General features: G+C 40.0%; 3 protein-coding genes across 3 annotated transcripts in view; all 3 read right to left on the bottom strand.

The window, feature by feature from the left end:
* Nucleotides 1-49,227, bottom strand: part of OC90 (otoconin 90) — a 51,043-nt gene extending 1,816 nt beyond the window's left edge. Inside the window, exons 1-12 of the mRNA XM_036741683.1 lie at nucleotides 49,173-49,227; nucleotides 45,128-45,193; nucleotides 42,546-42,605; nucleotides 41,098-41,272; nucleotides 35,319-35,431; nucleotides 34,817-34,945; nucleotides 32,996-33,037; nucleotides 24,821-24,871; nucleotides 22,281-22,334; nucleotides 15,971-16,087; nucleotides 5,740-5,914; nucleotides 2,900-3,006 (exon numbers count right to left, since the gene is read on the bottom strand). Coding sequence (XP_036597578.1) covers nucleotides 2,900-3,006; nucleotides 5,740-5,914; nucleotides 15,971-16,087; nucleotides 22,281-22,334; nucleotides 24,821-24,871; nucleotides 32,996-33,037; nucleotides 34,817-34,945; nucleotides 35,319-35,431; nucleotides 41,098-41,272; nucleotides 42,546-42,605; nucleotides 45,128-45,193; nucleotides 49,173-49,227 — 1,144 coding nt within the window. The remainder of the gene's footprint in view (nucleotides 1-2,899; nucleotides 3,007-5,739; nucleotides 5,915-15,970; nucleotides 16,088-22,280; nucleotides 22,335-24,820; nucleotides 24,872-32,995; nucleotides 33,038-34,816; nucleotides 34,946-35,318; nucleotides 35,432-41,097; nucleotides 41,273-42,545; nucleotides 42,606-45,127; nucleotides 45,194-49,172) is intronic.
* A 23,767-nt stretch (nucleotides 49,228-72,994) lies between these two features.
* On the bottom strand, nucleotides 72,995-140,526 carry HHLA1 (HERV-H LTR-associating 1). Its single transcript, XM_036741545.1, has 16 exons — nucleotides 140,448-140,526; nucleotides 137,813-137,872; nucleotides 136,020-136,100; nucleotides 134,449-134,451; nucleotides 131,881-131,964; nucleotides 131,682-131,765; nucleotides 124,661-124,744; nucleotides 122,593-122,649; nucleotides 122,423-122,509; nucleotides 118,126-118,380; nucleotides 115,898-115,978; nucleotides 109,476-109,544; nucleotides 106,555-106,629; nucleotides 84,657-84,813; nucleotides 80,511-80,593; nucleotides 72,995-73,038 (listed from the first exon to the last, which is right to left on the bottom strand). The coding sequence occupies exons 1-16, from the start codon at nucleotides 140,524-140,526 to the stop codon at nucleotides 72,995-72,997; spliced, it is 1,383 nt and encodes a 460-aa protein (XP_036597440.1).
* Nucleotides 100,202-100,768, bottom strand: LOC118834105 (glycerophosphodiester phosphodiesterase 1-like). The gene has a single exon (XM_036741546.1). The coding sequence runs from the start codon at nucleotides 100,766-100,768 to the stop codon at nucleotides 100,202-100,204; it is 567 nt and encodes a 188-aa protein (XP_036597441.1).
* Nucleotides 140,527-144,179: the final 3,653 nt, after the last annotated feature.

The following is a 144,179-nucleotide window of genomic DNA, read 5'->3' as shown; positions in this document are numbered from 1 at the left end:
GTATCTATCTATCCATCATCTATCTATCTATCCGTCATCTATCTATCCAATCATCTATCTATCTCTCTATCATTTATCTATCCATCTGTCTATCTGTCTGTCTTCTCTTTAAAGAGTTACAGAAATGTAAATTATAGTTACCAATCATATTGTTCATCATATTATTTCACCTAGTGGCAGCCTAAGCTGCCCTTGATCTATCAGTTCTTTGCCCAGATCCTGGTTCTCAGTATTCATCAAGTAGCCATTCCAGGCTTCCATCTCTCTTACATACAGCCTGAGCTTTAGCCATATTTTTTCACTGGCCATCCCTTTGTATTTTCTCTACTCTGCGTCTTCTTCACTAGCAAAACATTCTTTTCCAGTACCCCAAAATCTTTGCATTTGTAAATCCTATCCACTTTTCAAGAGTCAGCTTGAATCTCATCTCCTTCATGAAGATTTTCCCCAGTGGAACTTTTCAAGTCTGATCCTCAATTTTCACCTTTTGCTACCTGGCTTCTAACCTTGTCATTCAAATGAAACTAAGATAATTTTTTTTTTATATCAGACCCAACTCATATTTTACTTCTTCCATGAAGACTTCTCTGATGATCTCAGCTGAAAGTGATCTCTCCTTCCTTTGATCCCCTGAATACAATTCTACAAGCCTTCACTAAGTACCTACTCTGTTGGAAACACTGTCAATGCCACCCATTTGACCCTTAGAATATGATGCTTTGTATTGTTAATTCTCCTTATTTGTGTATGTATGCTCCTTGAAAGCAGGGCCCATTGTTTTTCTTTTTATGCTCAGAGTTGAGCACTGTGTAAAGTGCATGATAGGCACCGAAGGAATGTTTATTGGTTGATTATGTCCTCTGCTAGATAGTAAGTGACTTATGGACAGGAGCTCTGCCTTCTTGGAAGAAGAGACTCGTAAAATTGGAAGGCATCACAGAGGTAGCCTCATCCACTCTACCCCTGAGCAGCCTATTCTATTGCATCTGTAGATTCCCCAGGAAGCGGTCATCCAATTTCTACTTAAATGCTTCCATTAACAGGGAATTTGTAATATCCTCAGAAGGCAACTCATTCTACTTTTAGGCAGCTTAAATTTCTAATAAAATTTCCCTCATATTTAGCCTAAATCTTCTTGTTTACAATTTCTTTCAGTTGTGTTTAGTTCTATCTTCTTAAACCAAGCAAAGTAAGTATAACACTTCCACCTTACAATTCTTCATGTATTTGATGACAGCTCTCATGCTCCACATAAGCCTTCTCTGCTCCCACTTCCTTCAACTGTCTTTATTTAATTTTATCTCTGGGTACCCTAATGCTTCCATTGTATACTTCTTAATAGGCCTATATACCGTATTTCCCCTTTTCCAAAAAATTTGGAGTCTAAAAATTGGGTGCATCTTACACAGTGGTTGTAGATTTTTTTACTTGCATTTCCCACTATTTTTGCACTTGTTGTCTTTGTGCTCATTGTTTCACATTTGTTACTGGCATATTAGGTTACGTTTTGCCACATTCTGCCCAGAAATGGCTCAGAAAAGATTTTTGTACAATGCTAAATTCATGTTAAAAGTGATCCAGTTTGCAAAAGTGAATGGAAATTGTACTGTTGAATGTAAGTTTGGTCCTCCTCCAACTGAGAAAACAATCCGAGACTGACTACGGGAAGAATGAACCCTACTGAAAATGCCATGGCAGAAGAAGGACATGAGAGGCAAGTCAGCAAAATGGCCTGATTTAGAGAGGGAATTGAAGACATGGATTGAAGAGCAAAGGGTAATTGGAATTCCTGTGCCCACAAAGATGGTTCAGCATGAGGCAAGAAGAAGTCACTTATTTCAAAGATGGACACAATTGGTGCTTCAGGTTCATGAAACGGAATGGACTAAGCATGCGTACACGCACCAGACTTGCCCAAAAGATGCCTGAAAGCTATGAGCAGAAGGTCCTTGAATTTCGTTGTATTATTGTATGAATTTTATGATGAATAAAATTTGAGTTCAATCACTTTAGGTAATACATTTTTTTTTCAAATCTCGGGCCCCAAAATTAAGGTGCATCTTGTACATGGGAGCGTCTTATACATGGGGAAATACGGTAACAGATGTTCAATCAACATTCTTTGCTTGATGCATTGAGAAATAGTGCTTTCAGTTTGAGCTAATGCCATTTAAAATAACAATTTCATGGAATTAAGGAACTTTAGAGCCATCTAGTCTTATTCCTAAGCAAAGCATAAATCTCATCCCCAAGTGATGACGCTGACCATCCAGCATCCATTTGAAGATCAAAATTCAGAGCAAAATAAATAGAATGAGGAGAATAACAAGTACAATTGTTACAACATAAATAAGGCAGTCAGACTCAGATTAGTCACAATAGTCAGTCTTTGGAAAGTACATAATGAAATACATCTGGCAGAAAGGTAAGGGACTATGGGGGTAGAATATGCATATATTATTGGACAATTGTTATGTCAATGGATATGAATTAACTTTGTTGTTGCTATAGAGAATTGGGGTGGATAGGGAATAACAATGGTGTAAAAAACAAAAGCACCACTAGAACTTTTAAAAATTCAGTTTTGTTAAAATTTGAATTATTTATAGTTTTATTATGGCTCTTGTATTTTCTCTTACCTTGTTAATTTTTCTTGTATTTTTCTTATTGTATAATTACTTTATAAAAACACTTTATACTTACTTTATTGTATATTTGTACATATATACACACATACACGCATATACATATATATATATATATATATTCTTGTGTTTATTTCCTATCTCTAACCAGATTATTAAGCTGTTTGGAGGGAAGGGCTGTGTGGACATGTAGCAGGCACTCAATGATTCCCTGCTGACTTGACCTGAGCAATAACCTCCATGGAATCACTTACATTTTATTTTGTGATCCTCACACGTTGCTTTGGATCTTGAACTCTTCTCCAATTCACAGCCAAATTTCTCCACTTGTTCCAAGCAACAATGATGTGAAAAGCAACATCTACAACAAAGCAAAACATTTGTTATCCAAAGATACAAATCATCCAAGCACAACTTTGCTTTCTCTTTAAAAACAAACTCTTATGCCTCCTCCTTTAAGAAAAAAAAAGCAGTATATTAACAATGCTCTCTTGTAAACCAGGCATACCACAGCAACATCCCTAAAACCATATTCTGTGAATCCCCCAGGTCAGGTGAAACCAGTCAAGTAATTCTTTGGGGAAACAAAGTTGTAATGGTGGCAAAAACCCCCTCATCAAGTTCTTATATTCTGCCTTCTGTGCCAGGAGTGCACAATTTGTGTAATATGCTGATGCAGATATTGCCGGGAAATTTACTGGACTCCCTACGAATGAGGAGCAAATTATTGAACACTTTCAACTAGAATGTGACGCAACCAACAAAATAATTGTTGGTTTGCCTTAGCAGAGTTTAAGTAGGATAATCAGTGTCCATTTATACTCAGAGGGTTTTGTCAATCATTCGACATTTCTGACGCTTAGTATTGCCAAACACTATGCTAAGTGCTAGGGATGCAAAGTAAGGTAAAAAAAACCAAACCAGTCCCTAATATCAAGAAACTTAAATTCTAATGAGGGCAGTGTCAAAAATCAGGTGCGCACAAGTTACAAATGGAATAAATAGAAGGTAATCTTAATGGAGAAAGCACTAACAGCTGTAGTGCCCAGGAAAGGTTTCTTACCAAGGTGTTCATTGGATAGGAGACATGAAGGAAGCCATGGAAACTCAAAGTTGGGGATGAGGAAGGAGAACACTCTAAACTTGGAGAGTAGTAAGTGCAAAGGTAGATGGAGTGCTATGTGTGAGAAGCAGCAAGTGGATCAGTGTGGCTGGATTTAGAGCACATAGAAGGGAATAAAGTGTAATGAGGTTGGGAAGGTAGGCTGGGACCAGGTTGTGAAGAGCTTCAAGTTTGAGATGTCCATGGAACAATACATTTGAAATGTCCAATAGGCAGCTGGTGATGTGGGACTCAAAGCAAGAGAGAGATCTCTGCATAGAGATGATGACTAAACCCTTGGAAGCTGATGATGACATCCCCAGTGTGACGCTATAGATTGAAAAGGGGAGAAAACCCAGGAGAGAACCTTGAGCTATGCTAGCCACATAGGCATAAGATTTGTGAATGTTATTGTACCAATGTCCATTACAGATGAACAAAATGAGCACGATAAAAGGTAATAACCCAAGTTCCGATACTGCTGCAGATGTTCCTGCACCTAAATCAAGAATCAAATGTGAAACTGAACTCCTAGGGGAGTTAGTGGCCCTTGCTACACTCTTAAAATCTCACTATATATACAGTCACATTCATGTCTCTGAACCTCAGTTTTTTCATCTGTAAAATGAAGATGTTGGATTAGACAACCTTTGGACTACACAAGCTCTGTGGCCCATGCTAGCTTTAATAGTCACTTGGTCCAGGGCCTGGCACTTAGTAGACAATAAATGTAAAATGAACTCCATTCAATTAAAGATTCTTCCAGCTCTAAGAGTTTCTGATTCTGTGGATAGAGTAGCAGCCTTGGAGTCAGGAGGACCTGAGTTCAAATATGGCCTCAGACTTTTACTAGCTGTGTGATCCTGAACTAATTAACAGTTAACAGGGTTAACAGATGTTTAACCCTCTTTGCTTCAGTTTCTTCATCTGCAAAATTATCTAGAGAAGGAAGTGACAAACCGCTTTAAGTATCTTGGCCAAGAAAACCCTAAGTAGGATCGTGAAGAATTGCACACGATTGAAAGCCACTGAACAACAACTTTGTTTTCCCAATAAGTTCAGGCTTACATGTTTTTGTTTTGCCTTTTTTTCCAGCAGAGACCAGGAGCAGCCTGATATCTATAACCAGGCAATATAAAAACACTAAGGACCTGGGACAAAAAGAAAGGCAGAAACACAGATCGTCCTCTAGGCGCTCACATTCTAATGGGAAAGAAAATCAGTAAATAACCATGCACGTAGAAATCATATGCAGTGTAGATAGGAGGTAATCTTAAAAATAAAGAACCAGGATAGAGGAGGGGGAGATGGTACTTGGGGTAGGTACAAAAGGACTGGCACAGATCTGCTGGATTTGATCACTTCTTATGTGATCTACTTCACATACTTTGCAACTATCTAGTTCTATATAAACATAAGCTGTTTAGCCCATTAGTATTCCTTTTCCCTCCATTTGTAAATAAATCTAGGGGGTATCTCTGTCCTTCATGATGGTCTTTGCTGATAAGACAAGTTTAGCATCATTCATAGGAGGGGATCTTAACATGGAGTCGATAGATCCCCAAGAGATCCATGGATAGATTTCAGGGGGCCTGTGAACTTGGATGGGGAAAAAATTATATCTTTATTTCAATATAGTTGGTTTCCTTTGTAGCACTATGTATTTTACTTTATGCATTCAAAAACGTTGTTCTGAGAAGGGATGCATAGGCTTTACCACACTGCCACAGAGCCGTTTGCCATTTCTCTCTCTCTCTCTCTCTCTCTCTCTCTCTCAATATCTCTCTTTCTCTCTCTCTCTCTCTCTCTCCCTCCCTCCTTCCCTCCCTCCCCCCACCACACATGGTTATGGAGCTCTGATCTAAAACTATTCCTGACCCTGGTTATCTTGATGAGTCAGGGCTTAATTGTAATAAACCAATGCCGGTTGACCTTGTGCCAATATGTGTCCTGACACTGCAACCATATCACATAGCTGTAATTTCCCCATACCTATCCAAGGGATCAACAGGGTCTCCCCTTCCTTCTTGACCACAGTAACAACCATAAGATTCAAAGTCCTCTGGGCACCGAGCTGTCAGACAAAAGAGCATTTCTCCAATCTGGGCCATCTCCTGCTTGACTTCTCCACTGTCTCCCAGTTGCACAAAGGTGAATCTGTCACAATCTAATTTAAAAAGAAAAAGAAAATCAAACATTTAGCTATTCAGGACATCACAGGATCTGAGCTTAAAGACAGTGAAATCCTTGGCAGTCTATAAGAGTGACTTTTGAACCCTCAAGGAAGACCTTTGGAAGGTGATAGGACCTGGAGTCAAAAGCAATAATCAGTCAACAGACATTTGTCAAGCACCTACTATGTATCTGGCACTGTGCTAAGTACCGGGGCTACAAAGAGAGGTAGAAAGACAACCTCTGCCTTCAAGGAGGATATGATCTTTTTACTATTTTTTTTTATTTTTAACATTAATTTTTTAAAAAGTTTGAGTTCCAAATTCTCTCCCTTCTTTTCTGCCCCTCCCCCACCCACTGAGAGAGCAAGCAATGCAATATCAATTATACATATAAAATCACATAAAGCATATTCCCATATTAGCCAGGTTGAAAAAAAAGCAAGAAATGTAAAGGAATTGACTTTCAAACACAAGACATAAGAGAAGCATGAAAAGGTAATCAAGAAAAAGAACAAGAAAAAGAAATTGCAAGGGACTTACTAAAGTGGAACTGTTTTGTTTACATTCCTACATGGAAAGATGATGTGTATGATTCATGAGACCCTTCTCAGTATTAGGGTAGATAAAGGGAATATGCATTTGTATATATATGTTTATGTATATATATGTATAAGTAAATGTGTATGTATGTATGTGTGTGTGTATATATATATAGAGAGAGAGAGAAAGAGCGGGCACAGGGTGAGTTGAAGATGAAGGGAAGATATCTAAAAGAAATAAAATGAAATTAAGGGACTAGAGAGCAACATACTGAGAGAGGGAGATAGGGAGAGATAGAATGGGGTAAATTATCTCGCATAAAAGTGGCAAGAAAAAGCAGTTCTGTAGGAAGAGAAGAGAAGGCAGGTGAGGGGGAATGAGTGAATCTTGCTCTCATCAGATTTGACCTGAGGACAGAATACCATACACACTCAATTGGGTATCTTACCCCACAGGAAAGAAGAAGGAAGAAGATAAAAAAAAAGGGAGGATGGTGGAGGGGAGGGCAGATGGGGGTAGAGGTAATCAAAAACAAACACTTTCAAAAGGGGACAGGGTCAAGGGAGAAAATTCAATAAACGGGGATAGGTTAGGAAGGAGCAAAATATAGTGAGTCTTTCACAACATGAGTATTGTGGAAGGGTTATACATAATGATACACATGCGGCCTATGTTGAATTGCTTGACTTCTTAGGGAGGGTGGGTGGGAAGGGAAGAGGGGAGAGAATTTGGAACTCAAAGTTTTAAAAACAGACGTTCAAAAACAACAAAAAAAAGTTTTTGCATGCAACTAGAAAATAAAATACACAGGCAATGGGGCATAGAAATTTCTTGCCCTATAAGAAAGGAAGGGAAAAGGGGATGGGAGGGGAGTGGGGTGACAGAAGGGAGGGCTGACTGGGGAACAGGGCAACCAGAATATACACCATCTTGGAGTGGGGCGGAGGGTAGAAATGGGGAGAAAATTTGTAATTCAAACTCTTGTGAAAATCAATGCTGAAAACTAAATATATTAAATAAAAAAAGAAATGTAAAGGAAAAGAAAAAAAATTGCACTTCAATTTGCACTCAGACTATCAGATCTGTCTCTGGAGGTGGAGAGCATTTTTATCATAAATCCTTTGGAATTTACTTGGATTATTGTATTGATCAGAGCAGTTAAGTCTTTCCAAGTTGATCATATGGCTGTTACTGCGTACAGTGAGGAATTTACAGTCTAATGTAGATAACATTTGCCTTATCTATCTATTGATCAAAAAATCTTAAGTATTTCAGAGTTATTTTTTATTTACGTTGTTGTTGCTATGGTATAAATTACTCTCCAGGTTCTGCTCCCTTCACCTTGCATTAGATCTGGTGAGGTTTCTCTGAAAACATCCCTTTTGTCATTTGTGGGGATCTAATTAGATAATTCACATGAAAGTACTTTGAAGAGACATGCAAAACCTTTAATAAATAAAATATATTATCATTCCTTACTGCTCATGAACATTTCTGGGGATGATGAAGTCATTACCTAGGAACAGCACTGACTTCTCCAGCTCACTTACCACATCCTAACTTGTACTAAGGTTATTTATGAACATGTTTCATCCCTCTACTGAATTAAGAAGCTCTGAGTAGTCAAGGACTACGTATTTTTTTTTGACTATCACCTGGTACATGGTGACCACTGTTTGTTTGTTCAGTACATCTACCATCAGTGTGGATGTGAATGTCACCAAGTATGTTTCCCAGGTTTGTCCCTTTACCTGTCTTTTAAAATCCCCTGACCTGAACTGCTCACCTTACTACCTTCCCTCCTCCACCTGTTAAACTATTTGTTGGGATGGCAACTCCTACATCTAGGGGTGTCTATAGATTTAAACCAGGATTAAATCATACTGAGTAGTCTGTGTCTTTCCCCACCAACATTTGCATCTAGGCCAAATTGAGTTAAAATGGACATCGAGAGCAGCCTTGAAAGAAAAGTCACATGATATTAACATTCTTCTGGAAAGATTTGTATAGAAGTTCTGATTGTATGTACAATAGTCATAAATTTTCCCTTTATCTACCATGAGTCCAGGGATAGTATCTCGTCTAAACATTATATCCCCAAAATTGTTACTGACAGGGATCTGTAATATCAATTAAGTTGGGTGTCTTTGATTGAGTCTTATTAGGTGCTAAGCCCCAGGTCCAGATCCCTATCTACCAGGTGTTAAGCCTATGTGGGTGTGAAGCCCTCAGGGTCCTAAGGGGAGTTGCTAAGAACAGAGCCAATAGTAAGAGCCTAAGTTCTGGTCACTCAGATGAGGTTTGATGATGGCTAAAGAGTGCATAAAAAGAGAAAACAGAGCTATTTGCTTAGGGCTCTCACTCTTGGTGGTATGCTGATGTGGAGACTCTGGGCAGCTGTAGTTAAGAGCCCTCCAGCTTGTAAACCCAGACGTTTGGACTTTGTTAAATCCTGGTAACTATGCACTGAGATTTGAGTCAGACAAGGTCTGTCTATTGATGTTTGTAATTTGTTTGTATTTGCTCTGAAGCTCAGGGTGCTGGCTTTTCCTCCTGAGCTGAGTGAATGATATTTGTATGCTGGATTAAATTGAGATTGTGAACCCCTTAACGTTGCTTTCCTTAGTAAAGCAGGTCAAAAGAACCAGGCCTTGCAGCATTCTGTGTGCTGGTTGTTGTTGGTTTTACACAGCCACAGTAGCTGCTAGCTGAATTGTTGAAACAGGATCAGAGAAGGCTTCCAAACTGGTTACCACCAGGATACCTTTCTCCCCTCCCCCATCATGCCAAGGCCAGACTACCCTTACTTTTACTTATTTTGAGCCCTGGAATGATTTCCAGTCTTTAGGGAAATGAGAAATAGCTCTCTTTCCTCAAAAGGTTGTGGAGTGGGGGAGGAGGAGGGATGTAGGGGAAATCTAAATAATGTAAAAATCAGTCAAATCAATAAGCATATATTAAGCACCAACTATGTACCAGAAACTGTACTAAGGACTGAGTATACAAAGAAAGACAAAAAAAGATCCCTGCTCTCAACGAACTTACAGTCTGACCAAAAGATATTAATTAAAAACTATTTTAAAAATCCATTAAAAGGCAAAAGGTGATTAGGTTAAAAACAAGTTGTAGATCCACTGAAGTGTACATACTCTTAAGGATACTATTGCTAGGTACATACCTCAAAAAAGAGATCAAAGGAAAAGCAAAAGGACCCATATATATATATATATATATGTATATATATATATATAAAAGGTATATATATATACCAAGTTCATACTTTTGGGGCTTATACATCCTAAGCATAGACTGACAACAACAGTAGCTCTGTTGGGGATGAAGGAGCTGGAGAATCACAAGGTTCAAGTGGTGAGCATCTTCTTGTTCTACTTTGCCTTGTCCCCCATGTGTGGTCCCCATATTTTGTGGCACTTTCCTTTCAAAGAACATAAGAAGGAGTGTTCAGTTCCTCTCTGGGCCTCAGTTTCTTCCTCTGTAAAATAAGGTGGTTGCACCAGATGACATCTAACGTTCTTTCTAGCTGTAAATGTCTAAGAACCTACGCCTCTCTTCCTCAGTTCTCTTTCTGCCTGTGACTTCCAGGCCTGTGCGCTGATCTGAAATGTCCTTTCAAGGCAAGGTTTAGCCTTCTGCTCTTGAATCTCTGCTTTGTTGATGCTTTGCCCCCCTCCTCTGGGGAAGCCCACTCCTACCTCCTCTGTGTCTAGCTGAAGACTCATTATCTCTATTCCCATACTACAATGTTGCTCCCATTTCCTGGTAACCCTAGGTGACTACTATTAATGTTGTCATTAGTATTTCTATCATTGCTGCTGTTAAGGCTAGCTGACCTTCATGTAGCTCTCTATACTAAAAAAGCACTTTATATACATTATCTCATTTGATCCTTATAGAAATGCTATGAAGTAAGTAGGCTATATGTTTCCATTCTTCAGATGAGAAAACTGAATGTTGGGTAAAGTGACTCACAGAACCAAAATGACAGAAATGGCATACAAATCTAGGTGTCTTGGTCCTTAATAGAGTGGTTTTTCCATTATGCCTCATTTGCCTGATGTGAAGGGGGTTGGGCATGGACCTCGACCCTGCAGTATGGGTATGGGATGGCGTCACCAGCTTGGGATTTTGACTGACTTGGCTACTAACAATAACATTTTCCCCTTAAGGCTGCAGAGAATATTTCTAGTCAGTCTTTCTGCCATGGGGAGATACAGATGAGCCTCCAAATGTGTAATGAACCAGTAAGCAATGCTGGATTCCAAGCTCATCTTTTCTCCAGAGGACTTCTCATTAAAAGTTGGAGGAGCAGAAGGTCAGAAAGGACAGCTAACTGCCTTTCAGCAAAAGAATATTTGAGTTAAACCTGTTCACATCACCCTAAAAGAAGCTCTAGTCATATCTAAAGTCAATTAGCTTTCAGAGAGTCAAAAAAGTTTCTTTCAATCATCCAAATGAGACAATTAGCCTTGGAGTCCAGCTGAGATCATTGCTGATGTTTTTCTCTGCTATAGTGATGGAATGGACATAGGTTTAAAACCAGATTCTAAGAAAAGATGCCTAGATACAGCAGGCTTCTGTGTATATACATGCTCAGTGCTTTAATATGTTTATTAGTAGACCTTGGAATTGCAGGTTTCATATCTTCTCAATGAGAAACTATGGAGAGATCCAATAATTTGAATGAACAATTCAATAGCGTAGGCAAGGTAGGGAAACCAGGCCTCCTTATTCTTCCAGTATCTAACCTCTGGTATGTCTGTTGCCTTATCTATAAAATAAGGGAGTCAGAATACACAATCCTTATGGCTGCTTCCATCTTTGAAATTCTTTTTTTTTTTAGAACTTCTTTTTTTTAAGAATATATTTTTAATATTTTTAGTTTTCAGCATTAATTTTCACAAGAGTTTGAATTACAAATTTTCTCCCCATTTCTACCCTCTCCCCCACTCTAAGGTGGCATATATTCTGATTGCCCAGTTCCCCAGTCAGCCCTCCCTTCTGTCACCCCACTCCCCCTCATCCCCTTTTCCCTTGCTTTCAAATACGGCAAGGATAGATTTCTATGCCCCATTGCCTGTATATCTTATTTCCTAGTTGCATGCAAAAACTTTTTTTTGAACATCTTCTTTTAAAACTTTGAGTTCCAAATTCTCTCCCCTCTTCCCTCCCCACCATCCCTCCCTAAGAAAGCAAGCAATTAAACATAGGCCACATGTGTATCATTATGCAAAACCCTTCCACAATACTCATGTTGTGAAAGACTAACTATATTTTGCTCCTTCCTATCCTTTCTCCCTTTATCCAATTTTCTCCCTTGACCCTGTCCCTTTTCGAAAGTGTTTGTTTTTGAATACCTCCTCCCCCTACCTGCCCTCCCTTCTATTGTCCCCCCTTTTTTATCTCCTTCTTCCTTCTTTCCTGTGGGGTAAGATACCCAATTGAGTGTGTATGTTATTCCCTCCTCAGATCAAATCTGATGAAAACAAGATTCACTCATTCCCTCTCCCCTGCCCCCTCTTCTCTCCCAACAGAACTGCTTTTTCTTGCCAGTTTTATGTGAGATAATTTACTCCATTCTATCTCTCCCTTTCTCCCTCTCTTATTCCTCTTTCATCCCTTAATTTGATTTTATGTTTTTAGATATCATCCCTTCATATTCAACTCACCCTGTGCCCTCTGTCTATATATATATATATATATGTATATATATATATGTATACATACACACATATACATACACACACACACACACACACACACACACACACACACATATATATATATATATGCACACACATGTATATTCCCTTCAGCTACCCTAAGATTGAGGTTTCATGAGTTATGCACATCATCTTTCCATGTAGGAATGTAAACAAAACAGTTCAAACAGCATCAAAGTTTAGGCTGGTGCCCACAAGTTCCTAACCTCCTTTTATAGCACTGTAATGCATCAATTTATCTAAATATTTTGTGAGGAGAAACTGGTTGCTGGGGTAGAAATGATAGAAACCTTAAAGAGAAAATGACCAGTCACTGAGTTTACCATAGAGGAGAGGAAGGCAAGAAAGAGTTTGACATGAACTCTAGATTTGGGTCAAATGTATTTTATAGGTTTCAGATGAAGGCTGAAACTCTATAGAAGTTAGCCTAGGAGGGATGAGAAGCTGTCAAAGATTTTCTTTCCTTTTCTTTTTTCTTTTGGAGGGGGGAGGCAGGGCAATTGGGGTTAGGTGGCTTGCCCAAGGTCACACAGCTAGTAAGTGTGTCAAGTGTCTGAGGCCACATTTGAACTCAGGTCCTCCTGACTCCAGGGCTGGTGCTCTACTCACTGTACCACCTCACTGCCCCAAGGATGATATTTTCAAGACACAAAGAGCAAAAACTTCAATGAGAAGAAAAAGGGGAATTGTCTAAATATACCAATGTAGATGCACTGGGAACTCACCAACCAAGGTTTGAAAAAGGATAAAGAAGATGGAAGCAAGAGCAGGTAATAGAGGATGAATACAAAAGCAGGGCAGAGTCCTGTGAGAAGAATGTCAAGATAGCAAACAACCACAATTCCAGAGAACTCATGATGAAGCATATATACATATGTATGTATATGTGCATATGTATAAGTGTATATGTATGTATATGTATACATGAATATATGTCTATGCACATGCACACATATATAGTTGTTCAGTTATTTCAGTTGTGTCTGATACCTTGTGACCCCATTTGGGGTTTTCTTGGGAAAGATACCTGAATGGTTTGCCATTTCCTTCTCCAGCTCATTTTACAGATGAAAAAACTGAGACAAGCTGGGTTAAGTTCAAATATGGCCTCAGACACTTAGTAACTGTGTGACCCTGAGCACTTAACCCTGTTTGTCTCAGTTCCGCATTAGTAAAATGAGCTGGAGAAGGAAATGGCAAACCACTCCAGTATCTTTGCCAAGAAAATCCCAAATGAGGTCACGAAGAGTTGGACATGACTGAAATGACTGAACAACAACAACAATAAACTACCTAAAAGCCATGATGAGAAGGAAAAAAATTGTGTCTAGGCATATTTCAACAAATCATAAAACTGCACAGGTCTCTTAAAAGCAGAGGGAAAAGTGAAAGTAGAAAGACACCACAGGTCACCTTCAGAAAAGCCCCCAAATAAAAGCTCTCAGGAACATAATAATCCAGAGCTTCCAGGTCAAGGGAAAAAAAATACCAAATACTACAAGTAGCTAGGAAGCAAGAATTGAAATACTGAAGAACCACAGTCAGGATCACATACAATTTTGCAGCTACCGCTATTATAGAAATGGAGAGCTTGGGATACTATATTCCTGGAGGTAAAAGATACAGGCTTACAATCAAGAACAACTTAGCCAGAAAAATTGAGTATCATATAATAGGGAAGAAAATAGACCTTTAAATGAGATAGAGGACTTTCAAATCATCTTTTACAAAAAGACCAGAGCTACATAGAAACTATGAGGCGCAAACACAGGAGTCAAGAGAAACCTAACAACATAAACATGAGCAAACAATTGTAAGGGCTGAAACAAGGATAAACTGAATTGTCTATGTTCTAATATGAGGTCATGATACATGTGTCTCCTCAGCATCCTCTCATCATCAGGGGTCATAGAGGGAGTCTAAATCGAGGTACTAAGAATAGTTTTGATGATCTTAAAAGAAAAGTAGAAAGGGAAGGGAAGAAGCATACATTAGGGAGGAAAAGGGGAGAAGTATAGAGGAAACTATCTCACATAACCAGGTTGTAGAAGTAGTAATCTATGCAACTAAGGGAGAAGGGGTGAGGGGAACAGGTGAAATTTTCATATAAAATGGTGGAAGAATACACACTCAGTTGGGCACAGAAATACATCTTCCAATAGGGAAATAGGAAGCAAGCAAAAGAAAAAAGAGGGAGGAATAGGAGAGAAGGTAGATTAAGGGAAGGGTTAGTTCTAAACAAAATGAACTCTAAGAGTACATGAAAAATATATTTATGGCAGCTTATTTATTTACTTATTTATTTTGGTGGTAAAGAATTGGAAACGAAGAAGGTGCCCATTAATTGGGGAATGTCTAAACAAGTTATGGAATATGAATGTGATGGAATACTATTATATTTTAAGAAATGATGAAGAGGCTGGTTTCAAAGAAACCTGGAAAGATTTGTATGAACTGATCCAGAGTGAAGTGAACAGAATCAAGACAATTTATACAACAACAGTAAAAGCAAACAGCTTTGAAAGATTTAGGAGTGATTGATACAATGACCAGCCATGACTGCAGAGTCTCTGCCTCCTGATAGAAAGATGATGGATTCAGGTGCAGATTGGGACTTTTTTTTTTACATAGCCAATATAGTAATTTGTTTTTGCTTTACTATAAGTGTTTGTACTGGGGTATGTTTTGCTTTCTTTTTTCAGGAGAGACAGAGGAGGTGGGGAGAGAAGGAAGGTAAATTTTCATTGATTGAAAAAATAAGATTTAATTCTTAAAAAGAATATAATAAATACACTATTTTACTTTCAAAAATGTCCTGCTTCTCTTGTTTCCTTCTGAATTTCCTTCTGTTCTCTTCTATGCATTTAAAAAAAAGCTGCAATGACCACCATTTTGTTTTTTGAGGGGGAACAATTCTATAGCTAGCCTCTCTTTTGACCTCCCAACACCTCCTCTTGTAATAAATATGCATTATTTGTTATTATATGCGTGTGTATGTGTGTACTTTTTGGTTATGTATATAATGTGTTTATAATACATCCTGTTGGTCTTCCCCTCTTTTCAGTTTCCTTTTGGTGATTTCTTCCTCTATTCGATTATAAACTCCTTGAGGGCAGAGAATGTCTTTTTCTTACTTGCATTCCCAGCATTTAGCAAAGTGCCTGGCATATAGTAGGTGCTTATTAAATGTTTATTGAAATGAACTGAATTAAAAATGCATGCGCATAGATATACGTACATATATATATATACATGTATATTAACATATTCATATACATATATATGTGTAAAGTCAGCTACTTGTGATGAGTCCGCCTGAGTGACTCCATTTTAAAACCTTATTTAGACTTTTTGTATGTAGCAGTTAACCTTCATAAGATGTCTTGTGCGCGTCCACTAATCTCCTCATAATTACACATACCAATCACAAATACTTTTGCCCCTCCATGAAAGTTGCTTATTCCTGTCTATAAAAATTAGTACCAGTTTAAATAAAAGTTGGACACACCCAATGCTGCTGCCTTTTTGTGCTAATAAACTCCTTTTATCTTATTTCCTGAGTTTGCCTTACTGACCAGGTGAGGGCCTACCAAGATATTCTCTTTCTGTCTCTGTCTCTCTGCCTTGGATTCAATATTACAGTACTGCCAGTTTGGAGCTCAGAACCAAAACGGTCCTTCCAGTGACTTAACGGCCTTCTCATATCTATACGGGCAGGAGGGGCTCTCCCTAGTTGGATCCAAGGACAGTGCTGGTATTCCTACTCACCTTTTCCTCTTGTCTCCTTAGGGATCAGTTCCAAAGCTTGCACATCTGAGTCCCCAGATTTAAGGCCAGACAAGGCATTCGTTACTCCCTTCATTAAGGACACAAGCTGCATGGGTCCTAAAGACACATAGATGACAGTTCAGAATGTAGAAACCGTTCATTAGGCAGATTAGTCAGCGGGCCCTGCCTAAATGCAGAGACATAAGCAAGGTCTATCCAAAAGATAGATATCCTTCCTTCTGACTTCACATATGCTGGGCAGGCAAATCTCAAGTACTCACCCATGAGAATTCATTAGAACCAAGTTCTCAAAAGGTCAATGTCTCTTCTTTGCCCTCTAGTGGGTTTTGTTGTTTCTTTTCTTGTCCTTATTTGTAGGAGGTTACTCATGTGCAATGCTAATGGCCTTCATTCAATGAGTGTTGCAATTAGAACGATGAGAGGGTTTAGAATGACTCCAGCAGGAAGAGCAGCCTGTTTGGAGTCAGGTAAACTGGGGTTGAGTTCTAACCCTTACTAGCTGCATTCCCTTTGACAAATAGCATGTTGCTAAGCTCTCATTTCCCCATCTATAAAATGGAGATAGCAACATTACATCTGAACTTCACAAGACAGTACTATTACTCCTCCTAACTCATTCGACCAGTCTGACCAAACAGGTGTTTTTTGCTTTTTAATCAATCACACAATCCCTTCCATCAACCATCTCTGCACCTTTCAAAGACTGCCCCCCCACCCCGCCAAGCCTGGAACACACTCCCTCCTGACCTCCCACTTCGTAGAATCTTTCCTTCCCTCCAAAGTCCACTTAAATGCCACCTTCCACATGAGGCGTCTTTCTGATTTGCCTAGCTGCTAGTGCTTTCTTCTGAATCGCCTTACATTTATTCTGCATATACTTATAGATATACGTGTGGCGCCCTCTTTCCCCTACAGATTAGGGGAGGTGATATTTCATTTTTATCTTTGTATCTCCACACCCAGCACAGTGCCTGGCACGTACTAGGTGCTTAATAAGTACTTGTTTGCCTGTATACGTGTAAACCACTTTGAAATAAGAGAAAAAAATTATATATATATATATGGGTTAGTGTTCTTATTTGATACTTTAATGATTTCATCAATATGGGTAATTCAGTTCAGTGCATAGGATGTAAGTTATGCAGGTAAACCATACCTTCTCATTCTATGTTGCTCTTGTCCAAGGACCTCCCATAAATTCCACTGAAGAAGAGCTCTACCTACCCTGCTGGGAGTCTCTCCCTAGTTCTCCTTACATTGTTATGTAAGTGGAGCAGGTGGGTTGTCCATTGATTGTCTCTCACTCTTTCTGTGACCATCTCCTTTTCAGATGATCTATACCCCTATGCATAGTTCTTCATAACCACTTCTGATTAACTCTTCATTGCTCTTTGGCTTACCCTCAAATATAAATCTTTTGGAGACCATGGTATTCTATGATTCAGAAACATATATCATCACTGGAAGAATACTGATGCCAAAAAGATTGTGTGTAAACGTACTTACATATGTACATATATACCAGGTCTCCACCTAACACATGTAATGTGTCAATATTGATTGTGAGTATGCATTGAATACACATACATGCACATGGTACACACATACATGGTCACACACAGGCACATATGTGACTTGCTCAGGGTCATACAGTTAATGAGTATCTAAGGCTGGATTTAAACTCAGTTCTTCCTGGCTCCAGGAATCCGCTATGCCACTTAGTTTTATGTATGTACCAGTATGTACACAAAGATGTATGTGTGTGTGTGTGTGTGTGTGTGTGTATGAAACTAGACTTGGAGTTAGTGAGATCTTGATTCCAATCCTGCCCCAGACCCTGAACTGTTGTGTGACCTTGACTAAGCCCCTTCACCTCTCTGAGGTTCCGTATCCTCATCTACAAAATGAGGTCAGACTTGAAGACCTCTCAGGTCCCCTTTTAGCTCTAAATATAAGATTTTATGATCTCATTAACTACAAGACTCAATCTGGACCACATTCTTCCTCCTCTTGGTTTTTCCTGCATTCATCTGAACTCTTTTCAGTGACTATGAATCTCATTGATGAAGCTCTGGGGCTTTAACCTATCAGTACAATGTCATCTGTAAACAGGAACATCTGGAAGGATTCAGCATTTACAGGAAATCCCTCTTCCATTGAGACTCAGATCTGGGCATCCTTTATGACAAGAGCAAAGACCTTTGGTGGCGACCCATTGTTCTGTTTTAAGCCTCATTTGATATGATAACTAGTTTTCTTACAAAGTCATCCCTGTTGTTACATCTTTCAAAGACTGTTGTGAGTTTTAGAGCAGGTACAGGAGAGATCTTATTGGAGGAGGACTAACAAAGGGGCAGTTTGCTCTTTTGAATCAAATAATTAATAGTTTAAAAAAATGAGTACAGTGGGATTTTGTAGTTTCTGCATTTTTCAGCCAACAGTGTGACTGCAAATGTGTAGGATACTTTGCCAAAGTCTATCTATTATTACCTCCTTATACCATCTTCAATGATGTTCTCCAGTCTAGTCCAGTCTAATAATCTTATGTTTAGATCTGGCCATGTAGCTTCACTGACCAAAAATCTTCAGTGATCAGTATATCCTGTCAAGTTCAACATCTTTTGCCTGGCATTCAAGGCCTACCACAATCTGGTACCATCTTACCTTTCTTGTCTTATCTCATGCTCCTCTCCCCATTTATGCACGTTTTGCTCCAGTCAAACCAGACTACTCTAGGTCCTCCTTCAAAAACACTTATACTTCTGCTCAGCTTCTTCCTCATCTCTGTAGGAGACTGTATCCTTTGATGCGTGTCCATATTATTCACATACAATTTTTGTTGACTTGGAAAAGTAGGTTTGGGGACTGGATAGTTGTTGCTATTTTCTCTGCTGCCTTTTGGGAATTTGTGGGGAGTGGGGGCATATGATAATAAAGTTCTTGATTTTTCTAAGCATTTGGTATCATCCCCTCTTTCAGACATCTTAAGAATCCCCCAATTCTCTCCAAACTGTGTTAACTCTGGCATATATCTCCTCTATGGACAGTTCTGGTCTACTCTGAATTCCCTTCCCAATTTTGTTTTCTTTTGAGATATTTCTACTTCCACATGTTATACATTGGAGATTGTGATATGAGAGTCCCAACATAGTGGCTTCTCTGTCATTGATGGAGAAAAGAGTTAGTAACATAAATCTTCACAGGTCTTTTCCATTTTTTTGTCTCCTGTTTTCCTGGTTTTTATCTTTAAATATAGCATGATCTAACTTAATTGGGTCTTGCCACATTTCCTGTAAACTCGCCTTTCCCTGCATTGGAAATTATTGTCATAATAGTAGCCAAAATTTTCTTGTGTATTAAAATACATTAAGTTTCATTTTAAAAAATGGTATGTGGTGTTCACCATGTCCAAAGTCTCCTCACTCTTCTCAAAGTACTTATGATAAATAGGCATCAGGCTTCTATATAGCCTTCAAGGCTTTAGTTTTTCTTCTTTCCTCCATGTCTCCCACCTTTTTTTGCCACTTTCCCCTTTGGATAAGATGGGGAGAGATCTAATAATAATAGCTAGAACCTATATAGCACTTTAAGTTTTACAGAGTGTTTTACAAATGTTATCTAATTTTATCTTCATGACAGCCCTGGGAAGCAGGTGTTATTGAGGCAGACAGGCATGCATGGGTTACAGACATGGGTGAAGTGACTTGCCTAGGGTCACACATCTAGTAAATCAGGATTTAAACTCAAGTCTTTCTGCTTCAAGGTTCAGCACTTTATCCATCATTCCACCTAACTGGCTTCCATTAGAGGGTATGTTGATTTAATTTCGTGGGTCTTCCTGAGTTCTTGTTAGGACTTCTTTACCTCCTTGTTATTTGCAACATATGGAAAAAAGCTGTAATTATCTTTATGGTTGTCTGTTTGCAAATGCTTCTCATAAGTAATACAATAAGAAATGATCCATGAAATGATGTTTTTGATGAGCAGGGAGGGGACTAGGAAGGGAATAAGCATTTATAGAGCGCCTGCTACATGCCAAGTATTTAATCGTTTTATAAATATTATATCATTCATTTCTCACAACAACCCTAGGAGGTAGGTGCTATTATTATCCCCATTTTACAGTTAAGGAAATTGAGGCAAATAGAAGTTAAGTGACTTGCCTAGGGTCATACAGTTAGTAAGCATCTGAGACTGGATTTGAACTTGGGTCCTCCTGATTCCGAGCCTAGTTCAATAAAGTCAACTAAATACATCAACTATTATTTGCTTCTCCAAGGAGAAATACATGTGAGTCCTCCTTCCATTTAGCTACAATTTCCTTTTGTCTTCTAGCATCATTTATAGCGAATATGTCAAGACTGATATGATTCAGTTCCTCTAATATATCGATCACTAGGCAAGGATCTCACCTTTATCAAGAGCTGTTAAAATTAATAGAAAGTCTAACATTCGTATGCTTCTTAGCATCCTTTGCCTTTTGTTTTTTAACATCTATTATCACTGTAGAACCAGAAGGGGGCCCCATAAGACTGAAGACAACTTTATACATAACTTTTCTTCATGCGTGTCCATTCCCAAGGGGCCTACTGGTCTACTTAATCCAGCTGCCTATACTGTGTCATTGTGACCCTACTAAAATCCATTTTTTAGTATGACAGAATTTGCCAAATCTTGTACTCTGTATTCATGGACATTGAGAACCCAGGGTTGCCCTTGTGCCATGATGGGGGACCAGAGTAGAGTTTTTGAAAGGTTACTATTTTTCACATTTGGACAGGGCATAGAGCATGATAATATAGACTCTCATCCAGGGTACTTCAGTTCTTTCCACCTGGGATCACAAAGACACGATCTAAAGCAGAAACAATGCTGTTCATGTGACCCTCGCTCTTCCTTCTTTCCCCTACTTGGGACGAGGGGTGTGCCGGAGCTAGCTCAAATTGGCTCATGAGAGCTGGTTGTTCAATTTTCAGTGTAAGTATTTACGCCTTGGAAATCAGCAAAAAATACAAATCAGGGCTTATTGTTTTGTTGATTATCTGGAAAGTAATGGAGAAAATCTTAATGAAGCAGATTAAACTTAAAAATGTGTCCTGGGTACTTTTTTTTCCTATATAGGTGGTTGTTAAATATTTACCCTCTGTCTTAAGCTTTATGGCTTAAGTGCCACCTTGCTTAGTCTTGTAAAAGATAATGGGCTGAGCCGCAAACGGATAGAGCACCAGTTCTGGAGTCAAGAGAAACTGAGTTCAAATCTGTCCTCAGATACTTGACATTTACCACCTGTGTGGTTCTGGGAAAGTCACTTAACTTCTTTTTGCCTCACAAAACAAAAACGAAAACGAACCAAACAAAGAAAATCACGTCATTCAACCAATGAGTATTCATTTCTATGCCAGGCATTGTGCCAAGTGCTAGATATGTCATCGTGGTAGGGTACATATCACACTGTATTAGTTATGAGTACAACAACAAAAGTGCTCACGAGTTGACACCCTACTTCACTCATTAGCTCAGTTCCTAAAGGCTCTAGTATCCCCCTTAATGAATAGAATTGTAGACCTAAAGCCTTTTCAAATTCTGCCTTAGACATTTAATAGCTCTGTGATTCTGTACAAGCTACTTTAAAAAAACCTGCTTGCCTTAGTTTCCCCACCTGTAAAAATGGTGGTAATACTAGCACTTACCTCTCAAGGTGGTAATGAGGATAAAATGAGATGATAAGAATAATTATAATGAGAGAATTGTAAAGTGCTTCACAAACCTTAAAACGCTATCTAAATGCTATTATAATTATTAGCTGTTGTAATCCCCTAGGTTGTTTCTACCACTGGCGAACCCAATACAGGGTTGGTGCTAATCAGCATGCCAGGCATTGTGCCATATCATTTCCCTGATAGCCAGACAAATTAATCTAAGGAATGAAATGAAATATTGCTCCAATCTGATAGGATTCACAATAGCTGGCCATCTCAGCAACTCTGGACCTTTCTTCATGCAGTTCCCGGTCCTTGTTGCTGCTTTATACCCCCCCAGTTCCCCCTCCCAAGTGCTAAGGATAGTAATCACTGTGTGCCCTGCTCATAGTAATCGCTCAATTAATATATCCTGATTTGATATCAATTCTCCTGACCACCTTAATTATTTCAATTGTTCTCTCTATGGTATTGTCTGTGTTGTATTATCTCTTCCCTGGCCCTCACACCCCAGTGTACTTGGCTTTATTAATCTGTTCCCTAGGCAGGGAATAAAAATATCTGAGACAAAAAATCCATGGACCACTTACCTAGCGGTGCTACAGTCCCTGGGCTTATTGTGCCTTCATGGCCTCTGACAACAGCTGAACAAAAGAGGAAAGAAACAAACACCGTGAAAGCTGATTCTTCCCTTCCACCTCACCTCTGTTCTCAGATGGTAGAATCCATTACAATAGACCAGAAAGCCAATTAGAGACCTTGTCACCTCTTCCTGGGCTCCCATCACTTGTGGGTTTCCATGAACTGGGGAGAATAGGGCCAGTTGAAAGCACAGGACTATAAATCCAAACAAGTGTTTATTGATTAAGAGCAGCAAGAACTAGCTTGTCTTTAAACCAGCTGAAGTGAAAGGCTTGGGTAAAATTCATCTGTCTTAAAATGAGGAAGCAGGCACTTCCCTCTCCAAATGTATAAAGATCTTTGAATCAAGTGGAAAGGCACACCATGAAAAATGGAGTCTGGTGGGGAGAGAGGGTCACTGCTGATCATATGATCTAGCTAACCTTGCTGAGTTTCAATTTCTCCTTCTGTAAAATGATGATAATATGCAGCATCATATACTGCACTCTATGCAGCATAATGTGCATCAGGAAAACCCAGACTAACGTTACTCATTTTTGGTTAAAGGTTGTTGGTGCTGTCTCTGACACATACTAACTGGGTGACCCTAGGTAAGTCACTTAATCGTGTAGTACCTGAAGCAATCATCTAAGACTATATGTTGCCAAAAAGGTGCTCATCTGCATTGATGGAGAGTTTCCCACCAGGAGTTGATTACATCAAAAAGATCACACATCTGGTGGTTTCTGCCAAAATAATGACAACATGTGCTCTTGTCTACTCATCAGATTTTCTGATGTAGCAAATGTTAAATGGGGCCATATGGAGAAGAGTTCAGACTCTTCTACATGGTGTTCAAGGCCCTTTACAACATGGTAGAACCCTGCCTCTCTGTGTGCTCCACGCTCCAACTAACCTGGATGACTCACTGCCTCTCAAACACAACCAGGGCTCTCCTATCTCCTTGCCTTTGCACAGATTCTTCCCTGTTCCCAGATGCTCTTCTTTCCCTTCCTCACCTGTTGAATTCCTACCCATCTTTAAAAGGCCAGTGCAAGTGTCACCCCAAGCAGGAAGTTTCCCTGATCCCTGGCAGGCTAAATTTTGTAATTTATTTAGTCAATCCTCAAATAGCATGATTTCCTAGCCTTTTACAATCCCATTCCTCCTCATTGAATGCTTCCTAATTCATCAATGGCTTTACCAAAATATGACACGCACAAATGAACACAACTCTTTCATTTGGGGTCTGACTAGGGCTGAGTACATTGCGGCTGCTGTCTTCCTAGTTCTAGAGACACAGACGCTATCCGTCTTTTAAGTCACTGCCAAGTATGAGAAAGCCCTTCTGCGGGGCATGTGGAAAACTGTTTCAACATGTTGTTGTGTTTGTCCTTGTAACAAGGTTACTTGTAGCTACTACGGCTGTATAAGGCCAATTACACCAGCACACAGGAGGGCTGCTAGCATAGTTTCTTGATCTGCTTTTCTAAGGAAAGCAACTTTAAGGGGTTAATGATCTTACTTTAATTAAATGTACATATATCATTCACTTAGTTCAGGGGAAAAAGGCAGCATCCTGAACTTCAGAGCAAATACAAACAGACATTACAACTAGAGAGAATATAAACAGATCAACAGATTTCTGTCTGACCATAGCAATACATACATAGTTACCAGAGCAAGAAGCACCAACGTTTGGGTTCTCAAAGCCGGGGATGGGGAGGGGCGGGGAGTGTGCTCCTTAATGGCTACCCAGAGTCACCACACCAACACTCTTCCAATGAGTGTGCCCCCCCCAAGCAAAATGCCAACCTCAGAGGATATATACCCTGTTTAGGGCCCTACGGCTTAACGCCTACTTAGCAAAAGGGTATAGACCTGAGGCTTAGCATCTACTTAGCAAAAGGGTGTGGGAAAGATCTTTAATCATTAGCACCACACATATACTGTTTCCAAACAAAGACAGACTCAAAGGTACTTGATTGCCTTAGTGCTGAGAAGCACTCCAAAACAAAACACAACAAAAAGTCCCACCCTGCTTGTTATTACAGCCCTTCATTCTCAAAGAGGACCATGACATCAGGGAAATGATGACATGACTTGCAATTGATTTTAATTCGAGTGAGGGAGGGCTGTGCGACCTGGTACACCAACCCCCAGGCCTGTGACCGTATCCTGTGCCGCCAGAGCTTGGGCTGTGGCCCTGCCTGCTCCAAGTGTGGCCAGGCCTCCTGTTTCAATTGTAATTTCCATGAAGCCTTAGACTACATTGTTATCACATTCATGATTCATCTTGAGCTTGCAAGTTCACTAAGACCTTCAGAACTTATTCAGGTGCTGGGAAGAATGGCACAATCTATCACTGGGCTATACCTAAAGCCTTTCTAACTTTGTAGGATCTCTCTGGCAATCTACTGTCCACTTCCTCCTTCTGTGAGAAGGGCCCCCCCTCTCATCTCCCTACAGGACTTGATAAATAATGTTGAAGAAAATCCCTTCTACGTACCTTCCACAGAGGAATCCTTTAAGTTGCTGTCTGTAGGTACTTCAGGAATGACTGTGAAAAGAGATCCCATAACTTGAATTAATAATGCAATATTGATGTAAATGCCAAGATAGACCACTGAATGTTAGGGCTGGAAGAGACCTTAGGGAATAGCTTTTGTCCAGGGATTCTTAAACTGGGGTCAGTGAACTTTTTAAAAAATGTGTTTTTAGTATATTGATATATATTTGTTGTTGTTCAGTTGTGTCTAACTCTTCCTGACCCTATTTGGGGTTTTCTTGGCAAAGATATGGAGTTGTTTGTCATTTCCTTCTACAGCTCATTTTACAGATGAGGAAACTGAGGCAAACAGGGTTAAGTGACCAGCCCAGAGCCACACAGCTACTAAGTGTCTGAGGCCAGATTTGAACTCCAGGTGATGAGTCTTCCTGACTCCAGGCCTAGCACTCTATCTACTGCCACCTAGTTTCCCCATATTGATATATACTTTGACATTTTATTTTTTAAAAATATATTTTGATAACTATTTCAATGTGATCAAATTTCCTTTGTAATCCTATGTATTTTATTTCATTTCAAAACATTATTTTAAAAATGGTCCCTAGGGTTCACCATACCCCTTGGGAGAGCCATGAGTACCCAAAGGGACACACACATATATACACAAAATGTTTAGAACTCCTATTATAGAACAACCCCATAATCTTATGAGTAAACAAACTAGCCAAGAAAAGTGAGATGGCTTCTAAGATCATGCCCCTTGTTAGCAGTAGAGCCAGGCAAACAACACAGGTCTCCCGACGACTAGTCGGATGTTCTTTCTGACACGTAGGAATTATCGTTATGAAAATAAAAATCTGTTTCCTGGGTTGTAATACCTCCTTAACACTCATTAATCTCCTTGCACAGGGGAGTTTATCAGACTGGTAGAGAAGAGAGCAGAATCCAGAGGGCGTGCAATGCTCCCAAGATAGAAGTGTTTTAATGAACTCCTCTGGTTGGTTTTGAAAGTCTGCTATAATCTGGTTCTGTTCTACCTTACTCTCTTTGACGCACTCTATATTCTAAATAAACAGGCTGGTTCTGTTCTACCTTACTCTCTTTGACGCACTCTATATTCTAAATAAACAGGCCTCCTTGCTTTCCCCAGGACAGAACACTCCATGCCTTTGTCCAGACTCCCCCATGCTTGAGATGTTCTCCCTCTGCACCTCTGCCTCATTGAACCCCTCATTTCCTTCAAGGCTCCGCTGAAGTTTCACCTATTACTTGAGGCCTCTCCTCATCTTCCCAGATGCTAGTACCCTTCCCCATTGCAGGAAATTACTTTGTAATGGCTTTTTATGTCTGTTGTATGGACTTAACTGTATTCATGTTGTGGTGGTTGTTGCTTTTCCCCAATAGAATGTAAGCCCCTTGGAGGTGAGGACTGTTTGGGTCTTTCCTTTGTGTCACCAGCACCGAGTGTAATGTCTGGTGAAGTGCTTAGAGGGCTTTGCTCAGAATCAGGAAAACCTGAGTTTGAATCCTATCCCAGAAACATGTTAGCTGTGAGATCCTGCGCAAGTCACAACCTCTCTTAGGTTCAATTTCTTCCATCTGTAAAATGGCGATGATAATACCTACTCACATAGTTGTTATGAGGGTCAGAGGAGATAACGTGTGGAAATTGCTTTGTGAACTCTGAGGTGTAAATAAATGGTGGCTATTACTACCATGGCCTCACCCACTACAACTCTTCCCTTCCTTTTTTTCCTCCTTTGCCTCCTCCTCCTCCTCTTCCTCCTCCTCCTCCACCTCCATGCTTTAGATGAATGTATCCAGAAGAGGGCAATGAGAATGATGAAAGGCTTCAAGATAATGCTATATGAAGACTGGTGAAAGGAACTAGAGATGTTTAGACTGAAGAAGACTTAGGCAGGGGCGTCCTAGCTGACTCTGTATAGTTGAAGAACGATCATAAGGATGAGGGTTTTGTTGTTGTTGTACCCAATTCTTCATAACCCCATTTGGGGTGTTCTTGGCAAAGATACTGGAATGGTTTGCCATTTGCTTTTCCAGCTCATTTTACAGATGAGGAAACTGAGGCAAACAGAGTGAAGTGACTTGGCCAGGGTCACACAACTAGCATGTGTCTGAGGCCAGATTGGAACTCAGGAAGATGAGTTTTCCTGACTCCAGGCCCAGCACTCTATCCAATGCACCCTCTAGCTGCCCCAGAAAAGGAATTACACTTGTCCGAGAGAAGGCAGAACTCTAGAAGGCAGAACTAGAAGCAGAGACAGATTTAAACAGTGTCAGAAATAATATTAATTTGAGCTATTCAGAAGTCAAATGAACTTTTATGGCAGGCTGTGGGTTCCCCCTCATTGGAATATTTAATCAAACACTGAATGACAGTTTGTTGAGGGTACTATAGAGGAGATTCTGAGTTAGCTGTGTGTGGTTTAGAGGGCTGATCTCCAAGATCTCTTCCAGCTCTGAAATTCCGTTTCCATTATGGGGTTAAAGTATCCAAGAAAGCTTAGAAGCAGCCAGCCTTTTTAAGGGCCAGGTATGGATGATTCCCACATGGCCAGTCTTGGAACTACACTAGGTTTTCTCAGGAGGGGCAACAGACTCAACAAAAGGAAAAATTTGAACTTAAAAGTGGAGAAGTAATACAGTACAATGGAAAGGCTATAGAGTCAGGAGAACCATATTCAAAATTCTACCTATTATAGTGGTTTCATTGTGATGTTGGGCCTGCCTGGGTCACAGTTTCTTCATCTGTAATATGAAGGTATTGGACTATATGGCCTCTGAGGTCCCTTCCAGATCTATGTCTTTGATCCTAGAATCATAATAACTTGATCTAGAGGTATGACCTTGGGCAAGTAATTCATAGATTACTTACCCAAGCTACTTTCTCATAGACTCAGAGGAATTAGACCTTTAAAGGCCATCTAGTCCAATCCCCTCATTTAACAAAGGATATAACTGAGAATGCTACTGAAGTGAAATACCTTGCCTAAAGCAGTCACATAGTTCATGCAATGGCTGACCCAAATCCAGGGCTCTTACCACTAACCCTACTTACTCTGGGAAGAGAGGGGAAATTCTTGAAGACTGCAGAGAGTATGGGCTTTAGTTTGCTCATCTTTAAAATGAGAGTTGGGCCAGATTACCTCAATGGCCCTTTCTAGCTTTCATATCGCATTGACCTATTATTCCACTTCTCAGTTTTTCTGAGGTGCCTCCAAACAATGCCCTCCTCGTTTTCAGGACCATTTCAGTCCTGGTTTAGGGCTTAGCTCATCACAGTGTCATGGGAGGTCACCACTGGCAAAGTCAGCAACATTTCTATGGTGACAGGAAGATGTTTAGCCTAGAGCCTTCCAGTTAGTCATCTCAGAACCCCAGTTACCTTCAATCAATCAATCCATAGGAATTTGTTAAGTGTCTACCATGTGCCAGGCACTGTGCTAAGTGCTGGAGATACAAGAGGCAAAAGACAGTCCCTGCCTTCAAGGAGCTTCAAGTAAAGCCTCAAGTAAGCTATATAGACAATAAATAGAAATAAGGCAGGGGATGGGGGGTGCGGTGTTAAGGAAGGCTTCCTGTAGAAGGTGGGATTTCTCTTCTTTAGAGGTTTGGAAATGTTTACCTTCCCAAAGTCTCAGTCTGACATCACCAAAGTTCTCTGCTAGCAATTCCCACCTGAGTTATCTTCATGACTATTATTAAACCTATTTGTGTACCAGTTACCCCAAAGAGAAAACTCAAATGAGTCCTTAGCCAGTGATCTGGGTGTTTGGAGGGTGTAGATGAGCATCAGGAAATGGGAAAAAACAGAGAGGGATTAGATGTTAACAGGGTAGGAATATTAAAAGCTATAAAAACCAAGTTTACATGGTATATATCTCTCTACCATTTACAAGAGTGACTTATTCATAACTACCCTGTGAAGCATGTAAGGTAGAAATTATTCCTCCCATTTTATAGATGATGAAACTAAGGCTCACAAAAGGCGTGTTAAAGCAGAAAGAAGACTGGACTTGGAATTCAAACAAATTCGCTCAAATACCACTTCTGCCAATTACTCTATGTGACCTTGGGCAAGTCACGTTTTCCCTGGGGCTTCATCGGTAAGACAGGGAGATTGGACTAGGAGGCCTCTGAGGTCTCTTGCAACTCTGAGGTTCTATAATTCTGGGATGCCATGAGTCACAGGAAGTCACTGAGCAACAATATATTATCTTTTGTGGTGGTTCTTTTGTATTTTCCTCGTACAATACCTTCTGTTAGTTCAGTGATTGTCCTTGGTGCCAGAGAGCTCTTGTGGGCAAGAAGCTCTATGGAAGGAAAGAGGATGCTTCAAAAACAAGCAAACAAACAAAAGACCCCTTATTATCAAAGCCCATTTGAATGCAAAACACCATAGCAGCAGTTATCAAGAAAGGTCTACCCCTCTACATTATAGGTTCTCCTAGCCTTTGGGGATTTTCACAGGTAAGGTCTATGTCTCTAAAATAAGATGATAGATATGAGACAACTGAGACCCTGAGAGGAGGGCCTTGCCAAGATGATGGGAAGGGATGCATGATACAGGTTTGTGTGTTTCTGTGAACCATGATTGGCCTAGTTCTGTCCCAGAGTTTGTGCTATGTATAATCTTTTTTTTTCCTGCTACGCTCCACTTATACCCCATCTGGTGATGTAGGTATAATTTCATGAGCTTTTTGAAACTGACAGTAGAATAAAAGGAACTGGGTTTGAATCCTGGTACTACTGGTGACCCAGTGAAGGCTTGTGATCAAGTCCATTGACTTATCTGGCTCTTAATTCCCTTTTCTTTCCAAGAGAGAGTTGGCCTAGATGATCTTGAAGGTCCCAGTCTCTTTCATGTCTCAAATCCCTTGATGCTATGAAGTTGGAGTATGATGCAGAATGGGACCACCTTCTTCACCAACTCCCCTTGGCCCCGGTGATGCCCTTAGCCTTGGCTTTAGTAGCAGCACAATCAGTTCCCTATCAAAATGAGGAAAGTGTGCCAAAAAGGAACATGGCCTCTGAATAGAATTTCCACATTCAAGTGTTTACACGTCGCTTTGTCCCACACTCCATGACTCCCAGAGGATCCCACACATCATTTTCCCTCTGGCTCATAGGATAGACCTTGGACAGTCAAGGATGAGCCCATGTGTCATTGCTGGGCTCCCCCCTCCCCACCACAATCATCCTTATCTTCACTACCATTTTGAATAAAATTAATTTATTAAGTGCTTAATATGTGCTAAGTACACTGGGGATTAAAATTACAAAAGTTATCAAATCTCTGTCCTCCACAAAATTACATTCTAATTGAAGAAAGAAACACATATAAGGAATGATGGCCAGCATCTAAAATTATACCAGCTCCATTCTTTACAGAGTGCTTTACATATATTATCTCATTTGAAGGGGACTGCCTTGCTCTAAATCACATAAGCAGTCATTGATACCAACTTCTGATACACAGTGGTACCCTAGGGTCTCTCATTCATCAGTCACAGTGCTTTTCCATCATTTATTACCCAAAAATTTCTCAGTTCATAGAAATGATAGTATTTTAGCATTGGAGGACAATTCAGTGATCATCCAATCCAACCTGTGATCCTACGATCCTCTTATTCTACAGTCAATCAGTCAAGAAACATCTATTAAGCACCTGCGAGGTACCAGGCACTGTGTAAGCACTGGGGACAGAAAGAGGCAAAAGACAGTCCCTACCCCCAAGGAACTTATAATCTAATGGGGAGCCTGATGCTCTGTGAGGTTTTAAGAGATTTGCCCAAGGTCACTCTGCTAGCTATTAGCAGAGCCAGGACCTCCTGACTACCAGGTCATGCTCTTTCCACTCTTTGCCATGCTGATCATCCCTTGGCCAAGTCTGTGATAGCCAGGACCAGAGAGGTCATGATACTTTTTAGAAACTACCCAGCAAGGACTAGATAATGGAACCCTGGAGCTCATTATCTGATCTCTTTGAATCATAGAATCTTTGAGTTAGAAGGGACCTCAATTCCTACCACACCAAGAGTCCCTTCTGTAACTTCTCTTTGAAGCAGCGGGGAACTCACCATCCAACTTGCCCTGAAACTGCCAGGCAGCTTCCAGAAAGGAAGGGAGCTAAGTGTAGCCCCATTCCCCTGCATCCCCCTGAACCGGGGAGAAGGATGGGGGTGGAATCCCTTTGAGGCCCCAGCTAGTGATGAGCTTCCGCACTCAGTCGCAGTGAGATGAGCCCAGCATTACCTTGGTGAGGAGTGATTGGGAACAGATGTTTTTCACAGTTTTCTGCCTGGTCTGTGTGCATTTTCTGAGCACTGCTGAGCCCTCTACCTCAATAATATCATGAGGCAGCCCATAGACCAGCTTAATTATTCAAGGGAGGCAGCAGTGAGGGCAGGAGAAAAAGGGTACTTAATGGTCTACATCCTAACAAATGCAAATTCACATCTGTTAAGTACAGCATGGGGACCTGTTTTGCACTTGGATGTTTGAATTAGTCTCATTATGGAAGGTAATTAATGTTTCCTGTTGTTGGGAACAGAGGAATAGCTGAGTTTGGGAATTTTAGCACATCTGCTGCCATAGATACTTCCAGTTTAACCCAACAATGCCCACTGGAAGATGCTTTTATCCAGGAGGAAGCTTCTTATAGTGTGTACCGTGTTGGACTTGGAGCCAGAGGAGCTAGGTTCGAATCTTAGCTCTGCCATTAATAACCTATGTGGATTTGGGAAAGTCATTTAACTTTTCTTGGCCTCATTTATAAAAGGGTTGGGCAGCTAGGTGGTGCCGCGGATAGAGTACCAGTCCTGGAGTTAGGAAGACCTGGGTTCAAATATTGGCTCTGCTATTTATAACCTAGGTGGATTTACTGTTCTGGATCTCCTCTGTAAAATGAAGGGACTGCACTGGGTGGTCTTAATGATCCTTTCTAGTTCTTAATCTACATCCTATGAATCCTGGCTCTTATCCAAGCTGTATAGTAATAGGCAAGTCCCTTAAATGCTCTGAGCTTATTTCCTTATCTATAAAGTAGGTTTAATAATACTTGAATATTATGAAATGAATCAGATAGCTGGATGATGCAGTGAATAGGGCACCAGGCCTGGAGTCAGCAAGACCTGAGTTCAAATCCAGCTTGAGATACTTATTAGCTGTGTGACCCTAAACAAGTCACTCCACCTTTTTGGTCTCAGTTTCCTCATCTATAAAATGAGCTGGAGAAGGAAATGGCAAACTACTCCAGCACTTCTGCCAAGAAAATCCCAAATGGGGTCATGAATAGTCAGACATAACTGAAATAACTGAACAACAGCTACAACATTATAAAATGAATGAACATGTTTTTTCCTATTCATTTGGCTCAAATGGTTCCTCGGACTGAGCCGGTAGGTGAGGGGCAATTTACAAGCCTATTGATAATTGCAGTTTCTATTTGAATGGCATTTTATGATTTCCCATATTCACACATTTTCTTATTTCATCCACAATCCCTACTGGGAGTAAAGTAAATGAAACGAGCTTTATGTTTCTTATTCATTGGCCACAAATGGCTCCTCAACCTGGACCAGGAGGTGAGGGGCTATTTGCAAACCTCATGATAAAAATGTATTACATTTAAATGATATTTGCTGATGAAACAGCCATGGAAGTGGGTTGTTGTTGGAAACCTTTTGGCTTCCTTCAGTTCTCAGCCAAGATCCTACCTTCTTCAAGAAGTCTCTCCTGGTGCCCCTCAGTGCTAGTGCCTTCTTTCATAGGCTACCTCCAATTAATCTTGTTTGTGCATATTTGTCTGTATGTCACTTCCCTTGTTAGATCGTTTGTTTCTTGAGTGCAAGGACTATTTTTACGTGTCTTTGTATCTCTAGTGCATAGCACAGTACAGGCACATAGTCAGCTCTCAATGAATACTTGACTTGACCAGATAGGCCAGTCTAGCCATTCTCATTTTTCAGATAACTAGACTGAGGTCCAGAGACTCATTCAAAGTCCCACAATGAGCAAGTAGCTCATGGGATTGCTGTCAGGAAAGTAAAATCTTAAAGCTTAAGAGAATATCATCTGTACCTACCCATCTACACCTCCCCATTTTAATCCTCCAGTATATGAATGAAACATGATATAATGAGAAAGACTTACGGTCATTTGGGAGGGTCATGACCTCTTCCTTGCTGTTCGTATCTGAAAAATTAACATGTTGGGAGAGAACATTAGAGAGATGAGCTTGCAATCTCTCAAGCTCAGATTCAGAACCAAGGCATAAAGTCCCTCCAGGGACAAATCACGGAACTATAGAATTGGGAGACAGGACAAGCTTTGAAAATGAAAGAAGATGAAAAGGCCATAAGAATTCAGTTCAGCTCATATTGAAACACCTTTGGGTTAAGGCATTCACATCTCCAAAAGAATTCTATCAAAAGGGAAGGATGCGACTCCTCGCAGAGGCACGGGGTGATGGCAACATAGGAGCCAGGCGGAAAGAGCTCCCACTGCTCTAGTACTTGAGAGCTCTTTCTTTACAAAAGCCCTGAGAAATAGATAGTGTGAGAACCAGTATTTCCATGTTCTAAAGGAGACTCACAGAAGTAAGTCAGGGCCTGAAATCAGGAAGACCTGAGTTCAAATCCATCCTCAGACAATGACTAGCTGTGTGACCCGGGGCAAGTCACTTAGCCATGCTTACCTCAGTTTCCTCATCTGTAAAATGAGCTGGAGAAGGAAATGGCAAAGCACACCAGTATCTTTGCCAAGAAAACCCCAAATGGGGTCATGAAGAGTTAGACATGATTGTAATGACTGAACAACAACAACACAGAGGTGATTTGTTCATGGTCCCAGAACCGCTAAGTAGAGCTAGGATTCAGAGCCAGGTCCTCCTGACCCCAGATTCAGTCCTCCTCCTGTTATACTAATGCTGCCTAGTCTAAACTTTCTGGAAAAGTCACTTGAATGCAGCAGCCCAGCTAGAGGGCAAGAAATCACCCTTTGAGAACAGAGCATAGGATGTGGACAAAATTATTTTAACTAGTCCACTTATTAAAAGAATTGTTGAGACTGTAATTTCAAAAAATAAAACAACTTTGTTGGCCCATAGTCCCCACTGGAAGTAAAATAAATGAAACGAACATTTTTATTTCCTATTTATTGGCCACAAATGGCTACTCATCCTGGGCCAGTAGGTGAGGGGCTATTATTCGCAAGACACGTCATGATAATAATGGCTTATATTTAAATGGCATTTTCTGATTTTCACACTATGGGTCCAACATATTTTTATAGGCTGATTATACATTATTTGCCCTTACACACTCTACAGAGACAGCCTATAAACAGCCTTTTATCTCTCCCCTTTTGCTCAAACAAAAGGCTTTCCCACAAGGACACATTTTCTTATTTCATCCCTCCTGTATCCCCATCTTTCCAACCTCATTTTCCCCTCTTCTCCCCCTTTTCAGTTCCCTTTCATGCATTATCTTCCTCCATTGAAACGTAAGCTCCTTGAAGGGAAGGACTGTATTTTTTTTCTTTTATTTGTATTCCCAGACTTTAGGATAGTGCATGGTATAAGTATTTAATAAAAACTAACTCTCTCTCTCTCTCTCTCTCTCTCTCTCTCTCTCTCTCTCTCTTTCTCTCTCTCCCTCTCCCCCTACCTACCTACCTACCTATTTAAAAGAAAATTATCTCATACTTTGCCTAGATCTATCTCTTTTCCTAACCTTATCTTCTATCACAGTTATTTGTGTTCTTGTCCCCATTAGAGTTTAAGCTTCTTAAAGGTGAGGACCAAGATCTCCCCCAGGACTGAGCACAGGGCTTGCAAAGTAGTAGGCCCTTCATGAATAGTTGTCATTGAATTGTAGTGGACAAAGAATAACTAACAAGAAAGAGAAGGCAAAGCCAGTGATTGACAGCAAGTGTCATTGAGGAAACTGAGAAACTCCATCTAGTTTTTCTTACCTGTGACCGTGGGCACACAGAGGGCAACATCAAGGCCATTGAGGGAGGAGTTGATATGTGAATGAAGAAAACACTCAATGGCAGTTTTATCACAGTTGCATAGAAGATGCTCACAAGGATCCTTGGGATCTGGAGAGATGGACCAACACATGAAGAGGATTGAGAAAACTCCCCGACTCACTTCACTTCCCTTTAGATGACCTTTGATCCCTTCCAATTCTATATCCTTTGAGTTCTATGAAGGAAGAGTGGGTGCTGTAAGGAGGATACCAGGACAGTGCCCATCAAATTGGTCATAATTGTGTTTCCAGCTGGTCCTAGGCCCAGAAAGGGTGATAGAATAGGACGGGAAATCCTCTGGGTCAACTTCTGTGCCCCTCTGGGCAGTGGGTGTCCTGGGAAGGAAGGGAAGTACTTTGTATCCCCAAACACACCAGTTACACTAGAATCATCATGTACCTATCCAGGATACCTCAGACTTAGTAAAATGAATTTCACTTACCACAAGTAATGTTTAGGTTGTCACAAGTGACATCGGTGGAAAGTTTGGTTAGGTCTCGGGTGCATTCCAGTTCAGCAGCATCTTCATAACATTTTCGGTGCTGGAAACAACAACTGGACACATGGTTGGGGAGAAAATTAAAACTTAGGGAGTTAGAAGAAAGAACTCCTTGTTTATTTAATTGTCACTAGAATAAAGAGCAGCTCTTTAGGGTGGAAAGATCCCTGGATTCAGACTCAAAGGACCTGAATTCAAATCCCACTTCTGATACTTACTGACTGTATGACCTGCCTAACCTTACGGGCCTGCTTCCTCATCTGTAAAACAAGGCGGTTGGACTAGATTAATCAAAGGGAACTTCCAGCTCTGGATCAAGAGTAGTATATGTTTTTCTCCAGTAGAAGAATCACATATAGCTACCTCCCTCTAGACAAATTATATTTAGAATCAGAGTTTGAAGGAAGAGCATGGAATGTTAGAACACAGTGTTAGTTATAGTTAGACTATAGAAGGGGCCTTGGAGTATAGAACGTGGAATGCTACAACCGGAAGGAATCTTAGAGGTCATTGAGGTCAATCCCTTTGTTTAACAGATGAAGAAACTGAGGCCCAGACAAGAGAAATGATTTTGTCTGAGGTCACACAGGAAGCTCAAAGCAGTACCAGGATTCAGGCCCAAGTCTCCTTGATGACTCACTAAAGTAGACAAAAGCTGGATGGCCCCTCGTGAAAGAACCCATTCTCTCCAGGGACAGTGCATTTGACCTTTGGTTAGCTCTAATTATTAGGATATTTGTCCTTACACTGATCCTCAATTCCATCCTTGTCCCCTTAGTTTTGCCCTAGGAGGTCAAATCTAATATCTCTTCTATAAGACAAACTTTAAAACATTCAAAGGTAACTATCGTGTTCTACCTAAGCCTTCTCCTCTCCAGGCTTAACATTCCCAGTTCTTTCAATTAATTTTTATACAGCATGATCAGATACCTCATGAATATGGATCATATCTTGACATAACAATAAAACACTCCATTAGGGATTTTTGTTTAGGTTGATATCAACCCAATAATCAAAACTTTTTGGGTCCAGTCGCTTAACCAAGTACAAATATGTATGTGTGTGTCCTTATATTCCACATGTATGTGTATTATATATGTATGTGTATGTGTATTATATTGCTTGTGTATCTTATAGTCCTGTATGACCTGACTGGGTTACCTAATTTCCACCTCTCCATCTTAACTATAAGGATTTTATAATAACTGATATTTACATAGCATTTAAAGACTGACAAAGTACTTTACACACTGGAAAAGTCCTGTGAACTAGGCTCTACAGGTATTTTGTCCTTACTTTACAGGTCCAGAGGGTGATTTAGGATCATCAGCTCATAGATACAGAGGTGGAAAGGAACCTAGAAGTCTTTCCACCCAATCCAAGCACTTAATTTAACAGAAAAGGAAACTGAGTTCTGTAAGTGAGGAGAACTGCCTGAGGTCACAGTGGCAGAGCCAGCAGTCCAACTTCAAGTCCATCATCTTTGTGGTGACACAGTGTTGGCTGGGCCAAATGCCTTCCTGAAAACAGGAATACTACATATATGGCATCCCTCTAATCTAAGAACTGTCCAAAAAAGGGATATTCATTAGCACAGTAGTACTAGAGCTCAATATACATTTGTTGATTGATGGCCTGGGCAATCAAAACTTTATATCCGTCCAGGGCAAAAGCTGCCTTCAATCAGGAAACCTATGACATTCGAGATAGAAAAATAATGGGTCTCTGAATAAATCTGCTAAGATTTATTCAGGTTTGGAATGCAAATCTCCAAGGAAACTACCCCTCCTCCAGAGTTCCCTCTTGGCCCCTGGTACCCCCTCACATGGTATGAAGAAAATGAAATTGGGTGTTCACCCATCCATCAGTTTTCAACATGAATGATTTAGTAATTCTGATCTGGCCATGACTTTGATGGATTGTTGCTTGGCTTCTTAGTCTCTGATGCTTATACAATTGTGAGCTTCCCACCCCTATCCCTGCTGTAGTAGAAGGTAGCAGGGAGCAGGGGAAGGATGTCCTCTTCCTACCAACTCATTGAGCTGAATCTATCTCTCATTTCAGAATGTAAATATGTATATTCAAGGACTCCTTCTTGCTGAGAGTTTGTGAGACGGAGACCAACTTTTGCCTGGAGGTCTTTAAAAACATGCGAAGGCCATTGGGAGGTTCAAAAGCAGAAAAAAGTTTGTTTTCTGGCTTATTTGGTACTTTAAAAAATAATACAAAAGTCACTAATCTGTCCTAAGACATGGAGGTTTCACTTTTAATAACCTGACACACTAAAGTGAGTGGAGAGGCCCAGGTACCTCTACTGACTCATGTCAAGGGCTTATCAGGATTATATCAAACTTGTATCATATTTACTACATTCATAGGCCTTTGCTAGGTGTTGAGGAATATAAAGATGAATGAGACAGTTTGCCCTGTGACATAACTATTTAGACCCCTACTTTATTCCAGTCTGTATTATTCAGTTTAGTGTGATTCCATAATTATTAGTGTCATATGTATTTATTAATATACATTTAGTCAGCTTAGTCAACTAATATTAATATAGAAACTACATACATTAACACATATTTTACATATATCATATTTAAGGATAGTTAGATAAGATAGATTCTTCCTTATAATAGGCCTCAAACTTTAAACTGCAAGGTAACACTAAACTATGAGCTATAAGTTCACTAGCTTGTTATAAAGTTTACTTGGCTAACTACAAGAATGTTGATTAGAGGACCTCCATCTTTTTGGCCTGATGAGCGCATGACCAAGGCCAACGGGGGTGAAAGGACTCTGGACCTCTGCCCTCTTTTGCTTAATCATGGTGACTAAGCCCAGTGTGGGTGGGCATCCTAATGTGATTTGGAAAGTTCCCCAAATGATTTTGGTACCCCTGGACCATCCTCTCTTGTGCAAGATGAGGAGGCATCCATCTTATGACCACTTTGTTGGTGGAGATGACTCTTGAGCCTTGCCCATCTTGTGACCACCTATGCTGATGGAGGGTCAAGAGCAAGGTCAATCAACCAATGAGACTCTATATTTTACTTTGCTTGTTCTGTGCATCTGGATATCAAGAATTATAAAAATAAGGCCTTGGGGACAGGGGGCATCTCATATAGTGAGGAAGAGCTGAGGTCCTATTCATTGAAGAGGGCCAGATCCCTTTAATAAATGGTTATTGGCTTGGAGCTCTGCCTCAGTGTCTTTTATGGCAGATTGGACAATTTTGGACCCCACAGTCCTTAAGAAGTTTAATAACAACCCAAATTTACTTTGCTTTCTACAAAGCCTTTTTAAAAACATTTCATTAGATCCTCAACATCCTGTGAGGTCAATAGTGCAAAAATTATCATTTTCATTTTATAGATAAAGAAACTGAGGCTCAGAGACATTAGGTAACTTTCCTAAGGCTACACTGTAGATAAATGGTAGAGTGAGGATTTGAACTCAGGTCTTCTGGCTCCAAATACGGTGCTCATTCCACTACATCTCCATGTCTTCCATGCAGTTTACAGTGAGTAAAGTAGGGAAAGATCACGATTAAAGAAATGCTTGCTGTTTCAATACTTTGATAGCCTGTGATTTCAACAATCTGGGTACTCCTTCCACTGACAGATTGCAACCCTTCTATGCCTTGATAGAATTATAATAGCTAGCACTTTATAGTGCTTTAAGGTTTGTGTCATACTTTACAAACATGTCATTTAATCTTTACTCTGGGAGGTAGGGGCTATTATTATCCCCATTTCCCAGATGAAAAAGTTGAGGCAGACAAAGATTAGGTGACTTGCTCAGGGTCATGCAGCCAGCTAAATGTCTGTGGCTGGATTTGAACTCAAGTCTTCCTAGTTGCTGTTGCCAAAAAGTCATCACTGTAGCCAGTCTGATGATGAATATCTCTAAACTTGGATAACTGAGCACCTTGGACAACAAACATACGGTCCATCGCTGGATCTCTACTTGAAGCTTTTCCAACTCGGTAGATCCTGCCTCAATATCACTTTTGAGAATCCTGGGGCATCTTCACACCGCAATATGTGTGCCTTATATTCCATGTATACATGCACACACATGTACAAACCCACACACACATGTATACATACGCATACATGTATGTGTACATGTATATTGTGTACACACATGTATATCCTTGTGCATAATATACATATATGTGTGTGTGGAATATAATGACACCCCACCCTATACACATATACGCATATATGTAACTGTGATATACACATATATGCATATATATGTATATGTGCATTTACACACATATATACACAAGGACATATGTAGGAATATAAAGATACGTATATATACACACACATATATATTTGGGATGTAAAGACACACACACATATAAGGACGTTATAGTCACATAAGGACATACAAGGAATATAAAACACATAGACCTATATACATGTACATATATAACACATATATATGAAATATGTATATATGTGTGTGCATCTCATATTCCTTAGGTGTCCTTATATTGCTATATTGTCTGTATGTTTCTTGCATATATGTGTATACACAAATGCACATATACGTGTCCTTATATTGCAACACTGTCCTTGTGTATGTGGGTATACGCATGTACATATGTACATGTGTGTGTGTCCTTATATTGTCGATATAAATATATTCCTATATATGCACTTGTTTTTATTTCCTTATATTCCACACACACGTATGTATTGTGTATGTGTGTATGCGTGTATCTTATATTCCTTGTGTGTGTTCCCATATAATATCTGTGTGGATGTATGTACACACACATACATGCATATACAGGACATGTACAGGAAATATAAGAGTATACATATAGATATATGCATGTATTTTTATATCCCTTGTCATTCACGTAAATATAAACTTAATTAGACCTGTCCAAAAACAGAATATATGCAGGGTTTCCAAAATGTCTCAGTACAGTTTTAATCTATTCAAACTTAAAATTGCACTAAAACTTTTGGGGTACTATATAGCTCTCTAATTCTATATATTAGCTTATTCTATATATACATATATGTGAATGAATTAATATGACATGTGTACACATATCTCATTATATTCAACATGTGTGTATGTTTGTATATATAGAGACACACATCCATTTGTCGTTTAGCCATTTCAGTCACATACAACTTTTCATGAACCCGTTTGCAGTGTTCTTGGCAAAGATGCAGGAGTGGTTTGCCATTTCCCATTCTAGTTCACTTTACAGATGAGGAAACTGAGGCAAACAGGGTTAAGTGACTTGTCCAGGGTCACACAACTGGTAAGAATCTGAGTCCAGATTTGAACTCAGGGAGATGAGTCTTCCCTACTCCAGGCTTAGCACTCCATCCATTGCAAGATCTAACTGACGTTATCTATTTATCTATCTATCTGTCTGTCTATCTATCTATCTATCTACCTATCTATCTATCTATCTATTGGTATATACATGTGTGTATGCATATGTTTCTCTCTCTCTCTCTCTTTCTCTCTCTCTCTCTCTCTCTCTTGTATTTCATGTATCGATTTATTCACAGATCCATAAAGAACTTAATAGTTTGAACTTTCCCAGAGTGGAAGTGTGCCTTAAGAAGTCAACAGACCCCTAAATTGCTCTAGGCCCCGTCTAGGTGATGTAGCTATTCATAATTCCTGTCACATCTGGCAGCCAATACCCCACCCCAAGTCTTTGATTTTAGGAACTCACCTGTCAGTCTCATCCATGGGTTCCCCCTCCATTTCAAAGCGGCAGGAGCAGCCATAGTCTTCAAAATCCTTGGGGCAGAGCCCAGCCACACACTTCAACTTGTTCACAAAATGGAGCAAGGCTGGGAAGTTGGTGAAAATAGCCTGCAGCCAGGTAAAGTGGGAGCCCAAGCAGTCTGCAGCAAGGGGAGGGGAAAAATAAAGAAGTTCTTTAGGAGTAAGGATATGGAAACTGAGGGCTTCATCTAAATGCCACAAGCAGTTCTCATCCACGCCACTCTCTACCTCGATGTTGTAGATCAACAAGCATTTATAGATTATTTGATATGTGCCCAGCACTGTGTTAAATACAGTGAGAGATACAGAAGAGTTTTGTATGGTATAGGGCAAAGAGCCTTGGAGTGGGAATGAGAAGACCTGAGTTGTAGTCTTAGTTTTACCATTCAGTACTTTTATTACCTCAGGAAAGGTTACTGATTCTCATCTGTAAAATGAATATAATACCAGGGATTGTATAATCTATAAAATGGGGGCACCCTATCGCCAGTCTGAGAAGCTTATTGTTCAGACCACATGAGAATATATAGGTAAGATTCTTTGCAACCGTAAAGTGCTATCTAAATGTTAACTACTGCTCAGTGTTGCAGTGGATAGAGCGTGGAGCCTTCCACGCTTCCTCAGACACTTACTGGCTATGTAACCCAGGGCAAATTACTTAATCCTGTTTACCTCAGTTTCCTCTTCTGTAAAATGAGCTGGAGAAGGAAATGGCAAACCACTGCAGTATCTTTGTCAAGAAAACCCGAAATGGGGTCATGACTGAACGACAACAACAATTTTGCTATTACAGAGGGACAATGGGGCAGCGGACTATAATTAGGGGTCTTGAAGTTGGAACTATGGAGCTGTGTATGGTTGGGTAAATTACTTTTCCCCTCTAGCCCTCAGTAAGAGGGCCCTCTACAAAAAAAGGATGCATGATTTTTTATGCTCTGATATTCTACTCTAGAAGTGGCAATTCTTGTAGAATTCTAATGTAGCCATAATGCGTATGTGTCCTATCTCCTCTGTTGGATTCTAAGTCCTGAAAGCAGTCATTCTAGTCATCCAGATTGCCTGATAGCTCCCCCAGTGCCTAGGATGATGAAAACCTGATGAGAAAGTGTGATGCAGAGGAAGAGATGGTGAATTTGGAGTCACAGAAGGCGGGTATTCCATCATTTAACATCTCTGGGATTTAGTTTCCTCATTTGTAAAATGTGTGTGTCTGTGGGTAGGTGGATTAGATAACCCATAAGATCCATTCTAGCTCTAAATCAGTGATTCTATGATCCTATCTATATAGGCCATCCTTTGTAAATGGTTTTTGAATGATAGGAACTGCAAGCATCCCCAACAGTGATAATATCTCTCTCAGTATTATCCTTACAAAATAGGGATTCAACTTACCAAAAAATAATGTTACACTTTCCACATCCTTAAATGCCCCACTGAAGAATGTGATGTTTTCTAAGAAGAGAGGAAAGATGTTTAAAAAATGTATTATTGTGAAAGGGATAATATGTGTGTATAAAGATATAGTTACATGGTAAGACCACCATTTTGCTGGAACCTTGAGAAGGCTTAGGAAGTGGTATTATAATTGTCTTCTGTTCCTACCCTCAGGAAGGTGAGACAATTGATTTGAGGGACAGTTTGAGGGGAGCTGTTGCCAATGACCGTGCAGCTAAATAACTACCTGGGAAATAGAAAAGAAGTTTGGCTTAGGGCCAGAAAAAGATATCAAGTCACTGAAGGGGCCAGTCATACAATATTGTTGTTCTTTGTTTTCAAAGAGGACCAATGACTCTTGCTTGAATTGGATTTAAATGAGGCAGAGTTGCACAAAGTCATCAGCCTCACTCTCTCTTCCAGTCATCGAAGTCCAGTGGGCAAGACAAAAATCAAGATGACTGGTGATGGTCTGGGAGGCAGTGGATGACCTTAGCATCTTCTATGTCTGACCAAGCTCTAAACACTCCGCAGAGCCACCTTCATAGCCATTAGAACAAATTGTTCTCATCTGCCCACTCCACTGGGGGAAGTCTTCATATGCTTGGGATAGACATCTCCCTAACTCACCATTTGGTTTGAGCCCTGTCAGTTATCCTCAACCTGGTTTAGCCATCTAGTGAGACAGTTTATGAGGGTGTGGCCCTTGCACATGCTACAGCTTCTTGGAGCCACAGGTGAGAGTTGGGTGGCAGGTGGACACCAAAGGTGGATGAGCAAGCCCTCACTCAAGAGGTGATAGTGCTCCCTGAACACCCCATGACACCCTGTAATACACTATTTTCACATTATTATGTGCCATACCATGTGCTTCATGTGTGGTGTCCCTGACTCCTAAGCCTGGCAGTGTTAATGGTTTGGGGATCATGAAATTATATACTTCTCAGTTTAGTAGAACAGTAGGGGATGATGCCTTGGAAGAATGTAGTCCCAAAGTGACTGGTTCAAGTTGAGGGAGACATTTGGGAGGAAGGTTGGTGTGGTAGGAACTTATTCCACTGACCTGGCAAGTTCACTGAGGCTAGCTGGTTTTGAGAGAGGTCAATATGACCTCCACAGGACCACTTCCTGGGCTGCTTTGTTTGGAGTTCAGGTTAATACACTTTTCCTAATTATGGCTCACAAGGGCAAGACTCCAGACTCTCCAGAATAACATATGGAGCCATTTGATAAGTTAATGTGGGGAGAATGAATGCCTGTCCAAGGGTCCTTGTTTATGAGGATGAGAGGAAACCTTGGGTGGACAAGGTTTTTGAATATAAGTCTCTGCTCCAGGTAAGGACATCATGGGAAAATGGTCAGGTGAAGCATTATTTACCCCTTCTGGCACAACCCTAAAAGTACAAAGAGGGAAGAGGGAATAACTGGAATGGCTATTAACACTAACTAGCCCTTCAAGAAAAGGGTAAGAAGGAAGTCAGAGATTTGAGTGTGCTAGATTTGAATAAATCGAGATACTAAGCCCCTCAGCTGAACCCTAGTGTGGATAGCTGACTGGAGGTATGTTCTTACATAGATTTTGGTAACATGGAGTGCCAACAAACAGAAAGAAAACCACACATATGGCCGAGCTTACACATTTGAAAAGGGAGGGAGCAGAATCTGTAAAGCCGATAGAACTGCAAAGGGGAAGTCTCTAGAATATGGAACAGATAGAATTTCAAGTCCCATGGGAGCTAGGGATTGCTGCTGACCAGTAGGCTGAAGGCTCTGTACTGGTTATACAGTGCCTGGCAGTTTCATAGTGACAAAAACACCCAGCCCCCAAACTCTGGACCTCCTCAGACATTTCAGGAAGTTTCCTCTTTCCTGAGAAAGCTTAATCAGCTACCATTACTGGCATCATCTCCATGGTGAACAGGGAGACAAAGGGGTTCAGATGCTTACCAGAACTAGAACCAGCACCAAGACTATCATGTATCTTTGCCCTGTAAGATATATCCCTTAATAGCTAGATAAACATTTATACTCTCTGTGTCAAATCAGTCATTCATAATCTTGATAACTTTGGCTTAAGATGGCTTCTTCAGCCTCCTATAACAACTGGCTTAGCAGACAGGATGGTGACAATTACTTCCCTATTCAAACAAAAAAAAAAGAAAGGTCATTAGGCAACCCCAGCCCCACCAACACATACCTTTAGGGACAGTTAGACACTAGACTGTAGAATCCTGTGACACCTGAGTTATGGGCAGTTTTGTAGTTCTACCAGTGGAATAAGTTGGGAGAATATTCCCATCAAATCTGAGGGATGAATATGGGGGGAAAGCATGGCATGCTACATTCTAAGAGGAAGGATTTGCAAGAGAAAGAAAAGCCTCTGAATCTTTTTGAAATGCAGAAATTAACTCCTTTACCATCAGGGAAAACAAACTTCTTTACCTATCTCATAGGAAGATGCATTTTTTCCCCTTCTGTCAAAATCTCCCCCTCTCCATCCTCAGCTAGACTTAGTACGAAAAAATTCAAAAGATTCTCACTTATATTTCTTGGAAGTCCTTGAGTCATTTCTGATGGAAGATCAGGTGTGTCCCCATTTTGTCCACCTATTTATGACAAAGAGATTGGAAGGAAAGGTTTTTAAATGTTAATGAAAATCTCCCCACTTTGTAAGGATGGTCAAATGAGGTAAGAGGTAAGAGAACAAATGGAGTGGGAACACATCTGTTTGTATATCATGGATGGGGAGGCTGTACTGATATCAGGATGTAAAGCAGTGGCCACACATGCCCCCTTGTCCCACTGACCTTTCTCCTTAGAGCCTTGAGATATTCAGTTTGAGATGTCTCTAAGTAGCCAGTTTGAAATGACTAATAGGCAGTTAGTGATGTGGGACTGTAAATCAGGACAGAGTTTGGGACTAGATATAAAGTGGGAAGATCATATAGAGAGATACTATTTAAACCCATGGGAGCTGATACATTCACTGAGGGTGGAGAGAAGAGGACCCAGGACAGAGTTTTGGGATACGCCCAAACCTAAGATTGGGTGTGATATGGTTGATAATCCAGTGAAGAAGTGATCAGACTGGTAGGAGGAAAACCAGGAGAGAACAGTGCCATGAAAACCCAGAGATGAGAGGGTATCCAGGAGGAGAGGGTGGTCAGCAGTTGTATATGGAGATTTGGCAGGAAAGAGAGGTCCATGAAAGGGTTGTGAATAGTGGGAGTGACATATTAGAGCTGTTCATTAGGAAGATGAATCTGGCTGCTGTGTGAAGGATGGTTGAGAGATGAGATACCCCAGAAATTGGAAAAACTGGATAGGAGCCTACTTCAATGATCAGTGAGAGCAAAACACTTTACAGTTAGGAAAATTCCATCTGTATGCCAAAAATGTCATGGAGTGCTCATTCATCATGTTTTGGAAAAATATAAACCTTTCCAATGAAAAGCAGGTCTTTATTGTGACTCTGAAAGAAAGAACCTTGTAAGGTGCTAGTCAGTAGCACAAAGGCTCTGTAATAGCTTTGGCATCTTTCAAATGCAGCACAATTACTCACAATCTGTTAATTAGCATAACAGCTACTGAGGTAAGAATGGCTTCTCCCCACTGGTGAAGCAATTGCAAAATATTATCTCCTGCTCGATAATTATTACATTTTTATTTTCTTCATGTGACTGATAATTAAATTCTATTCCAGAATACTAGCTGATATTATTACCAATAGGTGTTAAATGAGCTACTTATTTTTTTCTCCCTTCCTGCTTATTTTCAGTAGATCAACTCTCATATACTCTCACCATAGGTTGTAAATGCTTCTATCGCATCAGGACTTGGAAGACAGCAACAAAGCATAGTGGAAAGAGTGACTTTGGAGCCAGAGAATCTGGATTCAGATTCATCCCTCGATGCTTGCTGACTACATGAGCTTAGGAAAGTCACTTAGCTGCCATGGGCCTCGGTCTTCTCAGCTGTGAAATGAGGGTGTTGGATAAGGTCACCTCTGAGGTCCCTTCTAGCTCTAAAACATAAGATTCTGATCCTGTGAATGAGTTAGTTCACTTAGAAGAATCAGAGGTAGAGAAAGATAGGGAACAAAAAGAGCAGAGCCATAATGGCAAAAAATCATGGGATTGAAAACAGTGTTGGATTGATCGGTTGGCACAACATGGTACAGTGTGGGGAGGACACTTGGAATTAAAATGTAGGTTAATCCATTCAATCAACCAATCATCCCACTGCCCCCTTAAAATAAATGCTATTGTCAGGTGAGAACATCTCCCTGTGTGGGCTTAAATATCTATTAATCAACCAATAAAAGGCGTTAGACTAGGTTATGAGACACCCAGCCTTGACAACCATTGGTTGTCAAACCTAGCTGGTTTCTAGTCTGCTTTTTCAGGCTCAATGCAATGTTATCCCTCTGTAACTCAGCGCACCAAATGTGCCACATCTCTTGCCCTTCCCCCAAGACTTTCATCTGGCCATCATTTTTCTTTTCTTTGTGACTAGGTAAATTCACTGTCTTCTGTTCATGGAGGGGAGGGATTTGGGCAGAGTCCCCTGCTACGTGGTATCCTTAAGGAAACAGCCTGAGTTATAAGCGTGTGAACTCCTTTGTGCTCACTTTAGTGGGCATGTGGAGTTAATGGTAAGTCTGTGTGTGTGTGTGTGTGTGTGTGTGTGTGTGTGTGTAAGGGCAATGAGTAAGAACCTCAGTTCTCCAGAGTTAATTCATGGAGGTTTTACCTTAGGCAGAGGAGTTCTGCCTTCTTATCTTATGGATTCAGCTGTGATGGCTTGATTATTTGGCATATAATTCTTCTCTTTTGATGTTCTGGTTTTGGAGAGTTTGTAGCAATAAGTTATTCAGATCTCTTGCTGCTTAAATTATTTACCTTTAACCTCAAAGAAATCTTCTATGAAATTTGAAATTTCTGTCATTCTAGTTCAGAGAAGGAGAGATCAGTGCAGTCTGAAGTATTTGGAGGAGCCTTATATTTGTATGCATTATCTCTGCTCAGTCCTCAGTAGAATATAAATTACTTGAGGGAAAGCACTGTTTATTTATTTTGTCTTTGCATACTCAGCATCAAGAAGAATGCCTTTAACATTTTTGGAAGGTCTGGACGTGTGATTTTACCTGTGGCATAGGGATCTCCCAGTAAGAAGATATGCTTTACTGATAGAGATAGCAACTCATCTATAGCTTGTAGACTTAGAGAACTGCCTGTTACTGAAAACTTAAATGAATTGACTGTACAGCTTATTTCAGAAATGGAAATTGAACCATGTTCTTCCTGACTCTTAGCCTGGTTCTCATACTTCAGCAGTAGGCACTTATGCTAACAAGTATTTGTTGAATCAAACTGAATTTCAGAGATGGTGAGACTTGAAGGCTCTAAATCCACATTGAACTAAGATAGCACAGAGAAAGAGAGGTCTTTCTATGCAGAGAGAATGACCTAAGGCAGAAAAGTGGGAAGGAGTATACTATGTGGAGGCATGGTGAGTGTGCCATTGAACACTGGAGGGGTTTGAATCCAACGTATTTATTCATCAAGAATAGCTCAACTGGAAAAAAGTTATAAAATTAGTTCAGTTTTGGTGACAATATGGTCAGAGAGAGATGAGAAAAAATAAGATAGTTTAGATAGACTGATAAAGGGATAGAAAAGATAAATAATTTGTAGAGTTAAAAATTAATTTAAAAACTCTGTAAGTTAGTGATACTTTACACAACAATATCTTACATTTGTAGGTCTTGTCATATTTTCCAACACCCTTTTATATCTCTCGAGCTATAAGGGACCCCTGAGCCCATCTGTTAAACCACCTCCCCAGCCCCACCCTCTCATTATACACGTGAGGAAATAGGAGCCCAGGAAAATTAAGTGACTTTCTCAAAGTCAGTCACCGAGTCAATGTCAAACAAAGGTAGGTTTTGAGCCTTCTGACTTTCAAGAGAATATTCTTTCCATTTGATCCTCATTACAAGGTAGGTGGTGACCGGGATAAGTATTATTGTCTTCAGTTACAGAGAAGGAAACTGAGGCCCCAAAGCTGGTGGCTACACTGGCAGGTCATTTTTCAAAAATGGAAAATCTTGAGTTCTGAATATGATGTGTTTTCTGTTGTTTGAGGACCAGCCCAACTATGTTTGGGTAGATTCATCACAAGGATGTTGGTTGGTCACCAGAATAATTTTTCTTTCTTTTTCTTTTTTTCATAGGAAACTGTCACATGAAACCATCTGCTAAGGTATGAAGGAGAGAAGGAGAACCCATACCAATGAGTTCAGATACTCCTTAAGTGTTAAAGAATGTAATCATGAGCTCTTATTATAATGCAGGAGTAGAGGAAGTTCCCAGTATAATTTCTCTATTGGCCCGAGGGTGGGGGCCTTCAGGAAGGTAGACAGGCCACAAATGCCCAAGTCGTTTATGCCCACCGTGGACTTTCAATATATATGAAAATACTTTCTGCATTTGCGCTTAGAGAAAAGTGTATTCAAAAGGACCTCTTTTAAGCTAGATAAATATTTTGCTCCATGTTGGATTTGAAGAAAGGGTATTCACTTACCAGCAATTGGCAACATCAACATACTTATCATGACAAATGCACGCATGGTTTCCATCCAAGGAATAGAAATGAATCAACAGCCTGTTGAATGAAGTAAGACACGATAAAGAATATTTGCTCAACTCTATTCAATTCAACAAATACTAATTATGCAAACTAAATGCAGCCAGGAAGCCTTTGTCTGTGGAAGACCATGTAGGTCAGTAAAGAGAGCACTTGATTGCATATCAGAAACCTGTGCTCCAATTCTGGCTCCCTGCTATTAAGGTACCGTGTGACCTTCAGAAAGGCATTTCTCTATTTTGGGGCTCAGAGACATCCTGCCCTAGGAGCTAAAATGAAGAACTTGGATTTGGGCTTAGACACCAAGCCTCAATTTCCTCTTCTGTAACATGGGGAAAACGACATTTGCAGCTCACATGGTTGTTGGGAAGCAAACAAATTGCAAATCTGAATTTGCTGTTGAAATTTATGTTTTTTCAGAGAAAATGTCTTCATTTTTCCAATGAGAGTTTGATTAGATAACCCCTAAGATCCATTTCACCACATTATGGTGTTAAATTTCTTCCAGGTGTAATATATTCTCTTGCCCAAGGTCTCTTCTAGCTTCTAGTATTTTTTGTTTTTATAGTCAACCATTGCAAGAACTTGGATATTTCACTCTGACACAATATACTGATAATACCTCAATAGCCATAAAATGTGGATAAATCTTCAGAGACGAGATTTTCATGTATTCAGCAGAGATTCAAACCCGATAATGACATGTCTCCTGGATCTTTTGAGACTGACAAGCAAAGAACTTCCTAAGACATGAAACCTGTCTTATCACCAAAGGACAAACTATTGTGAGCAGATGAAAGCATAAGATTCCTAATGCCCTGAGAATGTTCGCCTCTGCCCAGATATGCACACAGCGACACAAATGCAGATACAGACACACTGCAAGAACTTTTCATCCATCTGGGCATAGTGAATAAATTTGAAAAGGGGAGTTTATTAGCTTATGTTGGCTCAAGGTGCCGTAGAATAAGACACCTACAGCTCCTTGGAGCCGCACCCACATTATTAAAGTTTAGTTAAAGCACAGAGCCTGGCACAGAGTAATAAGAGCTTAGTGAGTGTTTTACTCATCTCTGTATTGAGATGTCCCCATTCCTCCTCAATGACACTCAACTCCCCCACCCCCATCCATCACACCCACACTCAAGAGTAGCAGATTGATAAAAAATGCGTACCTGGATAGTCGTATTCCAGTGCAGCTGGATGGATGATAATGGCTATGAACAAAGTCAGGACTAAGTGATTTATACCCCCTACCCCCAGTACAGGCGATCACCCTCTAGCCAACAGCCCCTGCTCATTTGTGAAACTGTTCATAAAATGTCAAAACATAATTGGAGGGAGGGGACAGAGTAATCCAGACTGGAACACTCAGGGCTCTATATTAAGAAGCTCACCTGCATAGAACATTGGCCAGAAGGACCCCTGTTCGGATACCCTGCCACTAATTAGAAAACAATCGATTCTTTGTTCTCTACCTTCCTTAAAGGCTTTGAACCCTAGAGATATGACTCAGGTTTAGCACAGGAGCGGCTCAGTGATTAAGGCCGGATGAAAGCCATGCAACATGGTCCCATTCTTCCTCCAGCTGCCTCATCCACCACTGGCTGCATCTGATATCAGTTGTTATTTAATAGGGATGGCCTTCGGCTACCAGTCTCTGTTGACAGCATTGAAGGACTGGTGAGAAGGGTGAATCAATGGTTAGCCACCATTTTCTATCAAAGACCCCCTAAAGATCCCCTTAAACTTTAAAGGAAACTAGGACTTACCAAACCAGCCATTTAGTGGAAATTTCTTCCCTTGTAAAGGAACAAATGCAGGGTTTCTTTAAACTGGTGGCTCCCCTAGTGCACCGAAACGTTTGTTCACAAAAATATTAATTACGAATTCTTCACAAAATGGAAGCAAGGACAAAGTATTTCTGAAGTAATTATGCTAATAAGACAAGTAAATAAGACAAGAGGATTTGATTTATGAAAATTCATTTTATATACAGAAAATAATAATATTTAGCATTTCTATAGGGCTTAAAGATTTGCAAAGCACTGTACATGTTATCTCATTTGATGCTCATAAGAGCCCTGTGAGGTAGGTGCAATTATTGTCCCTAATTTACATCTGAGGAAATGGAAGTTAAGTGATTTGTCCAGAGTAACCCAGCTAGTCAATGCCTGAGGCAGGATTTGAACTCAAGTCTTCCTGACTCTAGGCCTAGTGCCCTTATCTACTGAGCCACCTGGCTGCCATGCCTTCATTTTCAAAAGAGAAGCTCTGGATTGTCACAATATCCTCAGATGTTATTTATCTTCTTTCCTCCCTTTTTCTTCCCCTTCTCCCTGCCTCTAGCCTCATCACATCAAAATTTACCAGGCCTATGTCCCATTCACTTGGGGTGTCACTCATAGCCTTCCCAGGGGACAACTGGAAACCCGAGAAACTCAACTAAGCTCCAAGTGTTACTGTATTCACCCCTTCCCCAGACATGCTTGCATATAAACAGGGTCATTCTGGAAACAAAATCCACTCACCTTAGGGAATAAATTGTAAAGAGGCAGTTTTCAGCTCCATGCATAGAAAACACTTTCTAATAATGAGGGCTGTCCAAAAAGCAATGGTTTTCCTCAGGTCATCATGGGTTTCTATAGTGGTGATCTTTAAGCATTCTAGATCACCACTGATTGGGGGTATTGTTGAAGACTTTCTTTGTTGATGAGTAATATGAGTTAGTCCAGGGGAACTTTGAGTTTTCCTTCCAATATTGATTCTGTGACTCTTGAAAGGTAAAAGGTTGAAGTCCTTTAACTGGCTGACAGGGGCATGGATTTTGAGTTAAGAAGTATCTTAAGCATCCTCTTAAGTCACAGGATATTGGCAGCCATGTATTCTGCTCTGTATAAGTAAGTTCTTGGTTTTAAAGCTTTAGAAGAGGCTTATATTCTTGCTTTAATTAAATGTCAGTTCTAGATACAACTTATTACTTAGGAAAATACATAAAAATTCAGTTGTTAAGCTGTTAGCACAATAGCCAGCCCTGCAAAATGTCAATGTTGGTATCCATTTGGAAGCAAAACTTGCATGAATAGGGGTATTTAGTTGCAAAGAGCCTCTCTGGAACCTGTTTGCATTTGGAACACGAGGGTGCTTTTGGAAGAGGGAGTCTTTACAATGACATCCTTGGAGTTGGGAATTTTTACAAGGATGCTCTTGGAAGAAAAAGTTTTACAAGGATCCTGGGGATTCTTGGAGGAGCAGGTTAAAGCAGGGGAAGAGAATGGCATGGTGTTTCACATCCCACCAGAGGCCTCTTAAGTGTTGAAAGATTTTGTGGCTTTTGAGAGTCCTCCTCCCCTCCTGCTGAGGACAGTAGAATAACACCAAGGACTGACTCAGTTCCAGGAGGTTCCTTCACTCCTGCTGACCCTGGCTTGAGACTTGGTTATACCTTCCATCCATCCTGGAAGATCGCAACTTTTGGGAGGGGTGGTGACAGAAGCCCCAATCCCTTGGTGTACCTGAGATGATCAACAAAGGTGACCCAGACAGCAAGGTGTGCCAACTTCAGTGGTCAGCAGAGGAGCAAATTATTAACCCTCCATGTTCCCCTGAAGCTGAGGCCTGGGACAGGGCTAGACTCAAAACCTTCAGTACCTAGAGACTGAGAGAAGGTTTGGTGTTTTCACTTGGGACGTGGGCATTGAAAGGGTTTGGTGTTAATGTGTATTCCTGAATTTACCCTATTGTATTAGTTGGTTGTTACCTAGCTCTTTTAATTTGCAGATTATATTTATATCTATCCATATCTATATCCATATCCCTATCTATATCTAATCTGTATCTATATCTATCTCCATATCTATATTTGTATATCTATATTCATATCCATATCTATATTTGTGTCTATATCCATGTCTTATCTGCATATATTTCTATTTACATATCTATATCTAATCTGTATACCTATGTCTATCTATATCTATATCTGTATCTATATCTTTATTCATGTCTATATATCTAATCTGTATCTGTATCTGTATCTATATCATGTATTGGTATCTCTATCCATATCATCTCTGTATCTCTATATCTGTATTCATGTCCATATCTATATCTAATCTGTACCTGTATCTATATCTATATTTGTATTTATATCCATATCGATATCTGTATCTATATTCATATCCATATCTATATCTGTGTTATCTATATCCATGTCTAATCTGCATGTGTTTCTATTTCCATGTCTGTATCTAATCTGTATACCTATGTTTATCTATATCTATATCTGTATTGGTATCTTTATTCATGTCTATACACCTAATCTGTATCTGTATCTATTTCGTATCTGTATCTGTATCTCTATCCATATCATCTACATCTATATTCATGTCTATATCTATAGCTAAACCTTTGGACTCTCCCGCTTGGAGACTGACAGGCCTGAACAAAGAACAGGAAACTCTTAAGAAAAAGGATAGGAAATAACTCCACTCCCACTGGAGAAACATTAACCTGGCCAGTTCTTAGGAATGAGGCGGCGGGGAGGGTGACTCCCTTCTCTGGCAGGAAAAGCTTTCTTTGTTCAGGGCCCTATAAAAGTCACCACGTGGGACAGGCACATTGGAACTTCATCCACAGAAAGGACGCTTTGCCTGGGACTATGTTCAGAAAGACCAACTAAGGTAGCTGTAAACAGGGGTTCTCCAACTTAGGAAAAGCCTTGGAAGCAGGTGCTGAACATGAAGTGTATGTTGTATGTTGTGCATGTGTGTCCTTTGTCGCTGTTGCTGTGTTTGTAGAGAAGAGAAGGATTCCCTAGCTTGGAGAAACCTTGGGTAGCAGTGTTCCTCTGAACAGGTGTTCCTCTGTGTGTCTGTGTCTGTGTCTTTGTCACTGCATTAACTGTGTAGTAGGAATTGTCAAATAATGTGGTTGTGGGATTAATAGAGTATTTCCCCTGTCTCTCAATAAAAACTTTGGTCTGTTGGGAGTGTGCCTTATTGCCAGCATGAATCCAAATCCGAACCTAGTCTAGCTTAATTGAACACCCCCAAATTTAATCCCACTAAATTTTGTTTCGAATCTGTCCATTTTGTGTATGGTTTGTTTTGTCATTTTGTTGCTGTCCCCTCTGATTTACCAAAAGAGGCATCCATTTAGAGAGCATTTGCTACTAATAAGTGGGGAAGAGCCCTTGAATGCCAATTCAACTGTTTTTCTATTTTAAGTAAATTAGTGCTTTTTCACCACTACCAGGTGATAGCATACATTGATAATGAAATGGCAAGCCTTCTGAGCAATAAATTCATGTCCTACACAGTCATTCATCTTTGACTACTAACTTCTGAAGCAGCCTTTCCACATGTAATACAAAGTCAGAACCACCTTCTCCCTTATGCACAAAAGCACTGATGAACTGAACAGGGATTCCTGAGTATTCTCCAAAAAGCCAAATTCTCCATCTCACTCCTGCAAGTATTCCAACATCACAATTTTTGTGAAGCTCTGTTTTCAGAAATTATTCAGGATCAAAAGCTAGTCACCTGAGTATTTAAATCAACCTCCTATATTTCTCCACCTCAGTTCTCTGCCAATGTGGTATTACTTCAATGACATATCCTAACAGACTCAAAGATTCCTTGGGTAGGACAGGGTGATACCCGAAACTGAGCGTCCCTTAATGAACTTCTCAAAATGTTGTTGTTGACAGGCTCAATGTCATGAGCAGTTATTGCCAAGTCCAAATCATAGAATTTCAGAGTTGAAAGGAAACCTAGTGACCATTTAATCCAAACTACATGCTTAAAAAGAATGACCATTGCAACTTAACTCTCAACCTTTGCTTGAAGACCTCCAATAAGACCTTCCACTACTCGCAATGGCAGCCATTCCACTTTTGGAGAGCTCTAATTGCTTGAACAGTTTTCTTTAGACCAAACTTAAATTTGGGCTTAACCAACACATTGCTCCCAGGTCTATCCTTGAGGGTCAAACAGAACAAATCTAATTTCTCTTCCATATGTTGGGCCTTTGAAGTACTTAAAGATAGTTATTCTGTTATTCCTTGGTCTTATCTTGCAGGATAAACAACTCCAGTTTGTTCAACCAATCCTTAGGCAGCATGTGCTCCAAGGTATTTATTATCCAAATTGCCTTTATTTAGATACTGTCCTGCTCATCAATGTCCTCCTAAAAATGTGGGTTCAGAAATGAACACTAGACTATACTTGGGCTTTGACCAGGGGACTATCACTTCCTCATTCCAGCAGCTTCTCTTGAGATTACAAGTTCACTAATACCCTCAGATCTTTTTCCAGACAAACTGCTAATTATATAGTATCTCTGAAGTTTATTTCTCAAACCCAAGTGTAAGACCTACCATATTGAAATTAATCTTATTAGATTTAGCACAATATTCAAAGCCTATCATGATCTTTTCCATTCTTTTTCCTTTTAAAAAAATGAGGACAGTACTTGTTCTTCTCCAGGCCTTCAGTACCTTTCCTACGCTAAATAGTCTTAGAAATATCACCAACAGTGGTTCAGCAATCTCATCTAGCAATTCCATCAGTTCCCAGGGATTTAATTTTCTTGGCCTCCATGATTTGAATTTATCAAGGACATCTTTGATATCCTTACTTAAGTATAAATTGACTAATTAGCCATTTTCTTTCCGTCCTTTCCTCTTCAAAGGTTATTCTCAAGCAGAGAAAAAAGAAACACGGTAATAATTGGGCAGCTCTGTCTTTTTGCTGTTTTCAGTTAATATTGTCCCATCTACCCTGGGTAGTGGGCAGCAATACCTAGTTTCATCTTCATCTGAGACTTTATAGTCTGAGCCATCACCTAGCCCTGACAGTCTTTCTGCAGCTAATGAGGGTTCTTAAGAGAACTCTTGGCCCTCCCCATTCCTGCTTTGATTCTGTTCACAAGGAAGTCTGGCTATGTCCTCAATAGGCAATATGTGGTTACAAGGTATTCATTGTCTTTGTGGGGACATGCCTGTGATCTAGGGCAATCTTGCAGACTGTCAAATTGCACGGTCTTCCAGCTTCTTGGTATTTGATGGCTTCCAATTGATCTGTAATCATGTGTGGTCCCGTCACACCAAGATTTCTTAATACAACTCCATCATTGGCTGAAGATCTTAACAATGATCTGCTGTTCCCCACAAGTTTGCCCTTTACATGGGACCCCGATGCATACTTATTCTCCCCACTCATGCTGTGTCTCTTTATAAGAGAATATGTGCTGGTTTTATGGGGCACTGTTGTTTATTGCTATCAGAGCTTTTCTGAGCTGAAGCCACAATTAGAGAGTAGGCTTTTTCTTTTCTTTTCTTTTCTTTTTTTTGATTTTAAAGTATCTTAATTTGATAATCATTGTTGTCACTGTAACTAAAAATTTCATGAATAGTTCATTGGAAACAAAAGATTCACATTTCAAGGAGATGACTTTAGGTTATGGTGATACCATTTATGCTCTATACTTTTAAGGCCATTTGAAAATTTGAGTGAACTTCCTTGTTCTTTCTATATCCGATCTCTCTTCCTATAACTAATTGCAACTCTTCTGCTATTTTGGAAACATTCTCAATTGGTAGTACTGCTACTGCCTTAAATTTAATTGAACCCAAACAGAATTACTTGTCTTCTCTTTTCTAAAGCTACCTGCACTTTTCTCCAACACTCCCACTATCATGGGTAAAGCCATTATCTTATCTCTCCCTGGCCCCAAACCTTGCACCCCCCCATAGTCTTTGATATGTCTTTCACCCTTCCCAAGTTCATCCAGTTGCCAAATCTAAGTATTTGTCTCAACACCCCTAAAATCTATCTATTTTTCCTTATTCTCACTATATTCTCTCCTTGTCTCCAAACTAGGGAAATATAGGAATATTTGCTACTTCCCAAACCTGTATTGTCCGAAGTTTAATATAAACTTCTGACCATTGACTTACAATGTCTCCCCTGGCTATGTCCATACTTCTATGATGACATCTTTGGAGGCCTGAGAATGATTCCCACTCTTCTTTTTTTTCTATCTTTTATCTCATTTTATTTATTTATTTAATATTTTTAGTTTTCAACAATGATTTTCACAAGAGTTTGAATTACAAATTTTCTCCCCATTTCTACCCTCCCTCCACTCCAAGATGCCATATATTCTGATTGCCCCATTCCCCAGTCAGCCCTCCCTTCTGTCACCCCTCTCCCCCACATCCCCTTTTCCCTTACTTTCTTGTAGGGCAAGATAGATTTTTATGCCCCATTGCCTGTATATCTTATTTCCTAGTTGCATGCAAAAACTTTTTTTTTAACATCTTCTTTTAAAACTTTGAGTTCCAAATTCTCTCCCTTCTTCCCTCCCCACCCACCCTCCCTAAGAAGGTAAGCAATTCCACATAGACCACATGTGTATCATTATGTAAAACCCTTCCACAATACTCATGTTGTGAAAGACTAACTATATTTTGCTCCTTCCTATCCTATCCCCCTTTGTTCAATTTTCTCCCTTGACCCTGTCCCTTTTCAAAAGTGTTTGCTTTTGATCACCTCCTCCCCCATCTGCCCTCCCTTCTATCGTCCCCCCCCCTTTTTTATCTCCTTCCTCCTTCTTTCCTGTGGGGTAAGATACCCAGTTGAGTGTGTATGTTGTTCCCTCCTCAGGTCAAATCTGATGATATATATATATATATATATATATATATATATATTCCCTTCAGCTACCCTAATACTGAGGTCTCATGAATTACACACATCATCTTTCCATGTATGAATGTAAACAAAACAGTTCAACTTCAGTCCCTTATGATTTCTCTTTCTTGTTTACCTTTTCATGCTTCTCTTGATTCTTGTGTTTGAAAGTCAAATTTTCTATTCAGCTCTGGTCTTTTCCCTGGGAAACCTTGAAAGTCCTCTATTTTGTTGAAAATCCATATTTTGCCTTGGAGCATGATACTCACTTTTGCTGGGTAGGTGATTCTTGGTTTTAATCCTAGCTCCATTGACCTCCGGAATATCCTATTCCAAGCCCTTCAATCCCTTAGACCTTGTGTTATCCTGATTGTGTTTCCACATTACTCAAATTGTTTCTTTCTGGCTGCTTGCAGCATTTTCTCCTTGATCTAGGAACTCTGGAATTTGGCAACAATGTTCTCAGGAGTCTTCTTTTTGGGATCTTTTTCAGGAGGCGATCTGTGGATTCTTTCAATTTCTATTTTACCCTCTGGCTGTAGAATATCAGGACAGTTCTCCTTGATAATTTCTTGAAAGATGATATCTAGGCTCTTTTTTTGATCATGGCTTTCAGGTAGTCCAATAATTTTTAAATGATCTCTCCTGGATCTATTTTCCAGGTCAGTGGTTTTTCCTATGAGATATTTCACATTGTGTTCCATTTTTTCATTCCTTTGGTTCTGTTTTATAATATCTTGATTTCTCATCAAGTCACTAGCTTCCACTTGCTCCAATCTAATTTTTAAGGTAGTATTTTCTTCAGTGGTCTTTTGACATCCTTTTCCATTTGGCTAATTCTGCCTTTCAAGGCATTCTTCTCCTCATTGTCTTTTTGGAGCTCTTTTGCCATTTGAGTTAGTCTATTTTTTAAAGTGTTATTTTCTTCAGCACTCTTTTGGGTCTCCTTTAGCCAGTCATTGACTTGTTTTTCATGGTTTTCTTGCATCTTTCTCATTTCTCTTCCCAATTTTTCCTCTACTTCTCTAACTGGATTTTCCAAATCCTTTTTGAGCTCTTCCATGGCCGGAGACCACTTCATGTTTTTCTTGTAGGCTTTTGATGTAGGCTCTTTGATTTTGTTGACTTCTTCTGGCTGTGTGTTTTGGTCTTCTTTGTCACCAAAGAAAGATTCCAAAGTCTGAGTCTGAATGTGAATCCGTTTTCGCTGCCTGGCCATGTTCCTAGCCAACTACTTGACCATTGAGTTTTTCGTGGGGGTATGACTGGTTGTAGAGTAGAGAGTACTTTGTCCCAATCTTGAGGGGCTGCACTGTTGTTTTCAGAGCTTTTTATACACAGCAATCTCTGCCACACCAGTGCTCCTCCTCCCCCAAGAACCACCAACCAGACCAAGATTCAGATCTGAGTAGGTTCTGCACTCCTGCTGGGAACTGCACTTATTTCCTCCCATCAGGTGGGCCTGGGGCTGGAAGCAACTGCAGCTGTAGTTCTGTACTGCCCCACCTCAGCTGCCCCTGGGGCGGTGACTGAACCATGAACTCCTTTCACTCTGTCCCAGAAGTTTTTTGCCACTAACCTTCTCTGTTGTCTTTGGTGTTTGTGGGTTAAGAAATCTGGTAACTGCCACAGCTTACTGATTCAGGGAGCTAGGGCCTGTTCCTCCCAGTTCCTGGTCTGGTTGGTCTGCGTGCAGGCCATGCTGGGCTCTGCTCTGCTCCACTCACAGCTCCATGAGCTATAGACCTTATCCAGCAACCATGCAGGCTATCCTGGGCTGGAGCCCTGCTTCCCTCTGCTATTTCATGGGTTCTGCAGTTCTAGAATTTGTTCAGAGCCATTTTTTGTAGGTGTTTGGAAGGTCCTGGGGGAGAGCTTTAGGCAAGTCCCTGCTTTCCAGCAGCCATCTTGGCTCTGCCCCCCTCTTTTCTTTTTTTTTTAAACAATTTAAAACACTTTATCAGTCACACAGCTGAAAGTCCAGTTCCCTTAAGTCCACACATTTGTCAACATTTGGCAAAATCAGATCCTAGTCTTTACAGGTCAGTAGTAAGGAAGACAAAAGTGAATCTTGCAACAAGTAAATTATAGCTCGTTTGAGTCCTGATCTCCAGACCCCACATAGAACAGTTCTGGAAAGGCTATTCCATTCCATAACTGAAGAGTTGTTTATGACACTGACTCCCTGATGTGCCACCAGATATGATAATAAATGTGAATGTGCAGTCTAAAGATAGAAGTGAGCTTAGGTCCCTTACTTAGGTGAAAGCATTTTCTTGGTTACTTCAGGGGTCAGCTTCTTTCATTTTCTTTCTTTCTTTCTTTCCTTCTTTCTCTCTCTCTCTCTCTCTCTCTCTCTCTCTCTCTCTCACACACACACACACACACACACACACACACACACACACAAACTGGTATATAATAGTGCATTATTCTAACACCTACAAATTCACAATTATGGAAAAAGGACACAGCTCTTATGCTAATTCACTAATGGCCAGATCACAATAACAATGGTCTGAAACAGTGAGGCTGAGTTTGATTAAAAAATATGAATGGTTCAAAAGATTTCAGAAATTCATTTGGATTGGAAACTAGTTACTGTAAGGAGTTCTTACGACACTTGGCTATCTTTTCCAGTAACTACAAACTGAACAAATGTGCTTGTTCACAGAACAAGTAGCTAGTCGTCTATAAATTTAGGAGGCAGAGCTATGGTCTGGTGTTCTAGGGTGATATGATCCAAGCTGACAGGGAGGTTGGGCTCAGGTCCCAAATACAGTGTGATCAGGTTACCAAATACTAATGCAAGGAGGCTAACTTCTCCATTGTACATCTCCTTTCTGCCAGCATTAGATGGAAATTTTCTGTATCTTCAGTTCAAGTCCTACTGAAGAATCAGATAGCCCAATACAAATTAACCTGGCAAGATCATATCTTAGTCTTTTGGTTCCTAGCAGCATATATACCCAAATTTCTGTGTGTCTACCAAGCCAACCCCATCTAGGATCCCAGCATGGAGTGTAAGCAGAATCAGAGAGGCATGAGACAAGGTAGGGTTTGAAGGGTTGCTGAAACGAGTCTCGTGTCAGTTTTTGGAATGAAAAAACCCCCATAAGTCCCAGTGATTTTGCCTTTTAGGCATCATGCAGATATTTTTTCACTCAAGAGGATTTTTCTCCCCAGGTTTAAAGGCTGGCATCCCAGGGTAAAGGCAGCTGGCACAGTGGAAGGCATCCCCCAAAAAACCATTTCCTCAGGCTGACTTGGGTTGGGATCTCTTCTACTCCTTCACTTCCTCCTGCTCCAGTTCTTCTGCTAGGCCACAGGTGCAATTTTTACAGGTCTTCCTTTGTGTCCCTTCTCCACATGAAGGACTACATAGGGAGGCTGGATCTGGCTTCTTCAGACCCTCTGGATCTAAGAGTTCATCAGAATCAATGAGATCCATGCCATCATCATTCATATTGTTGGCTGAGAGTGTCTGTAGCTTGGCAGCATTAAGGTCAGTGGCAGGTTTCTCTGATACAGTAGACTTGGGAAAGGAAAGCTTAAGCTGGGTAGAAGAGCCTACTTCAAAGTGTACAGACATTTGTGTCATTCGAAGCCTCAGTTTCTTACTGCTTTCTTAGATTGTGTCTATGAACTTCCTGATATCTCCACAACTATTTTCCTGCACATTATACCTTCTATTGGATCTAGTTTAGTTTACACATGTATATGTATGTATACATATATATATATATATAATTTTCTTCCTTCCTTCCCTATCTTCCTTTTTCTGAATTGATTTTTAGTTTTCAACATTCACTTCTCTAAATTTTAAATTTTCTCCCCGTCCCTCCCCCTCCTGCCTCCCTAAGACAGCATGCAATTTGATATAGGCTCCACATATACATTCTTATTAAACATATTTTCACATTAGTCATATTGTATAGAAGAACTAGAATGAATGGGGGAACCATGAGAAAAACAAAACAAAACAAAAATAAAACGAAAAGAAAATAGTCTGGTTCATTCTGTATTCAGACTCCATAGTTCTTTTTCTAGGTGTGAATGGCATTTTTCATCATGGATCCTTTGGAATTGTTTTAGGACCTTGCATTTCTGAGAAGGGCTAAGTCTATTAAAGTCAGTCATGGCACACTGTAGCTGTTAATGTATACAATATTTTCCTGGTTCTGCTCACTTCACTCAGCATTAGTTCATGTAAGTCTTTCCAGGTTTTTCTGAAGTCTGCCTGTTCATCATTTCTTATAGCATAATGGTATCCCATTACATTCATATACCACAACTTGTTCAGCCATTACCCCAATTGATGGGCAGCTCCTCAATTTCTAGTTTTTGGCCACCTCAAAAAGAGCTGCTATAAATATTTTTGCACCCGTGGGTCCTTTTTCCATTTTTATGATCTCTTTGGGATACAGCCCTAGAAGTTGTATTGCTAGGTCAAAGGGTGTGCACATTTTTATAGCCCTTTGAGCATACTTCCCAAATTGCTCTCTAGAATGGTTAGATCAGTTCACAAGTTCACCAACAATGAATTAGTATTCCAACTTTCCCACATCTTCTCCAACATTTATCATTTTCCTGTTTTGTCATATTAGCCAATATGATAGGTGTGATATGGTACCTCAGAGTTGTTTTGATTTGCATCTCTCTAATCAATAGTGATTTAAGGCTTTTTTTTCATATGCCTATATATATCTTTAATTTCTTCCTCTGAAAACTGCCTGTTCATATCCTTTGACCATTATCAGTTGGGGAATGACTTGTATTCTTGTAAATTTGGCTCAGTTCTCTACATATTTTAGAAATGAGGCTTTTATCGGAGACACTAGTTGTAAAAATTCTTTCCCAGTTTTCTGCTTCCCTCCTAATCTTGGTTCCATTGGCTTTGCTTGTGCAAAACCTTTTCAATTTAATGTAATCAAAATTATCTGTTTTGCATTTCATAATGTTCTGTATCTCTTGTTTGGTCATAAATTCCTCCATTCTCCATAAATCTGACAGATAAACTATTCCTTGCTCCCTTAGTTTGTTTATAGTATCAGGCTTTATATCTAAATCATGCCTATACCTATCTTCCTTTTAAAAAAATCGATCTTTCATTTTTACCACCTTTCGTGTTGGTAAACAAAATGGGCTCTTAGCACTCAGTTCAACCAAGTTCCCTTGAAGAGTTTGGCTTTTGTTTCCTTGATTAGATTGGGAGTCCTTGGTGACCTCCTTGCCTCAGGGGAGGGCCTAGTTTACACATAGGTTTGAGTGACATGTTTGGGACAGCAGAGGCTTTTAGACTACGTGGGTTTAAGTTGCCTCTTTGTGACGATTTTACGTCATGTGGGTGAGTCACATGTGTGACTGGTTGGCTTTCTCTTTTTCAGAGCTCTTACACAAAGCCTTGGTGGCATGCATGACTATGAGCTCCCGGCCTGAACCTAGATGTTGGTAACTATGAATTGTATTTGGTCTGTCTGTCGATGTTTGTAATCCATTCGTATTTGCTCCGAAGTTCAGGGTGCTGGATTTTTCCCCTGAACTAAGTGAATGGTATTTGTATGCTGGATTAAAGTAAACTTGTCAACCCCTTAACGTTGCTTTCCTTAGTAAAGCAAATCAAAAGAACCTGGGCCTTGGCAGCGTTCTTATTGTTGGGCTTGTGTTGGTCTTTCACCCCCACAGCAGCTGCTAGCCGGATTGTTGAAACACCTTTATTTCTGAATATTTCCCTTTTGCCTCCTCTTTTGACAAAAAAAAAGTTAAAAGGGAAAAAAAGCAGCTTAGCAAAACTAAGCAATCCATTAACTGTGTCTCAGAGTACAGGTAATTTACACACTCATCACCCACACCCTTTTGAAAGGAGAAGAGAGAGATGCATTTTCTTATTTCTTCCTTGAGATGAAGTCCATCATTATAATTACATAATATTCTGGATTGTTGTTGCTTTTTATGTGAGGTTTTTGTATTTATGTTGTTATTTTCCTGTATCTACTTGCTTCATGAAACATCAATTCATGTAAAACTGTTTTATTCTTCTCTGAATTCTTCATATTCATGATTTCTTATGGCATGGTGATATTCCTTTATATTCGTATGCCACACTTGGTTTACTCATTCCCTAATCTATCCTTTAAGTTAAAAGTTCTTGTTAGATTTGCAAGATACTAGGCAAATAAGTTCTTACTCATTTTAGTTAGGTGTACTCCACCCCTGGCCAATAAACTACAATTCTTATATTTGAAGTCATGTTCCAGAAATCCAAATCCAATTGATTCAATTAGCAGGCCTCTCATGTGAACTGGGATCTGTCTTTCTCTCAGAAGGATGTCATTATATTTTCTTGTCATCTTCTGTTTGTGGTAAAGGGTAGAATAGTTCCCAATCATTCTCATTAGTAGCAATCACTTTAGATGATGGAATGCATACATCCCCAAATGTTTAATACAGTTTAACTAACACAATTGTTTTCACTCCATACGCCTTGTCTCATATTTGACATTCTCCACAAAATGTCTACAGTATGACTTGGTCAACCACACCTTTCTCCTAGTCACTGGACACCTCCCACACAAACCAGCTGTCCAGCCCCAACAGTGGGCCTCTTTATAGACCACAGGATCTTCAAAGCACAGTGAGCCCAATACTCAGTTGAAATGAACAATACTACCTCATTGGCATGTTGCCACACAGCAGAACAAGTATGATCAAGAAGAATTTTGGTGAGGAAAAATTATTCCAAACTTTTTGACTTGATTAGAGTTTTCTGCACATGCCAATAAATTGAAAAATCAAATCCTAGAGACAAAGCCTCACCATTAAGTGGTCCCCTAGCAACTTGAAAGCTTTTAAACTTGGCTGAGGGTTCACATTCACTCAAACTCATTCTAATGAACTCCTGAGGCCTTTGAATTTTGTCCTCAAAAGATTAAGCCATATTTATTATTAAATAATATGTGTAAAGTACCTTGAAAATCTTAAAGTACTATGTAAATGCAACTCAATTCAACTCAAGTTGGGTAAGGGAGGGACAGCATGTGAGTTATTTTTTTTTATAATCAATTGCATAACATCACCCTGTAGAGGTGAAAATGGATCATTTATTTAAAATAGAAAAACAGGGTATAAGTACATTAACACCAAAGTTTGTCTCAATGCCCATGGGTTGGCCAAGCTAGGGCACCAGAACTGCCTTCACATTCCCTTCATAATCTCCCCTATCCCTTCTAACCTTCCCCCTACTCTCATCCCCGGCCCTGCCCCACCAGGTACTGAAAGTTGAGAGTCTAATTGAAGCCTGGGTCCCAGCTCCAGGGGAGCAGAACATTGTGGGGTCAATAACTCTCCCCTCTGATGACTGAGAAGGGTGTCCCACCTTGATATCTGTGTCACCAATGCTGATCACCTCAGAAACACCAGGACACCACGGATCTGCCACCACCACTCCTATCTGAGATGACCAAGATCTCCCAGGACAAAAGGAAGGCAGTCTCACCAAGTCAAAACCAGGTGATGAAACCTCCTGAAGCTGAATTAGTACTGCTGCCTCAGTGCTAAATACCTGTCCTCAGCAGGAGGGCAGGGGGGCTCTCAAAGGCCACAAAACCCCTAACCGTGCTGGGAGGTGACTAACCATGCCTCTTTCTTCCCCCTTAGATGATGTGGTGGTCCTCCTCCTCCTGCTCCGTCTTGTCTTCTTCCTCCTCTTCTTCTTTCTCCTCTTACTGCTTCCTCCACTTCTTCCTCCTCATCTTCTTCCTCCTCTTCTGGCTTCCTGCTTTTCCTCCTTGCCTTCCTCCTTTTCCTCATCTTTCTCCTTCTCCTCAACATCTTCCTCTTCTTCCTTCTTTTTCTTCTCCTCTCCTTCCTTTTCCCTTTACTTGTCCACCCTTTTTTCTTTTTATCTTTTTTCTCCTCCCTTTACAATTCCTTCTTTCTCCTCCCTTTTTCTTCCTCCTTGACCTTTTTTTCTCCTCTTTCTTTTTTCTTTTCTGCTTTCTCTTCCCCATCAATCTTTCTCTTTCCTTTCTCTACCTCCTTTTTTTCTTCTTGATTTTTCCTTCTCCTCTTTAATTTGCTTTTCTTATTAATTTTCTCCTCTTCCTTTTTTTTCTCCTTTTCTTCTTTTTTCTACTCCTTTTCTTCCTCTTGGCATCCTCAAAATCTGTTTTCTGTTCCCCATCAACATTTCTTTTTTCTTCTTCCTCCTTTTTTTCTAATTAGTTTTCTCCTCCTTCCTCAGCTTCCTTTTTTCTTCTCCATTTTCTCCTCCCCCCCAAACCTTTTTTAAAATTCTACCTCAAAGAGCACCTTTGAACTGTGTGCTCTTCTTAGTCAGGGAGACCCTTTCTGAGTTCTTAGTTTTGTTCAAATTCCAAGGGTTTCCAGTGAGATTGCTTACATAATAGTGGGAAAACTGACCAATCCATGGAGTCATGGAATGTTAGACCGGGAGGAAACCACAAGGCTCAGGCCAACTGCCTCCAATTACAAATGACGGCAAAGGGTTTTCCTTTCAAGAAATGGCAAGCAACAGCCTGGAGTTTTTTGGGTTTTTTTGAGGTCTTTTTCACTTCTGGCTCTAACCAGGGCCTACTCCATATCCTCTCCCCTTCTCCTCAAGCAAATTACTGAAGTGCTCCCAGATTGATATTTTTGTGATGGTAAATGTTAAATTAGGCCATCTTTTGTCTCACTTCTTACCCAGTTCTTGCCTCAGATAAACTGAGGCCTGGGAAAGACCTTAATTTAGAGAGACCTAGGTCAAATGCTGCCTCCTTGGTCATCACCAGTCATCTTGACTTTCATTTTGTCTGGCCTTTGATGACTGAAGGAGAGAGTGAGGCAGACAACTTTGCATAACTCTGCCTCACTTAAATCCAATCCACTTGCAAATCAAGACATCGCCCTAGTGATGTCAGTGGCACTTTTTGAGAAGGAGGACAAATAACAACAAATGAGAGCTTTGAACACCCAAAAATGTGGTGACTTGATCAAGATAACAGAAGTTGTTGGGGTAGAGTGGGAGATTGGAATAAATGACCTTGAAAAACCTACTCTAGGTTTCTGAGATTTTGGTACTTTCAGAAGTTCTCCATTCCTCCCTCCCTCCCCACAAAGGACAATTAAACATCACTGGAGAATTTGTAGAGAGTGGAGGTGGGGCAAGATGGTAGGATTAAATGGCCCCCTGCCTTTGGAAAGTCTGGTTTGTTCTTAGGCTCCATGGGACTTTACCCAGCCTGCTTGATAGGGCTGATCTTGTCTCCTAGAGTCTCTTCTCTAATCACTTTAGGGACAAATTTATTTATTTGTTTTCTTTAATTACTGTTCAAGCCCTGGTGATAGCCCTTCACTATTTCATTTGGTGAAAGAAATAGTAATATTTTGTTTGGGGAAGAGAAGACGTAGTAGGGATACAATTGATGTCTTCAAATATCAGAAAGACTATTACATGAAAGACAAATTAGCATTGTTCTAGTTAACCAGTAGATCCTGGCCTTGTACTTTAAGTGACATAAAATATATAAAGTCAAGTTTATTTAATGATTCATTGACCTTGATAAGGCGGCCATAGAAGGTGGGTCAGGAGGGAACTAGTAATAATATACGCATACATACATCTATATACATATGCATACATATAGGGCATGTTAATTACTATTTCCCATATATGCATATATACACATTTGTATACACACATATGATATGGGGGGAGAGAGACAGAGAGAGAGAGAGAGACAGAGAGAGAGAGAGAGACAGAGAGAGAGAGAGAGAAAGAGAGAGAAAGAGAGAGAGAGAGAGAGAGAGAGAGAGAGTGAGAGAGAGAGAGAATTTTATTTGATCCTCACAACAACCCTGCAAGGTAAGTGTTGCTATTATACTTATTTTACAAATGAGGAAACTGAGGTTGAGAGAGATTGACTGACTTGTCCAGAGTCACGCATCTAGGAAGTGTCTGAGGCAGGATTCTATTTCAGGCATTTCTGACTCCAAGTCTAGCTTTCTATGAACTACTACATGACCTTTCTGCCTCAGAATTTAAACTATACAAGCAGGACTCAGAAAAGATAAAATGCATTTCTTTTCAATTTGGAGAGAACCAGGTGTCCTTCAGCATTCTGAATTCTTGCTACATGTACTACCTACTGCCTTGCTTCCAACATAAATCAAATTTCTACCACATCTTGGCACAATTTCCGTAAACCTACTAGTTCTCTGCAAATGCTTAAAATACCTTCTTCATGGTATAAAAAATGCACATCTTCCTAAGTTGTCAAGATTTTTAGATAATTAACCAAAGAAAAATTGAATCCACAAAGGAGCCACATGTAATTCTTTTTTTTTAAATTAAAAATGTCTAACAATAAAGACCACTACTCGACACCAAGTATGGCACCTGTCACACTTTTTCTATCAACTACAGGATTCCCTCAAAACTCTGGACCCACACACTCATGGATGATCTTCAATCTTCATACAACCTCGTTTCTTGAAAAGAACATCAACAAGGAATACAAACAAGATATTTTTGTTACATGATCTATTCTAGGTCTATAAAAAAATCCCACCACCTTTTATAATCTCCTCTTTTTTTTTTTTTTGAGACTAAATCTTGCTATCTCACCCAGGCTGGAAGTATAGCAGCTATTCATGGGACCAACCCACTACTCTTGTGCCTGGGAACTTTGCCCTGCTTCATTTGCTCCTCCTTAGGCAGCCTGGTGGATTGCTTACTTCTGGAAAACCCACCATATTGGCGCCAGCTGACATCTCACACTAAATAAACTTAGTCCTCCTACAACTCAGAACTCTGGGATTCAAGTGATACATGAATCTTAGCCTCTCTGGTAGCAAGGATTGCAGATGGAGACCACCATGTCTGGCTTATGATTCATTTTTATTAAAACAAAAAAAAAATTCACGAGAGACATGTCTATGGAAAATACAACTATCTTACCTATAATGCTAAAACTAAAAAGAACAGCTTTTAAAATAAATAATAATTAAAATGGATAATAACCTTTTTATAAAGACCTTGATGTTTACAAAGAGCTTTAGGGAGATGATCTCATTTGTTTCTTACAACAGCCCTGTGAGGTAAATGCTATTGTTATGTGCACTTTACAAATGAGAATTAGAGATTTAGATAGACAGATTGGTATACATATAGATGGACAGATAGATAGATAGATAGATAGACAGAAATATACACATATGCTATGTACATATGTATTTGGAAATGAAGGTGATGTAACAACACTCTAAATAGGTAGATGCCTTTTGTTGTTCATTTCCAAACATAGCCCTCTGCAGGGAGCCTTTCTAAAAAAGATTTGAAAAGAGAAAGATTGAGAATCAGTTCAGCAAAACTAACACATTGACCTCATCTAACAATATACAAAGTCAGTCATATCCATAGTCCCCCACTTTTTCAATGAAGAGAGGAAGGTTCACTTTCTTTTTTTTTTTTTTTTGGAGGAGGGAAGGCAGGGCAATTGGGGTTAAGTGACTTGCCCCAGGCCACACAGCTAGGAAGTGTGTCAAGTGTCTGAGGCTGGATTTGAATTCAGGTCCTCCTGACTCCAGGGCCAATGCTCTACTCAGTGCACCACTTAGCTGCCCCCAGAAGGTTCACTTTCTCAATTCTACTCCTAGGTCAGATTTGTTCAATATATTGCACAAAATTCACTTTTATTTGTCTTTTCTGTTAGATAATTGCAGTTATTATGTGAATATTTTCTTGACTCACTTCACTCTGCATCAGTTCATTTAAGTTTTCCCATACTTCTCAAAATTCATCTCATTTGTTGTTTCTTAGGGCACAGGAATGTACTTCCATGCACCACTATTTATTAACCCATTCTCAAAGCAATGGGCACTGGAGACAGTGGGACTATTTGATCCAATCTTCCTCAATTTACAGCTGAGAAAACTGAGACCCAGAGGGGTAATGTAACTTACTTGTTAATGTATTAACAATTAGGATTTGAACCCAGGGCTTTTCATTCCAAATTTATTGCCGTTTCTGCTATACCACACTGTTGTTTGATCTCTCTGTGGGTCAGTGTTTTTACAAGGACTGGGGAGTTTTGTTAAGGAGCATTAACAAGGTGAAAAAAAAGCCTTGCCTTTAGCCATAGGTTGTTATGTTGGTAGAGAATTTGGTTTTCTCTACCCACAACAGAAAGTGGTTGGGGATCTGGGAACATACTGATGAGAGCATTAAAGATGCAAAGAAATTACCACTGATTTTTGAGTCAAAGAACCTGGGTTTGAATTCCAGCTTTTCCACTTAATAGTAGTATAATTTTGGGCAAGTCTTTCAATCTGTCTGGGTCTTGACATCCTTATCTGTAAAATTAGGGAGTTAGAATCAATAACCTCTAAGATTCCTGCTGCTTCTTACTATATGAGCCAGATCTTTGCTAAATTAGTATTAAGAGAACTGGAGACTTGAATTCCCTTTCCTGCTCTAGTGCTTAGTGGCGGTCTCTTGGAAAGGTTGCTTTCCTGAAAGGGAAATAACTACCTACCTTGCAGTTTTTGTCAGAAAAGCCCTTAATGTGATGAAAGGGGTTCTCTTATAGGTCTAAAGATCTATGAAATGTGCTTGACCATCCAGGTGAAGGTAAACTGACATCTCCTAGAAGTTATAAGGAATGAGAATTCTACTCCTTTGAAGGCAGAAGTTTGACAGTTTATGCTAACCAGCAAGAGAAGGGGATGTGTTGGGAAGCAGTGCGTTTCCTATTTCTGGAGGGTTTCCAAAAGAGTCTGGAGGGTTTCCAAAAGAGTCTGGTGTCTACCAGGGATGTGGAAGAGAGGACACTGGGTATAGGGTTGGACAAAGGGATGATCCCTGAAGTTTTTGATTCTTGGGATAGCACTTGTTATCTACACACACACACACACACACACACACACACACACACACACACACACAATTTCTGGGTTTGTCTTTGCTACTTTAAAGATTTTTTTGAAGCTGGCTTTGGGAGCCTGTCCTCTGCCCAAAATAGTTTTGCCCACAGAAAAGTAAAATGTTCAGGAATCCATTGATTAAAATTTGATTCCAGGTTTAAGCAATATAGAATCAAGGTGACAAGCATTTATTAAGTTCCTACTATGTACCAGTCTGCAGAAGGAAGTGGCAAACCACTCCATTTTCTTTGCTAAGAAAACCCTAAAAAGGGTCATGAAGAATCAGACAGTACTAAAAAACAGCTGAAAAAAATGTTCCAGACACTGGGCTAGGAGAGGCAGACTTTATCCTTTCCTTTCCCTCTTTCCTTTACTCTCTCCCTCCTTCTTTAAGAAAAAGTTTTATTAATGACTTTTGCTTTTATGTCAGTCATTTCCAGATATACCTCAGTCAATACCAGAATTGAATTCACCCTTGTAACAAATTAAGCAATCAACAAGCATTTATTAATGCCCACCATATGCCAGGCATTGTGCTAAATTCTGGGGATACAAAGATGAGGGTGAAACAGCCTTGCTTTCGAGTAGCTTATATTCCAACAGAGGAGACAATGTGTTCATACATGTTTCTATATACAGAGATAGAGGACCTGTAATTTTATTGACAAACATAACCCTCAGATAATGAAGCCCCTTCTCCCAGTGCAGGTGGGTAGCTTCTATGCCCCTTAGAACTGTAGAGAGCTCCCTAGTGAAAAGTTAAGTGACTTGCCCAGGGTCACACAGTCAGTATTTGTGCATCAGAGGCAGTGCTTGAATACGGACCTCTTGCTTTGGAGGCAAGCTATCTATCCACTGTACTACACTGCCTCTCAGTATATATAGAATATCTATCTATCTATCTATCTATGACTGAAACTACTGAACAACAAAATCTATATATCTACCATCTATCTGTCAGTTTATATCTGTCTGTCTCTGTCTCTCTTATCTATCTATCCATCTCTCTATTCATTCTATCTGTAGATGAGAGATAAAATAAGAGAAAGACAGAGAGACACAATGATAGAATGATGGAACAATGGATAGATAGAACATTTATCAAGGGCTTGCTGTGTGTCAGGTAGAGTGCTAAGTGCTGGAGACGTAAATACAATCAAGCAAGATAGCTTCCACCCATCAATAGGTATGGCCCTTCCTGTGTTTCTATTGGGAGAAGACAACGATGAACTAGAAAGCTGGGGAGAGGGGAGGTATTCATGAAGATGTCCAGTATACAAAACTAAAAAAAGACAGTTTTGTGAGGGAAGGTGCTAGCAGCTGGTGTGTGTGTGTGTGTGTGTGCATGTGCATGAAAGAAAAGGAGAGAGGGAGAGGGAGAAAGGGAGAGGGAGGAAAGGAGGGAGGGAGGGAGGGAGAGAGAGAGAGAGAGAGAGAGAGAGAGAGAGAGAGAGAGAGAGAGAGAGAGAGAGAGAGAGAGAGAGAACTGGAATTGCCAATTAAGCAAATAAAAACAAACAAAAGCAACAGCTACAATGATCATCCCATTTGACAGTACCTGTAGCATTCTGCCCCTGGTAATCTCTCTCTGTCAAGGGGAGAGGACCCATATTGTCTCAAACACATTTTATCTTAACTAGAACACCATACCAGAGTCCGTGCCATCTTCTTGGGGATTTGCCTCCTTAACAATAACATGAAAACAAAGAAGAACTCTATTGATAGAGGTCTTTAGAGAACCCTGGGATGTATTTCTGTCCTACCAATAAGCTTCTTGAGGTGGCACTTTCTAGTATAGGGAGTAGTTAGCCTTCTTAGGCATTTTGACATTTATGTTCTGTGCCCAACTGGTCTTCCTGGGACTGAGATGGCCACAGACCCATCCGTAACTGATGTGCTTATGGACATGAAGCAGGTTGAACAGCTTTTTTTGTGTGTCTATAATCTGTGTGCCCCCTGCCTACGGTGGCCTAACATCAAACACACCTGCAAGAGAGAAGAAAGGGATAATTAAAAACAACAACAACAAAAAACCCAAATCAGTTCCCGGTGGTGCTCTTGCTGGCACTGTGGGCTGAGGAGAGCAGCCGAGGGGGTGGAGTGAATTCAGAGCTCTGCTTCAGTGGTTCCCTTGGGGCCTCAGACAGATGTGCAGATGTTTGAAAGACATTTTTGCTTTAAGGCTGAAAAGAAGAGGAGGGGAAAAAATCACCGGTGTGGAACAACTAAAGAGAAATGTAGTGTATCTGACTGCAGTGACTCTGGGAAGAATGCCAGACTTCAGTGTGCTCCATCCATCATGTACTATAGCAGTGGGCTTGTGGAAGATGGGCTATATATTAGAAGGAAGGTAATCTGGACCAGCTCAGGTTCTGCCACAATAATGATAGCTCCCTTTTATGTAGCATTTTAAAGTTTTCAGAGAAATATACATGTATACATACACACATTTGTGTGTATATATCTGTGTGTATGTGTGTTTGTATACATGTGTGTATTTCTCATTTGATTCTTACAACAGCCCTAGGAGGTGAGCATTTATTGTTACCTCTGTTGTACCTGCCTAAGGTCACAGCTACTAAATGTCAGAGGCAGGATTCGAACTAAGCTTTTCTCAACTCCAGGTCCCACACATAATCTACTACACCACCTATTTACTCCTCAGTTGCTTTATGGCCAACTTGCTTCTCCCTCTGATCTTTAGCTTTTTATCTATAAAATAAAGGCATTGGATTAGATGATTTAAAAGATGGACTCCTTCCAAACCCTAATCCTTAAAGTCCCTTCTAGCTATAAATCTGTGATTAAGATTCTATTATCAGCAAGGTGACCTGCACCCCCTCCCCTCCACACACACACACACACACACACACACACACACTCACATACACACACACAAGTTCCTCATCTGTTTTGGATCAAGCACACACTCCATTGGGTCATGCACAGAGCTAAGCCAGAGCCTAAGCAACCTTGAAGCCAAATTTACCTTCATGTAAATACCAAAGGAATGTGCTTTAGTGAGAACCTAGTGAGAGAGGGGCTAATTACCCTTGGGAAACTTCCTGTAGGCCCCATGGGCTTTGCTTCAGCATGTGTTATCCATTTGGGAATGCTCAAGCCCTAAATTACCCCTGTTGCAGGATAGCCTTATAGGTGGTCTAGGCTGGGACTAGCATCTTGGGCATCCCTTTCTTCCCCCTCATCCATGACTCTTACCATTCCAAAGGCTGCCCATATCAAGTGCTTTTTTTGGCAATAAGAATTCCAGATACAGTAAATGCCCATCAGCTTTTAGTACAGTGCCTAGCTTAGTATTTGTTGTTTTTAAGTCATTTTTTTAGTTGTGTCTCACTCTTCGTGACCCTGTTAGGGTTTTCTTGGCAAAGATACTGGAGTGTTTGCCATTTCCTTATCCAGCTCTTTCTTCAGACGAGGAAACTGAAGCAAACAGGAGTAACTTGCCCAGGGTCACATGGCTAGTCAGTGTCTGAGGCCAGATTTGAACTCAGGAAGATGAGTCTTCCTGACTCCAGACCCAGCACTCTATCCACTGTACCACCTGCCCTGTATCAGCTGCCCTGAGCCCATAGTAGAGGCTGAATAAATCCTTATTGGTTTATTTGATCTATCCAGAATCCAACCAGAAAAATGACATTCAGAATGAAGAACCTTCTGAATGATCATAAAAAATAAAGATGATCAATTAATGACTATTCAGTATAATTTGTGTTGCTTATGCCGGCCTTTCTAACTGCTCCAATTTTTGGTTTCCTATACTGGCTCTTTGTCCTTTCCTCAATGCTAGAAGGTGACTGTTCCTTTCTGAATGCAGTCTGGCCAGACAGGGTCAAAAGAGACAACTAGTGCAACTGATGAATACCCACCAGTGCAGCCCATGACTCCAAAGGAATTCTACCAACCCCTCAGTTAGTCCATCTGCTCACTTTAAGTCAATGCACTGTTAGGAAGCACTAGCTCCCTTTACCTACTTCCAAATAGCCCCAAATATCTTTGTCCCCTAATAGCTTTGCAGCTGGATAGAGCTGACTTATTTGGTGCAATTACATGTGTAGCTTCATTTGCCCATGCTAAGCAGAGATGGAGGCCCAGCAAGAGGTAGATGTGTACATATCTCTTGTATCTATCTTGTATCTGTATGATATCAGCCAATGCTGGAGTGATATAAACTCAGTATAAGGCTTTATACCCCAAACCTAACAACTCTGTTTGAATATGTTTGTCCTCTTTTCTTCCTACACACTCTTCTTTAATTACCTCATTAGCTTTTGTGGTTTGAACTACAAACTCTAGGCAAATGACTCTCCACTCTGTATCTCCAACCCTGATCACTCTTCTAAATTCCAAACTAGCATCACTAAATACTCTATAAGCCGTCTCTACCTAGGTGCTTACTAGCACCTCAAAATGTCCAAAATTAAGTTCACAATTTTTCCCCAATCTTGTCCCCTATGACTTCACTATTTCTGTAAATGGCAACACTCGGTTAACCATTTTTATAACCTCAGGGTTATCGTACTCCTTCTCCCTCATCTCTAAAATCTAATCAGTTATCAAGTTCTATTGATTCCTCCTACTAACCATCTCAATCCAACACTTCCCCACAATAAAGAATGAAAGAAAAACAAATCCCCTATTATAAACAAACATAGTCAAGCAAAACAAATTTCTGTATTGGACATGTCCAAAAAATATATGTATTAGAACTACATTCTGAGTCCTTCACTTCTTTATCAGGAGATGGGTGGCATGTTTATCGCTAGTCCTCTGGAGTCGTGGCTGGTGATCACACCAAGAATTCCTAATTCTTTCAAAGTTGTTCATCTTCACCATGCTGTTGTCATTGTATAAATTGTTTTCTTGGTTCTGTTCATTTCACTGTGTGGAATTTCACTTCCTTCCTTTCCATTCTCTTGAGATCATCAAGGCACAACAGAACCACTCCTAAGCTTTCTGTCTTGCCCCTTTATGATTCCGCAAGATGATAAGGTCCAGAAGGGACATAAGTGTCAACTCCTCATATTAGAATGTAAGTAGTTTATCCTTGTTTAGTTTTTTTATCATTGTTCTTTCATGTTTACCTTTTTATATTTCTCTTAACTCCTGTGTTTGAACTTCAAAGTTTGCATACAGCTCTAGTCTTTTTATCAGGAATGATTGGAAGTTCTTTATTTAATTAAAGGTCTAATTCTCCCCTTCCCCCCAGCCCCCTCCCCCCATAGGGTTATTCTCAGTTTTGCTGAACTTTACGAATTCCTGACCTGGGTTGGGATCTGAGCAATAGCAGATTGCTGTTAGGATCAACAACTGTCAGCCAACAGGGAAGCTTTACTGGATTAGGGTGACAAAACTGCAGGCTCCCCTTTGGTCTGGGATTTCTGTCCTGGTTATTCTTCTGTAGCCTTCAGACCAGGCTAGAAGCTGGAACTGAGATCCTGCTCTGCTCCTAGAGTCTGAGCCACCTTGCTTCTTCTCTCTGGGTACATACCCCAAGGCCTTCCGATGGGTATGGAGAATTGTGGAGGGGGAGCACAAGTCTCTGACTTGGACCCAGAGCTGAGTAGTCAGTGAATGCTCAGGTAGAGGAACACCATCCCAGAGAGGTCAGCTTTCAGACTGGAATAGGATTTTGCTATTTCCTGATTATACCATTTCCCTTATAACATCAGGGCATCCACTCTACCAGATGTGTTTTCAGTTTGGTGACTAGTGATTCCTTCCTTAATTGGGAGCTATTCAAGTCAAGTCAACAAGAATTTATTAAGCATCTGCTATGTGCCAGGCACATTGTCAAGTGCTGGTAGTATACAGAACAGGAAAGAACATTGGCTTGGGAGTCAAGAGAACTACTTCTTACTCCTATGTATTTTTTAAAGACCCTTTACCTTTCCAGGCCTTTTAATTCCTTGTTTTCAAATGAGTGCATTGCAGATGTGTCTTGAGGGACTAAACTGATGCCCCAAATAGAGTTTGAAGAATCCTGGAATCACAGAATCTTAGAGTTGGAAGAGGTTCTTTAATGGAACCCCCTTCCCAGTGCATGAATCCTTGTTACAACAACCCCAAAGTGTGGTCATTCAGCCACTTCTTTTCCTCCTGTGAAGAATCTCTTTTCCCCCCAGACCACTCAATTTAGTTACACATTTATTAAGATCTCTTTTAAATGAGATCAAAGAAGATAATATACGGAAAGTGCTTTGCAAACCTTAAAATGCTACATAAAAGTTAGCTCTTCTTCTTACCATTATCAGAGCCACTGTGGTATAGGGAATAGAGCTGTCATTGGACCCAAGAATGCTTGGGTTCAAGTCCAGGCTTTCATATATATTGACTATGTGACCTGAGCCAAAACCTTTTCTCCTCAGTGCTCCAGGAAACTCTCTAAAACTCCCTAAGTCAGAGAGAAGGTGCCTACCTACATTAGCAGAGGGAGTTTCCTCACTTGGGAATTCCCTGTACTAACGAAATCACAGGTCCAATCTCTATCTGATGATAATGATGATGATATAATAATAATAATAATAATAATAATAATATAAGCAGACCACTGTGCAACCCCTTCCATTGTTGATGAAATCCATGATTTTGATAGAAGTAGAAGGATATTTTTTGCCAGGATATTCCTCTTCCTCCCAACCCTCAATAGATTTTCATTTATTGCATTAAATTTTTCTCAATTACATGTAAAATTTTTTAACAATTTAAAAATTTTTGAGTTCCAAATTTTCTCCCTCCCTCCTTGAGAAAGCAAAGGACTTGATGTAGACCCTACATGTGAAGTCACGCAAAAATATTTTCATTTTAGACATGTTGAAAGTAAAACATAGGTCAAAGGAAAAAAAAACCAGAAAGATAAATGAAGTTAAAAAACCAAGTTTGCATCAATCTGCATTCAGATTCCATCAGTTCTTTTTCTGGAGTTAGATAGCATTTTTTGCCATAAGTCCTTCACAATTGTCTTGGATCCCTCTATTGATCAGAATAGCTAAGACATTCACAGTTGATATCACACAATATTATATTGTATGATATGATATTATCACATAATGTCGTACCGTTGTTGTTACTGTGTACAATGATCTCCCAGTTGTGCTCACTTCACTTTGCATCAGTTGATATGAGGCTTTCCAGGTTTTTTTGAGATCATCCTGCTGATCGATTCTTATAACACAATAGTATTCCATCACAATAAAGTATCATAACTTGTTCAGCCATTCCCCAATTGATGGGCATCTTCGCAATTTCCAATTCTTTGCCACCACAAAAACAACTGCTATAAATATTTTTGCACATATAAACCTTTTTTTCTTTTTTTTTATTTCTTCGGGATCCAGACCTAGTAGTGTCAAAGGGTATGCATAATTTTATACCCCTTTGTTGCAGTTTTATAGTCCTTTGCACATAGTTCCAAATTACTCTCCAGAATGATTAGGTCAGTTTATAATGCCACCAAGAGTACATTAGTGTCCCAATTTTTCTATGTCTCCTCCAAAATTAGTCATTTTCTTTTTCTGTCAGATTAGCCAATCTTATAGGTGTGAGGTGGTACCTCAGATGTTTAAATTTGTATTTTTCTAATCAATAGTGATTTAGAGCATTTTTCCATATTACTATTGATAGCTTTTATTTCCTCCATTAAAAACTGTCTATTTTTATCCTTTCGCCATTTATCAATTACAGAATGGCTTGTATTCTTATAAATTTGGCTCAGCTCCCTATATATTTGAGAAATGAGGCATTTTAAAGAGAAATTTGCTGTAAATTCCTGCCCCCTCCAATTTCCTGTTTCTTTTCCTAATCTTGGTAGCATTGATTTTGTTTGTCCAAAACCTTTTAAATTTAATGTAATCAAAATTATTCATTTTACATCCCATAATTCTCTCTACCTCTTGTTTAGTCATGAATCCTTCCCTTATTCATAGATCTGACAGGCAAAATATTCCATCCTCCTCTAACGTGTTTATGATATTACCCTTTATGTCTAAATCACGTACCCATTTTGACCTTATCTTGGCCTTATCTTTGACCTTATCTCTTATGAGATGTTGTTCTACCTAGTTTCTCCCCAACTGCTTTCCAAATTTCCCCACAATTTTTGCCAAATAGTGAGTTCTTGTCTCAAAAGTTTGGATCTCTGAGTTTGTCAAGCACAAAATTACTATGGTCATTTACTACTGTGTATTGTATACCTAACCTATTCCCCTGATCTATTGCTCTATTTCTTAGCCAGTACCAGATTGTTTTCATGATCACCACTTTGTAATATAGTTTGAGATACTTTACTGCTAGGCCTTCTTCCTTCACATTTTTTTTCCATCAATCTTCTTGATAGTCTTGACCTTTTGTTTTTCCAGAAAAAAAATTTATTATTTTTTTCTAGCTCCATGAAATAATTTTTTGGTAGTTTGATCAGTGTGGCACTGAATAAGTAAATTAATTTAGGTAGAATTGTCATTTTTTCCTATACTGGCTCATCCTACCTATGGGCAATGAATATCTCTCCAATTGTTTAGATCTGACTTTATTTGTGTGAAAAGTGTTTTGTAATTGTGTTCTGGGTTTGTCTTGACAGGTAGACGCCCAAGTATTTTATTTTATCTATAGTTATTTTAAATGGAATTTTTCTTTTTACCTCTTATTGCTGGATTTTGTTGGTAATAAATAGAAATAATGATGACTTGTATGGGTTTATTTTATTCTAACCTTTGCTGGTTGTTAATTGTTTTAATTAGTTTTTTAGTCAATTCTCTAGGATTCTCTAAGTATACCATCATATCCTCTGCAAAGAGCGATACTTTTGTTTCCTCATTGCCTATTCTAATTCCCTCAATTTCTTTTTTTCTCTTATTGCTGTAGCTAACATTACAGTAAAATATTGGATGATAGTGGTGATAAAGGGCATCCTTGCTTCATCCTGATCTTATTGGCAAGGGTTCTAGCTTATCCTCATTACATGATAATGCTTGCTGATGGTTTTAGATAGATACTGCTTATCATTTTAAGGAAAGCTCCATTTATTCTTATGCTTTCCAATGTATTTAATCAGAATGAGTACTGTATTTTGTTACAGCTTTTTCTGCATTTACTGAGATAATATATGATTTTTATTGGTTTTGTTATTGATATAGTCAGTTATGCTTATAGTTCTCCTAATATCTAACCATCCCAGAGTTCCTGGTATAAATCCAACCTGGTCATAGTGTATGATCTTTGGGATACATTACTTTAATCTCCCTGCTAGTGTTTTATTTGAAATTTTTGCATCAATATTCATTAGGGAAACTAGCCTATAGTTTTCTTTCCCTGTTATCTTATGTGCCTCTCACAATGACTTTGTGAATTATCTTCCCATTTTATAATTGAGAAACTGAGGATAAAAAAAAGTTGGATGATATGCCCAGGGTCACTCAGGTAGCACATGTCTAAGGTAAGGTTTCAGCTCATGTCCTGCTGACTCTAAGTCTCGTATACTATCTATTATGCCACCTCACTGCTTAGAATTAGTCATAATCAAGATGGATGTTACGGGAGTCCTGTTAAACAAAGCCTTTCTTGGTAATGATATTTGTTGTAGCTAAAGTAACTCTAACTAAAGTAAGGATGTTACATTTAAGTGGTTAGGTACTGTACTTACTGTGGGGATGATCCATCCTTGTCACCCTCTGGCAGATGTATGTTGCACTTCTCAAGAACCAGGAATAGTACTCAATGCAGAACCTAGAGAGTTAATGTAAGTCAGAGGAGAGATAACCTTGCCATAGCTAGGAATTTATAGTTAGAGCAGCCTGGGGGGTTTACTTAAAATATGTAAGGTAGGGCTTGATTTATTAATGATTGCAATCTACTAGGCTTCATTTTGGAAGTGCTTTGGGGTTGCTTTTGGGGGTCAAACATGAACTTGAAAAGACCACATTGACCTTGGGATGTCTTTTGCTCAGGTGGTGTAGGCAGCTACATATAAATACAGCTCAGGCAGACATAGAATAACTCAGTTCAGTTCAGCATCATGGTTTTCTTGACTAGCCATTCTTGTGAAGCTCTTATGAAACATCATCCAATGTTGGCAAGATGACCAGTGGTACTAAAGTCATAAAGCAAGGCCTTTTTTTACTCACAGAAAGGTTCAGGACTATATAGGTCTGGAACTAGCACAGGGCAAATAAGGCTGTATTCCATATACTAATTAATGAGGAATACTGGGGTTGAAATTCTTACCCCTATCCTTTCTGCCTGTTTCTTTTTCCAGACCCAGGCTACCATCCTTGGGTCTAGAGTCAGGTATCTATCATAGTCATCTCTTCAGGTGTATCACAATGGGTCAGAGTGGACTCTTCTCCTCTGTCCTGACCTGGCTAGACTCTACAGTCTAGTCTCTTGACCCTCCCTACAGAAAACTTAGTGACATCCTTCTTCTACCACCTTTCTTCTCAATTTTTCATTTCTACTATATCCTCTAAAAATTTTCTTGGTTATAGAGCAGTGGAAAGATCAATGAATTTAGAGGCAGAAGACTTGAGTTCTAATCTTGCTCTGTTATTTGTTTTTCTATGTTCCTGGAATATAGGTGCTTAATAAATGTTTATTGACTGACTTATTTGTGTGACCTTGAACCCTTAATTTCACTTCTCTGGGCCTTAATTTTTCTCCATAGTTAAATGAAGGGCTTTGACTAGATGACTTTTAAGGTCCCTTCCTTAGGCTATAAACCTGTGATCCTAGATCTCTTCCTTTCAGATTCCTTGCATCTTCTTAGGTCTGTTGCAGCCTAGGCTTTTTTCTGAAGGTGCCACATTTCTTGGAATCCTTTTAGAAGAATCCTTCCCTTAAACCCCCTGTACAGGGCCAGAAGGAGTTAACAAACTCCTTTTTCCCCCATGGCTACCCCATTAGTATCAGTCAGAAACTATCTCTCTTCTTATTAAGTATAAGCCAATCTGGACCCTTGCTGCTATCATCTGTTAACCCTGGGTTCAATAAAATCAGGGCCTGGCTCACAGTCTTTGCCTTCCCTACTTTGTTCAGTCCAGCCTTCTCACTTCTCAACTTACTCACCTCCTATGACCTCTGTCTTTAATCTATCTCAATTATACCAGAGCATGGTTATACCTTTGATTTACTTTGAGCCACTTCTCAAGCTGCTAGGATTTCTGGTGAAGGCTCTAGAATATGAATCCTTGGTCAAACAGGGCAACTGTGTCAGGAGGAGGCTCGAGAGACTCCAAATATGGCAGGAATGGGGGAATACAAATGGGTCCAATAGAAAGAACTAGGTTGAGTTAGATAAATGGTCATCTCACCGGCTCTCTCAAAATCTTAGATTCTTGATATAGGATGACCTACTGTACCCACATTGTTATTCCAAAACCCAGTCTTCCTATGCATCTTGGCCCCTGGATCTTGGAACTCTGAAGATATTCTGGCACCTACTCGACCTGTCCTTTCAATGTATGTTTTCTCTTCTCCCAGTTCAGATCCATAGCTCATCTGCTGCAGATGGGCCTCATTTTTTTCCCTTAACAGTAGTCATAGTTCTATCTTTAAAGAAGAGCCACAAATACCCATAAGATAGAATGCTCTTCCCTCTTTCCCTTCTTCCTTTTCTCTTAATTCCCTTATACTAAAGATCTTGCTAAACCATCCTTGGCTGATCCCTTTAGCTACAGGAAACCAGAGATGCTGGGTAAGGTGTCCAGAGGTAAAAGCTGGAGAAAGAGTGAGGGCATCTGTTGAATGACTAAGAGAGCATAAGAAGTGAATTGATTACTAATACTTATAATTCTTGAATTGGATTGAATGGCCACTTTTCTTTAAGATTTTCCTTGTGACAACTTTGTGAGGTAGAGAGTATGGGTAGTATTGAGTTTATTTTTATAGAGGAAGGCTTATAAAGGTTAAATGGTTTATCCACATTCACACAGATAATAAACAGCAGACCTGTAACCTGCTCCAGGTCTCCTGACTCCCAGTCTACTACACCACAGATTCCAATCAATCAATCAATTCCAGTTCCAATGGGTCTTTTAGTAGACTTTAATAATGATATTAAAGGTTTGGAAGTAGACAGGCTCCCAAGGCTATAGAGCATGAGTGGTTTTTTTTCCCCCTCTATTATTCTGCTTGTGACAGCATCTAAGAGAAAATCACAGTGAAGAGAAAGTCATGTCAGCATTTCAGGGAAGGCAAAAATCCCTGACCAAATTTTCTGAAACATTACAGGGCCCATTCTCCAATTTTCCTTCACTGACCCATTCATTTGGCCCTGAGAATGACTGGTATTAGGCTCTGGAAGAACCGTGATTTGTATGTATTTGGAGGAGAGAGGCAGAGACCTCTCTGACCTACCCCCCAGCAAATTCCATTAGTCTGAGAAGGATGGGAGGCCAGGGAGTTGTGCACAGGAGTCTGAAAACAACATTTCACTTTCTTTTCCAGCGTAAAGCCAGAACTCAAGTTTGTTCCCAAATGCATTAAGGGAAAAAAAAATCAACTGGCCTTAGGACAGAGTCCTATGAAAGAACATATAATGAATGATAATTTCTGGTATTTTTTTTAAGGTTTGGAAAGAGTTTTGTCCACGTTAAATCATTTGTTTCACCACAAACAGGGAGGTGCTACTATTATCTGCATTTTATAGATGAGGCAGCTGAGGCAAACAGAGGTGAAGTGAACTGCCCAGGGTCATGTAGATGGTAAGTAGATGAGGAAGGATTTGAATCTGAGTCTTCCTGACTCCAAATCACACTTCATCCACTGTACCACCTAGCTGACTTTATATACGGGAACCTGAGGGAGCAGGAAACATCCCAGGCTGATCCTACTGGTAGGAATGGAGACAATGTTTTGCTTTTTGCCTTGTGACTGCCTTCCCTCCTCCCGTTAATTCCTTTGTGCCCTCTCCATTATTGTCTTATTCCCTTCTCTCTAGCTGTTCCCCTGTGCTACCTCCAATACCCACCAAAGCCTCTATATCTGTGCCTCTGAAGAGAGGACAGTTAGTGACCACCACTTCCTTCCCTTCTCCCACGTCTGCATCTCCCACTCATGTGCATTCTTGTCTTTCCTACCTCCTAAAAACCTTAGTGATAAGGTCTAGGGAAGAGATGCTCAAACCTCAGCCTCTTAAATAGACAACCAGTTCTCTCTAGCTGTTCCTCAACTATCATTGATTAGGTCCCAAATAGGCTAGTCTCCAAGCATATAAGTTTTAGCAATATTCTTCATCTAATCCTTTAGGCATCTGGAGGCCACGAATGAATGAGTGCTAGAACATTTATTAAATGCTTTCTAGGCACCAGACTCTGCATTAAGCACTTAAGACATAAATATAAGCAAATGTGACAATCTGTGCCCTAAAGGAGCTTATAGTCTAAAGAGGGAATGACAATATATTCAAGGGAGAAAAAAAAGGAAAGGGAAGAGAGAGGGGTATAAACACTGTGGCATGGCATAGAAATGAAGGTCCTATATCTTATGCCTTCTAAGGATCAATGGAAGCTAATATAGTGTCTAGTATGCAGTAGTAGGTGATTAATTAATGTTGTTTGAATTAGCTTGAATTGTCTGCTTTCTTTTTTGGTTGTTTTTGGTTGGACATGTGTGTTAAGTGGAGATATCACAGACAGAGAAACTGGTTTCTGAATTCTCAGTTAAGTCATTTGTTCAGTAACTAAGATGGCAAGAACCACCATTTTGCACCAACCAAAGGGCAACTTCCCCCTTTCAAACCAAAAAGAGAAGCAGTTTAAAGAAAATATTCTGACAGAATAGCAATCAGGGTTACCTCGTAGTATCTTTTCTTGAATATGGCTTTTGACTAATGCAGAGACATTGCTGAAAAAACCGGCACAGCTCCATGACACAAGGGTTTATCTTTTGGAGGCTGAGGGTGAGAGGAAGGGTCGTCATGTCTTTGTCTTTGAGCGGTGGCTGTGGACATCCTGAAAGATATATCAAGAAGAAGCAGGGTGTGGTGAGAAGACCTAATCCATCTTGCTAGCTATGGGATTTTGGTTGTCATCTCCAGGATTTCTCTGAGATTCATTCTCCTTGTTGGTATAATAGAGATTACTAAGAGGGCTGTTGTAGGAAACAGACTCACTAACACATGTAAAAGCCTTAGAGAATCTGAGGATCTTAGGGTCATAGAGAAAGAACTTGAAGGCCATCTGGTCCAAGGATTACCTTGATAGGAAACCCTTCTACAATAATATTCCTGACAAAGCGATCATCCATTCCTCTGCTGGGAGATTTCTAGGGACAGGAAGCCCACTACTTCCTGAGGCAAGTCATCCCACTTTTGGATAGCTCTAACTCATAGAAAGTTTTCTTTCTTTTATTATCATAGTTTTATAAAATCTTCTCTTCTATAAGGTAAACATCCTCAATTCTTTCAACCAGCCATTCTATGGTATGTCCAGTTACTCAACATTATGGCCACCCTCCTCAGGGCAAGAACAGTAGTTAGGTGGCATAATGGAGAGAGCACAGGACTTAGAGTCAGGAAGACTTCAATTCAAATCTTGCCTGGGACATTTAGCTGTGTGGCCCTGGGCAAGTCACTTAACTTCTGCTCTCCTCAGTTTCCTTATCTGGGGTTAATAACAGTACCTGCCTCTCAAGATTGCTATGAGGATCAAATGAGATTATGTGTAAAGCACTTTGAAAACTTTAAAGAGCTATGTAAATGCTACCTATTATTATTTTTTCTTTTTATTAATTAATTTTTTTGTTTGTTTACAACACTCAGTTCCAGAAGTTTCTGAGTTCCAAATTTTCTTCCCCTCCCTCTCTTCCCCCCTCCCCACCAAGATGGCATGTAATCTGATATAGGTTCTACATATACCTTCTCATTAAACTTATTTTCCCAATAATCAAGTTGTAAAGAATTATAACCAATGAAATGAACCATGAGAAAGATGTAACAAAACCAAAAATAAAGTAAAATAAAAATGAGAGAGCAAATAATTTGCTTCAATCTGCATTCAGATTTCATAATTCTTTCTCTGGATGTGGATAGCCTTTTCCATTATGGGTCTTCTGTAGCTATTATTGGTATTAAATGCTTATAAAATATGAACTATTGCTGTCTAGGACACTTACAGATGAAGAGAATGAATTGTAATAAATTATCATCAAAGGGGCAGTTATATGGTATAGTAGACAGAACATTGGCCCTGGAGTCAGGAGGACCTGAATTCAAATCCTGCTTTAGACACCGACTAGCTACGTGACCCTGGACAATTTAATTCTGATTGCCACCAAAAAACTATAAATTATCAACAATAATTCTAATCATAAGACTCATATATATAGTGTTGACTTTTACAAAGTGCTTTGCAGCTATATTGTCATGTTAAAGAATGTCGTAGATTCACGGTCAGTCAGGACGCTTTTTTCAGATGTCTATTCTGATGCTTTTGCCAGTCTCTCACGATTTCAACACACTGCTCGTCCAAGGTGCTGCCACCTCATTTCTGGCTTCCTTCCTGCTCGATAATGCCCTATGGACACTCTCCTTATTGAAAAATGAGATTAGCACTTCTTGTTTACAAGGTAATTCAGATCTAAAAGGCACTAAAAATGTGTGAAGGGGAAAATCACACTAGTCAAGGCTCTTTCCTTGGAAGCAAGAGAAAAAACTAAATGAACGCTGCGAATAGGAGGGCTTTGGGAAGGAATACGGGCAGGACGATAAATTATCTTGGTTTGGAAACAAGTTTCCCTAGGGGTGGGAACATGTATTTATTAAGTACCTACTGTGTTCCAAGTACAGTGCTAGCTGCTTTATGAATATTATTTCACTTGATCCTCACCTCAACCCTAGGAAATGGCTGCTATTATCCTCATTTTGTGGTTGAGGAAATTAAGGAAGGCAAACATCAAGTGACTTGCCCAGGGTCACACAGCTAGTGTCTGAAGTAGGATTTGAACTCAGGTCTTCCTAACTGCAGGCCCGGCTATCTTATTCATTGCACTACCTAGTTGCCTTTATATGTCCATTTTTTGTATCTATGTTCTGTCTCTATGATTGTCTGTTTCTCTGTCTCTTTGTCTTTCTGTCTGTCTCTATCTCTGTCTCTTTCTCTCTGCATCTCTCTATCATTGTCTCCATCTCTTTCTATCTTTCTCTCAGTCTCCCTTTCCCCCTTCTGTGGATTCCAAGCTCCAGCAAAACTGGGTTATTCTCCTCTCCTTATTTCTCACCTGGGACTTTTCTGACTTCTCCACCATGCCCTGTATTGGGTACCTTCCTCCCACCCCTACTTTCAGCTTCCTTTTGTGCGTTGTCTTCCCCCCTTCGATTATAAGCTCCTTGAGGGCAGGGAATATATTTCTTTTTTATATTTGTATCCCCAGAACTCAGCACGGTGCTTAGCTCACAGTGAGCATTTAGTAAATATTTATTGTTGTTTCTGTTTAATGGTTCGGGAAGCCACTGGAGGTTCTTAACAGTGGTCCAAGGGGTTTAGGCCATATGTTCTTTAATAACATCAAATGTAGAAAATAATTGTAAAGATATTATGAGTGGTATATTCTATTACTCTGGAGATTCACGACACATTTTGTTGTTGAAAATCATTCACAGAACAAAACCAACTGGGAACCACCACTCTACTATAAATTGGTAACCTGTGTTTTCCCACTTCCATGCCCCTCGGTAGCACAGTATATAGAGCACCATAACTGGAGTCAGGAAAACTTGAGTTCAAATCCATCCTCAGACATTTATTAGCTGTGTGACCCTGGGCAAGTCACCTAACCTGTTTGCCTCAGTTTCCTCAACTGTAAAATCGGGATAATAAAAGCATCTACCACTCAGTATTGTCGTGAGGATCAAATGGATAATATTTATAAAAACAGCTTAGTACAGCGCCCAGCATATAGTACGTGCTATATAAATGCTCAGCTGCTAGGTGGTACAGTAGATAGAGTGCCAGGCAAGGAAGGAGTCAGTAAGAGTCATCTTCCTGAGTTCAAATCTGGACCCAGACACTTACTAGCTGTGCAAGCCACTTAACCCTGTTGGCCTTAGTTTCTTCATTTATAAGATGAGCCGGAGAAGGAAATGATAAATCACTCCAGTATGTTTGCCAAGAAAACCCCAAATGGGGTCTCGAAGAGTCAGATAGGACTGAAATGACTCAACAACAAGAAGAAATGATTATTCCCTTCCCCCATTCCCTTTTATGCCTTTTCACTCACCACCTGGAAGGCCCTCTCCTCAGGCAGGCAGGCAGCTAGCAATTCTTTGATCACATACTTTGTACTATATATGATTTGATTTTCATCTTTTGTTGCTGAAGAGGACCAATAACGTCAAGGGTGATGTCTTATTTAAGCATGAATTGGATTTAAATGAGGCAGAGTTGCACATCAGCTTCTCTCTCTTTTCCAGATCAAAATCTAGTGGCAAGACAAAAGTCAGGGTGACCGGCAATGGCCTGGGATGCAATTGATGACCTCGGTGTCTTCAATGTTCGACCAAGTTCTAAGTGCTCCACAGATGCCTTCCTGGCCGTTGGAAAAAATTTTTCTTATTCACCTAATCCATCAAGGGAAATCTTCATATGCTTGGGTTAGACTTCCCCCTGATTTACTGATAGGTTTGATGCCTGTTGGTTACCCTTGACCTGGTCTGGCTCATCTGACATGATGGTTTTACCAAGGCGTGGCCACTGCACATGCTACTGCTTCTTGGAGGCAAAGGTGAGAGCTGGGTGATAGGTGGAGACCAGGGATGGATGAGTAGCCAGCCAGAAAAGGGCTCAGCAGCCCTCACACCAGTGGTCAAGGTACTTAAATGCCAAACAAAGAAGCTTGTATTTGTTCCTAAACGCAATTGGGAACTATCAGAGTAGTAACATGGTCAACACCATCTCTTAGGAATATCACTTGGCTGCTCCAAATGCTATAGTTCTAACTTATTCCTAGTAGCTACTAAGTGAGTGGGCAGCATTTCCTGCTAGACCTTGCCAAGTCATCTTGAGGATCAAAATCATAGAATATGAAGCTAGAAAGGACCTTAAAGACTATTTGGCCCAATGCTCATTGTGTAGAAGGGCTGAAGAAAAGAGGAGAAACAAATTGTGAGTGTTACCAAACTAGTAAGTGGCAGGTCTGTGACTAGAACATTCATTTCCCATCCAGTGCTTACCTAGCACATGACTTGTTGCATAGTAGGTGCTTAATAAATACTTGTTGACTGATTGATCTTTGTATTAAATCACACTGGCTTTATTTTACATCCATTTCCTCCTCCCCTTTAATGCAATCTGAGGTTCTCACTCTAGAGGGTCTTATATCTGTAGAATGCTTGGAAAATGTGGAAAGTCTCTTCGGCAGAATAATTACATTTCTGTGTCTTATAGCCTCATTCGTTTCATGTTTGGGGCGATCGTATGTTATGTGAAAGGAAGGATTATGCAGGTTGCCTTTGGATTAATAACACTGTTGAAATATGCCCTGATTGCCTACTGTTGACAGGAAGCTAATATAGAATGGCATCCACTGGCAGGAAGAAGGGGAGGGAACAAGAGATAGCTCTGTAACAGTGTGTCTCTTATGGAAACTGACGGGACAGAAAAGAAAGACAGTGCTGGTTGTTCATCTAATAGGTACAGGGTGGGAGGAACCCCCACACAAAAAACTCAAGGTCATGTCCAAGAAAATGTGTAATGAATTATGAATGTGATGCTGGGAGTGTGGTCAAGCGGGCAGCTTAACTAAGGCAAGAATTCTTAATCTTTCTGAAAGCAGCTCAGGGGCTGGGAAGGTAGGATGCCCAGGAAAGTAGGCACTAGTTAATCCTAGCTAGTGATTATAGGAATTAAAACCTTGGCATGATCCTTCTACTTATTCATATGGCTTATATTTATGTAGTACCTTACCCACTTATTTTCATTTTATTCTTCCAACCATCCTGGAATTTAATCAGGGATGTGCTGGTAACTGTTTACCAACTAGCTCTCTAAAAAGAATGCATGACATACTTTTAAGTTTAGTAGGTACTACTGATTTTCTCCATCACCTTTTAAAGTCTAGAAAATCCACAAAATGATAAAGCTCTGATTTGTAATATTTGATGATTTTTGAAGTATAAATGCTCACACTGCAAATTTAACAACTGGCTTTCCTGAACTGCCTCTAGCACATCCCTGGATTTAAGGAATTTCAAGTACTAGTGTCCTCATTAATCAATTAACCAATAAGCATTTATTAAGAATCTACTCCATGCCAAATAATGTGCTAGGCATAGGAGATACAAAGACAAAAATAGGCTTTACCTTCAAGGAGCTGAGAAGGCCAGAGAGGTTGAACGACTTTCCTAAGACCATATGAATAGTAAAGAGCAGAATTGGGATTCAAATTCTGGTCCTCTGCTTCTGAATTCAGTTCTTTCTCCACTATACTTTTACAGATGAGGATATTCAGAGATTCAGGTTAAGTGACTTCCCTAAGGTGACATAGCTAGCAAGTGATGGAGCTATTACACAGAATGTATTAAATGCCTAGTATGTGTCAGGAAAGGCAGTGTAGCATAGATAGAGAGCTGGCCTCTATTCCTAGCCTCAGAGCCAGGAAAACCTGAGTTCGAGTCCTGTCTATGGCACATACAGCCTGTATGACCTTGGGCAAATGACTTAACTTCTTAGTGTTTTAGAACCTCTCTAAGTTGCAGAGAAAGTGCCAACCTGCATTGGTAGAGGGGAGTTTCCTCTGTCCCTGAATTCTTAGGTCCAGAGGGAATACAGAGGGTGAAGTAGTTTCTGTCCTCAAGGAGCTTACTTAGGTCTTCTAGCTCAGAGTCCCCTCCCATCTGCCTTATAATAGATGTCTTTTCATAGCCTCTTGGAGAGAGGAGAACCTACAGATGTTCTTTCATTCATCTCATTCATTGCCCTTTTATCCAGTTAGAGCTGCACCTTACATTAATGTTTATGCAGTGAGATTGCTCTGGGTAAGGATGTAAGGATTGCTGCTTATTAGAGGAAGCATGGTGGAAGACAGAGAGTCCCTCACCTTGGACTCAAGAGAGCACAGGGTTTCAACAATAACAATTATGGGTATCCTACTGTGTGGAAGGCACTGTAAGGCTACAGATGAAAATGAAAGAGGGCTGTGGATATTTCTATCTAAACTATATTTCTAAATCTATGATCACGAGAACTTCAACGCTCTAACTGAAGAATAAGGACAGAATGTTAATACTTTCATTGATGTATGAGAATGTATAGGGTGTCTCAAATCTTATGGAGACCCTGTATTTGAAATGTTTATATATGTATATGTACATATACATGCAAATGTATGCGTGTATGTGTATATACAATACACATATGCATACACATATACATACATATTCATGTGTGCTATATATACACATATACGCACACATATACATATGTGTGTATATATGTACATGTATGTATGTTGTATGTATATGGAGAGAGGAGAGAGAAAGAGAGAGTTCTGACCTGTATTACTAATGGAAATATCTACATTTCAAAAATGAAAGATTCCCTTCACTGAAGGAGCTTGTATTCCATTGGGTTTAATTCTTGCCTTTGAAGCTTGATGGCGATGTGATTGAGGGGATGTTACTTTCTTACCCCACACCTCAGTTTTTTCATCTGTGAACTGGGAGTACCAATCTCATCAGTGCTATGTAAAGTCAGTAGCTTGATTACCTTTGATCAGAAAATCTCCTCCTGAGGGCAATGACAGATTGCCTGATGTGTCTCTCAGTTGCATATTTTGGAAGTTTGTCATATTACCTAAATGGATCTCATAACTACCGAAGAGGCCCCATTTGCAGGGGCTGAACATTTTGTACTCATCTTCCTTAAAACACAAAGCTAAAGCTGTCTCTGAAGACTTTAGCTGAACAGAGTAAGCTCAGAGAGAATGAACTTCCCCCTTCCCCTGCACCCCATCTCTACAGAGACAGAAGGCTTCTGAGATCTGTGATAAAAGACAGGTATGCCAGAAACAGTGTTATCAGAAATGTAAGAAGTTAGAGGTGATTTTGAAAACCAGCAGGGTGGAATTGGAGTATAGTGTTCAGAGCCATCAATCAGGCTTGGAGGGGCGGTGCTTGAATTTTAAATGCAAAGTGGCCTTTGGAGAGTTCAGCTACCTGAAGAAAAAGACTAGAAGTGGAATTGGTTTAGTGATGGATAGCCTGAGATGGCCCGAGGGAATTGTAAAGACTGTAAGTGGGCCTCTCCCTGCTAGGATACCAGCCAGCTGGAGCTCTTCAGGTCTGGGGAGGAAGAGGTGACCTTGTCATCTGATGCCAAAAGTGACCCAAAGTTCCTTTAGTAATTATGCTCAAAATGGAAGAGGAGTAGTATAGTGGAAAAGACAGATGATTCAAGTTCAAATCTCAGAGCCAGCATTCAATACCTGTTTAATCTAGGGCTGGTCATGTCAATGCCCTGGGCCTCAGTTTCCTCATTTGTAAAAATGAGGGGGTTGGTTTCAATGTCTTCTAACATACTTCTAGTTTTGAATCTATAATCCTCTGAAATAATCACTCACTTGCCCTGTGAGGTCTTTTTCACTTCTATGTAAATGATGCCATGGTTGCTTGGCAACCATATTACATCCTCCAGCTCCCATTCCACACACACCTCTCAAGCTAAATGTCACCGTTTTGAACTGGTTCCCTCAAATTTGGCCTCGGCCACTTATTAGGTGCGTGACCCTGGACAAGTAACTTAACGTCACTCAGCCTCAGTTTCCTCACTTGTAAAATGGGGATAGCAATAGTACCTACCTCCCTGGGTTGTTGTGAGGATCAAATGAGGTACTGATTATAACGTTATACATCTAGTAAATGGCTGAGGGCAGACATTTGGCTTGAGGGTGTATGTGGAATGAAGATGGCAGATGCGAAATGGTTGCCAAGCAACCATAGGACCATTTACATAGAGGTGAAAGTTACACATGAGTGCCAGTTTGTTATTATTATTAATAATTATCACTGCCATCATCATTATTACTATCTTTATCATCAATTGCTTCAGATGTTCTTTGTAAACACATTTCACTTGGACAAAGACAGTAAGTGGAAAGGTATGGATGGGGTGTTCCCATCCACTAAAATTTTCCTTGGACCTTATACCTCTAAATGCTGACTAGGGATGGCTTTGAGGAATGAATATTTCCTTGACTGTGAAAGGCGTTTCCTTTGTCCCAGGACACAGGTACAATGAAGCAACTCAAGCAGTATAATAGAGGAAAGCAGGGGACTTAAAAGAGCATGGTGGTCTGTAAGGCCAATCTGTAAGTGAAAGATATTTTCTGCCCAGTGAATAGGCCTCAGGTGGGGCCAACAAAGGGAGGCCTGATTAGAGGCAGGCCCACACCCTTTCATTAACTAGATGTGAGACCCCAAGTCCCACACCATTTTGCTAAGTTGGCTCTGAGCCCTCAGGACACTGAACAGGGTATAAACGCTCAGAGGTTGGCGTTTTGCCTTTGGGGCACATTGGTGACATGACTCTAGGTGAAGCAGCCCCCTACCCTGGCTTTGAAAACCTAGATGTTGGTACTTCTCTGGTTAACTATATATTGTGATTTGGTTAGACAGAAATGTTGATCTGTTTATATTGTCTCTATTTGTAATTTCTGTTTGTATTTTCTCTGAAGTTCAGGGTGCTGACTTTTCCCCCTGAACTGAGTGAATGGTATATGTATGTTTAATTAAAGTAAGACTATTAACTCCTTAAAGTTGTTTTCCTTAGAAAAGTAGATCAAAGAACGTGTGCTAGCAGCCCTCCTGTGTGCTGATGTTATTGGTCTCACTCCTGCACAGCAGCTGCTAGCAACATTGTTGTTACATAGTCCTGGGTTTAGAGGCACAGGGCCTGTATTTATATCTCAGCTCTCTCTCTTACTAGGCATGGGCAAATCACTTAATGTTTTTGGATGAGAGGTTTGGACTAGATGACCCCTGACTTAAGAAGGTCAGCCTTTAGGTTCTAGATCTATGATCTTATGACATGTATATATATTCTACTCCCTTCTCCCCAATATACTAGCCTGGAAACCATGTGCCAGTCATTTCACTGTTCTCAAACCTAGAGTTACTCAACTTTAAGATGAGAATAATAATACTTAGCCTAATGACATCACAGGGTTGCCATAAGGAAAGGGGTTTTCAGGTGCCTAGTGCTAGGTAAAGCATAGCTGTTATTATCAAAGTTGATATTGGTCCTTTTGACTTCTGTGTGAGAGGCAAGGTGAACACATTTGGGTGTTTTGGGGTATCTGTTGCTCTTTCCATATTTGGTATATGGTGGACATGATGATGAGTATCATCAGCCCACCAGAGGGTGAGAATTATGAGATTTCCTCAGCTTTCCACTTTCCTAGGTGATGTCATATGATACCTAATAGCTTAGTTCTCTGCTCCTCCCACTTTTGGTTAACAGTTGGTACTTGACGCTATCAAGTTGTTTGGGAAGGAAGGTAGTAAAATAAACTTCCCCTCCTTCTCACAAGTAAAGATAATTCTCAAATGGGTCCCCACTGAGAGAGTGCCTTCCTATCATTGGCATATGACAGAATTTTCTTAATTCAATACTGTAGACCTTAGGGAGAGATGAGCTCAATTTGTTTATTTCATGGAAGTCAACTTTTACGTCCAAATTGACTTCTTTCTCACAGTACTTCTATTGTGACTAGCGAGTCATTTTTACCTCTAAGGAGGAAGAGCACCATGTCTGAGCAGGTCACCTAGTTTGTTTGGGAATAGCAGGGTTTCATCAAGCATTGACCTTGACCTTGTTTCCGGCTCCTCTTACCTACCTCTTCTAGAAAGAGCAGGAAGTTCTTTTCCCATTGTGGACAAGAATGGCAAACATTGGGCTGCATGCATGGTCTTTTCCCTTCCAGGTAGTTTGAGGGAGTAGTGTCAGCCCAGCTTTGTGGATGTACTTCATACATATCCCTCTGAGCTTAGAATCATCATCCTTTTCATGGGAATAATTATTCCTATTCTTATAGTTATCATTAAGGCTTATATTTTCATTGTATAGAAGCTTTAAAGCCAATATGGCACGGTAAGTAGAGAGCTGTCCTCAGAGTCAGAAGTCCTAGGTTCAGGTTCTGCCTCTGACAAAATTGGCTGGGTGACCCAGGAACCTCTTAGTGATCTAGATAACTCTCTTAAGACTCTAAGTTGTGGAGAAGATGCTGCCCTCCATTGGTAGAGGGTACTTCATCATCTAGGAGATTTTCATCCCCATGAATTCACAGGCCCCGTCTCTCTAATCCTGCCTTTAACTTGTACTGGCTACGTGACCTAGGATGCTTAATTCTCTCAGTTCCCTAAGCAACTCTAATTCTGTAAAAGTCAGAGATGATGCTGATCTGCTTTGGAAAGGGGTGTTTCCTTGCTTAGAAATTCCTACACTAATGAAACCACAGGTCTGAACAATAATTAAAAAGAACTCATTATTGTTAGATGTGTGTGTGTTGTTGAGCTAATGGTTCTGCTGGTGGGCCATCTGCTTGGCGGTCTAATTTATACCGGTTTGGCATGTCCATGATTGAGTGGAAGATCTGAGTGAAGAAGGCCCACATTCTGATGATTTTCCTTAAATACCTTTCTCTCTAGATCCTATCTAACCATGTCGTTCTCCCATTTTTTAAACTAAAGTGGCTCTTTCTCCCTATTATCTCCAGCTTTGAGGACTGAGACTGTCTTTTGCCTCTTTTTGTATCATCAGCACTTAGCACAGTGCCTGGCACATAGTAGATACTTAATAAATGTTTACTTATTGATTGAAAAATAATCTCTTCCATTTGCCATTTACACCTTCACAACCAGTCCCAAACTATCTTTAAGCATTATAATACATGATTTCCTTTTATGTACTCTATAAGCTAACCAAATATACCTCCTTAGGGTTCTTTAGACATTACATTACAACACCCATCTCTGTCTTTTTGCACAGACTGTTCCCCATGCCTCAAACACATCCCCTCCTCATACCTACCTCTTAGAATCCCTTGTTTCATTCAAACTCAGCTCAAGCACCACTTTCTTATTCCCCCAGCTATTAGTGCCACCCCTTCAAAATTATCTAGCATTTGTTTTGTGTGTGTATATATATATATATACATATATATATGAAATATATATATATATACACACATATATTTATATGTGATTATATAGGTACATATTGTATACCTGATAGAATGTAAGCTCCTTGAGGGCAGGGATTTTTTCATTTTTATCTTTATATCTCTAGCACCTAGTATAGGGCCTGGCACATTGTAAGTGCTTGGCAAATTATTGTTTAATTGACTAAAACAAAACTGTAGTCATTTTGTGAATTTCAGCTTTCTAGGTTTGATCAAAAAGTTCTGGCATTTCAGTAGATTTTAAGGGTTCAAAAGATTCAGCAACTGGTGGAAGTTGGGAGGAAGGTTTCCCCTCTTTTAGCCAGCTTGGCAACATGGACCATTGAGGTACTAAGTATGGCATTCTTTCTTTCTCCTTCTACACAATTCCCTAGTGTCATGAAAAAGTGAATGCTATTTTTTAAGAATAAAGCCTCATAGACATGTAATAGATCATGCAAGGGGAATATTTGTCTCCTCATGTCAAACTGACATGATAGAGAAGAAAAGAGAAGAAAACTTTTATTGGTATACTCTTAGCAGTCCTAGGATTAAGAGTTTTAAGGGACTTCATCTGGTTCAACTCTCTCATTTTAAAAGTATAAGAGTGAAGTTTCATTGATCATCCCACTCCACTTAAAAGTAATTACCTTTGTTAGGCAGGAACATTTCTTGATTGAATGAATCAATCAGAAATGACTGTGAACCGGGCCTGTACACCTCTTTGAATCAATAAAATCCATTGTGTAAGAGACTTAGTCACACACTGAAAAAGTTGTATAAAAAGGATGAGATATCTCAGAAGCAGATAGAGATTCTGAGGATCTGGAAGTTGAAAGGAAGGAGCAGGGGTCATACAGAGCTGAGCCAAGAATTGGTAGCTCAGGGAAATGAGGGAAAGGTAAAGGAGAAGGTAGGGCTGAGCTGTGGCAGAGAACAGACAGATTGAAAATGTTGACTGGCTCTACTGGCGTCATAGAACAGAAGTCTTGAACTGATACCATCAGGATAGCTAACTACTCAAGGACTGAGAAAAGTCTGCTCTTCCCCCGTCTCCTCCCCATGCCTGTCTTTCCAGAGACACTATCTCAATAGCCTTCTGTTGGGTCTGCCTGCTGCAAGAACCTTCCTACCCCAATCCAGCCTCCATTCAACTACCAAAGTGATCCATGTCATCCTCCCTTCTCCCAGCTCAACAAACTCCAGTGACTTCCTATCACACACACTCTAGGATCATATACAAATTCCTCTGTTTGGTGCTCAAAATCCATCAAATCTACTCCCTTCCTCCCTTTCCAGTCTTCTTCAACTTTACATACTCTTCAGTCCAGTGACATTTGCCTCCTGGCTGTTCCGTGAATAAGACACTTAATCTCTCTGCTCTGGGTATTTTCTCTGATTCTCCTCTATGCCTGGAATGCTTTCTTCCTCATTTTTGCCTCCTGGCTTAGAGACCACCTCATTCAAACCCCTTGTTTGTTAGGTTAAAAAACTGATTTCCAGATAAATTAAGTGAATTCTACAAAGACAGTAGTAGCTGTATTTCTACAGAGATAGTAAGTAGCTGAATGGAAATGAGAATCCAGATTCTCTGATGTCAAATTGAATGTGCTTTTTTTCCCTCCCCTGTATGGTACTAATTCAAGGGGCAGCTAGGTGGCTCAGGGGATAGAGTGCTGTGTCTGGAATGAGGAAAACTCAACTTTGTGAATTCAAACCTAGCCTCAGACCCTTAGTAGCTGTGTGACCCTGCGCAAGTCACTTTACCCCATTTGCCTCAGTTTTCTCATCTGTAAAATTTGCTGAAGAAGGAACCGGAAAACTACTCCATTTTATTTGCTAAGAAAACCCCCAATAGGGTCACAAAGAGTCAGACTCGACTGCAATGACCGAACAATGACATTAACTCAGGTCAGCATGTAGTTAGGACCAATTGCTGATTGGAGCCTCATGAACTTAACAGCAAACTCGACAAAAGGGTAAAGATGAAAAGGTAATATATGTGATGATAATAGCTCAGACTCAACCTAATCAGACAAGCTAGAATGAATACGTATAAAGAAATCTAATCTGATTGTTACAATTTTCTGATGAAGGGTAATGCGTGTAAAGCACTGGACATAGTGAAGGGCCTAAAAGAGCCCAGAAACTGCAGGGAGAAAACACCTGATCTCCTTCCCAAGCAGAGAGATAGGGCAGCCAATTAGAGTCTGGGTTTAGAGCACAATAACATTTGCAAAACGCTGCAGAGGATGAGAAGACCCCCCACCCCCACACCCCTTCGCTAAGTTGGGAGGTCAAAAGGTGTGGCACATTGTATATATTTTTGCCATGATTTTTTCCTCTTCTTTTTAATTTTCCTTTAAAAATATTGTTATAAAGGGTTTATCTCCGGGAGAGGAAAGGAAAGACATTTTGGTGATCTAAGGAAAAAAGATATCAATAAAAACACTGTGGAGTATGATAATAGAAGATTATAAGTAGTGCCACCTCAAAAAATAATAAAGTAGTGATATGGGAAAAATGAGCCTGTAGATTGTTTTAGCATGAGACTCAATTAAGTCAAATTATCCTGGGAGTACTGATAGATGAAAATGAAGGTAGGATACTAAAAAGAAGTGCAATGGACATTTTGGTAGCAATATATTTTCATTTTTTATGGGAGTAAAACTAGTACACTTAGACTCCAAAATTTGGTATCCAATGTACTGTGTTAAGAAGATTAAGGTGGGAAAATTAATTGGACCTAACTAAAGATGCATGAAGGAAATACATGCTAAATGGGACACAATTTCAGAGACATCCAGGAATCAAGCTTCAGGATTTCAAAGAAAGGGAAATTATCCATAGTATTATTATTTTTTTCCCCATTTCTTTCTCAAATTGTTTATTACTTAGGGTGTTGTATGTTTGTGTTGGCAACCAAAAATGGGCTCCTTAGCACTTAGTCAACAAGTGCCCTTGACTAGTTTGGCTTTTTCCCCTGAACTGAATGCTGTTTGTATGTTGGATTGGAGTAAGCTTGTCGGCCCCTTCACCTTGCTTCCCTTGCTTAAGCTGATGGAAAGAACCTGTGCTTTCCTGGTCAACCCCTTCACCTTGCTTAAGCAGATTGAAAGAACCTGTGCTTTCCCCGGCGTACCTTACACCCCTGCAGAAGCCGGATGGTTAAAAGCAGCTCCCGTTGGAGCTAGAGGCTGCTACAGCTACAGCCGCAGTCACAGCTACAGCCACAGCCGAAGCAGGAGCTGCCAGTGGCAGAGCTGACCTACGGGAGGAAGCTGAACAAGGACTTCAGGCCAGTGGGTAATCTTTTTACCATAGAGGGGGAAGCATGATTTTGCTTTATGCAATCATGCTTCTCTGTAGCCTCCTGGTTACTCTTTCAAGGCGTACTTATTGGGCCTGGAAGCTTTTGATCAATATATCAAAATGGGGTTGCTGGTTCACGGGTTGGTTACTGTGGAGCCTAAATATACGTTTTGATTCTTCTGCCTTCTACTTTGAGAGTTTCTTATATCCGGCGGTTCCGAACCTTTCAGACATGTATATGATCCTCTTTGAGATTATAAACTCTGCCCTCCTAATACAATGTTTAATATACATTTTAGTAATTTTATTAGTATAGTTCCCAAATCTGTCTTCCATAATACATTGTTCAACGTGGCCAAATACAAACAGCGGAAGAACACGTTAAGTGTGAAAAGTAAGAGAAGCCCAGTCCGAGTCAGCATGCATTCTGCATTACATTTGCAGTCATTTTTTTTTAACACATACAAATTACATGAATTTGTGCTTATCACTACTGAGTCTCTTTATACAACTCAGTTGGATTAGGGGCAAGCAGTGGCAAACCTCCTCACAGACCCAATTCCCCAAGATCAGCCATGACGAACTTAAGCACACTACAGAGTCTGGTGTCATCTACACCATTCTGCTCTGATTTCAAGTTAAAATGCAACTTCTGACTAACACTTCTGTGAACCACCTGATCCTCAAGAACTCAGGGCTATATCTGAGTATGTATATTTCTTTGAATAAGGATAGCGGAGGTTTCTGAAACCAGGGTCCCTGCAAAAGGGTAGTGGTCTAGAAACGATGGTTACAATCCTCTAACATGCTGTCAGTTATATAGCTGGAGTGAAGATGGCTCTCCCAGCATTTTTTCTCTTCATAGCCATTCATAGTTCAAGCAACAACATGAATCCCTTTAGTTGACCACCTCTTCAAATAAACCTTAGATACAAAATCCTTCTGCATGAGGAAAGGTGAAATTCCACAAAGGTACCACAAGATATTATGCAAACTCCAATCTGGGAGAATATCCAGCAACATATATAAAAAATGCTTCCAAAGAGAATCAAAGAGTTGTTTCCCACCTGCAAAATAGCTAAGGCTCCAAGGTCTATGGGTTAAAGCTGTCACAACATTACCATCCGCCTGCCTCATCTTAAAGATGACTTCTGGCATGAAAGAGCAGACAATACTGATGTTGTATAACTTAGGAAATTCCATATACATATGTTTTAGAGCATCAGCAGCCATAGTTGCACGGCTCTTGACATCAAAGTAGATTGTGAGGTTATGATCTAGGCATTCCATAATGGCTTCCTTCAGAGTAGATATTTTTTCACCAGGGAAATTATTTTTCAATCTGTGATTTGCTGCTGGATTAAGCTTCCTAACTTCAGCAAACGTCAAGTCACTCAAACTATCTGTTCCATCAGTAGTCCTGTCTACTGTCTCATCATGCATTAGGACAGGAACACCATCTGCCGTAAATTCAACGCAGGCTCCACACCTGTTGCTCCATTCTTAGCTGCCTTCCGAATCGCGGCCAGCGTGTTCTCAGGGGCGTAGTAGCCGCCGCGGCGCTGAGCGATGGCGGAGGTGCGGCCGCGGGGCGGGAGCACCTGCAGTGCCAGGGGGTTGGGCACCGGCTCGAAGCTGAAGAAGCGCAGCAAGAGGTAGAAGCTGAAGGTGAAGAGGCAAGAGCTGAAGGGGCTGCGGGTCAGGATCAGCAGCAGCATGAACAGGAAGAAGGAGGCCAATAGGCCGCCCTGCTCCTCCCAAAGAGGGGTCGGGGCCGGCGCGGGCACCCGCAGCCTCCCCACCGGGCTCCGCGAAGACAGAGACGCACGGCCCAGCGGCACGATCGGAGCTGTCCTATCCATAGTATTATTTTTAAAAGATAGGCAGAGAGATATCTGTGTTCATGTCTTTCTGTTTCTGACAAATACTGGCTGTGTGATTCTGGACGAGTCACTTAATCCTCTGTGGTCTAAGCAACTTTCTCAGACTGTAAGTTGCAGAGGAGGCAATCTATTTTGGTTGATCGAGTTTCCTACCCAGGAATTCCTTAACCCAATGAAATCACTGGTCCAGTCCCTACCCCATTTTAAAAAAATTAATTAATTTTTAGTTTTCAACATTCACTTCTACAAGATTTTTAATTCCAAATTTTCTTCCCATCTCTCCCCTCCCCCACCACAAGATAGGGTGCATTCTGATTACCCCCTTCCCCCAATCCGTCGTCCCTTCTATCAACCCCACCCTTCTCTTATCCCCTTCCCTTCTATTTTCCTGTACGGCAAGATAGATTTCTATGCCCCATTGCTGGTATATCTTACTTCCCAGTTGAATGTAAAAACAATTTTTAACATTTGTTTTTAAAACTTTGAGTTCCACATTCTCATCCTTCCCCCTCCCTACCCACCTTCAGTGAGAAGGCAAACACATTGATATAGATACATGTGTAGTCATGCAAAACACCTCCATAACAATCATGTTGTGAAAGACTGTATTTCCCTCTATCCTATCCCGCCCCCCATTTATTCTATTCTCTCCTTTGACCCTGTCCTTCCTCAAAAGTGTTTGCTTCTGATTACGCTCTCCTCCCATTTGCCCTCCCTTCTATCTTCTCTCTTATCCTTTTACCCCCTACTCTCCTTTAGGATAAGATAGATTTTCGTGCCCAATTGAGTGTATATGTTATTTCTTCCTTAAGCCAAATCTGATGAGACTAAGGTTCACTCATTCCCTCTAAACTCCCCCCTCTTCCCCTTTATTGTAAAAGCTTTTTCTTGCCTCTTTTATGTGAGATAATTTACCCCTTTCTGCTTTTCCCTTTCTCCTCCCAATACTGAGAAAGGTCACAAATTACAAATACCATCTTTCCATGTAGGAATGTAAACAGTTCAACTTTAATAAGTTCCATATGATTTTTTTTCTGTTTACCTTTTCATGCTTCTCTTGATTCTTGCATTTGAAAGTAAAATTTTCTATTCAGCTCTGGTCTTTTTGTCAAGACTGCTTGAAAGTCCTCTATTTCACTGAATGTCAATTTTTCCCCCGAAGGATTATACTCAGTTTTTCTGGGTAGGTGATTCTTGGCTTTATTCCTAGCTCCTTTGATCTCCAGAATATCATATTCCAAGCCCTCTAATCCCTTAATATAGAAGCTGCTAAATCTTGTGTTATCCTGATTGTGTTTCCACAATACTTGAATTGTTTCTTTCTCGCTCCTTGCAGTATTTTTTCTTTGACCTGGGAACTCAGGAATTTGGCTACAATATTCCTACTAGTTTTCCTTTTGGGGTCTCTTTCAGGAGGTGATTGGTGGATCTTTTCAATTTCTATTTTCCCCTCTGGTTCTAGAATATTGGGGCAGTTTTACTTGATAATTTCTTGAAAGAAGCTGTCTAGGCTCTTTTTTTGATCATGGCTTTCAGGTAGTCCAATAATGTTTAAATTATCTCTCCTGGATCTATTTTCCAGGTGAGTTGTTTTTCCAATAAGGTATTTCACGGTGTCTTCTACTTTTTCATTCTTTTGATTTTGTTTTATAATTTCTTAATTCCTCATAAAGTCATTTGCTCCATTCTAATTTTTAAGTAATTATTTTCTTCAGTGAGCTTTTGGATTTCCTTTTCCATTTGGCTGATTCTGCTTTTTAAGGCATTCGTCTCCTCATTGGCTTTTTGGATCTCTTTTGCCATTTGGGTTAGTCTATTTTTAAGGTGTTATTTTCTTCAGCATTTCTGCGGTCTCTTTTAGCAAGTTGTTGATGCATTTTTCATGATTTTCTTGTATCACTTTCATTTCTCTTCCCAATTTTTCCTCTACTTCTCTTACTTGATTTCAAAATCCTTTTTGAGCTCTTCCATGGCCTGTGACCAATTAACATTTTTCTTGGAGGCTTTGTATGTAGGAGCTTTGACTTTGTTGTCTTTTTCTCGTTGTATGTTTTGATCTTCCTTGTCAACAGAGTAAGATTCTATAGTCTAATTTTTTCCCCACTGTTTGCTCATTTTTCTAGCCAATTACCTGACTTTTTAACTCTTTGTTAAGGTAGGACTCTTCTTACAGTATGGAGGGTGTACTGTCCCAGGCTTAAGTGATTTTGTGCGGAGATATTTTTCAGAGATATTTCTGGGGACCTGCAAATTTTCAGTTCTTCTGAGGTGGTATGATCAAAGGAGAGGTGTTTATTCCTCTCCTGGTCTGTGCTCTGGTCTATGAGCGACTTCAAGCATTCTTTTCTGCCTTGGAACCATGAGAAGGATTCCCTCTTCACTGCCTCCACAAGCTCTGCCACACCAGTACTTCTCCGTGCCCCAGGACTGCCACCCAAGACTGTGATCCAGATCAGAGCAGGGCAAAGCAAGAGCATCTTGCCTCAGCACCAGCAAAGAGACGCCCTCAATCCCCCTATGATCAGCCACTTGATCCCCCTACCATCTGTGGCTCTAGAAGGAGCCACTGCCACCATTGCCGCCACTGTTGCCACTGCCGCCACTGTTGCCACTGCCACCACTTTCACTGTCGCCACCCTGGGACTGGGGCTAGACCTTGCTCCTCTCTTACCCAGGTCTGGCAGACCTCTCCTACTGACCTTCTAAGACATCTTAAGTGTTTTTGGGTTAAGAAGTCTGGAAACTACCTCAGCTGCCAGTGATTCAGTCCCCTGAGGCCTGCTCCTCCCCATCTGTGCTGGCATGGCTCACTCTGGACTGTGCTCTTCTCTCAGACTGGTGTAACAGACCTTTTCTGTCAACCTTACAGATTGTCTTGGGCTGGAAATTTATTTCACTCCGTCATTTTGTGGGTTCTCCTGCTCTAGAATTTGTGTAGAGTCATTTTTACAGGTATTTGGAGGGGGCTGGGGGAGAGCTCAAGCAAGTCCCTTTTTTACTCCATCATCTTGGCTCTGCCCCTCTCCTATCCCATTGTTACTAAAAACAAACAGATGAACAAAACCATACAGTAAGAGACAGGCTTTCACAAATGATGTCATCCTCTTGGTCAAACAAATGATAGAGAAATGAAGAGAATAAACATCTTGATATGCTTATTGTCCAATTTGTTTTTAAAATAACTCAACTATAGAACAAAACAAAACCCTAAAGGCTTCCTTACAGAAAGATATCTCCCATGCACAAGTTAAGCTCATCTGAGATACAGTAAGGTATTACAAATTTTGTGCACTTTAAGTCCCAGCAATTGATGCAAAATAGAATCCCTTGACCCTTCATGTTGTTGTTTCAGTCATGTGTGACTTTCTATGATCCTATTTGGGGTTTTCTTGGCACAGATACTGGAGTTGCCATTTGCTTCTCCAGCTCATTTTTATAAATGAGGAAACTGAGACAAACAGGGTTAAGTGACTTGCCCAAGGTCACACAGCTAGTAAGTGTCTGGATTTGAACTCAGGTCCTCTTGATTCCAGGACTGGTACTCTATCTACTGCATCACCTAGTGCCCTCAGCCTTTCATACAGAGCCTGTTTATGCTAATTTTTATACATAATTTGAATAAATTTGCTTGTCTGTCTTCTGGGCCTAGAGTACATTAGGAAAAGTAAATCAGAAGGGATGAAAGATTTGCTAAGCTGACAATCTTCCAAGGCATGAGAAGACAGCAAAACCATTAAAAGAAGCAAAATGTAAGCTTCTTAAAGGCAGGACTTTTTCATTTATGTCTTTGTGTACTTTGCCCACAGACCCATTTTTTTTTTTTTGCACATAACAGCCAGTCAGTCCAAATACCCTTTAATATTAGTGCCTTCTTTGTGTCAATGATCTTCAGTTTATCCTGTCTGTTTCTTATTTGGATCTGGTTGCTTGCATGTTGTCTTCCTCATTAGAATGTGAATTCCTTGAGAGGAGGGATTGTGTTTTGTCTTTCTTTGCATGTCCAGCATTTAGCATAGTGCCTGCTACACAGTAAGAGCTTAATCCATATTTGTTGACTGAATGACTGACAAAGAAGTCTTATAGTGACTGACACAATAAATGCTGTATGAATTGAGTATGTACAACTAAAGAGATAATGTGGTTCCATGATTTTCTGAGTTGAAATATCAAGAGAGGCATAAACCAGGAAGACGTGTCTTTTCCAGAACTCTTTGCCATCATCATGGGAAATGGCCCGTACAGTCTCCAAATGGAATAGGATTACTGATAGATTTTAGGGGTTCCCCAAATATTCTCTTTGCAGATGACATCGAGCTGATTGTGTATTTTCCAGTTGTCTAGCAAAATCGATAAGTTGGATGAGTAGTTGAAGCAACCTATGGATCTACCTTGGACAGTCATTAAATACAAGACAATAGTCAGAGTCCAGGATTGAATAAGAGGGGGAGACAGTGCTGGAGGTCATTTGGGAAATTAGGCGGCCCTTTCAATGATCTGAAGCTTCTTTTTATTGAAAAAGTCTGTTTTTTTTAACATCAATATTCTTCTTGTGATGCTATGTTGCTGCTAATCGTGGAATGTCATGGTCTTAAAAGAATTAAAGTTGTGGGTGGTCCCGAGGGTGGTGGTTATATATGCATGCCCGGGATGAGGAGCTGTGGATGGATTATGAACCATAACCATAGGTTATGATGGAAAGAGTCCTACCACATTAGTGAGATCATGGTTTTATCAAAGTGCATCACATCCAAGACTCCCAGCATATTGATGGAGGTAATTGCTCACAGTTATTGGCAAAAACAAAAACAAACCACTTTCTTTGCCAAGAACTTTCCCCATAATAATCCCATGAGGTAAGTACTGTGACTGTTATGATTCCCATTTTGAAGATGAAGAAACTGAGACCCAGAAAACGACAATGGAATCTCGTATTTTTACAGCGCTTTAAGTTTCCCATAACAAGCTTATGAGGTAGATGAGAAGATAGAAGTATGAGCCTCATTTTTCAGATGAGAAAAATGATTCTCTGAGGGGAGAAGTAATGTACCCTCTGTTGTACCATTCACGAGTAGGTGGAGCTGGAATGCTAACTGGTTCTCGCTCCATCTAAGGAGGCCTAAGTTAGAGGGCTTCTGTTATATTGTCAATTAGTACAGGAAAATCCTTTGACCCTTTACTTGGCTTACCCACTGGTCAAACAAACATTCAAACATTGGTTGAAGCTGGGTCAGAGACTCTACAAGGATAATTTCCTAATGATCTGATGAGATGCTGGATCTGAATACATGATGTTTTGCCTAAGGAGGAGGGGCTGAGTGCAGGGCAGGCATTTTATCAGACACTTACTTGATACAAGGTGGAGTTTGGGGAAAGGTGGTGTCTGAGACTGAGAGGGAGATATCAGTGCTGGAGCAAAGTCAGCTGCAAAGAAAAAGAGGAGTTCATTAAAACAACAACAACAAAAATTTGCTATGGATTATAAATAAATACATAGGATTTCAGTTGGATGAGACATCCTTGGTCATCTACGCTTAACTTCTCTGAAGCTTAGTTTCTTTATCTCAAAAATGAAGGAGTTGGACTAATGGGCCTTTATGGTCCCTTCAGCCTCTAAATCTCTGATCCTGTAATGACTGTCTCCTTGGCAGCTAGGTGGTATAGATAACAGAGGGCTGGGCCTAGAATCAGGAAGACATGAGTTCAAATCTGATCCCAGACTTTGTACTAGCTATGTAACTCTGGACAAGTCACTTAACCCTGTTTGCCTCAGTTTCCTCATCTGTAAAATGAGCTGGAGAAGGAAATGGCAAACCACTTTAGTATCTCTGCCAAGAAAATCCCAAATGGAACCATGAAGGGTCGGACGTGACCAAAATGACTGAACAACATCAAATAATCTCTCTTGAGTCACCTGTTTTCCAGGCCAACCCCCAGCTCCTTCAATCGAGCCTTTAATCACATGGACTCAAGATCTACCACTCAGGTGGTTCTCTGAATGTTTCCCAGTGTCATTCCTAAAAGAGTGAGATTATAAAAGAGTGTATTGTAAATATATCGTGCCCAAAATGAGGGACGTAAGAGTTCTCCTCTGATCTGTCCTCGTCAGGCCACATATACAGTGTTGTGACCCATTTGAGGGTCTACATTTTTTGAAGAAATGCACGAGCTGCCGCATAACCAGAAGAGGGTGGTTAGGCTAGTCACCATGTCATATGAGGGACAACAAGCCTGGTGAAGAAAAGACTGTAGGTGAACATAGCTACTGTCAGGCAGGCAGGCAATAAACATTTATTTGTTGTTCAGTTGTTTCTGACTCTTCACGGCCCATTTTAGAGTTCTCTTGGCATAAATACTGGAGTGATTTGCCATTTCCTTCTCCCCCTCATTTTAGAGATGAGGAAACTGAGGAAGTCAGGATTAAGTGACTTGCCCAGGGTCATATAGCTTGTGTCTGAGGCCAGGTTTGAACTCAGAAAGATGAGCCTTCCTGACTCTAGGCCTGGCACTCTATCCATTGTACCACATGGCTGCCCCTATAAAAAATTAAAGATGGATGAGACCTGGGCTAGTTTGTTTTGTTGTTGTTGTCTAGTTGTTTCAGTCATGTCCAACTCTTCATGACCCCATTAGAGGTTTTTTCTTGCCAAAGATACTAGAGTGGTTTGCCATTTCCTTTTCCAGCTCATTTTACAGATGAGGAAACTGAGGCAGTGTTGCTTAGAGTCACACAGCTAGAAAGTGTCTGAGGCCAGATTTGATCTCACAACGATGAGTCTTTCTGACTCCGGGCCCAGCATTCTATCCATTATGCCACCTAACTTCCTTAAACATTTATTAAGCACCCATGTGCCAGGTACTGCGCTAAGTGTTTGGGGATTCAAATATAAAAAAGACAGTCTCTGTCCTCAAGGCGCTTATAATCTATAGGTTTGAAGGCTTGTCCTTGATAAAGTTGTGAAAAGTTTTAATTCTTAACTGAGCAGTATATTTTAATTCAAGGAGGCAGTAAATGACTTTGAAAATCAAAATTAGCTTAAGAGACCCCTGGTTTTAACTACATAAGAGAACCTTACTGTTAAGGGAAAGGATGTAAATAGAGGAACTTAGGGCAGCCATAGCTTCTTTGATATTCCTTTTACTTTGTTGTTTGACAACATAATGCTTTCTCTGCTTGTTTTGGTGATGTATGAAAACCTATGTGTGAAATGCTCTTTGGGGAGAGATCACTAAATTTCAGCCTCCTAGTCTCTCTTCCCCATATATATATATATATATATATATATATATATATATATATATATATATATATATATATATACACACACACACACACATATACATATATGTGTGTATATGTACATTTGTGAATATACATATATATATATAGTAAAAGCCTTATTCTTAAGTATAATTTACTGTTATTAGATTACTTATCATTATTTAGAAGAGGAGCTAGATTTTGGTCTGCTTGATCCCAAAGGGTAAACATAGTAGCAATATGTGGAAGTTACAGACAAGCAAATTTTGGCTTAATGTATGGAAATATTTCCTAATAGAGCTCTTCACAAGCAGAACGAGCCCTTGTGATGGCATTAGTCAAGGAACAGTAAGATTTCTTGTGAGCCTTGAGGACGTTTGAACACTAGCCCATTTCAGGGCTGCTATTGCAAGGAGTGGATAGATACATATGTCAAACTGGTGGATAATGGATTTTCTAGGACCCTATAGTTGAAGAAATATGGAGCCAATGACCCCATTTTTCTGTTTTACCTTGCATTTTCAACCAAGGGAATATCCTGTCTGTAGTGAGTTAATCTGTCTGCATCCATCCCTGCCCAGCTTAGAGATGGGAAGTTTGTGATGAGAAATTGAAGTTGACTCTGCAGACTTCCAGGAGACTGGAGGGGATGGATAACAGATATCAACCCGTCAGGGTAGCTTTGTTTGAGAGGCTGGAACTGGAAGGCCGTTGGAAAGTTCCACCATATAGCATATGTGTCGACTGCTTCTCAGTTTTGCAATGATTTTACTAATCTAATTGAAATGGTTTAACTATGAACTTTAGACTGAGATGATTTGTGAAGAATATGAAGGATCTAAAAGAAAATTACTCCGTGTGTGTGTGTGTGTGTGTGTGTGTGTGTGTGTGTGTGTGTGTGTGTTGAGGAAGGATGAGCTAACAAGATTCCAATTTGGTAGTAATTTGGCCATTACAGAGGGATTGGGGTAGTGGCAAGTACAACCTTTTACAAGAGGAATAAACTTACCAGTGTGTGACTGTTTTGGTGCAGGCACTTTGGTCGGTCCTGGAGTATCTGTCCCTGGAGTATCTGTTCCTATAGGTGAGACCAGAGAGAAATGTGATTCGGTGTTCTTAATCAATCAGTCACCCAGCATTTAAGGGCACACTCTGTCCCACACTGTGCTAGGTGTTCAGAGTACCGAGACAAAATCAGAGTGTCTTCCTTCAAGGATCATGCAGTTCAATGGGAGAGAGACAGCATGCACACACATACACACACAAACACACACATATCTATATGTATAACAGAGTGGGGAGTGGGAAAGATGTGGCAATAGCAGCTGGAGAAACAAAGACAAGCTTCCTGCAAAGGTGGTATATAGCTAAATCCTACATGATTCATTCTAAATCATTCAAAAATGCAGGGGTCAGAAAGGAGTGCATTCTTTAGGAAATAAAGGACAACCAATGTAAAGGTAAAGAGACAGTAGAGGGAGTGCCATGTGTAAGCAACAGCAAGAAGTCCACTTTAGCTGGATTGTAGACTGAGTGAGTGGCGAGCTCCAAAAGAGGCCAGAGAAGGAGGATGGGGTTAGGAACCCTGAGCTCACCCGTTTTATCAGACCCTGAGGCAGACCTCAGCCTAGAAAGCCAAACTCCAATGAAGGACCAGTTTCTTTGCTCATCAAAGGGGGATATTAATAGAGCAGAAAGGCCTTGCAATGTAGCTAATTAAAACACTAACTTAGTCACTCTTCCCACAGGCCATGGAAGTGCTAATGTCATGAAAGATGAGGCTACAGTCTGTGTACGACAGTTTGAGAGAAATGATTCTGCCTAGGGTACCTCTCTGAAACCTTTGCAATAATGAGCTCCCCTGCTACCTGCTCTGAATGCCCTGGCTCAGGTACAAGGGAACATTGGACAAATGTCCTGACAACCCTTCCAGTGAAGCATCATAGAGGCCCAGCATGCGGCCCATGATCCATCAGCAGAGCAAGCTCGTTTGGCCTGAGCAGCCTTCATTTGCCTCTGGAATGGCTTCTCAGGGTCCTGGAGTACAGCGCGATTTATGTGATGCCTGATAATGTTAGGAAAAGCATCAACAGAGTTATGGGCTAATGGGAGGCTTTTCTCTTTCCAAACAATTCTACAGTGTGTTAAATTTAGTGCGATTCTCCTCTTGCAGCCAGTGACACAATTTATCTGCTCCTGAGCTGCCAAGCTATTGCTTCTCCACTCTGCTGGAGTGGTTAGTCCTTTAGAAAAAAACAAAAAACAGTCTTGATTCTTCTGAGAGAAGGTTTACGAAATATCAACTTTTAGCCAATGGCTCTTCAAGACAACATAGCAAATTCATTCGTTCTTGCTTCATGTCTATATATCCCATCTCCTCAGTGGGAAAGACATCATGACATGGTGTTCTTTTGAGTCCTGGTTCCAGAGTCAGAAGACTTGAGTTTGAAATTTAGGTCTGAATTTGTCACCATTGGCAATTCACTTCACCTTTTTGGCCTTCATTTTTCTTGTCTATAAAATGAAGATAGCAGTAATACTTATAACACCTATTTCCTAGAGTGGTTGTGAGGATGAAACAAATCAATTCATAATGTATTAATAAGAATTGGCTTTAAGTTTTACAAGGAGCTTTACAAATATTATCTTACTTGAGCCTCACAATAACTTGGGAGGAAGGTGCTATTATAATCCCCATATTAAAGATGAGGAAAGTGGAGGTAGATGGTTGGATGACTTATGCAAAATGACAGAGCTAGTGAGTATCTGAGGCAAGAATAGATTTCAGGGCCACCTTTTGTTAGCATCATCTGTAATGGTGATAAATCGCAGGCCTTTCTGATAAGATCATAGGTAAAGCAATGATGCCCATTATCACCAGTACTATTCAATATAGTGCTAGAAATGCTAGCTTCAGCAATAAAACAAGTAAAAGAAATTGAGGGAATAAAGTACAGGCCATGAGAAAAACACAGATGTCACTTTTTGCAGATGACATGATGGTTTACTTAGAGAATCCTAAAGAGTCAATTAAAAAACCAATCGAAACAATTAAAAACTTCAACAAAGTTGTAGGATATAAAATAAACACACATAAGCTATAAGCATTTCTGTGTGTTAGTAACGAAATCCACCTGGAAGAAATGGAAAGAGAAATCCATTTAAAATCAATAGAGAAGGTATAAAAAACTGGGAGTTAAGACACAGGAACTATGCGAACACAATTACAAAATAATCTTTCTACGAATAAAGACAGATTTAAACAATTGGAGAAATATTTATTGCTCATGGGTAGACTGAGCCAGACTTTAGAGGCAGAGGAATTTGTATTTTATCCTAAAGGAAGGGCACCACCTAAGGATTCTGAGCAGGACAATGTTATTAGACGAATGCCTTAGGTAGGTTATTTTGGCAGCTGCGTGGTGGACGGATGGGAATAGAGAGACATTGGAAACAGGAAGCTCAATTAGGTGTTTTATTAAATATAATACAATTGAATTATTTAGTATTTTTCACCAGCATTGTCAAAGTCTTGGTTATACATGCGAATCACTGAAGCATATTCCTTTAAAATGAAAATTCAAATGGCAATCATTTGCATGACCATGTTGTGGGTAATTCAAGATGTGTTTCTAGGCTTGGATAACTTAACGGGGAGGTTATTTGCTATTCAAGATTGCCCACATCACACGAGCAATCTGCCACAAAAGCATTTCTCCCTCAGCACAAGTGTATTTCACCACATAAGCCTTAGAGAAGCTAATCCCTGTAAAATCCACCAGTCTACCACTCAAACATATAATAATTAACCTTTGACTGTTTCATAAATCCCAATGAAAAGTCATAGGCTGTTACGCTGAGTGAGAGTAAAACAAGTTAATAAATGAGACAAGCTGTAAAAATTTTAAAAGACAGGAGAGATTGATATGAGTGGCCCTAGCTAAACTTGGCCTCTTAGGAGAAAACCTGAAGCAATAGTCTGGAGAGAGAATGAAAAAATTGTCAGCCAATGGAAAACAATGATATCATCAGCATCCAATCTGATTGGCTGAGGGTTTGCCTAGGCCTGGTATGAGTGTTTCTTAGCTAGTATGCATGTTCCCTGCATTGACACTGTTTGGAAGACAGAAACAACTTCCGAGTACTAAAAAAGAATGAGTTTGGAATGTATCACAGGTTCCAGATGAGCGATCAAAACAAATTCTCCAGTAGAGCTCTAGTCCTAAAACCCTCTTGAGTGGGAGCAGGACTTTGGCTTTGGGAAGGACCAAAAAAATCACTCTCCCCTCTTGCACTCCCACCCTGCAAACGGAGGTAGAATGACGTTCTAGGACCTTTCCTAGGGCAGTGGGCTGCAGTGGGAAGACCACTGCATTTGGGATCACACAACGTCATGGAATCTTAGAGTAGCAAGGGGTCTTGGAAGCCATTTTATTTCAGCCCATACTTGAACAGAAACATAACCAGTGAGTAGTGGTCTGGTCTTTGGTTGAAGACCTCTAGCGAGGGAGAACCCCCCTACCTCGCGAAGTAGTCCATTCTACTCTTAGATGGCTTTATTAGAAGACTTTTCTGACACTAAGCCTAGCCCTACTCTTCTGTGTAGCTTCCACTCTTGCTCTGACCCTCTGGGGCCAAGCAGAATCAGTCTAACCCCTTTTTCTTTAAATACTTAAAGACTGAGTCAGGTGAATTTCTTCAGGATGATTATCTCCACTTCTCTGAGCAGATGTTTAGATAATTACTAGCTGAGTTATAGAGGGTAACTTAACCTCTCTCAGCCTCATTATCTGCATCTGTGAAATGGGACTGATAATAATATCTATGTGCCAGGGTTGTTTTGAGGATCAAATGAGATAATACTTGTAAAGTGCTTGGAATATATTAGATGCTTAATAACTACTTATTCCCTTCCCCTTCCCTCTAGTCTTCCTAAAGATCTTCCCTTTTCCCACTCCTTTAAGTACTCAAGGTTAACAAGCCTTCCTAACTCAGTGACCACGGAGACGGGGTAGTGGTTCCAGCCCAATGATCCGTGGCTCTTCTGTGATTAAAAAAACCCATCAATACCTCCCCAATGTCTCTATCATGATGTTTAAGATTATTCAGACAGGTTTAGAGCAGAAAGACCTAGAGATACTCTAGCGTAACATCCTTATCTTACAGATGGGGAAATTGAGGCCAATAGAAATTGTTACTATCCTTAGTTCACACAGGTAGTAAGAGGCAGAATCAGAATTTGAATCCAAATCTAGTATTCGAATTCTTTCCACTGTATAACTTCTTGGTCAGTCTGGCTATACTACCTGTCACTTCCCTTATTCTCTAGCCAAACAAGTCTTCTAATGGTTATTTAATCTCATCTTTATCCTCTCCTGCCTTCATGTATGTATCTAGACTGTATCTCATATCTAGAGCTGCCCCCTATTCCTTTCTACCTGTTGAAACGTTTCTCTTTTTTTCAAGACTGAAATTGGGTGCCACCTCTTCCATGAAGCCTTACCTGATTGCCCCATCTGATCATGTTCTTTCCCTCCTCAATTTTTCATAGCGCGTGTAATTTGACTCTCTTTGTCCATCTCAGAGATTACCTAGTAGTTAAACTTTTTTGTATGTGTTTCTTCTCCTCCCTTATTAGGCTGTAGGTCCCAATGTGGTAGAGATTGCATCACTCTTTTTCATATATCCAAAGCTTCAAACAATACAAGTCTCTTAATAAATATTTTTTGAATGAATGAGTTCATGAATGAACAAATCTAACCTTACTCCCATCAGAACGAACCTATCTTGTGGTCTTGCTCAAGAATTTTATTTTCTCTTAGAGGTAACAGTGAGTGATAATGGAATTTATAGACATTTCACCTAAGGCTTTTTCTTGGCCCTTGTAGAATCTTTTGGCTACAGGAAAAGGGAGAAGATTGTAGTTCAGTGTTTAATAAGGTAGTTTTTTCATTCTCTCAGAAACCTACTTTGTCTTCATTGAAGCCTACATATTCTATTCAAATTTCCCCATATTCCAAGGCCTAGATTTCATACCAGGTCCTCCAGAAAGTCTAAATCCCTAAGCATGTTGATCCTTACTGAACTTACTATATTCCAAAGCAAGTATAGTGACAGAATGTGAAGTTTGGACTCTGGGGTCTGGGGGTTTGAATGCTTGATCTACAACTTGGTTCAAAAGAATTTAGAACTGGAAGAGACCTTGAAATTATATAGTCTAACCACCTAATGTTACAGGTGAAGGAACTGAGTTCCAGGTAAATTATTTGTCCAAGGACATAGAGACAATAGGTAGCAGATAGACGACTTAGAGTCTTCTGACTCCAAACCTTGTGTGACTTAGGAAGCCACTTTCTCTTTGGGCCTTATCCATAAAATAAGGAAAGGGGCGGGACTAGATGGTCTCTAAATTCCCTGCCAGCTCTAGTTCTAGAATTCCCTACAGCATGTGTGATTTATTATACCTCCCAACTCAGGATTCAATTGACCTGGTTTTAGATGCCACTCTTTCATATTATTTCTTCAATTAGACTATGGGCTCATGCAGGGACCACACTTTCAACTTGTCCTATATTCTCTTCATGCAGTGGAGAGGGGGCTGGACATGAACGCAGAAACACATGAGTTTTAATACTACCTCAGACACTAGTTGTGTAACCTTGGTCAAGTCATTTAACCTCTCCCAACCTCAGTTTCATCATAAAAAAAAAATAAGGATTATGGGCCGGGCCTGCAGTCGTACTCTGGGAGAGCAGTTTTATTGGCCCTTCATTTAGGCCAGGTGTGCACTCTTTGTACATCTGTGCTAACAGGGTTGTTGTGAGGAAAAAATGAGATAATGTTTAGAGACCAAACGTGGCACAGTACATACAGTGCTAGACAGGGAGTCAGGAGGACCTGAGTTCAAATCCAGTCTTGGAAACTTATTAGCTATGTGACCCTGGGCAAGTCACTTAACCTCTGTCTGTGGCAGTTTCCTCACCTCTAAAATGGGGATGAAAATAGGACCTGTCTCTCAGGGTTATTGTGAGTATAAAATGAGGTAATATTTATAAAACACTTTGTGGGCCTTAAAGTGCTAGGGAAACGCTGATAACAACACAAATTATTATTAAAACATCACCTGTTAAGAGCGGCAACTGAACTTAGAGTCAGGAAGGTTTGCATTTGAATTCTCTCTAAGGTATGTGACTATGAATAAGTTATTAAAATTTGCTGGGCCTTAGTTTCCCCATCTGTAAAATGAGACTAATAATACCATCTATCTCCCAGGGTTGTTGTGAAGACCAATGAAATATTATGTTTAAAGTTCTTTGTAAACCTTAATAAGTTGCCCCCTATAGTAAATGCCAGCTATTATTGTGATGATTCAAATATGCCTGTTCATTTGACGGACTGATTACCTCCTGAAAGGGACTTAGTAATCTTTACCTGAGAGAAGAAATTCATTGGTCATATCTTCTCCCTGCTTGGAAAGGGTGAGCGTCACTGATGATGGTGAAGAACTCAACACTGAAAGGCAAGAAGAACAAAACAAAACAGAGACTGGAGATGAATTTTCTGAGAGTTAGAAATGGGGCCAGAGACACAGAATCAGTGGGGAGAGAGACATCATTATTAATACCCAACGTCTTGGGGAGATTCAGAGCCCACACCCACACCCCCTCTTTCCTAAGTCCTGACTTTAAGATCAGTTTCTTATAGGACACAGCTGATGATGAGATTGGATTCCCTTTCTTGTTCAAGTCCCATGTGGGGCATACATTCTTGGAATTGATAGACTGAAGTTAGGGATGGTCTGGTACAGAGATACTTTCCCTATCCAAGGGGGTCATTCTCAGCCCTTTATTTTAATACAGCCCACCTCCAATCACGTTAGCCAATTAGATTAATTAGATCGTCTCTTGTCCAAAGGCATAAAAACCTAAGGAAGTAGCCATGTGGTCTCTTTTAGGAATGAGAGGATAAGGAACTGTGTTTGTGAATCTCTTACAGGTTGTGACTGATAAAATTGATTATAATTTGGCCAAAATTTTGCCTTTAAAAATTATTTTATTCACCTCTATGGGCAGATAGGAGCCTTTTATTGTTTTGTTTTGTTTTTTGGAGGGGGAAAGGCAGGGCAATTGGGGTTAAGTGACTTGCCCAAGGTCATACAGATAGGAGCCTTTTAATATGACCACATAGTATAATATGACCACAGCAACGGGTTCTCTAGATAAACCATTGTCCCTTTGTCTATGTTTATCTCCTTAATCTCTTTTTTGTCTTGTTGCAATAGTGAGTGTTTCTAGCATTATGTTAGGTAGCAGTGGTGATAATAAACATTCTTGCTTTTACCCTTGATTTAACGGAAAGGCCTCTAAACTTTCCTCCATTCACATAATATTTGATCCTGGTCTTAGATAAATACTATTTATTATATTAAGGAAATGTCCATTTACTTCATTTACTTCTATGCTTTCTAGTGCTTTCAATGGAAAATGGAATTGAATTTTGTCAGAAGACTTTTTGTCATCTACTGATATCATTTGTTTTTATTATTTATGTTATAATGTGATTTATTATGTTTATAGTATTTCTCATATTGAACCAACCCTGCACAAATCAATCCTGGCACAAATCCAACCTGGTCCAAGTATGTAATAATTTAAATATATTGTTTTACCTGCTTTCTTAATATTTTATTTACTTTTCTGCATCAGTTAATTAGAGATAGTGGTTTATAGTTTTCTTTTTCTGTTTTTTTTTTTTTGCTTTGTCTTATGTATCAAAATTTTAGGTATCAAGCCCATGTTTATATCATAGAAAGAAGTTAGAAGGCCTCCTTTCTTTTCCCAGTTTGGCAAACTTTTAATGTAATACTGATGACATTTTTTCTTTGAATATTTATTAAATCCATTTTTAAATGCATCTGGTCTGCAGTTTTCCCCCTACCTTTTGTGAGACATTTATGGCTTGGTCAATTTCTTTTTCTGGTATTGTGTAACTAAAATAATTTATTTTTTACATTATTAATCTATTTTATGTTTTTATAAGTATTCATCAATTTTCTCTAAGTTAGTTTATTTTTAACAAATAGTTGGACAAAGTTATGATAGCTTCCTTTATTGCCTTTTCAATTGTTTTGAATTTTCTTTTTCAATTTTGACATGAATAATTTGACATTCCTCTCTTTCTAAAAATCAGACTAGTTAAATTTTTATCTATAGTGGGACTGGTCTGATTTGTTGTTCTTTTTTTTTTAATGTTGCATTTTCCATCCATTGATTTAATCTTTTGTTGATGAAAGGGTATGAAAGACATAAATTTTCTAAGTACTATTTTCATTGCATTCCATATGTTTTGGTGTATTGTTTTATTAATACAATTTCTTTGTTAAAATTTTTAATTTGTTCTAGAATTTATTTACTCACCATTTCTTTAGCATCAAGTTTCTTATTCTCCAATTAATTTTTAATCCTTCCTCCAATGACCCCCTTTTGAATAGAATTTTAATTACGTTATGATCAGTAAGTGATGTATTTAGTATTTTTGCCTTTAAACATTTTCTGTGAGGTTTTTTTCCCCCTAATACATGGTCAATTTTTGTGAAGGTGCCACATGTGCGCAACAATTATGTGAACTTCTTTCTGTTCCCTTAAAGAACTCCTTGTTACCTGAAGTTAGGTAGGTATGGGATGAAGTGCCTTGTGTCATCATAATCCTTGTAAGGGGAGGAAGCCTGTAAGGCGTTCTTGTGTACGGGGTCTCATCTTCACCTGAAGGTCCAGTTTGCATCGGGGAAGAGATTTTCATAGAGGAAATTCCAGATCCTTCTAATCTCATGGTTTGTGTCCACGATGGGAATTTTGTAGCTGTTTCTTCCAGTCTTTTCAGAGACTCACTCTGAGCCCAGGTAGTCATTCTAGTGGCTGCAGAGAGACAAAACAAAACAAAACAAAAACAACAAACTACTGAAATGCATGACAGTTTTGATTTAGAAATCAATATTGCCAGGAGGCTTAAAGTTAATCAAATAGCAAATGTAGCTTTTGTTGAGAAATAATGATGACTCACTTTTATATAGTACATTATGGTTCCAAAGCACTTTACATACATCAACTTCACTCACCTTCACCACAATCTTCCAAAAATCAGAGTAGGTGCATTTCACACAGCTATAGAATCTTAAAATTTAATTGGTAATAGAAAGGGTGCTAGGCCCTGGGAAAGTCACTTAACCTCAGGTCCTTATCTGTAAAATGGGAGGGGGAAGCAATATAGACTCTAGGGTCACTTCTAGCTCTGAATCTATGATACTATGAAGGGACCTTAGGCCATGCTTAAGTGGATATGATATTTAGAGTTATGGGTCTTATTTAAAGGATTTTAGAAACAATTTTGTAGGAAGAGTTAGTTCATAATGTCATTGATTTAAAGCTTGAAAAGAACTTAGTGGCTATTGAATTAAGTTCATTCATGTTATAAATTTGTAAATTGAGGTCGAGACACTAAGTAACTTACCTAGCATCACATAGGTAGTAATTACCTGAAATGACAGTAGAATTTAGATCTTCCCAACTTCAAATCTAATGCCCTAATCTCATTAACTGTTGCAACAGCTTTTCAAAGGAAGATTGTTTTTATAATGTATTATAATGAAGCTACTGTCTTTCTTTGTTTCTCTGTGTCTCTCTCTATCTCTGTCTCTTTGCCTCTTCCTTCTTTCTTTCCTTCCTTCCTTCCTTCCTTCCTTTCCTCCTTCCTTCCTTCCTTTCCTCCTTCCTTCCTTCCTTTCCTCCTTCCTTCCTTCCTTTCCTCCTTCCTTCCTTCCTTTCCTCCTTCCTTCCTTCCTTCCTTTCTTCCTTCCTTCCTTCCTTTCTTCCCTCCCTTCCCTTTCCTCCTTCCTTCTTTCCTTCCTTCCTTTCCTCACTCCCTTCCCTTTCCTCCTTCCTTCTTTCCTTCCTTTCTTCCTTTCCTCCTTCTTTCCTTTTCCTTCCTTCCTTCCTCCCTTCCTTCCTTCCTTCCTTCCTTCCTTCCTTCCTTCCTTCCTTCCTTCCTCTCTTTCTACCTCTCTGTCTCTTTCACTGCAGCCAATTAGAAGGCTGTTGCAGTGGTGCAAATTTAAGATCTGATACACTATGATGCATCTGCAAAGGTATAGAGCTTAGGGCTTCCTAAAGAGACTCTGGGGTCAGTTTACAAGATGTTTTTCTCGTTTTGGTTGGCATTCTATAAATCTGTGTAAAGTCTTAATGCAACTGGTGGTGCAGTGAATATTGTGCTGAGCCTGAAGTCAGAAAGACCCGAGTTTGAATCCAGCCTCAGAAGCTTACTGACTGTGTGAACCTGGGCAACTGCAAAAATGGGTATAATAATATCAGAGTTTTAAATATCAATAAAATAGCATATATATATATATATTTAAAAAGCTCCTGGCACAGAGTACATACTATAGAAATACTTATTCCCTTTCTGAGGAGAGATCTTTAGGCCTCGATTTTCATAACTTAATTGGAATGCTAATTTCAGTTCTTAACCAAATATTAAAAATAACAATGATGACAATGACAACAATGATGACAACACAACAATGCATCATGGGTACCACAAAAATAAATGCTGTAGTGTTGGGACGAACTTAAGTACTGTAGTGTGATGGAAATCGCATTGGTCCTGGACTAAGAACTCTTAGATCCAATTCCTGGCTTTGAAATTAAGTGACTGTGACCCTGAGCAAATTACTGAACCTCTCTGAGCCAATTAGTTCTCTCATCTGGAGAATGAGGGTTATGGTATTTGTAATATGCTCGTAGGATCGTTTTAAGGTAAATATTTTGAAAACTTTAATGTTCTATAGAGATGCTTAGAGTCTAGCCAAATTCAATGGTTCCCCTCCCCCTCCCCCAATTCCTCATTTAAAAACAATCTCCTTATAGACTGAGGTCCTAGAAAAGGCACTATATTTAGCTGCTCTGGTTTCCTGATTCGCCATAAATGAGATGTGTGACCTTAGACAAGTCAGTTACTAAGGTTTAAATCCCACCTCTGATACATACTCATTGTGTGACCCTTGGGCCCAATGCTTACCCTTTTTCAGCATCAGTTTCCACCGAAATGGGGAACCAGTTGCACTAAAGCTACATGCCTATAATTCTCCGTGATAAGGAAAGCTTGTATAATTTCCACCACTAGATGGCCCCTCTGCCTACTCTATATAAAATGGCCCATTGAAGCTTTCCTTACTGGTTACCTGGATTAGCTGGAAATTGACAAAGGAGTATGTTAATGCAGAAGAGCAAAATATAGATATTATTTAGGTGATATCGTATTAAGTAAAATGAAAATCTGTTTTTTAACTTGGGTTTCCTGGACTGTCATATTATTAGATGTGGATTTATACGTATCTGTTCTATACAGCTTGTCCCCCCCAAAATCTTAGTGTTGTTTTAAGCTTCAATAGCATTAAACTGCACTAAGACTTTTGGGACACCCTGTATACATCAGGAATTTTCAGACCAGGAAGGATAGTAAGAAATCACTAGATAATAACTTTAGAGCCGGAGCATGTCTCGGAGGTAATCTCTTCCAACCTCCTCATAGACTTAAAGTGATCTGTCCAAGGAAGGTCATGAAGGTACTAAGTAGGAGGGCCAGGTTCCAAACCTTGGCTTCTCCAGCCTAATCAGGGGTCTTTCCACTATATTGTGCCATGGTGATACTCTCCTATCTCTACTTGTCATGTAGGAAGTGTTTAATTGACATCAGTGTTATTCCTCAGAAAGCAGAACATGCCATGAGAGGGAGCTGGTTGAAGACTCTTCTCATATGGGGGGTCTGATGGCTAAAGTAGGAATTTTTAATAAAGCACATCACCTTTAAGGTGATTCCTTCTACAGGTTGATTATCTAGAATTGAAAGGTACCTCAGGGGATCATAGATTTACAGCTGTAAGGGATTTTAGATGTCATCTAGCCTGTCCCCTTCATTTTTCAGTAAGGATATGGAGGCCCAGAGAAGTTAGGTGACCTTACCAAAATTACACAGGTATTAAACAGAAGAACCACAATTGGAACTCAAGACCACTTACTCTATCTAAATCAAAGGGGTTTCCACTATGGCATACATGGAAGGCTGACATTTGTGTTGGGCTTTGAAGGACAGACAAGATTTTCATAGAAAGGAAGGAGGAGGGCATTTTAAGTTGCAGAAAGAACATGAGCCAATTTCTAGGGAGAACAGCATAGAATTCAGAAACAAAAAGTGTCTAAGAGATCCTCTGGTCTAGTCCAACTTTTACAGAATGAACAGATATTCCCATCCAGAAAGGTGGCTTTCTTTGAAGACTGTTTTCCTTCCTGCTTGCCTGTTTGTCTGCCAGCCTGTCTGTCTGTCTGCTTTTTGTCCCTGTCTGTCTGCCAGCCTGTCTGTCTGTCTGCTTGTCTTCCTTGTCTATCTGCCTGTCTCTCCTGTCTGCCAGCCTGCTGTCTGTGTGTCTGCCTGTCTGTCTTCTTGTCTGTCTGTCTGTCTGCTTTTCTTCCATGTCTGTCTGCCAGCCTGTCTGCTTGTCTTCCCTGTCTATCTGCCTGTCTGTCCTGTCTGCCAGCCTGCTGTCTGTCTGTCTGTCTGTCTATCTTCCTGCCTGCTGTCTGTCTGCTTGTTTGTCCTGTCTATTTGTTGGTCTGTCTGCCCTATTTGTCTGTCTGTCTGCCTGCCTGTCTGTCTTCTGGTTTACCTGTCTGTCTGCCATCTGACCTGTCTGTCTTCTGGTCTTCCCTGTATATCTGCTTGTCTTTCTGTCCTGTCTGCCTGCCTGCTGTCTGTCTCCCCGTCTGTCTTGTTGTCTGTCTGTCTGTCTGCCTGCCTGCCTGCTATCTATCTGCTTGTCTGCCCTATTTGTCTGTCTGCCCTGTTTGCCTGCCTGTCTGCTTGTCTGCCCTGCCTGTCTGCCTGTCTGGCTTTTAATCCACTTACCCAGAATACCAGACACATTACTGGTAAATGTATAGTTAATAACAGGGGACTTTTCCACCATTTCCCAGAAGTCAGAAAGATTTCTTCCTGTTAAAAAAAGAAGAAGAAGAAAAGAAAATTTGCAAAAACAATCTCAATTCTGGCATCTAAGAAAAGACCAGCTGTCTCACCTGTTTTCCCTGTCATCACACAGATGTAGATGCAGTCGGACTCAGTGCTCTGACTCACTGAAAGATAAATGAATACACACTGACAGCTTTGTAATTGTATCTATGTCACAATTGCTCTACATAAATGAAAATTCCCAGACCTAGATGTTGAGGGACATGTACTTCAATAACATAATCCCAGAGTGCTTCAGAAGGAAGGTTGCTCCACGGCAAATGATACTGACAACTGGACGTAATGAAACCTGATGTAACTTCTGAGGGACAAAACTCCCAGGACAGAACTAGAGAGTAGTAGATGAGTATATCATGGTAGAGTAGAAAAAGAACTAACTCTATAGCCAGAGTATATGGGTTCAAATTTTGACTTTGAAGCTTACTGGCTATGTGACCTTGGATAAGTCATTTTACCTCTGTGTGTTTCTGTTTCCTTATCTTTAAAACGAGGCAGTGGGACCGGATGACCTTTGAGATCCTGTCTTGCTTTAAATATATGATACTATGAATATATTAGGCTATTTGTTTCCTGTTAAGTTGTTGACAATCCAGTTGCCTGGGAATTGATTAGATCAATCTTTTTAATAATCAGTTAATTGCTTGCTGATTTGTTATTCAAAAGAGGAGCAAATCAATAGATATATTCCTTGCAGCCTACATTCCCAAACCTAATGGTTATTTATGTAATATACTATGTAAGATAAGAAACCAAACTAAACTTCAAATGTTCAACTCATAATATTTCATCATATCACTGACATAGGACAGACTCCTGATCATGTTTCCTTATTAATAATTCTATGAGGTGAGTAGGTCAGATCATATTATCCTGATTTTACAGAGGAGGAAATTGAGGCTCAGAGAGGTTATGTTATTTGCCACACAAATACTAAGCATTACAAAAGATAATGTGGATGGGATTTTTCTTATGTTTTATCACTCCAAGACTGATTTTCTTGGGCAGCTCATAGAAGGAAACTACTGAGTTTTTATAATTATACTAGTCACATAATTCTCAAATCTCTTTTAGCATTAATTGGAAGAGTCGCCTCCTTCTCTCTTGCTACCTGTCTCCCTGGGTTACTATTTAGCTGACAGTAGCAGACTGCCTGTGTAACGGGGGTTGGAAGGATGAAGGTCCAGAAAGCAGGATCACCAAGCATCAATGATTTCAAATGTTCTCATGTTCCCAGGATTAGACCTTAATTGGCTGCTCACTCATAACACAGCCCTACTATCTATATCTATCTATATACATAATACATATATGTATATATAGATGTACATATGTACATATGTGCACACACATATATGTGTATATATGTGTAAATATATATCCACATATATATGCATGTATACGGGCAGTTAGATGGCAAAGTGGATAGAATGATGGGCCTGGAGTCAGGAAGACTCATCTTCCTGAGTTCAAATCCAGCCTCAGACACTTACTAGCTAAGTGACCCTGGGCAAGTCACTTAACTATGTTTGTCTCAGCTTCCTCTTCTGTAAAATGAGCTGGAGAAGGAAATGGCAAACCACTCCAGTATCTTTGCCAAGAAAATCTCAAGTATGATCACAAGGAATCGGATAGAACTGAAATGACTGAACTACTACAATAAATACATATATTACTATATACTTCTACGTGTATAGGTCATGATGATATCTTTGGATTATTGCATGTAGATTTAAAAGAGGCAATGTAATATAGTGGATAGAGGGCTACACTTGGAGTCAGGAACATGTGGATTCAAATTCTGCCTCATACCTCGGTGATGCTTGGCAAGTCACTTAACATCTCTGGGCCTCAGTTTCCTCATCTGTAAAATAATCAGGACAGCTTAAAGGGGCCCTGAGGGCCCCTTCCATCTCTAGATTGTGTTGCTATGATTCCATGATTCTATGATCCCAAGCTACCCTTCCCTTATGGCCAAGAAGAGAGTTTCCTTTGCTGTCTTTGGCGCCTCGCTTTGCAGAACGTAAAGACGGCAACAGGAAAAGGAGGGGAGCTCACGTGTATGTACAAAGGGATGCCAAACCCCAAATCTGCCCTGTACTTGCATAACTGACCAACCTGAGAGAATGGAGGTCGATTTGAAAATCTCCATGAGATAGCTAGTGGAGTTCCCAATGATGTCAACCAGGAGAGCTGTAAAATCTAGAAGGTGGAATAGAACACATTTATAATCCTTATTCATAAGCACATGAGGAAAAAAAAAACAAGTTGTTTACAACCAACCACTTTTCTCAGTTCCCCCTGAAGTTCTCCTTTGCTCTAGTTTGAATGGTCTCCTTACCATCCCCCTTCTATGCACCCTTCTCTTAGGCTGCGAGTGGCATAAAGAAGGAAGGATACCTTGTTTTATACTCTTCAATCTCTCACAGTTTCTAACATAATCTTGTACGTCATGGCCGACATTTGTTAAGTACCTTATGATCTACCAAGGGTTTGTTTCATCCTAAAAACAACCCTGTGAAACGAATGGTATTGGTATTATTGGAACTGTAACTAGGGTGAGACGGTCAGGACTATTCCCTAGAGAACTGATACTGGAAGAAAGTTTTTCTCTTATTGGAGATCTGCTGCTAGCTTAGTATCAGAGCCACCTACATCCATGGCAGGACCTTGTTTACTCTCTTTTACTCTGATCCAAGTTCAATCCTCTCCTTCCCCAGTCATCGTCTATCCCCTTTCCTAGGGCCTTACCTGCTAGGAGGTGTCACATCCCACAGTGAGGTAGAGGACCATTGTTCTCTTTCCCCTTTCTCTTGTTTCTTACTGCCTCCCTCCCCTCCAATACCTTCTAGGGATTGTCAATGACATCACAAGGCCCTGCCAGGTTGTCTCAAGGAAGGGACACTACAGGGTGTCCCTAAAGTCTGGACACACAGGAAATCTCATTAACATCTCATTAACCATTTCACCAAAGACTCTGTGTTGTTCAGTGACTTCTTTTTCTGGGGTATGCTGAAGGAGAAGGTGTACTCAATGAAAATCACAGATGCAACACACTGATTGAACACATAAAGAGTGAATGCTAAAATTGATGGCAATGTGGAGTTATTGCATCGAGTTTGCGTGAATCTTACAAAGCACATCAACCTTTGCATCACAGACGATGGAAATCATATTGAAGATTAATATTCCAATTAAATAAGATGTTGTTGAAAATTTCATTCATTTCATTTCTTGAAAATATGCATTTTTGCCTATGTGTCCAGACTTTAGGAACACCCTGTACATGTCCTGTAGAACCACCCCAAGCAGGTGAGTCTAGGTGAAGCAGGCTTTTACAAGGAATCTACCTGTGGTGCAACAAAAAGGCTGCTGTACATCGGCCAAGGTGGGATTCTGTACATTGGGTGATCTCCACTGCCTCACCCACTCTTCCCCTCCCCTCCTGGCAGTCTCCCTCCAACTGCCTGCTGGCATCACAGTCTTTGTCTTCTCTCTTTTCTTCCCTTACCTCATCCATTGTTTTGGTACTTGCTCCTTGGCACTAGAATTTCTAATGATTACATGGAGTATTATCACCACTGTCATTTTTTGGCTTACAGCTGAATCTTCCTTTTCTGTTTTTTAAATTTAAATATTTTATCTCAACTTATAAACGTCAAAAATGAATATTTCTAAATATAAAATAGAACACAAAAAGAGGATTGTATATTGTATATGAAAACTATGAAGGACATAATTCATTCACATGAAAATTGTAAAGCATGTAATTCATTCATTACATTACTTTCAAAACTGTCTTGACTGTGCTTCCTTTTGAACTTCCTTTTTTTATCTTCTAGGCATTTTTTTAAAAAAAGAATTACACCAATCCTCTTCTTTTTTTTTTTTGCATCATCATCACTAACTCTTTTCCCTCAATCTACCCTCCCAATTAAAAACAGAGGGAGGAAAACCCTTGTAACAAATAATCATAATCAAGAAAAGCAAATCCATACAGTGGCCATGTCCAAAAATGTATCTGCTTTCTGCACCTTGTGTCCATCAGCTCTTTATCAGCTCATCACAGTTTCTTTGGGAACACCCTTGCTTTGATCAGAGTACTCACATCTTTCAAAGTTGAGCTGCTTTATTTTATACTCTTGTCACTGTACAGATTGTATTCCTTGTTCTGCTCATTTCATATTTTCCAGACTTCTCTGAAATCAGTTCTTTCATCATTTCTTTAGCCACAACAGTATTCCATTACATTTATATAACACAATTCATTCAATCATTCCCCAATTGGTGGAAATTCTCCTAGTTTCCAGTTCTTTTTTTTTAAATCTTTTCCTTTTAATTCCTTCTTCAGGATTAGGAAGTTTGTTTTGCTTGTGAGTATTCTCTCCCTGGCATTAAGCTCCCTCCCTCTTACCTTTCCTTTCCTGATTCCTGCCAGTTTCTCTGCTGAGTTTAATGTATTTCTATACCAAATTCTGTGTGTGTGTTTGTGTGTGTGTGTGTGTGTGTGTGTGCGTGTGTGTGCGTGTGGCTTCGTGCTCTGTTCTCCTTTGTCTTTTCAGATACAATGAGGTTCATCTGATGCATGTTCCCCCTCCCACCCGATACCTGTATCCAAATATAATCTTGGACTTTTCATTTACAACAATTATGAGAAACAGCAAATGTCACTTTCTTCTTCTTCCTTCCTACCCTGCTTATTCTTTTTTCCCTCTTCTCTTTTCTTTCGCTTCTTAAAACTGTCAGAATAGAACAGGACCAATTCACCCCCAGGTTCTCTGTTTTTCCTATTTCTCAATATCCCTAGAAGACATTAGGGTTCCAAAGTGACATTTGTTTCTCCTCCTTCTATCAGAATGTTAGCCCTACAAGATCATTCAGTCTTTTCTGATGGCTCAAAAAAACCTTTATAGATTTTCTTAATTTTTTTTGAATTACAAAATTCCTACTTAGCTCTACTCTTTTCATAAGGAATGCTTGAAAATCATCTATTCCATCACAGACCCATTTTTCTTCATATAGGATTATTGTCAGCTTTTGGGGGTAAATTATCCTTGATTATAAGCCTGTATGCTTTTGGAATATTGTATTCCATCCTCTCTATGCCTTTAAGTAGAAGTTGCCAGGTATGTGTGATCCTGACTGTGGTTCCATGGTACTTAAACAACTTCTCCCTGGCTGCCTGCAGAATTTTTTCTTTGGGTTCGATCCTGCCTGTAACAATCCCAAGAGATGATTATGGATTTTTTCTATTTTCCCTTTCACTTCAATAGATCTTGGTAGTTTTCACCTATGAGTTCTTGAAATTAAGTGTACAGGCTTTTTAAAATTATAGTTTTCAAATAGTCTAGTGATTCTTAAATTATCTCTTCTTGTCTCATTTTACAGCCTTATATTTTCTTTAATATTTAGATTTTGTTCTAATATTTTTTTGCTGTCTCATGGAGTTATTGATTTCTATTTGGTTTTCTACTCTGGTTTTTCAGGGAGTCTGTTATTTGAGTAAGGTTTACTCCTGTCTATTCTAAGTAGCTTATTCTCCTTTCAATTCTTTCCTCCATCCAGACTTTTATTTTATCTTTTAAATTTCTTCCTTCATTTCTTCTAGGTATTTAATAGTTCTTGTGGAAAATTAATTTTTTTCCCTTTGATTTGCTTGATTCCCTTTGTGTTAGGTCCAGGCTCTGCTTCTTGCTCTGTTTTTGGGTAGGTTGCTTGATACTGCTTAAATGTGACATGGGCCACTTGGGATCTTGATCTCTACTTTCCATTGTATGTCCACACTGAGAGCAGTGGTAGATTTTAGGGCCTTTTGGATCTTTGAGGTTCTGTATGCTAGATCTTCATAGCTGTCTATGATGTCTCAGGGCCGATTGCTGCAGCCTAGTTCTCAGGACTTGGGTTATCTGAATTTAAGTGCTGCCATGATGGTACTGGTTGCTACCGGTTTCAGTGGTTTCCACATTCTATAATGTCAATTTTGAGTTGTGATGGGGCTTTCTTTGTTCCTGCTTCCTCTGGATATGAACCTTGAGGCTATATGAATGGTCCATCTTTTATCAGGCAAAGTGGCTATCATCTTTAGTCAGTCAATCAGTCAACAAATATTTATTAACAACTATATGCCAAGCATTGTGTTAGTGCTAGAGATGCTAAAAGACAGACCATGCTCTCAAGGAGTTCACAGTCTAATGTAGGAGGCAACATGTCAATGAATATATACAAACAAGCTATATACAGGATAAATTAGAGATGACCAACAGAAATAAGGCATTAGAATAAAGGAGTAACAGAAAGGGCCCTAATGCTGAGTTTTCTGACAAGACCTCTTTTCTATCGCTCAAGTCTTCTTGTTGACTTTGTGTGTTTCTAGAATGTAATAAGTAATTTCATTTAATTTCTCATTAGGTTTATCAATTTTTTTTTCAATCTGGTGCTGTTTTTAGGATTTTGCTAGAGTGGACATGTGGGAACAAGGCTGCCTGCTTCTGCTCAGGCAGCTGTCTTAGCCACAATCCATCCTACTTTCTCAAGGGGTTCAATACATGGCTGACTAGCTTCTTGCACTCATATGTGTCACTGACTCCTTGACCATCCTGTCCTCCCAGATCATTAACTTTTGAAGGTCCCATGTCGTCCAAGAGATTTGAATTTGAATTGCGCCTCAGGCTTTTATTGTCTTTGTAATCAATGGCAAAGAATTTCTGTCAGCTTGAATTTCCTCATCTCTAAAGCAGTGGGGATAATAATAGCATGGACCCCTTAGGATTGTCCTTAGAGTCAATGGAGATAACATATGTAAAGTGTTTTGCAATTTTTTAATGCTATAAAATATTAGCTATTATTATTTCATTCAGTGTTGGAATGGTTATACCCATTAATGGTTCAATCTGATTTAGTATCCTGAATTTCTGACCACGATCTCCTATCATTCCATCTTTCTCTGACTTTCTTCTACAAAAACTCAACAGAACCTTTAATAACAACAAGTATTTATTAAGCACTTATTATGGGCCAGGCATTGTGCTCAGGGCTGGTGATGCAAATAGAAGCAAAAAGGAAAGACATTCCCAGCCTTTTAGGACCTTACATTCTAATAGGGTAAGACAACACAATAAAAAGAAGCTGGGGGGGAGGGTAGCTAGGTGTCATAGTGGATAGGGCACTGAGCCTGGAGTCAGGAAGACCTGAGTTCAAATCAAGCCTCAGATACTTACTAGCTTTGTGACCCCGGGCAAGTCATTTCATCCTATTTGCCTCGGTTTCCTCACCTGTAAAATGGGCTGGAGAAGGAAATGGCAAACCACTCTTTGCCAAGAAACCCCAAATGGGGTCACAAAGAGATGGACATGACTGAAAACAAAAACAACAACAAGGGGGGGAGTGGGAAGGGTACAGTTATCTGAGTGGGAATGTGGTAGAGAAAGAAGGCCAGAGATTCAGGAGCAAAACCCAGAGAAGAATTAAAAGTGAACGTGTCTGGCTAGGAAGGAAGGGGCACATTCTTTAAAATGGAGGTTCTAGGAAGAAATGGTCAATAAGAAGGTACTGCAAGGGTGGAAGGATCTTTCTGAATGGAAAGGCTGCTGGAGTGTACTGGCAGTGGTTCTAGGAGGAAATGACCAATCAAAGGAAAATGCCTCATGAGTGGAAGGGTCTTTCAATGTGATAAGGCTGCTGAACATGGTGGAGGAAGCAGACTCTAGGGTGGGAGGGCTGCTTCACCCTCTCCAGAACTCTGTGCATTCACCTGAGCTCCAGAACCCATTTCCTCCATATTTCCAGTTAGTAAAATCTTTTTCTTCTTTTTAACCCAGTAAGGTGCCATCTTCTCCATGAAGCCTTCTCCAGTGGCCTCCAGGTGAAAGTATGCTGTTCCTCTCCAAATTTTCTCCAGGGGATACTGTGTGATCTTGGCATTGTCTTTACCTTACACCACACATTCCAATTCGACTTATGCTACTTATTAAATCTTTGTGACCTTGGGCAACATACTCTACTTTGCTCAGTTTCTGCAGCTAGATGGTGCAGTGAATAGAGCACTGGGCTTGGAACCGGAAAGACCCATCTTCACGAGTTCAAGTCCAGCCGCAGACACATACTAGCTGTGTGACCCTGGCAAGTCACTTAACTGTGTTTGCCTCAGTTCTTCATCTGTAAAATGAGTTGGAGAAGGAAATGGAAATGGCAAAACCACTCTGCCAAGAAAACCTCAAATGGGATCGTGGAGGGTTAGACACACTGAAAAACAACTTAACGACAATAAAATGAAGGGGACAAACTGCATAACCTCTAAAGTGCTTCTAGTCTTAAACCTACGATCGTATAATCCCACTTAATAGAATACTTACCTTACTACTTGTCTTTACCAGAACACCGTAAGCCTTCTGGTGGCCAAGGACTGTGTCATGTTTCATTTATGTAACACCAGCACCTAGCAAAGTGCCTTGAATTTTGTTGTTGTTGTCATTATAGTTATTCTGAACGTGTGGAAGTCCTGATCTATAAACTTTTTATTAATTCAGATTATCAACTTTTGTTTGTACCTTATAGTTTTAACGAGTTACTTAGGACACATGACTTACCTATGATTACTTAGCGAGTATCCATCAGAGAGGCAGGATTTGTTAGAGGAAGAGTCTGAACTCAGATCTTCTTGATTACAATGACATCCTTCTTTTTACTATTTCATGCTATCTCTTCGCTTGCCCAAATGTTTGCTGAATTGGACTTTTGATTGATTCTCCAAGGCCTTTACCCAAGGGCCTTTAGCTGAACCAGAACTATAGCTTACAAATCCCTAAGACTACAAGAGCTTTCTAACTTATTTTAGATTCCTGGATGAGAAGCCATTGTAAGGAAATAGCTTTTCTGGTGCCTATGGTAGATCAAAGCTACAAGGGAATTTATTAGAGTTTCTGCTTGCCTAGCAAACAGGGACTCTGCAGGAAGGATTCCATAATAGACCCCTGAAAATCATAAGGGGAAAAGAAGCCATGAACATGGTAATAAATTGTGAATTAAGAAAGGAAATTGATAGGATTCCACCCTTGATAATATAGATGGAGAATACAAGCTCAGTCAAGCATAGTATTTTAAAGTTAAGGAGGCTTGAATCCTTACAGATAACCACACCCACCTGATAGGTCATTGGTCTGATTGTTTAAACAGTAGCAGTACCGCGTGGGGAACTTGGTGGGATCCATGATTTTCAGGTTAGAAACTGCAAAGAGAGAAAGTTAACATATTGTAAATGTGATAGAGCCATCTAGCCTTACCCCAACCTTGCCTTTACTACCCAGAAAGCAAACTAGACGTCTCAACCTGATGGTACCTACTGTTATAAATCACCAATGAAAACTTGTGGAAGGCAAATGAGCTGTGGGAAGTTATGCTCAGCAAGGAAAAGAATTTTTTGCTATCTGTTGGAGAAAAAAACAATACACAAAGTCATTCAACAGCATTTTGGAATTACCAAATCTTTAATACCTGAAAAGACCTTAGAACACTGAATTTCAAGCTAGGGAACTCAGAGATTCTCTTAAAAACCCCCTTTTATTTTAGAGATGAGAACATCAAGGCTCAGAAAGTTTAAGTCAAATGGGTCATTCTTTAGTGGTGGAGCTGGGACTAAAGCCCAGGGTCAGGCACCATTTGGCTATAGAATGCCGTTTCTCTGGCTATTTTGTCATGGATTTCTTCCTTTGTCCTAGTTCAACTTCCATATTTCCAAGGCCCAAATCTAGGATTATTCAGTGTTCTAGTGTACCAACCATATGATTTTTAAGATTTTCACAGGAGAACTCAGGAAACGAATTGTCTCAATATCTTTGAGTAATAAGATAGGCAAAATTGACCAAAGAAGTCTTCCCAAGGATCTTCGGTATTTAGAGTGCTGTACTGAGTACTTGAAGCCATCTAGGTGGCTCAGTGGATAGAGCAATGGAGTCAGGAAGACCTGAGTTCAAATGTGAACTCAGATACTTACTACTTGTGTGATCCTGGGCAAGGCACTTAAGCCTGTTTGCCCCACTTTCCTCATCTGTAAAATGAGCTGGAGAAGGAAATGACAAACTGCTCCAGTATCTTTCCTAAGAAAATCCCAAATGGGCTTGGGAACAGTAGGACATGACTAAAACTACTGAACAATTATACTGAGTACCAGGAGAGAAATATCTAAGGATCAAAATATTATGAAAAGGTTGAGGGAACAATACTCAATTAAATGCCCGCCACGTACCAGGCACTTTGCTAAGAGCTTTACAAATATTATCTCATTTGTCTTCCTGGGAGGACAACGTAAAATGCACTAATACAAGAATCTAGATAACAAGAATGAAATAAACAAATAACCCAAAGTACCAAAATAGATATAAGGGCAGCCCAGACAACGAACTCTGAAATCAGACACTGAATTTGTTTATCCTGGCTGTGCCTTGAACAGTGCTTGGTAGAAATCCAGTTAACATTTGTTGAATGAAGGAGTTAGGTGACTGGGATGTCCAGAACTAGCTGGGATGCATTGAAGCCACAAAGAAAATGCAGCAAATTCTCCAATACTCAGCAGCCTGGTGGTTGGAAATCTTTATTAACTGGCATTTTCTCTAAGCTAGCATTTCCCTCACTCGTTTGTAGTATAATAGAAAATAATGGCATAATGCTGTTCCTGTCTCAATCTAAAACCTCAAGTCACCTTCTAAATCATTAAAGGTGGGTTATGTGTGAGAGAGGAAGCATATCATAGCAGTAGAGACTTGGCCTCAAAGCCTGGAAGAAATGGGTTTAAGTCCTGCTTCTCATACACACTGGCTGTGTAACTGACTCTAGGCAAGTCACTTAGCACTCTAGGCAATTCTGTAAGACTATAAGAAATAGGAAAGGTGCCAAACTGCTTTGGAAGAGGGAATTTTTAAAAATAATTTTCTATATTCCTTATAGCAACGAAACCATGAGTCTAGCCCCTATCCCAAAGTAGTGTTTAAAGGAGTTTAAATATTATTCCAACTCAATCAATAATATATTGAATTCAATAAATATTTATTGGCTTTTTACTATTTCTAGGCAGGGGTATGCTGGAGCCAGCTCAAACCAGCCAAGAGCGAATGTTAAATATTCAATGCGAGCATTTATATTTCAGAATTGGCAAATGCTAAAAACCAGGGCTTAATTGATTATTTTGTTGATTATCTAGACCAGGGATGTCAAATTCAGATAGGAAATCAGGTCACTAAGTCATATACAAAGATCCCTGCTGCTGTATATTGACTAAGAGACCCACATATTAACATTATTTGTGTTTTATTGTATTTTTATTTATTTTGTTAAGTATTTCCAAATTATATTTTAATTTGGTTCCTGCCTACTAGGGACTGTTGCATTCCAGTTTGCCCAGGGTCACACAGCTAATAAGTATCTGAGGCCAGATTTGAACTCAAGCCTTCTAGACTCCAAGTCCAGTGCTGTATTAGAATCTTAGAGGCAGAAGGAACTTCAAAGGCCGTCTACATCTAGTCCAAACTGCACTTGAATAAGAAACTCCTCCACATCATAACTGAAAAGCGGTCATCCAGATAGATTCTTTTGAAGACCTTTAGGAATAGGTAACACTCACTGTTAGTTCTGCCTTATGAAACCAAGAACAAGTCTAATTCCTCTATCACATGGGGGTCCTATAAGAGTTCAGAGAAGGCATCTCTTCTTTAGAGCCACATAACCTAGAGCTGGAAAAGGATGCTCTTAAGATAATTTAGTCCAACTTGCTTATTTTATAGATGGGTTCTCATTTTACGACTGCAGGTTCACCCATTGCGCTCTACGTTTTGTTACTGTTATTGTTAGAAAATGAATAGTATAATGAGATCATAATTTGAGAGCTTAAAGGGAACTTAGAGGCCATTGTAACCAACCCCCTCACTTTAGAGGTGAGGAAATTGTGGGTAAGCAGTTAAGTGACTTCCCCAGGGTCACACAGCTCTTTAAGTTTCTAAAACAAGATTTAAATGCTGATTTTCCTAATTCATGGAGGGTAATTAGGCCTGTCTGTCTTTGTGAACCAATACAATTCATGGCTAATTGTATGTTGGCCACATCTTTAGAAGGAAGGCTTCTTAAGGCAGAGCAGCATCACTACATTTGAGTGATGAGGGGTGACAGATGACAACTCTTTCCCAGGAGATGAAAGTTTTGCAAAACAGAGGTAATGGTCTGGCATTAGGAGGGAACCTTCACAGAGGAAACAACAACAAAACACATCTATGGCTTTGTTTAAGCTGTGAAAGAGCAAATGGATGTTAGGAAACAGCCAGGAGGTAGCTGCTCTGGCAGGTAAGTGGATTGTAGGTGGATTGTCTATTTGAACTGGAAACTGGTCACATTGTGATGTTGACTTAGAAGCTTCTCCTTCTTGAGTTGTGGGTTCACAGAACATCAGAGCAGGAAGAGACCTTAGAGGTCATCTGGTCCTATCTCTTGATTTTCAAAGATGAAGAAACTGAAGCCACAGAGGTGTTGTGACTTGATCAAAGACAACAGGTTCTGACTCTCATCAGCTGACATTCAAATCTAGTTCTTCTGATTCCAAACCTATTATTCTTTTCATTGCTCAGTGTGCCTTCAGGACCTTGTATTATCTCTACCAACTTTCTAATCCAGCAATAGGTTATTTTAATGTTTATGACTCCTAATGTTTTTCAAAAAAATATTTAATTTTATTTTCGTATTCACAGTCTCTCTTTCCCCTCTCCCCATTATGTTATAAAAAGTTAATACTAGATTTTTGGAGCTACAAAGTTGTAATAATTTCATTATCTTTTTGGAGGATATAATATAGACAGGAAACTTTTCTGACTTATTAAAGGGACAGCAGTGGATAGAATGGCTGGTCTGGAGTCAAGAAGACTCATCATCCTGGGTTCAAATCAGGACTCAGACACTTACTAGCTGTGTGATTCTGGGCAAGTCACTTAACCTTGCTTGCTTCAGTGTCCTCATCTCAGGTGTAGAAGGGAATGACAAACTACTCCAGTACCTTTGCCAAGAAAACCCCAAAGGAGGTTGGTCATGAAGCGTCAGATAGGACTAAAATGACCAAACAACAACTTATTAGAGAGGTGTCTGGGCCAATGAAAGGCTGAGTAACTTTCCCAGGGCCACATAGTCATTCTGGGACCTGTACCCTTGTCTTCCTGACTCCTAGGCTCTTCCTCTGTCCACTATTCCATCCTGTCCTCTCGTTATTATCAGGATAATCTGCAATGTAATAAAAACCTGCCATTTACCTCATTCTTGGAATGCATTTCAAATTACTTTCAAATTTGTGATAGATCTGCTCTTCTTTTTGACCCTGACCATAGCTCTGTGGGGTAGAATGGACTTTGCAGTTGTCACTTTATAGATAAGGAAACTGAGTTAAAGAAAGGCCTGGGGTCTTTCCTGGGTTCATTCAAGAGGCGGATTAGGACTAGACTCCCCTTGTTACCTTTCAAGGCTTTGGTCAGCATCCCGTTCACTAGCTCTGTAAGGTTAACTGTAGACAGATCAACTGTCTTCGCAGGCAGCTCTGAAAAAGAATTAAGCACTGTTACATGGGGCATGTTCATCAATAAATGGAAAATGCTCAGTTTGGCTTTTTAATCTGTATATAATCTGTTTAATCTGTGCATAATCTTTTCACTTCCTACCTTCCCAGTCTTCTTCCACATCCCTCCCCTCCATGTTCTCTGATGCTTTCCTCTTTTGATGTCCCTTGTAGAGAAAGCTCCATCTTCCAAGTGGGTATTTTCACTGGCTGTCTCTCACTCCCAGAAATCTCTTTCTCTGCACTCTGGCTCCTGGCCTCCTGGGTTTCCTTCAAGTCCCAGCTAAAATTCTACAAGACATCTTTTCTAGTTTCCTTAATCTTCATACTTTCCCCCTGTTGAATATCCCCACTTTATCCTGCTTATATCTTGTTTGTCCTTAGCTGCTTCCATGCTGTCTCCCCATTAGACTTCAGGGCCCTCTATAGCAGGAACTTGTATCTCTAGAACTTAGCACAACACCTGGCACACAGTAAGTGTTTGATAAATGCTTCTTGACTTGATAAATGAAGTACTTCATTGGCTCAAAATACAGGCTAGTGTGGAATCTTGGTAGGGTTATAGAATGTCAGTGTTGGAAATGACATGAGGGGCTATGAAATCTGACCTGTATCTAAATAAGAATCCCCCCTGACACACACACCGCACAACATACTCTTTAAGTATTCATCTACCACATGCTTGAAGAACTTCAGTAAAGGGGACTTGCATTTGATTTTTCACTTCATTTTATGTCTTTTCATTTCAATAAACATTTATTAAGTACCTATTGGATACTGTGCTACAAACTGGGGATACAGGGACAAAAAGGAAGCAGTCTCTGCTCTCAAGGAGCTTTCATTTTGCAGTGAGATATACAGAAAAGAAAATGTAAGAAACATATAAAATGACTCTGAAGTAATGGTGAGATCCCATAATCAATTGAGTTTGTCCCAAGTACAGTTAGGTTTCTTAAAGTTCTGACTTCACAGGTTATCCATACAGTTGTTGAGTTGCAGAATATGGTTGGAGAACAGTGAAAGGAATTTAAATTGGGAGGGACTCTCCTATGGAGGATTACTTTAAATTCTGCTAGTGGGTAGAGTGATATATTAGAGATAGACTAAATAAAATGCATTAAGGCCCTAATTGTGGAGAAAAGGAATAATCAATAGCTTTAGAGAATATAGATTAGTGGTAAAATGTTGTCTCTAGTTGTTTAATTGACAATAATTGACTATATGTGACGTAGTACCAAAAAAGATCAGTGTGGTAAGGGACCTTAAAAATTATTGAGCCCAGCTTAACTCATTTACAGGGGAGGAAACTGAGGACCAGAGAGAGCAAATGACCCCCTAAAAGTAATACATCTGACTAGTGGTAGGGTCTGGCCTGTCGCTCACTGTCCAATGATCTTTCCAGTAAACTATATCCCCCATCTCATGGTAAACATGTTATCAGAAAGAAAACAAAAAAGATAAGGGGTAGAGGTTGATGAAAGTATTAAGATGATGGTAGTTAAGACCATTATAAAATATATAAAACTTTTTTTCAAAATACTTTCCTACTTACTCATATCGTATCCATAAAGTATGGGAAAAGAAATATTAAGGCCATTTTGTAGATGAAAAAAACAACAACTGAGATGTAGAGAGAGTGGTATATTTCCAAAGGTCACAAAAGCATGAGATAGTGTGGAGTGCTCACAACTTACCAGTTGTAGCTAGAAAAGCCACTCCCTTTTCTTTCTTAGACTCTCCCTTAATAGAAGACCCTGAAAAGTAAAGGTAATTCATTAGAGGAATGGTATCCTAGAATCTCAGAATACAAGAGACCTCAGAGGCCATCTAGTTGTCATTTCATTTTACAGATGAGGGAATGAAGCTCAGTGAGCTGGGTGGTCTGGTTCAGGAACAAACAATTAATTAATGAAGGTGTTGGGATTAAGGCCCAGGTTTCCTGAGGTTGGGTAGTGCACTCCTTCCATTTTACATTGTTATCTTTCAGAATTCCTTGTTTACCATCAATGCAGTCTTCCTGAGGGTATACCGGGAAATAAAAATGATTATCTTAAACAGTACAAGGAGCTGACAGTGACCTTGCTCTTTAAGTTGATAAAGTCCTTTATCTGCAATTTTCTCAGTGGAGCCTCCCAATAACCATTAAGATAGGGATTAATGCCCTCCCAATGTATGTTTACCTATGCGGCTGGGTGGCACAGTGGATAGAGTGCTGGCCCTGGAGTCAGGAAGACTTGAGTTCATATCTCAGCACACTTGCCAGCTGTGTGATGCAGGATAAGACCCTTATTCTTCTTCGGCCTGAATTCTTTCCTTAGTAAAATGGAGATAGTAATGGTGCTTACCACCCAGGGGTGTCCTGAGGAGCAAATGAGGTAATACTCATAATGTTCTTCAGAAACCCCAAAAGTGCCATATAAAGGCTAGTTGTTTTTATTTCTATTATCATACATTTGAGGAAATTGAGACTTACAGAAGTTAGGTGGCTTCTCATGGTCACCCAGGACATACCTCCATGTGCCATTTGCTATGTCACATCTAGTTAAAAGTGGCCAATGAGAAAATGAGACACAGTGTTATATCAGGAATCTATCTTTTTAATAGCTATTATTCCTTTCTCCACTTTTAGAGATGCCGTTTTATTTAGACCAGCTCTAAAATATGCTTCTATTCAAGTCTCAAGAGGCAATATTGGAAGGAAGGTCCTCCTGAATCCAAGTCTAGCATTCTGTCCTATGTCATGTTTCTTCTCTAAATATATATATTACTCTATGTTTTTGAATGTTTTTTTTTGTATCTATTATCTCATAATAGATGTTTTATGCCTCATAAGAGAGGCAGCTGGGTAGAAGTGCCTTGAATTCAGAAAGACCTAGGCTAATGTGATGCATATAATCTGAGTGACCCTGAACAAATCACTTAATTTCTCATTGGTCCAGACAGCTGTTGAGGACTAGCAGGGCAACTTTTTGATAGAAGGAATTTCTTCAGTAGGAGTTCCATACCAAGGTGAAAATACAACACCAGGCCTACAGGGTCCTGCTGTTCCTCCCCTCCCCCCACCCCAACACACCCATCAAATAATCTCATTTTAATCTATTATAGTAGGGCAGGTCCTATAATTTCAGTTTTCCAGAAGAAGAGACATAGGCCCGGAGAGATTGAGTGGTTTGTCTAAGGTAACTTAGCAAGCTAGTGTCAGAGATCATATTACACCCATCAAACCAGTGGAGAGGGCTAGAATTAGAAACTGATAGTACTTGGGATTTGTGTAGGAGTTTAAGAACAGTGGGCCATGGCATGCCTGTTCATTAATCATGAAGACCATTAGAGAGATAGCACGGGATAGTGGAAAGAACACAGGATTTGTTCTACAACTTCTGTGCGACCCGGGGCAGGTCATTTACCATCGTTTGGCCTTAGCTTGGCTTGCCTCCAAGAATCCACATTCCCTTTACAAGACAAGCTCAACACCTTCTTAATTTACCCTCCCTTACCTCTCCCCTCTGATTAGGGGCTGGAGCCACTAACCTCCACCCAAAGTCTTCCTTTATAGAGGGCTCATAATCGTCCCAGTAACTCCATTTTCCATCAACAGCTCTGCTTGGTTTCAACTCTAAGGAATTACGTACCTCCCCCACAACTTTGTGTGGTCTTTTCTAGTTAGACTGTAAGCTTCTTGAGGCCAAGGACTGTCTCTTTTTCTTATTTGTATCCCGAGAACTTAGCATGGTAATTGGCACGTATTCAGTCATTTCATTCATGTCCACTTTGTGACATTGGGGTTTTCTACAGGAGTGTTTTGCCATCTTTTTCTCTAGCCCATTTTATAGATGAGGAAACTGGGGCAAACAGAGTTAAGTGACTTGTCTAGGGTCAAAAGTGTCTGAGGCCAGATTTGAACTCATGAAGATGAGTCTTCCAGATTCCAAGCCCAGTGCTCTATCCACTGTGCCACCTAGTAGACACTTAAATGAATTGAAATAGTTCCCTCATCTGTAAAATGAAGGGAGTAACAGGGGTTGAGAACCAGTGGCCTCGAGGCCACATGTGGCCCTCTAGGTCCTCAAGTGGGGTCCTTTGACTGAATCAAAACTTCACAGAACAAGTTTGGATTCAGTCAAAAGGCCACAACTGAGGACCCAGAGGGCCACATGTGGCCTTGAGGCTGCAGGTTTCCCACCCCTGGAAGATCTTCCAGCTCTAAATCTATTCCTGAAAAACTCATTCTCATTTCCTGGAGGAGATGATTATCCCCAAGAACTACCCCTAAAACCCAAATAATGTCAACAAGGTCTGGTGCTTATGTTAAACTCACAATAAACTCACCGACATCCCAGAGACAAGGGAGACACACCAGGCTCATGCATAACAGCCCAGGACGCCAAGATGTCTGGAACAGCAGCATGGTCAAGGTCTATTTCTTTAGCTGGAGGAGAGAAAATGGGCATTTTGGTGAGTCAGGAAGTGCCCAGTATCATATAGACCTGGGACTCCTTTCTGTTCAGTTGTGAGAGTGAACCAGGCGGCACGCTGAAGGCAGATAGGGAAATCACTAATACTTACCAGGACCTCATCATCCTAAGTGACAATAGAAGTAATATCCATCAGAACTGCTGCGTAAGCTCCCAGGCTTCTACTTTTTATACTAGATGCTGCCCCCCTAACCCCCAGGATATTTGTAACCTGATGCTGACCTGGGCACCCACAGCAGTAGCTGTGTAGGTGCCAGATCGTCTTATAGTGAGCACCCTTCAGAGGGCAGGCTCTGTGCTTGGGGTGGTGGCTGGTAACAGAATTAGCCCCTTATCCTTTTCATTTTGGATGGGACAGAGTGAGTCTTCCAGTATGAGCAGGCATTAATGGGCACCACCATCCTTCTGGTCACTCAGGTGCATCTCCTAATCTGTGGTCACTCCATATTATAATCCATCCCACACAACCTGCCAAAGTAGTTTTCCTAAAAAGCAGGTCTGACTATGTATCACCCCTTTACTCAATCAACTCCAGGGGCTTCCTGCGGTTTCTGGGATCAAAGACTAACTCCTCAGTTTGACATTTAAAAACTTCACCACCTGACTCCAGGCTGATCTCTCCAAGCTCCCCTTCCTACATTCTAAGAATAAGTCAAACTGACCTTCTTCCTGTTCACACATATAAAAACACAACTAAATTAGGCAAACATGAATAGGAAATTAAGTTCTTGATACCATCCATTATGCAAAACCACATGAAGAGAAAGGAATGGATTTATAATGAAACCTTTCTGCCTAGTTAAAATTGGAGGCAATTCCCTTTTGCTTTTTTATGTTGTGTATGGGGAGTACCTACCAACAGAGACACAACTAATGGGGAAGAATTATGTTCATTATCTGTTGTGACATTTGTCTGACTTTAGTATTAGCTTTCAATAAAGTATCTAACAAAAAATTTCATCTGCTTGACTAGCTATGTAGACTATTATAGTATCCACCTGTCTGATCTCCTTGCTTCCAGTTTCTCACTTCTCCAAACTAACTTCCATATACTATTAAAATTATCATATATGCCACCCATCTTCTTGCTCAAAAATTTTCAATGACTCCCATTTGCTTTAAAAAATACTTATACTGGCATTGAAGATCCTCTTTAATCTGCCTGTTACTGGCATTTCTAACCTTATTTGTTACTTCCTGTATTTTACATTCATCTTGGGTAATTAGTTTCCCAAATTTTTATTTATTTATTTGTCTAATATTTTTAGTTTTCAGCATTAATTTTCACAAGAGTTTGAATTACAAATTTTCTCCCCATTTCTACCCTCCCCCCACTCCAAGATGGCATATTTGACACACCATATCCTACTTCTGTTCACTCAAACAAGGCTGTGGGTGGAGATGAGCAGGGAGGACCTTCCAGGCTTGTCCGGATGTACACAATAAGTGACTAATATAGGTTGGGATGAATTGAATTGAATCGAATGTATATTTCATCAATCAGTAAGTATTAATTAAGTACCAATTATGGTATAGATGTGCTAAATGTTGGAGATGGAAAAACCAATGATGAAACAATGTCTTTCTACAAAGGGTTTTACATTCTAACTGGAGACAATACATGCTTGTCAACATATACACAGCATGCATAGAAGGTAAATGAATATAAATATATGCAAAGTAGTTAATAATAATAATAGCTATTATTTATGCAGCACTTTGAGCTTGCAACTAGGTGGCATGGTGTATAGAGCACCAGACCTGGAGTCAGAAAAATGCCACTTCCTGAGCTCAAATCTAGCCTTGAACACTTACTAGCTGTGTGACCTTGAGCAAACCACTCAACCCTATTTGCCTTAGTTTCCTCATCCGTACAATGAGCTGGATAAGGAAATGGCAAACCACTCCAGTATCTTTGCCAAGAAAACACCAAATGGGGTCACGAAGAGTCAGACACGACAGAAAAACAATTAAATAAAAATTAAGGTTGCAAAGCACCTCATCTGACCCTCATAACAACCCTGTGAGATAGGTACTAGTATTACAACTATCTTATGGATGAGGAAACAGGCTGAAATAGGTTTAGTGACTTGCCCATGGTCACACAGCTCATAAGCGTCTGAGGTAGAATCATAAACCCAGGTCTTCCGGACTTCAAACCCAGTCCTCTTAACTCACCACACTAATACTTAGTCAAGTAACATTGGGATAAGGGGCATTAGAATTTGGAAGGATCAGGAAAGGCTGAAAATCACATCTTGAACTGCACTTTAAAGGAAGAGAGGGGCTATAAGGGATAGAGGCAAGAAGGGAATACATTTTGGTGCAAAGATAGGGAAATGGAAGGCAGTGTTGCATGTAGACAATAAGAAGGCCAGTTCAGCTGGATCACAGAGCTTAGGAGGGAAAGTAACTTCCGACGATGCTGGAAAGAAAGGTTGGGTTGATCCAAGTGCATATTTTGTCCTAAAAGCAAGAAGATGCCTCTGTGCTTCAAGAAGTTACTTTGGCATCTGTGCAATATGGAATAAAATAGGGAGAGATTTTGCATTTAAACATCTCTTTTTAACTTTCAATGCATTCTCACTTTGTTGATTTTAATAATTAAATTGCTTATAGTGATATTATGCTTTATAGTGTGCAGAGGGTTTTAAATGTCAGATGAAATAACATGTGGAAAATGCTTTGTAAACCTTAAACATATAAATGCTAGCTATTAAGTTGCTCATTGGATTTCCATGAGACAGACCCCAAGTACTCTTCTTTTCATTTAATGATTGACAATGCTAAGGTTTAGAGAAGATGAATAATTTCCTTAACTTTCCATAGCTAACAACCGAGTAAGGGAAACAGGTCTTCTGACTCCAAATCCAATGTTATTTCTGCTATACCATGATAAAAACAAAAACAGCCAAAGCCCCAAAACACTGGGGTTGAGGGACCTGAACAAAATTGTGAAGAACTTAGGAAGGATTTCACTGATTACTTGAGCCCCAAACCTCCTAAATGGCTCTAAGTGTTACAGCCAATGCACACTCTGTGTTCTCTCCACAAGCCCTCCAATACAATCACTTACCACACCTACCCCAGGACCGTAGCTAAACAACGTAGGATGCCTCACACTAGCTAGCACCTTAAAGATGATGAGCGGGCTATTTCTATCAAGTCTCCTTGATGGTGAAAAGTATTCTCCAGACATGGGCACCAAACCCAAATAGTGGCCATCCAACTTCTCTACCTGTCCTGGAAGCCAGGCCATGGGATATAAGCATCAGTTAAAAGAACTCAGAATGCTTAGCTGTGGAGAAGAGAAGACTTGAGCAGAGGGTGTGATAAGTGTCTTCACATATCTGAAGGTGTGCTGTGAGAAAGTGTGAAGCAAAGGGAATAAACATTTATATAGCTCCTACTGTGTGCTAGGCACTGTGCTAAGAACTTTTACAATTATCTCAAGGTAGGTGGTACAGAGGATACAGTACTGGGACTTGGAATCAGGAAGTTATTGGTCAGTTGGTTTTCATTTGTGTCCAGTTCTTTATGATGCCATTTGGGGTTTTCCTGGCAAAGATGTTGGAGTGGTTTGCCA

Source organism: Trichosurus vulpecula, chromosome 1 (assembly GCF_011100635.1).
Source record: "Trichosurus vulpecula isolate mTriVul1 chromosome 1, mTriVul1.pri, whole genome shotgun sequence".
Classification (NCBI taxonomy): Eukaryota; Metazoa; Chordata; class Mammalia; order Diprotodontia; family Phalangeridae; genus Trichosurus; species Trichosurus vulpecula.
Note: the sequence above shows the minus strand (reverse complement) of the source record. Positions and strands in the feature narration are given on the sequence as shown.

What these genes read in the sequence shown, in the direction of transcription:
- HHLA1 (XM_036741545.1), bottom strand. Translation starts at nt 140,526, where the DNA reads ATGCTGCTGTTCCAGACATCTTGGCGTCCTGGGCTGTTATGCATGAGC. An exon ending in TTCATTGGTGATTTATAACA is followed by an intron (nt 131,766 to 131,880) that starts GTAGGTACCATC and finishes CTCTCTTTGCAG; the next exon opens with TTTCTAACCTGAAAATCATG. An exon ending in ACCAAAACAGTCACACACTG is followed by an intron (nt 106,630 to 109,475) that starts GTAAGTTTATTC and finishes TTTTCTTTGCAG; the next exon opens with CTGACTTTGCTCCAGCACTG.
- LOC118834105 (XM_036741546.1), bottom strand. Translation starts at nt 100,768, where the DNA reads ATGCATGATGAGACAGTAGACAGGACTACTGATGGAACAGATAGTTTG.